This window comes from Sceloporus undulatus, chromosome 9, assembly GCF_019175285.1.
Source record: "Sceloporus undulatus isolate JIND9_A2432 ecotype Alabama chromosome 9, SceUnd_v1.1, whole genome shotgun sequence".
Lineage (NCBI taxonomy): Eukaryota > Metazoa > Chordata > Lepidosauria > Squamata > Phrynosomatidae > Sceloporus > Sceloporus undulatus.
Genome location: NC_056530.1, coordinates 19503622 through 19637486, shown reverse-complemented (window position 1 = coordinate 19637486; position 133865 = coordinate 19503622). Strand labels below are relative to the sequence as shown.

Here is a 133865-nt window from a genome sequence, read left to right as displayed (position 1 = left end):
GTTTTCCCCCTACTTCCTCCTCCATATGACAACATTTTTGGAACAGGTCAGTCACTAGTTTATCACAATTACGTGAATGCACGTTGCGTTCAAAATGGCTCCCCAGTGCCCAAAAATAGCACGCCATTGCCCAAATTTGCATGTGGCAGTCTATCACACAATAACGTGAAACCACATGATTGCATTCGGACTGACTTCCCATTGCCCGAATTTGCGTGTAGTGGGTTATCACGCAATAATGTTAAACCCCATGATTGCGTTCAGATTGCCATTGGATTATACTTCCAATTTCCCTTGTCTGATAAACTCAAATAGCTGCACATTAGTACTTATTTATTTCCACAAGGGCAGGTTAAATGATCACAGCATTCTGGCTGTTTGCTGAAGGAGAACATGCAGTGGAGGAAGAAAGGGGGCAAGAATAGCATGGAGAGATCTGGAAAAGGTTATGGCTGGCTGGCTGTCAGTCTGACAGAAGGGCATTCGACATTGCCATGTTGTTTAGTAGGCTCCACTTATAATGGTAACATTAACTAGTTTTCGACTGGAGAAGGAGAGCCAGCGTGGTGTAGTGGTTTAAATGTTGGATTACAACTCAGGAGCCCAGGGTTCAAGTCTCTGCTCTGCCATGAAACCCGCTGGGTGACCCTGGGCAAGTCGCATGTTCTCAGCCTCAGGAAAAGGCAATGGCAAAGCTCCTCTGAACAAATCTTGCCAAGAAAATCCCACGATAGGGTCGCCATAAGTCAGAAATGACTTGAACACACACAGCAGCAATAAAGCAGTGAGACGAGAAAGAAACTGGTAGATTTTAAAAGCATTTGAAAATGTGGAATTACAGGGGATTAATCGGGACTGTCCCTGCCAAATGGGGACAGTTGGAGGCTATGCTCCAGCACATTTTGTTGCTTGTTGTGTTGTGTGCCTTCGAGTGATTTCTTTCTCGTGACAGCTCTCAGGTGAATCTATCATGGAGTCCTCTGGGGCTGAGAGTGTGTGACTTGCCCAGATTTACCAGCTGCATTTCCAGAGTCAAGCAGGGAATTGAACCCTGATCGCCAGATGATAGCCCAACACTCAAACCACTATACTGGTTTTTAGGGCCAACTGGGACAAAACTTGAAAGATTTGAAGTCTTTCCCTTTCTTCTTTTCTTCTGCCAACCCAGTGCATTCTGTACTCAATGTACCCCTTAGTGACACCACTGGTTTGGGGGAGGGCATTTGGGGCATATTATGGAGCCCTTTTCATTCTGCAGTTTGGTTGCCACATGCCCACACTTTCCCCATCTCTGTCCTAAACATTGAAATCCATATGGGAAACCATAATGAGAAACAGATGGCTACAGAAAGAACCCCACTGAGTCCTTCAAGGAGACTCCCATTCCTTACCAATGCTGACAGGTAAGTGATGGTTGATGTCCAGGACCCATTCTAACTGCCCTTACAAAGTTGTGACTTGATGACAATACAGAAGACATAGATGGCAGCACCCATGTTATATAACATGGATTCCAATCGTACTACAGGACAGTAATTGATGTCCTGAGGCTTACACTCATTGTCTGGTGATTTCTACCTCCCCAGAGAAGCTGCATAGGCCTTTGGGGAGGAGGAGCTGGCAAGCCACCATTACCAGGGAGACTGCCAGTATCTCACTCCATCCTGGAGCAATGCCATGTAGTATGTCATGAAACGCTTTTCTTCTTTCCAAATTGTCCAGGATGTAGACAGGATTCAAAGCCCAAAAAGTATAGAGAACCGTGTCCTATGTATCACAGAGCATATATATTTCTTCTTTCTTCTTTAATGTGACCTATGGTTACCTGGCAACTTCCTTGTTCTCTTAATTTTTATGGCTTCTCCTTTCTTTGGGGTGGTGCTTTTATGAGCCCGAAAGCATCATGTTTGCCATGAACAAATATTTGCAGACAATGCCAAATGAGTCCAAAGTCTCTTTTGCAATTCCCGTGACTAGTAGATCCCAGTTCATCCATTTCAGTTTTGTTCTACCTTTTTGTTTCATGCGCTTTTCCTTTCCAAAGCAAAACTTATGGCAGACAGAAAAGAGATGCCGGAATGTCTGGTTTCTCCCTTTTCATTCACAAATAGAATTAGGAAAGTGGAAGAATGAAAAATGGAGCATGTTTGGGGAAGGAGGATCAATAGGGAAGGAATAGGAGACATGTGGCCCCCCAGAAGTCGGTTGCCATTCCCATGAACTTTTACCATAGGTGCATGTTGCTAGGATTGATGAAAGTTGCAATCCAAAAACATTTGGAGGGTCATAGTTGCCCATCCATAATCCAAGGGATAAACTACCCCCTCCCATATGAGCATGCCCATAATCTATGAGCAAAGGCCTTATTATGTGCCCTACCATCCTGCGATCCTCAGCGGGTTGGTATTCATGGCAGTTGTGGAATTCCAATTGTAGAATTCCCTCCCAAGGGAGTTCAGGCTGGTTCTAGCGCTTCTGAGCATTGAAAACTATGTGGTTTTATGCAACCTTTGGCCTCTACTCTGGATGGTTTTTTAAAATGTTGGCCTGGTTTTAAAATTGTTTTCAAAGAAGAGTTTGGACTGCCTTTAACTGGTGTTTAGTTACTTGTTTACACCAATAATCTACACTAGTTATGTATGTGTAACTAAGTAATGTCTCCTGGCTCAGCCCTAATAAACCTACCTTAACAGCCACCAGCTGCATTGGCTGAAGGAGTCTATCTATTGAATAAAGATGATGCTTTCAGCCCCCTTCCACTAGGAATCAGCAGTGGAATAAAAAGTTGCTACAGAAGTCTTGCTTCTGATTGTTACAGCTTCTGATTATCAATGGTAGAAAGGGGATGGAAACGTAGGGGCTATACAGACCACCCTAAAGGGGCGGTCTGCAGCTGCCCCTGTTCTGGCCAGATTGGTGCCACTGCAACGCCTGCCACAGCACCGATCAAGCCTCTGGACAGCGCAAATATCATAGCTGTGGCAGCGCAGCTTTCTGATGCCCTATCAGTACTGCATCATCTAGATGCTGGGGGTGCACCATGAAGCTGCGCACCATCTAGAAGGTGTGTGGCATCATGACGCGATGGGGCAGAGTCACAGCATCCAGTGTGCAGATGCTGCACCATGGCTTTACCTATAGGTCAACACAAAGTGCCAGTCTATACAGCCCCCTACTCTGCTGAATAGATCTTCACCTAATGCATCTGCTGGCTGTGGTGGAAAGGTGGAAAGGAGAGGGGCAGTTGCATATTCTTACAATAAGATTTCCTAGTCTTATTGAATATGAAGCAGCTATGTATTTGTAACTGCAGGTTAAGATCCCATAAATGCAACACAGAACGTTTTAAAAGCATTTTTATCATTATGTATTACCTCAGAGGTTTTGCTGGGTTGAGCAGTGACAAATGAATGCCTTGAATGAAGCATTAATAAATCAGAGAAATGTAGGATACTAAACTTGGGCAGATATAGGATGGAATATACAGATGAAATATACAGATATAGGATGGGTGACACCTGGCTTGAAGGCATTACATGTGAAAGAGATGTAGGAATCTTAATGGACCACAGGCTGAACATGGATCAGCAATGTGATGTGGCAGCTAAGAAAGCCAATACAATTCTAGGCTGTATCAATAGGAGTATAGTGTCTGGATCAAGTGAAGTATTAGTACCATTCTATTCTACTTTGGTCAGACCTCACCTGAAATATTGCGTCTAGTTCTGGGCATCATCTTTCAAGGATGATGTGGACAAAATAGTGAAAGATCAGGAAACCATGTCCTACAAGGAGCAGCTTAGGGATCTGGGTATGTTTAGCCTGGAGAAGAAAAGGTTCAGGGGTAACATGATAGCCATGTTTAAATATTTGAAGGGATGTCATATTGAGGATGGAGCAAGCTTAGATTTTTGTTGCTCCAGAGACCAAGACATGGAGCAAGGGATTCAAGCTACAGGAAAAGAGATTCCATCTAAATATTAGCAAGAACTGACAGTAAGAGCTGTTCAATAGTAGGATACACTGCCTCAGAGTGTGGTGGAATCTCCTTTGAAGGTTTATAAACAGAGGTTGGATGGCCATATGCTTGGAGTACTTTCATTGTGTATCTCTGCATGGCAGGGGTCTGGACTGGGTGGCCCTTGTGGTCTTTTCCAGCTCTATGATTCTATAAGATAGAGAAACCCCCAGCCAACGTAGCTCTCAATAAAAATGTTTCTCCCTGAGTCACGTCTGGGTGTGAATGTGAGCTTGCACTCTCTCCTTTTCTCCTCTGTGAGAAAATTTCCTTGCACTTCCTTGTTTCCAAGGTAGTGTCATTTTCAAATTTTAAGTGTATACAACAATACTTATTGTCTGCCTGTAAAAAGCAAGTACTTGCGTCAATCATTAACAAGCCCAGAGAGCCAGACCTTTCTTTAAAATAGCATGCAAAGGCTTTCAAGTGTGAGTTGGCGTGGTACGGATTCCGGGATAGCACCCCACGTAGCTGTTCCAACTTCCCCAGTGCCATAGACCTTCCTTCGCTGGCACTGCTCTTGGCTTCCAGAATAACTCATCATCATTCCATCTCCTGGGTGAACTTATCCAATAGATCATAGCAGAAGCTGATCCACAGCAGCAGCACACTTAAGGTTCCCCTAAAACCAACACACAGCTCCAGTGCTGGTCATTGCATTGTAGGGGATCTGAGATGGTGGGTGCCTTTTGTGGCTTCTATTAAAAAGCTCCAATGATTGGATAAGGGCATTCAGAAGCATTAATGGTGGTAAGAGCAGAATTGGGCAGGGTTCCTGATGGATGCCCTGGTAGACATCAGCCCTGTTTTCTCCTGTCATCTGCTGAAACCAGGCTGTTGAAAGGAAAGTGCTACTTAAAGTGACTTACTTACCTTCCCCAATTCTACACACAAATCTTCTATATATGAGAAAGAGGCGTATAGAAGGTAGAAACACACATCCCACCTCATTGTTGTTGCTGTTGTGTTCAAGTCATTTCTGACATGGAAAACCTAAGGTGAATTTATCATGTTATTTTCTTGAGTCTACTTCCTCAGTAAGCGACTCTATGCATCTGAGGCAATAGCGTCACTTTGGTTGGCGTCACCCAGTATGGTCACTAATGGCATCACCTCCACCCCCGTTGACCTCCCCCCAATACTACACCATACATAATCCTTAGTAAAAAAATAATAACTAAACTAATCTTACCCATAAATTGTAGTTTCCATATATCATTGAATGTAATGGTAAGAGCTATGACATAAACAACTAGCAAAATTTAAATTATACCTTTAAATTACAATTTCATACACATGGCCTAAATGTATTTACATGTCCATTGCTACATGTGGTTAAAGTGAAAATTTGGCAAGATGTCATGTTTCCAAATTTTAAAAGAATGGTTTTAATTTTTTAATTAATTAAAATATAATTTAAAAAAAACCTCTGGGGTCTTTTCTGTCTCTTCCTACTGAGCTTTGTCCCATTCGCACCATCTCTTGAGCATTTTAAGGATACAGGCCAAAAGGCAGGTGTTTGGGGAGCAGTGGTGTCACCCCACCGTAGGTGTCACCAAGTGTGACCTGCATTCCCTGACCCCCATCATAAGATGGTCCTGATCTGAGGAATACACGCAAGTCTATGAAAACTCATGCTCCCAGTTCATGCTACATTATATGTTTTATCCATGCACATGTGTGGCTCAGGAGGGAGCATCGTGATCTGCTTGTATCTCATGATTCAAGTCAGAAAGTAAATTTTAGAAATCTTTTACATTCAAGAGTCTGGGACATGGGGGGGGCAGACTGAATAGGAGGACAAATAACCATTCCTAAGATCAGGGTTCACTCTTGACCAGGAGTTGGCACATGCCAAGTCTGAATTCTCATATCACTCCTTCTGACTTTCCCAGATCTTTTGCGCAAGGTGAGAATGGCACTGCAGTTATGCTCTTTGACACGCTTAGGTTTCTAGTAAGGGACAAATTTTTCCTTACTCCCTTCAATCCTTGCCAGGTAGCTCAATCTAGCCATCATGAAGTTTGGTTAATGAGAAGCTCATATGACAGCTCTCTAATTGCTGATGCTCTATCCACGTATGGGAACATTCCACATATTTTTAGTGCCTTTGACCAGAAGGAACCCTTATTTGTGTATATAAAGATCAAAAGAAGGTATGCTGTCTTTCATCCCTTCTGCACATACAGACACCCTTCAAGCTAACAGGAGATTTTCAGTGGTAAGGCATAACTTTTCATTTACATCCCGTTAACTTTTGCTGATTCAAAGGAGCGTCCTTAATTCAATACAGCGGGATCCAATTTTAAGTTTGTTTTTCAGTAGAAATATTTAGGAAAAGGAATTCGTACACAAAAGATGCATTCAATTATTTAACCAGTGAGCACAAATAAACCTCTTCCTGGAATGGTAATACCGTATGCATGCAATTAGATTTAAAATGCTAGTGAATTTTTATTCTTCTGTTAGAATGAGAAATGATGGTATCCCAGTTTGGGACTCCGAAAGCAGACTTCTTATCAGGATATCAACACTTGAATGGAGCCAGGGACAAAAGAAATAAGAGTAGTATTTAGAGTTTTAAAGAAGTATAAGTCTCCAGGTTTGGACATCTTCACCCAATGTATCATAAGATGTTCTGTGGAGTATATCAGAAGCTGATAATTTGGGATAATAAGCATAATCAATCTGTACTCACTGAATGGTGAGAAAAGTAATAGATAAGAGTGATCTCCTTGATGGCTAGTATTATGGTGTCTGTGTATCTTAGACTGTCAATATTCTTTCCTCCTATTTTCACTCCTCCTTCTTCTGTGTCCAAATTTGATTTTCTTACAATATGTTCTGCATATAAGTTGAAAAAGTAGGGTGATAAGATGTAGCCTTGCCTGACTTCTTTGCCAAGTGGGGACCATTCTGTCACTCCATGTTCTGTTCTGACAGTAGCCTCTTGTCCTGAGTATAGATTCATTAGGACCATTGGATATGTTGGCACTCCCATGTCTTTAAGGGCATTCCATAGCCTTTCATGATCTTTACAGTCAAAGGCTTTGCTGTAGACTATAAAGCACATGCTGATTTTCTTTTTGAATTCCCTGGTATGCTCCATTCGCCATCTTTTGTTTGCAATGTGGTCCCTAGTGCCTCTTCCTTTCCTGAACCCTACTGGGATCTCTCTCTGCATTTATGGCAGGAGTCTATGTTGCATAGCTCCTCTAAAATTTGGACTAAAATTCAAAGTAGGTTCATTAACCCATTGATGTGAAAGCTGCTAGTTATCATTGTTTCTGGGCCACTGGGTACAGCTATGCACAGCTTCATCATCATCTTCCTCAAGTGGATGATTCTGTGTTGGCTTATTTGTTCTGTCTTCCCCCCCCCCCCCAACATAGATTTCACAACCTTCCATAGGAGAGTATCACACGCTTGTGAAAACGCCAGCATGATGTCTGCTTCCTATGTCTTCTGCCTGTTCTTGGCTTTTCTGGCTCTGGCTGGTGCTGCAGATGTCAATGGTAAAAATAAATTTCTCCCAGGCTAAAGGGTTTCTGTAAATGGTTTTCATACTTTTTAAGGCTGGACAGTAAAAAAAAATAATTCTTCTCCCACATTGGGATTAAATATGTGGTGATGAGCTAATGCTATGAGTTTTTGAAGCCATGCCAGTGGCGCACTTACATTTACATATGCCAGAGATAAGGAAAACTATAGGCATGTTACTTTCCCCCTGGAACCTGACCTGGTGTTCCTGAAAAGTCACTGAACTCTCAAAAACATCTCCAGATATGAGATATGAAAATATGAAGACCCCAAAATACAGTGCAGGATATGTGCGAACAGCACTGAAAGCCCCATTGAAACTGAGTCTCCCTTATCTGCAATTCTGAATTGCAAATTCCAAAATATTCCAAGATTAAAAATTGGGTATAGTGACATCTTTGCCTTCTAGTGGTTCAAAGCACACACACTTTGTTTCATGTGCAAAATTATTTAAACAAATATTGTGCATGAAATTACCTTTAGGCTATATTTATAAAGTGTTCACAAAATAATGTTTTGACTTGGGTCCCATCTCTAAGATATCTCACTAGATATATGCAAATATTCCACAATCCACTCCGAAACGCTGAAATCCAAAACACTTTTGGGCCCAAGCATTTTGAATAAGGGAGATGCAACCTATATGGATGGATAGATGTGAAAAATTGGAGCACTGATTGGTGCATTGATAGACAATGCAATTCATCTCATGGTAGCCAGCTTACAGAACTAAGTTATCAGAGGTTAGAAGGTTGTTATCTAACTGCCCTATTTACTCTTCTTTTTATCCTTAGACAAACTGACATGCCAAGAGTGTAGTAATATCACTGAGTGCCAAACCTGCACAGTTCAGACGAATGGCGGTGGTTGTGTAACTTCGGTGCAAGAAAACACAATAGGTAACATTGTTTTTAATGGAAAGTATGGTTTGTAGCCAGGTTGCATGGTCCTGTGGGCGACTTTTCTGGATGGGGGAAGTTCCTTGCCTCTTAAATGCTAATTTTATATGATCAAACTAAAAATCTGGGGCTTCTTTGTGAAAAGGAAGTTTGACGTGCGAAAAAGAATAATCCAAACTAAATTTGCTTGCTGCTATTTCTATATTTTTAAAACAGGCCGTACAGAGGAAACAACGTACTCCAAAAGATGTTTGAGTTTTGGGATTCTGTCCACCTTCTTCAGCATCAGTCTTGGGGAAGGAAAATATTTGAAGTCCAACACAACATTTTGCTCAGAAGACAAGTGTAACTACAACAACTACACACGTATGTGTACATAGTCAAATTTTACAGCTGTATTCTTCCTGGTTTTATCCTTTCCTGCTTTGTCAAAGTCAAATATTAGAGCTTTCTCCATTCCTGCTTGAGAGATAGAATCTCCCTCCCTCCCTTGCTAACATTTTAAACCTCAAACCCCAAAAGGCTCCCAGTGTAGGTTACAAGCTGAAAACAAACAAACAGGACAGATTTTGACCCTCAAGTTTATCATCTAAAATGCAATATGAATGGGGAAAAGGATGGAAATCTGTATTTGGACTACACCTTCCAGAACTGCCAAATAGTATGCCCAACTGGAATCTTCTGGGAGTTAATGGCCTGTTACAGACAGCCAAAATAAAACTGCTTCGAGTCGCAGTGGAGGTATGGTATTTCAATGATGTATGTGTCCTAAGAATCCAGAAGTTGCACCAAAGCCACGCTCCAGCCCTAAGGACTGGAGCGTGGCTTTGGTGTGGCTTCTGGACTCTTCGGACACATGCATCATTGAAACACCATACCTCCACTGTGACTCGAAGCAGCTTTATTTTGGCTGTCTGTAACAGGCCAATGTTTCCCAAAATAACTTTTCCACGTTCTCCAGGCAAGTTGTTAGATGTGAGCACAAAGCATTATACAAGTTCCTACCCTTTCACCTTAGGTGAACAAAGTTTGTGGGAACTTTGGTGTGGCGTGCAGCCAAATAAGGAACAGGAGTAGTGGATGGTGACTTTGGTGCCAGGAGGGGCAATGGATCTGTGCCAGGTGCTGGTCCAAATCCAACAGGTTGAACCCTATCATGAAAACAGTTGCAGCACCTTGGATAGCTCAGTTAAAGCAAGGATGGGCAAGTTGTGCTCCCCCCCCCCCCGCCCCTGGGCCACAAAAAAATTCACCACACTTCCCACAAATGTGTTCCATGGCAAATGGTGGACATTTTTGGACATGTTTCTTCCAGCCCCCTGGACCATTTTGGGCCATGCTCAGATAAGACTTTTTAAATAAGAGGAAGCAAATGGAAAGCGACTTTTCTGAGCCTTAAACGATTCAGAGGGGCTAGAACTATGGCGAGGTGAACACTAAACTCCCTAGACAGCATTTGATGGATTTTAATTTTATTTTTTGGAGGGTGTGCAATGGGGTAGTGTGCCCCCACAAGATCTCTTGGCAGTTTAATAGGTACTCAGCCTCCTACAGTTTCCCACCTCTGCTTTACAATCTAGGCTAAAACTGGAAGTGGATTTACTACTCCACTGACATGGGAACCAAGAGCTTTCACTATTAAGAGTATGGGATTGCTTCTCATACTTCCTGGAATTTGCTACCCTTGTTGTACTTGCTGCTCTGCCTTATGATAGTATGTTATTGGGTCTTGTTCTATGCTTGCCCTGCCTGCATGTCAGCCTATGCTCAGCGATGTTGCATGTTCCATGATAAAAGTGCCCTTCCTGCTCCTCCCAATTTAAAAAACGCACTTCTCTGTTTTGTGGTTTTTGATCTCATCCCTATTTTTCTAACATTCGTAACTGTCCCTTGCTTTGTAGTTCTAGCCAACACTACACTGAATGGACTCGAGTGCCCAACATGTTTCAGTGATACAGACAGTTCCTGTGATGCTAAGACAGTTCCATGCACAGGACTTGAAACGTATTGTGTTAGTGCATCCGGGGTCCTTGTAAGACGAGGTAATTCAAGGATATCTGGCAAGGAAACATTGTGTGGATAGAAACTAAACTGTGCAAATATTGTGGGTCTGTATGTTTTCAGTGTGTGAGTCACTATATGCTCCTTTGTGTAGAGCTAGGTGCCTTTTCTTGTGAATCCTACTGGGTTTCATTATGCCTGTTTATGCACACAGCAACCTTCTTCCAAATGTTTCATTGGTTGCCAGTCTGTTTCTGATCATAATTCAAAGTACTTCTCATGACCTATAATTTTTGGGATGTGTGCCTGTGTGCAGAAAACAATGCAGTTGGGGAAATTCTGTGCAAAATTCACACACATATTATTTTACATGGAGAAAATGCTATTTACTGCACACAAATGTGCTCAAAAACCACATGCAAGTTTTTCATAGAATAAATCCTGTACAGTTGGCTCTCCACATTGGCATCTTTGACTTTTACGGATTTGATTGCTCACAGATTTCATTAATATGTTCTCTCTAGCAATCTTTAGGTCCTCCCACATGACTCTATGGTCTACTTTTGCCAAAGGTTGCATTGGAGAACCTACAAATTCATAGAAGGAATACTTGTAGGCCCTCCAGCAAAATTCTGTGCTCAGCTTCCAGGAGATGTTGGCCACAGAGTTGTGCTGAAGGACCTAAAGTTTTCTGGAGAGGTGTTCTCTCAGGTAAAAAATAAGGTTTCCCCCCCCACTTTCATGGGGGTCCTGTGCCCCGCTTGTTGATTCTTCGAGAAATAATTTAGCAAAGAATGACATACCTAATGGGGAATAGCTGGCATTGGGAACAGCTTTGGATAGCTCTCGGGAAACCCAGAGGAGCTGCTGTAGAACCAAGACTGGATTCCTCACCCTATAATGGTGGAGGGAACAGATATTTCTGTCAAGAGTACCAACCAGCATGGGTAGTGGTCAGGGATTCTGTTATCTGAAATCCAAAACATCTGGAGGACCAAAAATGGAAAACCACTGACAGGTAACAGAGCAAACCTTCTGGCCATGTGGACCCAGATACAACCTGTGTAACAGTTCCTTATGGCTTTCACAGAGCAGCAATTCCTGGTCAGGATGGCTGGGGGATTCTGGGAGGTATAATCCCCTTAAAAGGAACTTTCCCAGGCCTTGACTATGTGATAGACCAGGTCTTGTGATGGGTGCATGTGAATGAGAGCAGCCATCCGGGAGGGGAAAAGGGTTCAACGATTGAAGATCCCTGGAATGCTAAAGGTTTCTTTACCCCCCCCCCCCCTTTCCTTTGTTCCAGTAATCCCTCCAAGAGTGTCTTTCTTTGCTGCAGAAGGCTGTGCCACAGAAACTGTGAATGCTTTCCGTCTACCACTAGAGATTTCTCTGCCGCATGGTGTCTACAGTATTGTGAATCTGCAAAGGGCTAAGGCACCCACCCCTACCAACACAAATTCCCAGGCCAGTGGCAGCCAGACCCTGAAAAGCATCTCTTCTGTCTTTATGCTCTCTGGTCTTTTTTGGATGCTGCTGCTGGTGACAATTGTCTCCTAAAGTAGGCACTGTGCTTCCTCTGATGGACTTTTCTACTCTGGATTTCTTCAGTCAGACAAAGGGTTAATGTACGTGGACAATATAGGTGGACACTTTGCATTTCTCCCCTGGCCTCGCTTTAAATCTATCTTGCTCTGCTTCAGTTCTGCTATGGGTGAAAGCAATGACTCAAAATTACTGAAGCTTTCACGCAACGCAGCCTTTTGACACTGTGCTGTAGCACATTGAACTGCCTTGGCTGCATCTTACACCACTCAAAGTGGTGGTGGTCCCTGAACTGTTGGCTGCTGGTATCTGGCATGCTTTCAGGAAAGAAAGCAACAATTGTCACTAATGGACATGTATATGGTACCTGGCAGGGTGAGGGAGATGACTAGTCCCCCAAAGGAGATAGCTTAGGTACAGAATCCTGGGATTTGTGGTTTGGTAAGGCACTTGAACTCTCTGGCAGAGAATGCTATATATTTCCCAAATCCTACATTTCCATAGGAGGGAATCATGGCATTTAAAATAGTAGCAAAGTGCCCTAACCGGATAGTGTAAAAGAGAGGCAGGCTAACAAAGACAAGTTAAAGTGAAGCCCTTTATATCAACAGTGGCTGCCAGCTTCCAAGTCAGTGAAGCAGTAAATCTGGTCCAGTTTTTAATTTGAAAGAATTACCCAAAACAGACCTAATGCTTTTTAAAGTTTTTATACTCGTTGTCCAATGTTTTGGCAATTGTTTTACATTGTCCATTGTTTTAGCAATTCTGTTTTAACTTGCAGTGCAAACCGCATTGGGTCCCATATGGGAATAAAATGGAATATAAGTAAAACAAAATAATAGATAAATAGATTCAACATCTTTATAGCTCTTTAAAGTTCAAGTTACACTGTGGAGCAGATTCACCACTTCATTGGACATTGAGGTCACTGTTTGCTCCTGTGTCATAGCACAAGACTGTCCATGTCTACCTGGAGAAAACGTCCAGTGTTCAAAACAGAGTTTGGAAAGTGATTTTTGATCATAATCGTTTTAAGAACAACAGGCACCATGTTGGTGCATTGAAGGAAACCAATAGCAAAGACTGAGATCCTACCCTAGACCTGTAGCCACAATATCTTGGCTATGATTTGTCTCCCAATCTGATCCCTGAAAGCCATCTTTTTAAATGGATATGTTTTTGTTTTTAATCTCCAATGATAGCTTAATGCATTTTAATAAAAACTTTTTGGATATGCTTTTTCCCTAAATGCATTTTTATCTGCGTCTGTTTTCATTTCTGTAAGTGGTCCTGAGTTCCATTTCTGAGGAAATGGCTGGATATGAATAAACGTTTACATTAATAAATAATGATGATATTTTGTTTTTCTATGGAATTCACATAGAACTAGGCCTACAAGATAGACATTTTAATGACACTGTCGCCTTACAGTTTCAAACAATGATCTAAATCAGGGGTGGGAAAGCTAAGGGGCCTCTTTCCCTCCTTTGGAAGGCAGCAGTTTCCTCCACATATGTTCCTGCAAAATAAAATGAAATCAGATATTTAAAATCCACACAATGGCCTTTGTGGGATATGGGGAATGCCTTTTCACCATATTTTGGGTCATTACTGGACCATTTTAGGCCCAGGAACGTGAGCAGAAGCAGGGTCCTAGGTTGCCCATCCTTGCATTACATCAACAAAGCAATAGTAGAACAGGGTGACCAGATGTCCTCCTTCCTCCAGGACATGTTCTACATTTGACCCTACTGTCCAGGAGGAATTGCAAAATGTCCTCCATTTGGAGCATGATTAAGGAGTTTACCGCATTGCTATAAAATCTGACTTACCCCTGCCGCATTGGAGTCTCATTCGGGATAAAGTTGGGTATTATCATATGTAAAATGCCACCGTCCAAGTGCAGCCTGGCTAATGTTTGGCTAGGAGCCTTGCTCAACCAGCCGATTTGCAAAGCTGGGAGCTTCCAGTAGCATTTTGCGTCTGATAATGCCCGACTTTATCCCAAATGAGACTTCAATGCAGCAGGGTTAAGTCGGGTACTTTAGCAATGCGGTAAACTCTTTTGAAGCATGAATTTCTATTTATATGAGTGTTTTAAGCTTTTATTTGGTAATGTCTGACATTTTTCTTAAACGTTCTACGTTTTGCAATGCTTTGTCCTTCTTTGCAGTCAGGACACCTGGTCAACCTGTATTAGATGTGTGCTTACTTTAGAGCAATGGTTCCCAAATGGTTCCCTTTAGTCTTCCAGATATTTTGGACTTCAGCTCCAGAATTCCTGACTGTTGGTCAAGTTGGCTGGGGCTTCTGGGAGTGGAAGTCCCAAACTTCTGGAGGATAAAAGTTTGGGAACCACTGTTTCAGAAGTTAAAAAAAAACTTCAGTGGAACACTGTCTGTTTAACAAAGTGCGTTGTTTGACCCTCAAGAACTTGAAAGCCTGATTATACAGGAAAATTTTTTTCATGGCTTGTTCATAGTCCTCAGTATCAGAAATACCATAAATACTCCAGTTAAGATCCCATTTGTCATATTTACTGCTCACAAAGGTGTGCCTGTGATGGCATGTTTGAGGCATCTGCCACTTAGCTAAGCTATGATAGGTTCTATTTATTGCACCCTAATCAGCATAAAGTGAAAGTTGCCAGAGAAAGGTTTTCCATATAAGCTGTTCCTCAACTTTTGGAGTATTTTCTCAAAGAGAAAGGAGTAGGAGGGCAGAAATAATGTCAGGGGTGGGGGACATGATAGTAGAGCCACAGAAATCATACCCCCCTTTCTATACCCCAGGGATGGGACAAGTATCTGGGGACAACTTTGGTAGCCTTGAAGACCCTTCCAATCCACAAAATCCCCAGGCTTCCCAATTTTGGGGCAACATTTGCATGTTGATTTTTTAAAATGCACAGCACATGATATTTAAAATGGCACAACATTTCTATAAAATTATAACTGTGGTATTATTGAGCCTAAGTGATTGGATCAATACAGCATGGGGCTTTCTCAACATGACTAGCATGAAGCAATGGACACATTCAATATGATGGCTCCATGTTTGAAGGCACACTTCAGTTCCTTTCATGGTGTATTTACGATGCTCTGGGCTCACAGTGTAGTGCAGTAGTTAGAGTCTTGAATCAAACTTAGGAGAATCTAAACTCCGCAGAGTCAGGAAATTGACCAGGTGACCTTGTGGCCTTGTGATAAGTTATATGTGGGACATATAAATGTAACTTATCAATAAACTAACCTGCTGCTTGTCTGCAGCAAGCAGTCAGGCAACCTACCATGTTGCAAAAATGTTGTGATTTGGATCTAAGGGTGCCATCTTTCTCCGTCAGAAGGCAATTGTATAAATTGCTGCCTTGTTTGAAAGCATCTTCTCACAGGCATTATCAGATGGAAAGTAATAAGCTTCTCCATATCTGTTTGCCTCTCTGGAAGTAAATTTCCGTTAGTTATTAACTACATCATAATTTTCCTATGCAAATCCATGATCATATCTATAAAAAGGCAAGAAAGGGAAGTGTGGGAGGATTACATTTGCCAGGTCTCTCTCTCAAAGGTAAGTTGAAATGGAAATAGTGCATCTTGGATCGTTGGTAAGGTGCAAACATCTTGCCTTGTTTGTGTTCCCTTCAGAGTTCATCTTCTTCAATGTCTCCTAATGAAACTTTGTTTTCCAGGTCAAGCTCACAAAAACGGCATGGTTTCCAAATCTGACAAATTTTCACTTTGCAAAACGTGGATTTTTGAACTACTGAAACCTCATCTTGAGATTGGCCTTTTCAGTGGTCAAATGTTGAATGTGAATCTTTTTTATGGGGTGTGTGAGCTGTGTTTTCATCGCTACTATTATTTCTAAAACTGATTTGACATTTTTTTAAAAAAAATAATGTTTTAAATATGATTAATTCTTTAATTGTATCTTCACTTTGTTATTTTCAGGGTTTTTAAAAATGGCCTTAGACTTTGTAAAACCCTGATGGCATTTTAATGTGATCACTTGGTTCTTTGTCCAGAATCCTGTTGGGGTTTACATCTTTGTAAGTGGATTTAGGCCTGCGGGAATTAGAACTGGGCAGTTCCATAATGTCTGTATTCAGCAAGGGGCTGCCATGACATTACTACAAAGTGACCAATGCACCTTTGGACCAATATGCAATGGAACAGATATGCATTAGGACCAATGTGCATTAATCCTGTTGTGCATTGGGACACTAGTTAGGGAATGCTGATATGTACTGGTAGAACATGATGTGCATTGGGCCACCCTTCTTGGTGCCCCGTTGTGCATTTTTGCTTTTAACTAATAGGGCTTCTTAATGCTTCTGCAACATAGCGAAATATAGGTAAAGGGACAAAGTATAGGCTGTGATAAAAGATTCTAGCCTTTGTTGTCAGGCTTTTACTGTTATGTCGTTTTAGCCTTGTTTGTGAGCTGTCTTGGTTCGGATGCTAGGGAAAAGGCAGGAAATAAATAAAATAAAATATACACATACTTAAATGCATAAATACATAAATAAATAAATAAAATGTGTGTCACTTGGGTTAAATCACTGGAAATGATCCCTCCTTGATTTCTATTGCATGACATCTCTGCAAGACCATGTAACAGTAATGACTTCTACAAAAGCCTATTGAAGCCAAATGCTGAACCATTGACTGAAAAATATTTGCTGTGAAACTTCACGGAGCATAATTTGAAACATAGTTTGAACGGGCAACTTTGCATCAGCCCAACGTCCATTTGAAGGGGTTCTGTTTTGTGGAGCTGCTTCAAAAGATCTCATTACTCTTCTTGAAATCCTTTTGGCGTCCCTCACAATAGTGCAGCATTGTTGTTGTTTTTCTTTGTAGACACCTAGAAAATCATTTCAACACATTGGTTCATGCAGGCGGAACATAGGAACAGGGCAGATCGTTCTGTCCTGTTCAAGTCGTCTCATCATTGTGGACTAAATGCATTCTTAGCCATTTGGCTAAGAAGAGAAAACAATAGCTACCCATATTTTCTTGAGCAGTTTTATAAAATGGAAAAAGCTTTAGAAAAAAGAAGGCAGAGCTCTGCAAAAACGGAATTATTTCTACAATGTAGATGCACTTTGAGAGTGTTTTGAATGCGGCAGAAGGAAGAGGATTTTGTTTTACTCTCCAAATGAGCATGGGGAAAAGAAACCTTTGGGGAGTATAGTGATCAGAGTTTCTTGGGGCAAATGGCTGGATATGTGTGTGTGTAAGCACTATAATACAAAAAAGTAATGGTTCAAAGTTTTCCTCCCTCTCCTTTAATACATCCTTGGGTCCTAATTTTTCCCCAGAACGTCAATTGTATCAACAGATGCAGGCCTAAATTCTGTTGTCAGTCTTGAATAGAACAGACCCATTGAATCAGTTGGATTTACATAGGTGTTGATTGATCAGTCAACAATTGGTCGCATGGACCAACTGAATTTCCTGGGAATGCTAGCTTTGGTGATGAAACATATATGTCCTTGGTCAGTGAAAGGTTTTCCAGGTAAAGGGTTATGGGTTGGGAATGGATTGCCAACTGGATTTCTAACATGCCAACTGAATGTGGCCTTCCTACGTTCAAATTATTTTAATTGGTAATGGGAAGAACCAAGGGGCATCACATGGTTTGCATAAGGAGTCAACGGTGGACTAAAGGGTCACCAATTGCTGACCTGTTTTGCCACAGCTTTAAACCCTTTCCTTTTTGGACTAAAATTTGCCCAGAATTTCTATGCTCACTGATCAAGTTGGCTGCGGGATTCTAAGAGTTGTAGGATAAGACACTAAGCTTTCCAAGCTTACCTTTGCAAGGTTTGTATGGTTGACTTGAAATGACAGAATGAAACATCTCTTTGCAGCACCCAAGATCTCAAAGTTTCCTGTATCCAGTCCTGCTCTTTCACTGTCAAAGGAACCATGAAGACAATCCTAGCCTTCTCCTTCATCTGTGTTCTCATTCCTGTCATTCATGGTGAGTGCTCTTAGGTCATTCACAGGACATTTTTTGGGGGGAGGGAGAGGGAGAAGGGGAATTGGGAGGCTTCCTTGCCCCCCAAAAAACATGGTGCCCTAAGTGCACCACTTTACATGACGTTTCCTTCCCCATTCTCACTTAGTACGCAGCTGCCAAGGGAATATGGAGCTCATCAGTGTGGAATGGGAGCTTTGGAACAAAATCTGGGGAAAGTCTTTCAACCCAAGCACTGAATCCAGTTTTAAAACATTTTTAGGAATGGCATTATTTTCTTTTATCCATTTTAGAAGTCTCTCACCATCTGCAAGGGATCCTCAAAGTGAGAGAGAATGTGTGCACGATTTATAATGGTGCTGTTAGCGGTGCTAACTATAAGACAGCACCAGAAAGGCTCTCATGATGATGTCAAAAGTGATACACAAATAAACTAATAGAACCCTGATATTTTTAGGGTTCTTGATCAAATGGAGAGCTTCACACATAAGGAAGGCTCTTTTTTTATCAGATTGTTACGCTCAGAACATGAAGAGTAATGATGGAGGAGTAAGATTAGTGTGCTCATCCTCCTCACACATAATAATAATAATAATAATAATAATAATAATAATAATAATAATAATAATAAATTTATTTCTATCTATTACAGAAGATCTTAATAGGACTAGTGTGGAACACATTACACAGTTTATTTTAATAAAGTGAATAGTACTAAATGACCAGTACCCAGAAATATGGAATGGGTTTAACTCTGAGCAAGCACAATTTGTTGTGTTGTTGCTGCTGTTGTGTGCTTTCAAGTCATTCCCAACTTACGGTGACCCTAAGGCAAACCTGTCATAGGGTTTTCTTGGCTAGATTTGTTCAGAGGAGGTTTGCCTTTGCCTTCCCTTGAGGTTGAGAGCATGTGACTTGCCCAAGATCACCCAGTAGGTTTCTTGACCAAGCAGAGAATTGAATCCTGGTCAACAGAGTTGTAGTCCAACATGCAGACCACTATGCCACTGTACATTTTTGTTTGTTGTACATATGTTGCACATATAAACAGGTAAATATATAGGTCAGCATCCTCCTGAGTAGGTAGATATACACATTTGTAACTGCTACAGTCAAGTTGACAAAACTGCAGATCCCAGGATTCTATAGGACAGAGCCATGGCAATTAAAGTGGTATCAACCTGCATTATTTCTACAGTGTAGATCCCCCGCTTGTCTCCAATAATGCTAATCCTGCAACTGACTCTGCCAGTAACAACAGCCTTGCCTTTATTTATCTAGCTCTGACATGAATAATAGTGACAGTGTTATTGCTAAGCAGCAAAACCACACACATTTCTTTCACTGTCGTAAAAGACAAAAAGTCCAATTGCCAACAAACCACCTATCAAGGCTGAGCGGAAGCAAGAGATCTTGTGATACCTAGACTTCTGCTTCTGGGGAAAATATTTTGGGAAAGATCTCATATGACCTGAAGTATAAATAAAGTTCACCAGAAGAGATAAGCTGTGTTACCCTGGTGCAGGAAAACTGACTTCCAACACCATAAAGATTAACGTATTTTATTTGTCTTCATGACGTGGATGAATGTCTACTCCCTATGGCTAAATATGGATCCTTACAGATCAAGAAGCCATGTTCTTTGTTTCAGTTCCTTCACAGATGCAAGGTCCATTCACACTACACAATCGCAGCACTGTTATTCAATTTTTGCTACCATGGAATAAATTCCTATGGGAGTGTGAGGTTTGTACTGCAGTGCTCTGTCTGAGAATCCTAAATGCTCCTCCCTGAATTGCCAGTCCTGGGATTCCATGGGATGGAACCATGGCAATGGACATGAAATTACAGTACTGTTGGTGGGACCATGAGACAAGGCCTTATTGCCCTCACAGTCAGGGAATGTGATTCAAGAAAGCAATTGATCATGTTGGCTGGGGGATCTGAGGAGCTATGGTTTGAAAAAAGTAACCCTTTCAAGCACTGGTGAGCACCACTCTCACACTTGCACCAAGCATAAATGTCAAACAACCCCCAAAACAAAACTCCCATCACTGCTGTGGCGACAATCTATTGTTTGTTCCTGGAATTCTTCGCATGTCAACACATCCCTCTCACAAATCCCAGCAGAAAGTGCTATGTCCTAGAAAATCTTCTCGACTCCACATGACTTTCTTTACAGGTATTTACGCATAACATTGATCTCAATTTATTGGTGCTGGCCTAAACAACTTCCTTAGTGATGTAAGGGCACTCCTTTTCTATAAAATGCCTGTAGAAATTCGGGGTCAAGAGTTGCTCAAGTTCAGGACTAATTCCAACGTTGCCTCCTCTCTGACACCATGAAATCTTTTCTCGTCGTATGTCTTCTGTTTCCTTTCCTAGCCACCCTTGATGTGGCTTTGGCTGCTGATCCTCCAGGTAGGCTACCTATCGTTCAAGACTGTAACCTTCATATTGGGAGAGAGGCCATCATTCAGTGGTGGGCCTAGATGGTTAAAGATTTTGTAAGAGAATATATTTAGCATGGGATGGTATTTTGGAAAACACTAGAGTAGAGTATTTCTGTTTGGACTTGTGTGTGGCTGTATTGAGTGGTGGGACAAATGGTACCAAATCTTTTAACTTGCTGGGAGAGCAAACTGGTGTCAAAAGAATGGAGAAGTCTGTTTGCCAGTTTGAAAGAAGAGATGAGAAAAGTGCAGCTTGTGAACCATCAAACTTCGCCAGGACATCTTCCCAAACCCCAGACACCAGCCAATTTCTCTCCCCTCCCCTCCCAAATTTCCTGAATGATTTGTTTGCCCTCAAATGGCCAAGCTACCATTCCTTTTACTGCACCAAGGACCTGGAAATGACACCAGTACTTCTGGTTTCATTTTAGAGTGCCCATGTGATTTGCCATGGGGTGGGCTTGTATGTACAAATAGCCTCCACTCTGTTGCAGTTGTCACCCCTATTTAAAGGGACTGACTGATATTGGCCAAGATATAACTTTTGTTTCTTTGTAGGGTAAATATCAGCTGACCAAGTTATGTTATGTTACCCCTGTATTGAGTACCATTGTGATGAAATATATGTGGATCAATGGTCAATGCACATGGCCAACAACCCATTGTTGCAATGCACGATATGCAAAGGCAAAGCTTTGGAGCTTATTGCACAGGCCCTGGGGAATGGAAGGAGGCGGGAAGAGAAAAGAACAGGGATATTACCGATTTTACCACATGGGAGAATGCCACAAGAACACTGCCAATGCCACCGGTTGCCAAGCCGTTCACCAACTGTCCCATAGGAAGTGATTTTCAAGAACTGTTCAGAATCATTCTTGAAAATTGCCTCCCATGGGACGGTTGGGGAATGGATTGGGGAATGGCTTCAAACTGGAATTGCATAAATTCATGGAGGATGGAGACATCCATAGTGATTCATTACGATAACTAAATGTCATTTGAAGCATAGCAATTGCACTCGTATCCTTCTGATGAGCTATGGGCAACTGATTGGCTATTATGTAGACAGAATATTGGACTAAGGTAGGCCTTCAGTCTGATGCATTATGGGCCTTTGTATGTATGGAACTCACTGCTAGAAGATGATGTGAAGGGCCTCAGGTCAGACCACTTTGAAAAGGGATTTGATAAATGTATGGATTTGTGGCTATCAGTCATACAGTTGTGGAGATCCCATATTGTCGAGAGTAAGTTAAGAGTTCTATATGCATGGCTTTGCTATGTCTCCATCATCACCAATGACGATCAGGATTCGTTGTTGCACTGCACTGCAATATCTCCCACCTCCTGACATTCCATGTCTGGTGGAAGATAGAAGGTATTCGAGAAACAGTAGATTCAGGACATCTTCCAGAACAATTCTTTGGGGTCCTCTGGAGGTCTCAACAGATGATACCATTGGTCTGCATCTGGATATGGGAGCATAGTTGGGCACTTCTCTGATCCCCTCCTCTCTCTAACAGCAGTGGAATGACCATGTGGGAGGGGAGGCTATTCTGGCACATCAGTGAGCCAAGGGTTAGGCTTTGGTCATTGTGAAGGGTAGAAGAGAGAATCCAAACAGTCATCCAGTCTCAAAAGTGGACTAACAGAATGCCATCTGTTACCAGATTTATGCAGAGGTTAGGTAGGAAAGCTATAGGTTTCAGTTATAATGGGGATCTCTGTCTACACTTTCCCTCCCCCTGTTTGTATTACAGTAATACATACTGGGATGATATTACCACAGGTCCTCTTCAACTTGATGTAGTTTGACATAGATTGATATTTCGTATCTCTTGTCCAGTACTGGAAAATATTTTAGCACCTTAATCAAATGATGTCTTTCTCTATTCCAGCTTTTAGTTGCATAGTCACTAATGAGGCAACCAATAAGTCTAGTTCACAGACATGTTCAAATGGCGAGGATGCCTGTGTGAGCATAATGGATTGGAGCACACTGAATGGTAAGAAACCCTAGTGTTTTGCTTTTCTAAAAACCCATACATGTACAGAATTTTACATCCTCCCCAAGAAGTTAGAGATAGGCTTGCAGAAAGGAACAGAGTTCATATAAATTGGAGAGTGGCCATGACTGTATGTGAGCATGGTTGCATTTGAGGAGGGCCTCCTGGAAACAGTATTATTAGATGGGTTGTTACTGAAAATGTTGCAAAGGTATTACATGATGCTGGTCTTCCTTGTGGGTTTGAATGATCAGGAATTGACATAACAATCAATAAAGCTGAAGCCTGATTTTTATTAGGGTAGCCATATAGAGAAGAGAGTCAGTGTGGTATGGTGGTTTGAGCATAAACTAGGAGCTGAAACAGACGGCCCTAAAGGGGCAACGTCATGCCACCCCTTTGAGCACTGGATTGGGATCATGGCAACCACATGCTGTGGCCCTGGTCCGGCTTTTTTCGCACCCAACAAGAAGCAGCAAAACGCTGCTCCTTTTTGGTGCAGAAAAGGAGAGCCCTTGGTGATGCCGCCACCATAGCTTTTCAGCATTTCAGTGGCGTGGCGCATATAAAAGCAGTGCTGCCAAAAAGCTGTGAAGCTGCCACATATGCAGTCAGCTGTGTGGCATTCCAGCAGCATGGGGGGGGGGGTCCTTTTACCCCTTTCTTTTTTTTTTTCTGAGCTCCATCCATTTCTATTTAAATGGCCTTGTTAACTAAATTTAAATATTAAATATAGCATGGGTCTGGTTTGTTTAAGTGGGTTAATATTTTAAATGCACTGAAGGATCTTTAAATCAAATAATGTATTTAGTTTTTTGTAGAGAGCTAGGAAGAAAACATATTCACCCACCCTTCTTTTAATTAATCTATGGGAGAAAATTGAGAGACGCAGAACAGAGAAAATCATATTATACAGAGACAAAAGATTCTAGGAAAGAGTGTTTTCACTTACTGTTTGCCTTTCTGCTCTTCTTGTGACCTGAAGGGACAGTTAATAGCAGTAAACCATTCCAAATGTGTGGAAAGAAGGATTCCTGTGCCTCAGCATTTAGCATCACCATTGCAAGCGGGAAAACTCTGACCTCAAGTTCTGCATGTTGCACCAGCACCGACTGCAATAATGCCCTAATTGTGCCAGGTAATCGTCTTCTGCTACGCTCCCTGAATTTCAGATCTGAATTTTACCTTTTTGTATTTGCTGTTGTTAATTGATTTGGACTGAAGACAAGCCTGTGAATAAGAAACCTCCAAGTCACTCTGTTTTCAACAGCTCTGCTCGGGTCTTGTGGACTAAGGGCCACTTTGGCTTCCCCGATTGAGTCTATCCATCTGGAATATGGGCTCCCTCTTTGTCTAAACAGCATTAAGTCTCAAAGTGAAAAGGTGGGGTGAAGATGATAATAACAATTGCTGGAACTGAGTATGGTATTTATGTCTACATAAGTGGAAACAAAACTGAAAGGTTTCCCAATGCCCATACTCAGCAAGGGGCTGCCATGACGTTATTACATAAGGAAGCCAGAGAAGAGGCAATGGGCTTCAGGGTCTTATTTATTGGATTTATATCCTCCCTTTCTTCCAAATGGGATTCAAGGAGGGTTCAGAAACACACTGGGAATCAATGCATATTGGGTGCAATCAATCTTCATTGGGATGTCAGCCAGGGAGCGGCAGTGCTCTTTGGTAGAGCCCAACACACATCAGGACACTCTTGTGAGTGCCCAGATATGCATATTTGCAGTTCACTAGGAGGTTCTATAACACCTCTGCTATGTACATAAGTGTGTGTAGAGTTACACCATATAGAAATAATAATAATAATAATAATAATAATAATAATAATAATAATAATACAGCGTTGTGGTGCAGGTTCACTCCAATTGGTGAGTACTCTTTAGTTCTCTTTTAAACATCTAACATCTCCTTCTCAGTGAACTCAACAGACTCCATTGCGAACCACCATCCTTTCATTCTCTTCTTTGTTTCCTAGATTCTCCCAATGCTGACTTTGAGAACAAATACGTTTGCCCCATAGGATGTTTTACTTCGACCGATTCTGAATGCCAGTCTTCCAAAGTCCACTGCACTGGGGCTGAAAATAGGGTATCAACCTAACAGCGAAAGAAAATAGCGTAATCCTGAAAGATTTGCAGATGGGCAAAAGGGAAAGGGGTAATACAGTCTCTGAAATCAGAGGTGGTTCAGCTAGAAGGGAAGATGAGAGGACCTTCAGAGACAGCAGGGACCTGTAGACACAAACCCAACCCAATGGGCACAACCTAGCAAGATGTTCTCTGGGGCAAAACAGAACTTGGAAAACCATTTTGGGGTCTACACTAGGGGTGGGCAAATGTGTGAAGACTGTGCACCAATTCCTCACTCCATTAGACCCCTCTTCAGGCTTCACCTTCAAGGCCTATACCTCTGTTTTCCTCTGCAGTCCCTCTCAAAATGGTAAGAGTTAGATTGAAGCTGCTTGAATTATTGTTGTCATTCTGAGAATGCTATTTGAAGATAGCATGTGGGCACTTATTAGGGTGGGTAGGGGAATTTATATATGTTTGGGGATTTTGTTTGCATAGTTTTGAAGCCACCACACTGTACCAAAACTTTAAATTTGGCAGTTAGATTTGAGGGACTAGTGGGGGATCATTATGGGGGAATAACGGGGTATTGTGGCTTTGTTCTTATCGTGTTGCACAGTGTTCACCTGTGGATTACAGTGTCTATAATCTGGAAGCCAATATGACTGCTGGCCAGGCTGGCCAAGGGAGTCTGGGAGCATAATCAAGAGTCATATACATACATACATACATACATACATACATACATACATACCTTTGGGGGCACGCAGCCCCAGGACCACACTTAGTTCACCCTTTGCTATACTTTCCACAGCAGCACTATGTCCAGACATAAAGGCATAACTTGAAAAAGTTATTATTTGAGGAGTAACATTTGCCAAGCTTTAATCTAGAAATGTTGTTGCAAAAATCATTTCCCAAGCCCACGAGGATCACTTTGTTTCTTCCTGTAGGAAATAGTAGCATCATCCTGAAGGGCTGCGGAACACAAAGTGCATGCAATCTCAAAACCAACTCTACTCTGACCGTTGGTGGGAAAGGTTACATTGTCGAGAAAGCAGAGGACTGCCAGACTGCAACATCTTCTTCACTCTCAGTCATTGGCCATTCCTTGGAAAGAGGCGTCTTCCCACTCCTGCTTCCTGGCATTTCCACCATCCTTTTGACCAAGTTCCTCTGCTGATATCTTGTTCCTTGGCATCATCTTTGAAGAGCCCACACTGCAACCATTTGGACATGGCACCTTCTCTAGGCACCCTTTGGTACTAAAGATTGAACACCAACAATTCTGGAAGCAATAAAAAGAATACAGTCCATCGTGGTTCCATTTGTTTCTGATATGGGTAACCCAACTGTTGCGAGTTTAAAGAAGGCCTGAATCCAAGTAGCATGTTTCCCAGAGGAGACTGCCTAACATTTTTGTGTAAAACTAACCTTCATGTTGCCAAAACATGTGGCACAGTGGTAGGACCTGTGGTGCCCATGCATTGTGTCTAGTTCTTGGGGCTTTTTGTGTGGTCTCCATATTCCTTCCCATTCCTTCCCATTGACAATGAATATATTAGTGAATATATTGGCTAGAATCCTGTGGGTGTCATATATGTGTGTAAGCCCATGTCTCCTTCACTGGTTGTATATTTTGGGCCATTGTGCAATGGATGTATTCACTTCATGATTGTGTAAGTGGAGTTCCACAAGTGTAATTACTTCACTTGATCCTAAATTCTATTGTGAATCCCAGCTAAAGTAAAGCCATTTAACCAACTGTATTTATTATTGTGTTGTCTTATCATTCAACAGCTGATTTAATGGAGGTTTCCAACAGAATTCCAGCCATGCAGTTGCACATTCCTGGACAGTGTGCCAGGGAGCCTTGGTGGTGCAGTGGCTAAATGTTGATACTGCAGCCACTCATTCACAGTTGCAAGATTGTGTGTTTGATACCAGCCAGGGGCTCCAGGGTTGACACAGCCTGGCATCCTTCTGCGGGTGCTAAAATGAGTTACCAGCTTGTTGGCGGCAATTAGCTTAGCGGCTCAACAGACGGATGGCTAAAAGCCGCCCATCTTTGCCCCTGGTTGGTGCCTCAGCAACCGCACTCTGCAGCACCAACCCGTTCCCTTAAAAGAAGCCATGATGATGCCCCTTTCATGGAGTGCCATTTGACCAGAGATAACTAGAAGCTGAGATAGGCATTTAAATATGTGTGTGTATATACACACACACACACAAAGGACTGGAGCACAGCTTTGGTGCCGCTTCTGGACTCTTAGGATGCATGCATCATTTAAACAGAATACCTCCAAAGTGATCCGAAGCAGATTTATTTTGGCCTGTCTGTTCAGGCCCTAAAGTTTCCAAACTTGGTACAAAGGCAGTCCAATGTACAGTGCATTGCAAAAGTCTAGGTTTGATGCTACCAATATGTGCATTATCTTCTTTAGGACTTCAGGTTCTAGCTAGAGGTACATATGAGAGGAATGGGCCACACAAGTTCCTTTATTGAAAGCATGTCTTTCAAAAGATGTCTACTACTGACCAGTCCAGACTGCCACAAGAATGATCTGTCCCTTCCACAGCACCTTATTGGCCAGATAGAGAGAGAATCATGATTGACAGCTGTAGAGAGAATCATGATTGAAGCTGGAAGAACAGACAAGTGATGTCACAATCATGGCAGCAAGTAGTGAGTATTTCCAGTCCGTTGTTACCGGGGTAACTTTAGCGGACATGTTCTGGAAAGCTATAGCAGCTCCAGCAATGATCCTTGTTCCTCCTATTGAGTACATCATTAATGTACGTAATTATGGAAGCAACACTGAAATGTGAGCATTAGATGTTTTGCTGGAAGCACAAATGGTACCCAGTCTTTTAACAGTGTCTGAGTGATGCTATGCAATGCTGATGTAATCCCTGAGTGGGAAAGAACTCATGTTGGGAAAGCAGCCAGCATGCTGAACTGCTACTCCTTTGTGGTTACTCAAAAGTAAGTTTCACTGAGTTCCGTTGGACTCACTCCCAGGTAAGTTCTACAACACATTGAGTAGGACGCAAATCACACTGAACTCAGTGCGAAGTAACAAAATTATTGCTGATGAGAAAGAAAACTCTTATTTGGAATTTCAAATCAATCTATCGTCTATCTATCTATTGATCGATCTCTGTCATTATTGATTTGATTTATCATACCTTTCTCCCACAAATGGGACACAAGCCAGCTTAAACCAAAGCAATATAAATGCGTACAGTGAAGAAAATAATTACATTTGAAACAGAAATTGAAAACACAAGATTAAAATTAAAAGATAACCTTTTTAAAAAGAGAGAATGTAGCCAAATTATATATCAAAAGTGTTGTAGTGTTTTCTCTTTCATGCAGTTAATTTTTAATTACTTTTAAAAGTTACATTTCAGAGCATTTCAAGAGACTTTTTAAAGCCTTAAGGGATTCATCTGCACTGTAGAAATAATGCAGTTTGACACCATTTTAAGTGCTGTATTAGTTTTAGAAGGTTTTTAGCCTTCTCTGACACAGAGTGCTGGTGTTTCACAAAGCTACAAATCCCCAGATTTTGTAGGATGGAGCCCTGGTAGTTAATGTGGGGTCAAACTGTATTATTTCTATAGAGTAGATGTAGCTTTAGTCCTTTCTGCTGTTAACAGAGATCTGCCCAAACAGAAAGGACTTAGGTCTTTAAAATGTAATTCTGGCCAATGAAAATTTTGAATGCACATCCCAGTGCTTCTTCAACAACCGAAACAATGTGTGAAGGAACATATGAAGTTGAAGGCTTTCATGGTCGGCATCCATAATGTTTTGTGGATTTGGGAGGGGGTTATTTGGCCATGTTCTAGAAGAATTTGTTCTTGACATTTTGCCAGCATCTGTGGCTGGCATCTAAAGAGAATGCTGGCATGGAAGTGAGTGGGGTATATATATATTGTGTGACCATGGGTTGGGAGGAGTGATTTCCATGTTAATCTGTGGAAACAGCTGAGATTGTAGTGTGGTGATGAGTCCTTTATTGTCCTCCCTTTTGCCGTAAGGACCTCTCTGCATCTGTCACTTGCTTGCATTGCCTCACTATGTCTAAAGTCTAATGCAGTGAATAACTGGACCACCCAATCTTTGACATTGCCATATGTTACCCTATCCATTTTTGAAGCTGTAGAAGCTTTAAAATGCAATGTTCACTTATCTGTGACCATAACATTATGGTTAGCAGTGCCAGGACAAGTATGGATCCTTCCATTTCAATCAGGAACCATTCCATGCACCCCCTTTTTTCTGCTCTCCCCTCACCCTTTTATCCAGTCCAGCCAAGGAGATAGAATCCAGAAGCTATACAAGGTCCTGGACTTATTTTAAGGCATTCATTCAGCCCCTCGGACAGTTCTTTTAAAGCTTTGCCATTCCACTGTCATGGGGACCACCAGGCACTATCAGCCTGGGCAACATTGAGCACTTCTCATGCAGCTGCTACCTAAGCTCCATTTTTCTTTTCTCTTTCTTATATATTCTCAAGATCATGCTGACATCTCTGGTCTACTTCTTCCTTCTGCTTGCTACAGGTAAGTCTATGAGGCCAAATTTCATTGGTTCAACCCCCAAAAGGGCTGGCGAGAGCCAAAGCAGACACATATCACTAGAATGTTTCCCACTATGTTGCAGACCTAGAAAGAAGAAGAAAACTTATACCAGTGGCTATTTGGCCAGTTAGTCAGTGCTGATGGGTTGTTCTTATCTCAACAAAGCAATGCATCCACTCTAGGTTTCATTTCAAATTTCATAGGAGTTACCCATGGTGTTGAATGTATTTTGAGGGTAGAATCTGTCACTTTTAATCTGTAGATTAAAATTTAGAAGGCATTCATTTCCCCATTGACCTAGAAGCCACCAGTCAAAACTTCCCGTATTGTCTACTTTTGACTTGCCAGTGTCTTTCCAGCTGGAATCCTGATCAGGAGGGTCTTTTTCACTAGCTGTATTGCTGTTCTCCTATTTAAGGGGTGGAAGGTGGTGGTGCTGACATGGATTTTCATTCCAGTACCTCCCCTGGTGAGCTACATGTAGCTTCTCTGCAAAGCAGAGTCTCAATCCAACACTTCCTCAATGTAGCATAAATATCCACAAATGAATGTATGCTACACTGAGCCACATATCCTTCTTACCCAATAAGCCTTTGAAGCTGCTCTGCACTGCCATCCTATGCTTTTCTGTGAGCGGGGAGAATCACAGAGACATCTGGACATCGCTATAGATCTATGCAAAATCCTCCCTGCAATGCTGAGAATCTCAGCACTGATGTCATCATTTTCCATTTAGCTATAGGGATGTAGCCAGATGCTCCTCCACACTTGCCTGCTTGTTGTGAATTGAAGAATAAAGATGCTGTAACTGGCCACATATTATTATTTGGTTGTTTCTCCCTTCTAGACTTTTGCCTTCAGTGTGAACGTTGCAGCAGCCGCAATGCCTCATGTACGGGGGCACCATCTATTTGCCAGAAGTCTTCAAAGAATTGCCTCACCGTCACTACGGAATACGTTGTCGGTAGGTATGTCTTAGATTTAGACTATCTGACAGACCATCTCTTCCCAGAGGCACCTGCCCAAGTTGTAAGATCCAAAGTTGGTTGGTTGGGGGGTACTTCTCTTGGTGCTCCTGTCATCTTCACAGGCACATCTGGGGAGAACAGGGGAGAGGGCTTATCAAATATATGAAAATAAAGCACACATATGTGTGCCATTTGTAGCAGATGTTCTAAGGTGAGGGTCTGTTGAGATCAGCTCATACGCCAGCTGCAGCCCTTCCTAGATCTGGAAGACTTAATGATAGGAGTGTATGCACTGGTAACCTCAAGGCTGGACTTTTGCAATGCGGTCTACATTGGGCTACCTTTGTACCAAGTTCAGAAACTTCAATTAGTTTGAAATGCAGCATGCAGATTGATCACTGGTACATTTGGGAGTGAGCATATCACACCAATATTAAAATCACTCCTCTGGCTGCCAGTTAGTTTCCAGGCAAAGGATAAAATATTGGTTATTACCTTTAAAGCCCTACTTGGTTTGGTTCCAGGTAACCTATGGGATCACCTCCTTCTATATAATCCTCCCCATACACTTAGGTCCTCTGAGGACAGAAACTAGTCCTCACATTGGTGGCAGAGGTGGGGATAAGAAGAAGCCTCCATAGATGATAGCAAGAAGGGAAGTTCTGGAAGTCCACACATTTGGTGGCAGTGGTTGGGGAAAGTGGGAGAGTTCCCACTAGGGCCTTCTCTGTAGCTGCTCCCAAGTTTTGGAACTCCTCAGGAGGAAGACTGGAATTGCTTCCTTCTTGCTGTCTTGCCCCAACTTCTCTGTTGTAACAGGCTTTTAGGGGAACTAACTATAAGGGCTTTTAACAGTGAGCTGTTTTAGTAACTGACTTTTTTAAAAATATGGATGTGTTTTAATGCTGTGGAATGAAGACGAGGAATAAAACCGAGTACTCTTCCAGATCCGGGAAGATAATGGCTTGTGCTGTCAAAAGATACATGCAGCTGCAAAAAATTTGGTGACACTAAAAGTAATGGATGCATGTTCATTTGAACATCCTGGCAATTTAAATAATTTAATTGAAAGCATATGCCAGGTTGCACCCACCAATGTTACCAAACAGGATCCTGGTTGATATTCATATTATAAATAACAAATGCATGTATGCTGCTGGTGTTGCTGTTTTCTTCTATGAAAAACCCCAGGGAACGAAAGATGGGTGGCCACGTACAAAGGTTGCACCAAGAAAATCTACTGTTTTGCACCTTCCATGAGCTTCACTTTTCCTTCTCAGCGCAAACGGAGAGCTGCTAAGTGTTGCAACAAGGATCTCTGCAACAGGGGGGCTGTCAAATGTGAGTGCCCAAGCTTTTTAAGCCTCTATTCCCCTTTTCTTAAGGGGAGCTGATATTGATGAAAATGGCTTCCAGCAAGGGACCGCTTTCCAGGGAATGATTCCTGCAATGACTAAAAGGCACAGAATGCTGGGTTGACTGAATGCAGTAGTGCAGCTAGATGATTTTGAACCTTAAATGGTTGTATGGATGGATGAATTTGTTTATTTAAGTCAATGACCAGAAAAAATTGCAGGTATAATTTCAGTTCTGGGGCATGCAGTAGCAGCTGATAGTCACCATAACAGTGGGACAGCAGACCTAGTCTGTGTTTTAACATTGTGGCCAGCACAATGTGTTTTAATATAAACTTTGAAGGCAATATCCATGGGACCGAAGCTATTTTGGGGATATAACTCCATGCCTTGGACAGATGTTTTATATTAAAGTTAGGTACATTGCCTACATTACCTAAAAGCCACCCACCTCCACTGGAAACATGCAGTTAAAATTCTCTTCTCCCCCTCTTTGGCATTATTGTTTCTTGATTTTCAAGTGCATTTACATTCCCCATTCAGGTAAGAAAGAGTACCCATATACTATTTGTCTTTTGGCCCAAAAAGGGGCCTTTCCAATATTCTCGACACCCTTTTAAGAAAGAAAATCTCTAGTGTGAGAAGGTCTTGAAGAAAGATTGCAAGGACATTGCATGAATTAGTAGAAACACAATTGGAGAGTCCATACTCCCCAATATTTCGTGGATGAAAACTGGACATGTGTGGTCAAACAACCTCAGAGTGTTGTCAAGAGAGCAAATGTTACTGATAAGAACACAAAAGTTAGGAGAGGCTTTTGTCTGAATTTTCTGCCTACCTTTCCTCCACTGACTTAACTGGGTGCAAATTCCTTTGGCACTTTGAACTCAGTTTGCCGCAATGGAAGTAAACTGAGGACAAAGGAGGAAAAGAGGTGGAGAAAAGAACAAATTAAAAAAGCAGGATGAGAGAGGTTTAAGTAGGACTGTCCCTGCCAAATCAAGATTGCTAGCGGGTATGAAGGCGTTTGCCAACTTCTGTTTTGAATTGCATATTTCATCTTGGAAAGAGGAGATGTGCAGGAGATTGTTCTTAACAGTAAATGTGTTTGTTCTCAGTGCCACCAATGCAGACCAAGCCAAATGGACTACTCTGTCCTGGATGCTTCTCAACACATGCTAAATGCAAACCCACGGAGACAATAAAATGCCACGGCGAGGAGAACAAATGTGTCTACTATGATATCACTGTGGAACAGGGTAAGAAATGAGTTGTGAAAGGTGAAGAGAAAGTGGCAAGAGAGAGAGGTTCTCCCTTTCTTTTCTGTGTCAGTAAAACCACCAGGAAACTTTTTATGGCGCACTGACTGAAGCAGAATATCTCTGCCAGGAATAAGGTATAATTTTCGTGAGATCAGCAGAAGGTCTGTCATCATCCTACCATTACCCAAAGATGCCATAGCTGTGTTACTCTTTATATATTGCATCCTGTACACTCAGGTCCTCTGGGGGCCTGAGCATTAGTCAGTCAGAAGCGTTGTCTGTTATTGTTTCCGACTTCGATCCATAGGGAGGATAGATGATGATGAGACAATTTACAGGTTGTGCTTTGGTGTTCTCAGTATTGCACTGAGATGTGGCAGATCCAGGTCTTAGAAACTCAGTGGGTAACCTCAGATTTTCCATTCTCAGGCTTACCTGCCACACATTTGTGGGGAAGATCAAATGGGGAGGACAAAATCCATGCCCGTTGCTTTTAGCTCATTACAAGAGGAGTGGGATACAAAGGCAGCCTGGAGAAGAGAAGGTTAAGAGGTGATATGATAGCCCTGTTTAAATATTTGAAGAGATATTGAGGAGGGAGCAAGCTTGTTTTCTGCTGCTCCAGAGACTAGGACCTGGAACAATGGATGCAAACTACAGTAAAAGAGCTTCCACCTCAACATTAGGAAGAACTTCCTGACAGTAAGAGCTGTCCGACAGAGGAACACACTCCTTCCTTGGAGTGTAGTGCAGTCTCCCTCCTTGGAGGTCTTTAAACAGAGTCTGGATGGTCACCTGTCATTGGGGATGCTTTGATTTGGATTTCCTGCATGGCAGGGGTTGGAATGGATGGCCCTTGCGGTCTCTTCCAACTCTATGATTCTATGAATAAAATATAATGAATAAATATTGAAATGCATAAATATAGGATGGGTGACACCTAGCTTGAAAGTAATACACATGGAAAGAATCTAGGTGTCTGGTGGACCATAAACTGAACATGAAGAAATAGCGTGATGCAGCAGCCCAAAAAGCCAGCATAATTCTAAGCTGCATCAGTTCTGGGCTATTTAATGTTCAGATCAAGAGAAGTAGTAAGCCCACCTTATTCTGCTTTGATCAGACCTCACCGGGAATACCATGTCCTCTTCTGGGCACCACAACTGAAAAGAAATATTGACAAGATGGAACATGTTCAGAGAAAGGTGACCAGAATGATCCTAAGATTGGATCAAGCCTTATGAGGAACAAACTTAGGAAGCTGGGCATGTTTAGCTTGCAGAAGTGGAAACTGAGAGGTGACATGGTGTTCATTTTTAAATAGCTGAATCGATGCCATTTAGAAGATGGAGGAAGTTTGTTTTCTGCTGCTCTAAGGACTAGGACAAGAAGCAATGGATTCAAATGACAAGAAAAGAGTTTTGTTTTCTTTTAACTGTGTAAAAGCTGTTTGACAGAAGAACGGGCCATCTTAAATAGTAGACTCTCCATCTTTTTAAATTGGATGACCTTCTTTCAGGGGTGCTTTAGTTGTGTATTCCTGCATGGCAGAGGGTCCAACTAGATGACCCTTGTGGTCCCTTCCAACTCTACGATTCTATGTTTTGATGGAATTAATAACAAAAGCTGATTTCCTCCTCTCATCTGTTGTAGGTGACCAAATATACATGTTTGCTAAGCGTGGCTGTGGGACCAAGCTTGCCTGTATGAACAAGCCACACATTGGTGGAATACCTGGACTGTTTGTAGAAGTTTGGAAAAGTGCCCAGTGTATTTCAGCCCTAAGCTCCAAAAACTTGCGTGACTTGAACAAGCAGCTAGTTCCTCAGATGGCTTTGGAATAATCAAACATCTGCTGAAGAATTTCTCAAGAGGTTAAAAAATAATAATGTAGATGTATTATTTCCAGACATCGTTCTTATTAAGTAATTTTCATTCCACTGATTTACAAGAGAAGATAATTTGATCACTTTTCTTTGTGAATGAATAAATCATGTTACATAAAAAGGCCTTCGTTCTTTAATATTTTGGGGATGTCTCCATATCATTGAATGTTCCCTTTTTCTTGTTGACACTCAAGAAAACTGGACGCATGCAGCATTTAAACAGCATACATCCAAAAGGTCTTGAAGCAGCTTTATTTTGGCCTGTTGTTTCTGGCCTTTATGGTCCCTTCACATTACTTAGGGCCTGTACAGACAGGCCAAAATAAAGCTGCTTCGGGTCACTTTGGAGATATACTGTTTAAATGCTGCATGCGTCCTAAGAGGCCAGAAGCCTCACCAAAGCCATGCTCCAGTCCTAAAGACTGGAGTGCAGCTTTGGTGCAGCTTTTGGCCTCTTTTGATGCATGTGTCATTTAAATACCATATCTCCAAAGTGACCCGAAGTAGCTTTATTCTGTCTGTTCAGGCCCATAGTTATAGCACTGTGCTTCCACTTTAATTGCTATGGTTGCATCCAATGGGGTACTCAGATGTATAATTCGGGGAGGCAGAGCTCTCTGACCAAATATTCTAAATATCCTCCTCTAAACTGCAATCTCCCAAGGATTATATAAAATCCAGCCATGGCAGTCAATGTGGATTCATGCTGCTATAATTGTATGGTAACAAAAGACCCTTAAGTATACTCTCCACTATTTCACAGGGGGCCCATGTAATGTCAGAGTGTAGTCAAGAAGGCAAAAGTTATTAATGAATCATTGAAGCTAGGAGAGGTTGTTGCAGTTTGTTTTTGTCTTAACCTACTGGGAAGGGCAAGATTGCACCCTTTCCTCTCCTCTGAGTTAACTGAGTGAAAACTGCTTTTGCTCTTTGAACTCAGTTTACAGCCATTTAAGTAAGGTGAGCACAAAGGTCAAAGTAGGAGGTGGAGAGAGAAACCGGGACATTTTAAAAGCAGCTGAAAAGGTGATACAGCAGAAAACTAAACAAGAATCTCCTAGCCTAACTGGGAACAGTGGAAGGCATCCTTTGGCTGTAGGTAAATTTTGGACTTAATGGGGAGGACTCATGTTCTTCAGAGAGTAACATGCAAAGGAGGGAAAGCATACTTAGGTGGGAATTTGCATTATTTTACTTACTCGAAAATATGGCATACCAAAGCTAATGCAGCTCCAGTCTCTCCTGCTCATTTTGATGTGTGAGATCTTGGCTTCTCACTCCAAAGTCCTGCCATAAAATGCACCACTACATGAGTTCCTTGTGTTCTTGGGGACACATTGTTCCCAGCTGGAGCTGCCCTATGGCAAGTCAGAGAACAGTTATGCAATACTCAAGTGACAATCCTGTTGGTGTCACAAACATGGGTAAGCGTCCTTATACTAGGCATCTAGTGGAGCAGAAACTAAACATCATAAATAGTGTGATGCAGCAGTCCATTGGCCATTGTGCAATGGAAGTACTTGGGTCAAGAGAAGTTTCAGAAGTGTAACTTTTTTCTCATGGACCTAAATTCCATGGTTAGTACCAACTAGAATAGAGCCATTGAATCAATTGACTTTACCTATAGTCTAACTCACCATTCAACAACTGTTTGTTTAGGCCTCCTCTAACTGGCATTAACCAACAGGATTTCAGCCACGCAGTTTCATATTCTTGGACAGTGCATCAGTGCCTTTGATGTAACACTTCATTCATTGGAATTGCAGAAATAGACACTGTGAATTGCACAGTGGGACAATGAGCAGGAATGTTGCCAGATACATGGTTACACAATGTTGGTATTCATCAGCAGAGTGATGTAGTGCAACCATCATGTTAACCATGTGAGCGTAGATTTACATAACACAAGTACAATGTAGGATCTCAGCCAGTATCTCCCAAATTAGTGGAGGAGATGCTCTCCTCTCCTCATTTATTTATGGTAGCTGACCATTGTTGATATGATGTCTCAACATGCTGAGATCCCCTCATCAAGGATGGAGTAACTTACGAATTTGCTATATATCACTAGTATGATACTATACATATTACAAAGAAGCTCCACTGAATTCAGGTTTTACTCTGAGATAAATGTGTATTTTCCTGACTGTATATTTTACTCACTGCTATTTCTTGCATGGCAGACATAGCACCTTACTCCTACTCCTACTCCTACCTCTACCCTACTTTTTTTGTCCCCTAGCACCCTACTCTCCTCTTTTTGTCCTCTAGATATAGCAAATACTTGAACCATCCATCCATTCAAAGTCTACTCTGTTCATAACCAAAATATTGGCCTTAGTCCAAGAGGGACCTGTAGGTTCATTTATTTGTCTGAACATGTCGTAATGGTCACTAAGCCTGAAACAGGTGTTGATTTAACTCTGTGATTTATCCTCTTTGGAGACTAATGGACCAGGAACTGTTCAATGCGCCCCTATTCTTCTTTCCGGCCCCACCTTTCCAGGCCTGAAACTATAAATCCAACCAGCTACACTAAACCCATCATCCCTTCAGCAAGTGCCACCAGAAGCTCCATTGTCCACCTCTTTCCTTCTTGTGTATTCGGAAGACCTTTCAGATGTTTCTTAGCTTCTACATCTTCTCCATCCTGTTTGCCACAGGTAAGTCCATAAGGTTTTGCTCCATTAGGACCACATCACCAGAAGGAGACCTGCATTTACAGAACAAGAGCTTTCTTGCTCAAGGATTTTCCAGCTGATTTGGGTCATCATTTGATTATGAACCCATGGAGCATAATGCATACCATATAATATGGTATATCTCTTAACCCTTGCTCCCATTAATGGCAGCCAAGAAAGCAAGGGTACGAAAATACAGAGCAGCAGATGATCACAGCATGGATATTATGACAGAAGAGGATGAGAAAAAAAAATGATAAGACTACCATTTTGTGTGGTTTTGCAATTAATGTTATATGTTTGGGGCTAAGAATATGCATGCACTCATGCTTACTGATCTTTTTGTAATCCTTGAGTGTTTTTCTTGTTTGCTTGGTTTCTTATTCTTTCTTCTTTACATCTCATGGTAGGAGGAGAAAGAGATCCAATCCTGTCCTTTTCCAGTTCTCTAGTAAAGACAGTTGTGAGTATATAGGCATATATACATATGTGCGCCTAGTAGAGAAGAAAAACAACTATTTCATCCTCAAATGTGGGGACATTATTACTATTATTATTATTATTATTATTATTATTATTATCCTTTATTTATGAAGTGCTGTAAATTTACATAGTGCTGTACATACAGTTCCCTGCCCTCAGGCTTACAATCTAAAAAGGAGAAGGGAGTGATGGTGGGGAATAGGATCAGGTCCAGCAGATCTTCTCCACCTCCAAGGCCTGGACCAAGGCAGATGGACTGGAGGAAGGGCTTGGCTTCTTAATGACATAAATTATTATGGTACTTTTCTCTATACTGAATGAGAAAATGAACATTCCCCTGCAGTGATCTTTCCATATTCAAATGTCCCTGCACATAATAATAATAATAATAATAATAATAATAATAATAATAATAATAAGGGTTCCAATATTGCATCGGCCCAAAGGCCAGAGTTTGAAAGTAATGCATCATAAATAATGGCATTGCCTGGAATACTCTATAAGAAAAGGCTTAGGAAGATGGATATGTCTGGCTCAATAAAAGAAGGCTCAGAGGTGATATAATAACTGTTTTGAAATATCTGTAAGCCAGCATGGTGTAATGGTTTGAAGGCTGAACTAGGATGCCAGGAGACCAGGGATCATCATATCCTTGCTCAAACATGGACATTCACTAGGTAATCTTGAGTAAGTCTTAGAGGGAGGCAATGGCAAACTCTCTTTGAACAAATCTTGCTAAGGAAAACTGTGACAGAGTCACCTGAACTGTACCCTAATTTGAAACAATTGCCCATTGTATAGGCACGCTTAACATCCAGTCTTAACTAAGTAGGAAATATTCCTTGCATACCGAGTTCAGCCAGCAATTCAGGAAAATCTAAATCCATAATACATTGCTGGACATATTCTATGGCTTTCTTTTCTCCTTTCAGTGATAAAAATTCAAGCAGAACTACAATTTTGCTATCAATGTATAGACTGGCTTGACTAAACCAATCTTTAGATTGCCCAAAACGAAAATCTTCCCCTTTATTAAAGCAATACATTTTGGCATATTGGCATTAGAGAAACCACTGAAAGCCAACCCAATGTTCCATTAACTGGTAGCCTGAATTGCCTCTGATTTTCATGCTGTTTTCTTTCACCAGGGGTTTGCTTGCAGTGTGAATACTGCAGCAGCAGCACTGATTCATGCACTGGCACACCACATGTCTGCCGGAAATCTGAAAATGCCTGCCTCATCCTTACCATGGAGACAACCATTGGTGGGTTGCCATCTTTAGAATGAGACTTGTTTTGATCAAAGTTTTCCCTTTGTAATTTGCTTTTCTTTTTCTGCTGGTGGCATTGTGTCCCCCCCCATATACATATGATATATGATATATATAGGCTGAAATCCAATAGTTGGTCCTACATAGAATCAACCCATTAGATCCACCTGATAATTCAACCTGTATGTTTGTTCCATTGAATGAGTGACTTGACTCTAGCTGGGATGAACAACTGTATTTGAATTTAAAATAGGTTCCCCCAGCACTATAATCTCAGTTTGTCCCTCCAAGAAGGAATAGACCCACGATAAAACGGTGACTCTAAGTCCTATCTCAGCTAAGGGGCCGGAAGAGCCCCATGACCGATGGTATGAAACACCATGGTTGATGGTATTTCCAGCATAAACAACAGAAACACACTCCCGATGTCTAGTTCCCAGTACAGTATAGGTTGTCCCCAAGGTCACCTAAGATGTCTCTGTGCCTTAATCCAGATTGAAACTTATCTAGTTAAACCATTTCCTCCAGCCAAAGGATAATACTGTATTTTTCCTCTCTCACATGATAAACTGTCAGGAAATGACAAATGGTTGGCAACGTATAAGGGCTGTACTGCACTGAAGTATTGTCTTCCATCTCCCATGAGCTTCACCTTTCCTTCTCAGCGCAAACGGAAAGCTGCCAAGTGCTGCCGGACACCTCTTTGCAACACTGGAACAGTGACACGTAAGCTCTTCGTCCAACACTTTTAAAGATTCTCCATCATCTCCTAGTCCAAAGGACAGTTCAGGCAGGGTCTCATAAACACTACCAAATTGTAGTGCTGCGATTCCACTTCAACTACCCTTGTTCTGTCCTTATTGAATCCTGGGATTGACAGTTTAAGAAGGAATATTTATAATTCTCATCCAGAGAGCTCCTCTTATGCTTCACCAAAATATAGATCACAAGACTCCACAAGATGGATCCATGGTAGTTACAATGGAATCATAGAGCTATAGCTATGTAATGTCAATGGCTCCCTGGCGGTGGAACATTGTCCCTTGACATTAATTGATCCAGACGTTGGCTTGATTTCAGCAGTTCTTTCAAGCGTTTGAGATCTCATGAGATCACAGTTTCAGATTTTGGGCTGCAGGTTTCATTTTAATGGCTGAAGTGCAGTAAAATGATTGAATTTATGTTATATTGGTTGTGAACTTGTATCGGGAGATGTAGCTACAAGATGTAGTAACAGTGTCGCATCCAGTCCCCTCAACCCAAATTTTCTCAGCTGTATCTCTCTGAAACTAACCATTTCCAGCTGTCAAGCATCTAACTATAGTGGGTCCTTGGTATCCACTGGGTTTTAGTTCCAGGGTTCCTTGTGGATGCTCAAGTCTCATTAAATACAAGGGCATAATAAAATGGTGCCCTTTATATAAAATGGAAAATGATATCTAAAAAAAAGATATCACTAGGATTCCATGATTCTATAATAATGAAAGAAACATATGAGAAAATGATATATAAACCAGAATAAGACAGACAGAGTAAAACCAGTAGCAGAGAAGAGATTGGTGGCATCAGAACAGATTTGGAGAATTGGTCCATAATGGGAAGAAGACTGGACAAATTCTTGAAGAAGTCAAAAGAGGAGCAATATCATCCTGCATTTAGGATTGTAAAACTGATCTAGCCAAAGAGGAGGGAAGGTGTTCTTAATACTACCGGTGTTTGCTATCTTCTTCCCAGTGCCTAAACTAGGGGTCATACCAAATGGACTGAAGTGCCCTGGATGCTTCTCAGAGGATCCCAGATGTGTACCCACAGAGATACTAAGCTGCAATGGATGGGAAGACTATTGTGTCTACTATGATGTGTCTGTGAAACATGGTAAGATGCAAGTCATATACCTAACAGAAAGGATATCTTTGAAGTAGTTCAACAAGCCATTCCTATTCTGCAAAGTGGAGACAGGCATAGATTCAGTAAAAGCTATGACTCAGAAGGCAAGTCTTCTCTGTTCCTCGCTTTTACTGATACTAGGCCTATCTCCACTTTGCAGAATAGGAATGGCTTGTTGAACTAGTTCAAAGATATAAGAGTTTAGGGGCCCGTACAGACAGGCCAAAATAAAGCTGCTTCGGATCACTTTGGAGGTATGCTGTTTAAATGATGCATGAGTCCCAAGAGGCCAGAAGCCGTGCCAAAGCCACACTCCAGTCCTAAGTAAAATCCCTCTTAATGCTGCTGCAGATTGTAATCTCCCAGTCTGTGTTCAGCTGTTATAACTTTTTCCCAGCCTCAAAATACAAAGTGAATGCAAAACACATTCAAATGAGTTCACTAGTATAAATTAACTCTTTCATGCCATTGGACATCTGTTAATGTCAGTGTGTCATGGAATCACTAACCTGATTTTTGCATGTGTTTCATTTTTGTAAAGCATATTTTCTTGTGTGGCTTGCAATGGAGGTGACTGATTCCAGAACTGGGTGTCATTCCAGACTTCTCTAATGGTTTGTTCAGTGCTAGTCACTGACGCTCATTACTGTTATAGCATAAGCTGTATTGATGGTAAATGATGCAAATTCCCCATTGCTGGATATACAAGGAGCCCTTCTGCTTGGCTGTATCTCCTCCATGGTAGGACCAATGGAAGATGGATTCCCAATGGTTTTATACATAGTTCAGAAGCCAACAAAGAAAATTAAACTGCACAAGCATAACCCACCTCCTCCATTCCCAAAGCTATAAGAACTATGCAATCAAATGCAAAAAGGATTCAAACGAGTTCATTAGTATAAGTTAACTTTTTCATGCCACTGGACAGCTGTTAATGTGTGGCCATGATGCTACCCAGGACTGCAAAACCCATCTGCCTGGCACAAAGGTCCAGCTCACTACAGTATGTTTTCTGCTATGTGTAAACCTAGCCTTTATAAAGAGAAGGAATTAATTTTTGGGCACAGTTCCACAGGCTTTCCTAATGGGCTGTCATTTTGTCCCTTTCCATTCTTGCAGAGGGAAAGATCTACAATCATGCTATTCGTGGCTGTGGGACCAAGCATGCCTGTATGAATGAGCCACGGATTTTTGGGGTTCCTGGGTTGTATATGGAAATGTTGAAGAGTCCTCAGTGCACTCCTGCTCCCAAAATGTTAACCAAAATTGGCAAGTAACTAGTCCCTCAGAAAATGACCCGCTTCCACCTTGTGATGAAATGACACTCAGGGTCTGTGGAAGCATCTCATTTGTGTTCGACTCCAGCATCCAACATGATTTTTTTTAAAGCATGCAATTTTCACTGATATGTAAGATGGGATAATTCATTAAAAAACCCCACATTGAATAAAATTGTGTAAAGGGGAAAAAAGATTTGAATCTGCAAAGTGTATTATTATTTCCTTCAGTGTTCCTCTTTCACTGACTGCAATCAATTTTCATTTTAGAATTCATTGCCAATATAGTTCTTTGCGCTCTAGAAATGTCACAATTTTCATATTTCGTCAACAACCTAAATTTATACAGGTTTGTATTTTCAAATCCCAGCTTCCAGAAGTCAGTCTATACACACCAAGTGATAATATTCTTAGAAAAACCAACCTTGTATTAGCCAGAGGTGACTGGCATACCAAATATGATGGATTGTAAACTCAATAGGAACTAATAGTTGGTGCATACAATTACAAATGCTACTTTGGGCTTTAGTGCAGAAGCCCAGTTCTTGCTGCAATCACACTTCTCAATGAAAATGGAATTATACCTGTTTGTCTATTAGCCCTTAGTACATATCTTCACAATTGTACTACTGGCACTGCGTATGCCGTTGCATTCCCTTCCTACCTCCCTTTTAACCATGCATTCCACACAAGAATTGCAGAGTGCAATAAATGTGCAACTACCTATACTAAGATTTCTGCTAGGCAATTTCAATGTGGGATCTCAAGCGAAGTATCTGTACAGGACACTGAAGGGGGAAAACAAGAAATATTAATCTTTTAAATTTCCAGTTTTCTCAGATCATTAATTGCTGGTATTTGACACAATACTATGAGCTGCATGGTCCAGTTGTGGAAAAAGCAAGCTTTCCTTTCAGTGCGATCACAACAGTTGAAAGAAAGAAGTTGAAAGAAGAGCCACGTTCTAGTTTGTTTGTCTGGCAGGCATAGTGAAAGAGCTACCTTGTTAAAGAGGTGTAAGGTACACATTCACACTTCACTGGAGATGTCATCATGGTTGGTAAACTCATGGCAAGCCCACATGTTTGCCAATAATGAATGCCACCTGAGCCGGATATACTCAGGAACTAATAGTTCCATATCCATCAGTCCTGGGCTGCTTTTTCCTGTTCCTAAAACTAGAAATCATTCTGAACTGGAAAGTCTTTCAATCAGACATATCCACTCATGAGGTTGTCTTATAATATTGTGAGTAGTACAATCCAGCTGTAGTCTGAGCCAGATCTTAAAGAAGGCAGGACCAGAATCTGAAGCAGATGAGTGACCCAAACCTTTCCTTGCTTTACTTGGAGATGCCAGGTATTGATCCAGGCGGGCACCTTTTCCATGAGAAGCATGTGTTCTACCACTGAGCTACACCCTCCTCACTTGGCTGTTTTACATTTCTTGGAAGGAGATGTCATTGTGGTTCTATCTTGAGTCCAAGAAAGGCACACATAGTACCGGATGCATCCAGGAGCTATTGTCACTCTCTCTCTCTCTCTGTCTCTTGCACACACAATATGCTGGTACTCTAACTTCCAAGCTGTAAACCATACTGGATTGAAATCTGTACAACACACATACACACACACTGAACCCACTCCGGTGTATTTCTCATCGCAATGAAGATACATCCCCAGACCATTTCTATCTTCCTCCTTCCAGCCCTGTTAGCTACAGGTGAGTGGGCTGCTTTTAAAGCCATGGAGCTGTTGCATCACCAGCTATCCTTGTGCATTGTGCAGAGTCTGGAACGAATGGGTGATTTTCTTTTTGAGGTAAGGAGAAGGCAAGCCATGTTACAAAAGTAGCACCGACATCATCTCTTTCATGTAGTGAATTTGTATTTACTTATAAAAGTTAACTTTCAAAGCATTTTCAAAGGATTTCTAAGGCATTAAAGAATGCATCTGCACTGTGGAAACAATGCAGTTTGACACCACTTTAAGTGCTGTAGTTCCATCTTATGGGATCCTCTGTAGTTTGTAGCCAGAGGAAGAGAGCTGAGGTCACCTTCCTGACTCTCCAATGGCTTACCAGAGATCCAGAAGGCTAGTCAGGGGTGAAGTGTTGCCTTCTCCTCTCCTCCAAGCCAGTAAATGCCATGGTAGCACATGCTAGCCCTTGAAAAGCTCCTGGTGGCAGTGCTTTATTGCAACACAGCAACAATTAAAAATAAAACACAACAAAACACACAAAGCCCTTTCTTTTTTCGAGGTCATTTAAATATCCTTCCAATTGCAGGGGAGTAAGCGTTCCCTCTGCACCATTTGGGTCATTCAGAAACCTTCCATGGCCTCTCTCATATGGCAAGAGTAACCTTTGCAGGGCTTCAAGATGGGGAGGTCAAGCTGCTATTTTTCTCCAGCAGGACTTTGCCTTCAGTGCGAACGCTGCAAAAGTGCCACCCGCTCTTGTACTGGACCCCTGCAGACTTGCAGAGACGTCGAAAATGCCTGTCTCACTCTCACAACAGAGACTAGAATAGGTAGGTGGCTCAGCTTCGTGAGCAGAATGAAGGAGGTTGTTCTATTTTTCTATTTCCTAGACTGTGGATGGCCATGTGCCAGAGATCTTAGTGCCCTTTTCAGCCACTGAAGAAAGTGAGCATGCTTATTTGCAAGTTATGAGTTGCATTTTTAGCCTGTCTTCAACCACTGTACTACATTGCCTCTCTCTTTCTTATTTATCCAGGCAAAGTGGTCAAAGTGGCTACCTATAAAGGATGTACCAAGCTGCGGTATTGCCCTCTGGGTCCCTTCACCATCACCACTGACCTGGAGGGACGCATACGAAGCAATTCGGAATGCTGCTGTTCAGATCACTGCAACAAGGGAGGTTTGAGATGTATGCATTCCATTTCATATCCTTTTTTAGCACCTCTTTCTCTACTAACTGTATTAATTTGACCATTTGTGGCAGGGAGACAGTTTCACACCATGCAATTATACCACTATAAATCCACTTGCGGGGTCATAGCTGCATCTGATGACATCCTGGGTTCTGTAGTTTGTTGTTATTGTCTGCCTTCAAGTCAGTTCTGATTTATGGAGACCTTAGGTGAACCATCATTGGGTTTTCTTGGCAGACTTTGTTCCGAGGGGTTTGCCCTTGCCTTCCTCTGAAGCCGAGAGAGCATGGCTTGCCTAAGATTGCCAAGGCCAAGCGGGGATTCAAAACCTGGGCTCCCAGTGTCTTAGTCCAACACTCTAATCACTACATCATGGTTCCTCTGTGGATTAGGGAGAGTTATTTAGAATTTGAAACCAGAGGGCTGTGGTGCCTCATTAAACTACAAAACCCAGGAATCCATACATTGCTGCCATAGCAGCTGAAGTGGAATCATAGTGCTATAATTCTGTAGTATGAAAGGGTCATAGGTGTCTTCACCCCAATTATACTTCTCCATTTAATACTTTATTTCTTTTCTCATAATGATCCATTCCATACCCACACAATCAATGATGTGACATCTATGGCTACATGGCGACATTTATGACTATCTCAATAAATCAAAGGAGGCTCATGCTGTATCAAGTTGAGGTCAAGCAGCTTTCAGTTCATCCATCCCTAATCTGTATGTCTCAAACATGTTTTGACTGGACTTCCTAAGGATTTACTTCCTGCTGACCCTCCTATATTGCTTGGTTCCTAGTGCCAGTAATGGGTAAACCGAACCACAGATGGTGTCCTGGACACAATTCAAAGGGCTCCAAGTGCAGCCTTGATGATAAACTTCATTGCCACGGTCGGGAAGTCAACTGTTTCTATCTTGCTGGATTCACCGAAGCAGGTAGAGATGACAAAATCAGATTTCAAAAATACTATCCTACAACTGGGTCTTATCCAGCACAGTTTTATAATGTAGAAATCTCTGGTGTGCTCCACTGAACTATAGCAGAAAATGCTAGGTATTTCTCGAAAATGCCAGCACTCCAAAGGATAGAGCCATGCAGTTATAGTGATTCCAAATTGATCAAACTGTGTGGCATAGATACTCTCTAAGTGGTTTTTTCTGGGGTTGAGGTCAATATGCCATGCATTGCGCCTTTGTGGCATGCCCCACTGTGTGCAGGTAGAGATCCAGAAATTCATAAGCTGGGAAAAATCGCACCAGGTTAAAAATAAAACAAAACATGTGTCCCATAACTGCACTTGTTTCCCCATAAGTGCTATGCTCTAAAGTGTACCAGTCTAGTTAAAGAGCATAAAAAGAACATAAGAAAAAGTTCAAACTATTAAAAACAAGAACCAAAGAATGGCAAGAGAAGTGCCACGACAGGCAACAAAATGGCTAGTATTCTGTGACATATATATATGTGTATGTTTTTGGACAGGGTGCCAGAGGCTAGTATCTAGCTCTTTGCACACCATATAAAACCTTTCCCTACTAACTCTTAAGGCCCAGAAGGGATCAGCACTGCTGCTACTTAAGAGTGCGGAGCAGGTGCAAAGCACTTCAGACAATGAAGATACAGCTGGTCATGGCTCTGAAGGGAAGGGAAGGAAGCTGCACTCCATGGGTGTGCTGTTTTCTCTGGCCCCACAAGCGGAGACCAGCTGCTTCTTCATCATCTGAACTGTGTGACCCACTCTCCGATCCCAGCACCAGTTCCTTTAGGAGCTGGTGTTGGGACAGGACATGGAACTGATCTCAGCCATGTCAGGAATTGCCAAAAAATGTTATCATGTAGGGAGTGGAGACAAGAATCAGAATGTTATTGGTGAACTCCAGTAGTGGCTGCACTTTTCCCAAGGTCTTGCAGCAGTGGGATGGGAAGGCAGCAAAAGTAATCTGCTGGTACAAAGCAGCCTATTTCTCCCATGTCTCACATCCTTTATGCCTGCAGCATTTGCAGCCTTTTCCCTCCTGCTGCCACTATCCCCATCAGCAGAGCTATGGTTTATGGTCCTTAGCCTGGTTTCCTGACCTCAAGCATTTCATGAACTGTTGTTTTTCTCTCTCTTATCTTTCAGGTGGCAAGAACAAGACTTATGTCAGACAAGGTTGTGGGACCAAACATACTTGTATAGATCAGCTGGGCATTTTTGGCATCCCAGAGTTATTTCTTGAGACAGTGACACAGTCGGAGTGCAGTGAGGCTACCTAAGACTTCAAAATGGCTCCTTTGGGGACGGGACATTCCTCCAACATAAAGCTGCCCTCTTCTCTTATATCTTGCTGAAGTATCTGCTGATCTAACAGTAGAGGGATGAATTTAATAGGAATTACACATAGTTCTCTTCAACTAGTGCATTGAGAGGTGATAGAAAAGGTATTTTAGACTCCTTCCCATGCACAAAATAAACAAAAATGTTGTACATTTATTTCAATTGTGTGGCCTTCAATCAGATTGGCCAGATATTCATTATAAAATTCTCCAGTAAATATGCAAAAACCTCTGCCTAAAAATTAAACTTCTGCCTCTGTTTCTCTATCTCATTTATTCTCTCCAGTCATATTCCTGTTATTTTTAAATGGAAGAACAGAGATGAGCCAGCTATGCAGTTAAGTACAAAGCCTTCATAAATCTTCTGTCTAATCCATTACTTCAGAAGCAAATGAAAAAACAACAATTGAGCAATGTTCGTCCTTCCTAAATGAATCGGCCTCTCCCCTTTCCAAAGCTCTCCACTGAGACACATGCAAACTTTCAATGAATGACTTATGTTCATGTAATGGAAAGTATAATAGCCTACTAGAAGAAGAAAATGAGAAATGGAAAATCGAAGATTTGGGGGCAGAATGAACAGATACAATAAAGAAAGTCATATGGGGTCTTGTAAGACATTTAATCCAGCCCAGTACCAGATCAGAGATTAAGAAAGAGGGTGCCACACACCAAAATTGTGGAGTCCTCCTCTGCGATCCTATAGCCAGTCATAGTCTAATCCCTTCCCTGATACAGAAAAGCAAAACCATCAGTCAATGGCTGGCCAATTATGTTTGAACCCATTCACTTCCACTTGGTTAGCTGGTAGAACCTAGTAACAGGTGTGTTTTTTGTACTACAACTTCCATGGTCAGTTTTAATTTCCCAAAGTTAATGTTTCCAAACTTTAGTGACTGGTTCAGTTGTTAAATTATCCCAACCATGGATAGCTTCATCCTCCGATTCAACTAAATCTCCTGTGCTGTAGCAGAAGCCCTTTAGAACTTGTTCTGCTCCCTGATACAACAGAGTTACATGTCTTTGCCTCTTCTGTGTAACCATGTAGGAACCTGAAGAGTGCTATCATGTCCTAATGTTTATAATTTCTCTTCTGCAGGCTGCATATGCCCAGTTTCTTTGACATTTCCTTGGTTTCCACATTCCTCTGTATCTTTTTGCATTCAGCCAGTTGTTGAATTTGTGTGCCTTCATGTCTTTTCTGACTTGAGCCAATCCTAAAGCAAATATATCATGTGATTTTCATGGCACAATCTGATCCAGAGAGAGATCGCCATTGCCTTCCTCTGAAGCTGAGAGAGTGTCACTTGCCCAAGGTCACCCATGGCTGAACAAGAATTCAAACCCTGGTCTCCTGGAGTCTAAGAGCTGGAACAGACCATCACAATATGCCAGCTTGTGGAGAGCATGGGGATATGATGCATGCCCTGATGCTGTCACCAAGCCAGCATTATGCCACCTACTCAACCAGACTGTGGGCAGCGCTGCAGCATGCTGGCAGTGTGGCGTTTAGATGCTGCATGCTGTAGGAGTGCTAAAAGCCAGCACCGTGGAGGAAAAGCCACTCTTTTTCCAGCTCAAAAAGAAATGGCATTTTGCCACCTCTTTTTGAGCCAGAAAAAAGACGGATCAGGGCTGTGGCATGCGGTAGCTGTGGCCCTGATCCGGCATCCAAAGGGGAGGCATGAAACCATCCCTTCAAGGCTGTCTGTTTCGGGCCCTAGTCCAACACTCAAAGTGTCCCATCATTCTGATTCTAATTCAGCCAATACACACCAAGGTGAAGCTTCTCATTACTAGAATCTAATTCACTGGCTTATTGCAACTGCTAACTCATGTAAAGTTTACTTTTAGTCTTAGCAATATTGATACAGTGAAAGCAGGCTTTGCCCTTTCCAAACAATTATATTTGAATTCAGATAAGGAGCTGTAAACTCCTTGCTTGAAGGAACAGAATGAAATCTGCTCCTTTATGGAACAGGTGGCTGGCTGTTTATGCAATTAACACTTATCAATAAATTGGTGCACCAATTCTCTTCCAAGGTTCATGGGACAATGAATAGCTAGGCAGTGCCAACAACATCATCAGTCTCATGACACAATTTATATCTAGCAATATTAACAAGTCAGACATCATGCATTTTACTCATCCTGGTGCCTTTTGGATGTATTGGATTAGTACCTGCATGATCCCAAACCAATGACTGTGGTCACTTGGGGTGATGGAAGCTGCAGTCCAGGGGATGATCAACTGGATGGAGGCATTGGCCAAGTTGTTCCTGCCGAGAGCAAACATTAATGTCTGAATTACATTTTTAAAGGATCAGAACCAAGACAAAAGTTCACAACCGTTGTGGATTATTCCATGAGCTATCACATATATTTCTTTGGACTTTGCCAGGTTTGGCTGGTTGTGTGAACTCATGCCATTCCTTTCAGAGGGAGTTTGTAGTGATTTCTTGGATCTGTCCTACAGCTCTTCCACAGGATTTTTCATAATGGGGTATTGGTTTGAAAGACATTTTTCTCCTTTTTATTTTTAAAAAGACTCATAGAGTTATTGTACAAAAGTAGTATTGCACTGATGCACTGTAGCACTGTAACTTTATCCTGTTAACTTTTGCTTTCTAGCCTTGTGTAATAATGTCCATACGGGCAGTAAAGGTCCTCCAGTCCTGCCTTACTGGGCAGCAGTCACTGCAAGTGATGGGGGTCTGTTCTCCTATCAATAGGGACACAGCAAAGTGACATTTCCACATCTCCTCCCATGAATGTGAGAAGCAATTGATAGGGAACCTGTTTCTGACTATAGCACTGGGGATTACCCAAGGGAGGATATTTTGCAGTCCAAATATGTAGGTAAAAGAAACGCATGCAGAAAAGGTGGGTATTCTGAATCAGGGTGCAAAAGACTGCTTCATGTTAGGGAAAGCCACCTTCACAAATGCTCACAATTTGAAAAATGGAAAAGGGTGTGTGTGTGTGTGTGTGAATTTTTTAAAAAAGTATCTGTACAAATACATACTTTTATTGTATGAAGTTAAGACGCAGACTCACACAAAAATGCAGCCTGACTTCTGAAACATAAGAAAACAAGTGAAGTTGTACATGACAGGTTCATATTGCTGTACTCCTTCCCAGTCCTAGTAAAAGATCACATCTGACAGCAGCATCAAGGAGAACCACTAGGTGGTAGGAGAGAATGAAAAGTGTTGCTATGCAGAATATTCCCTCTTCAGGACTTCAGTTATGATATTCCTTCCCTATCCTATTTTCCTCCATGGACCAGTCATCAATGTTGTTCTGTGACTTAAGAGCACCCTCAGGATTTCAAAAAATACACCTTTGGCTACAGGTTCGGCACATTTGCACCACATAGAAAGAATCATGCTTCTGTTTCATATATATATATTGCACTGTGTGTGTGTGTGTGTGTGTGTATATATATGTGTGTGTGTGTGTGTGTGTGTGTATATGGTTGACCAGTGCATGTAGAGACAGAAGGAGAGAGAGAACAAGTGAATGAACTGATCTTCCACTCAGAAGCACACTTAATATATACTTTCAAAAGTGTGCTTCTGAGAGGAAGATCAGTTCATTCACCTGTTCTCTCTCTCTCCTTCTGTCTCTCTGCATGCAACCATTTCTTAGAACAGAGGAACAGAGAAAAAGGATCACAGAGTTGGAAGAAACCCCAAGGACCATCCAGTCAACCCTATTCTGCAATACAGGAATGCACAACCCCAACAGATTGCCATCTAGACTCTGCTTTAAAACCTCCAAAGTCTGAGGCAGTATATTCCACTGTAAAATTGCTCTTATTGTCAGGAACTTCTTCCTAATGTTGAGGTGGAATCTCTTTTCCTGCAGCTTGCATCCATTGCTTCAAGTCCTAGTCTCTGGAGCAGCAGAAAACAAGCTTGCTCCCTCCTCAATATGGCATCCCTTCAAATATTTAAACATGGCTATCATGCCCTTAATCTTCTGTTCTCCAGGCTAAACATACCCAGCTCCCTAAGTCACTCCTCATAGGGCATGGTTTTTAGACCTTTCAACATTTTAGTTGCCCTCCTCTGGACATGATTTAGCTTGTCAACATCCCTTTTGAATTGCCATGCCTATTGTGAAAGGCACTGCTTCACCCACAGTGCACAACTCTACAAAAGCTTTTCGTATATGTCTTTCTCTGTTGTTTAAACCATTGCAACATGCTGCAAGAATATGGGATAAAGGCAGCTTTGTTGGGGGCACTTGTAACAACATGGCACTGCTTGCTTTCAGGAGAGAAACAAAGCAATAAGGAAACAATACTTGAAGCCTCCTAGCAAAGGTGTGTCTAGTCTCACGCTGATCTGAAGTAACATGAAGAACTTTAATGCTTAAGCACTGCTGAACAAAATGGATGCAATCCATGCATTGTTTGGAATAACACCAGTGAGTAAACATGCCTCTGTGCAGAATAAAGGTATAAACCCTTCCCACCTTGCGTGCAAAGATCATAAAGAAAGATAAGCTCTTGGAAAACTACAGTCACACAATTCAAAGCCGTGGCATCCAAATCTTCTCTCTCTCTGCTGGGGTGGAGAAGGGCCAGTCCTTCAACACTTTGACAGGGAGTTACAGCTGTCTCTCCAGCTCACTCAAGAGGCATGTGATGAGCTGGAAGATGTTCAGCTTTCCTTCTCTTGCCAAGGCAAGTTTGCTGTGGCCATTTTATAAACCAAAACCATCAAGAATGAGCAAGGATATGGCGAGCTTCCTTTTTGGTGCTGTGGATGATGGGGGTCAGCAATCCACTCTCTGTACAAGAAAGGAGATTCATTAGGAAGACATGAAGAAGAAGAGTGTTCCTGCATGGCAGGGGGTTGGACTGGATGGCCCTTGTGGTCTCTTCCAGCTCTATGATTCTATAAGTACTTGATGGGGGGGAAAGTGGTCAACAGTTATCTGCCTTGGAAGGCGGTGGACTGTTCTTTACTGGAGGTTTCTAAACACTATCACATACACACTATCACATTACTGGAGGTTTCCAAATGGATGTAGAATGATTAATAAATGGGTCTTAGAGCAAGTCGCACTGAATTCAATAGAAATGAAGAGGACTAAACTGAGGCTGTCTTACTTTGGCCATATCATGAGATAACGCGACTCATTAAAAAAAGATGATAATGCTGAGTAAAGTGTGACGCAGCAGGATGAAAGAGATACCATACGGATATGGTGGATAGATTCAGTCATGTAAGCCACAGCCCTGAGCCTACAAGTTGTTTTGGAGATTTCGGATCTGCAGGATCAACATAAGTTGAAGTTGACCTGACTGCAAACAACAGCAATTACCACCATCTGGAGATGCTTTAGATGTGAATTCCTGCTCTAACACCTTCTGTAAACAAGTTGAGGGTTTGTCCTGGGCTCACCCCAAACTGCTTTCCTAATATGATAAAGGTTTTTCTTTTTCACTTTGCTACAAACGTCCAGCATCATTCTTCCTATTTTATAGCCACACGCTCAGCACTAGCCTGCAGTCTTCTGTTAACCCAAATACCAAATATCCCTGTAAGCTTTAGCAGGGATCCCTTTGTCCAAGGGTCTCTCAAACTGGAAATCCACCCTGCCTTTTCTCTATCCCGATGGTGTTTTTTTTAAAAACGGAATTGCATTGGTAAGAGTTTGCCATTACACAAGGAAGTGCTCTTCATCACCTTTTACAACACACCTGGTCTATAAAACCACCAATAAAGGTGCCAGATTTTCCAAGCTTATATAGCTGTCTCCGGCCTATAAATCTCCCCTGCACAAAAGTTCTTGCTCCCTAGAAGAATAAAGTTTGGCTTGCCTTCATCCCAGACGTGGAGCCAGGATGGCTCCTCCATCCCTCCTCCTCCTCATTGCCTCTCTCTTTGCTGTTGCTCGGATGGTGGAAACAGTAGGTATGTTGGCTGGTGTCAGATTCCTCCTGGAATAGTCACAACTCTTTCCCAGTTAGAAATCATGGCTCAGAAGATCCCTATTCTTCCTTGAAATTGTCCACAGTGGCATATGTCCAAGATGGTCTTACTATAAAATAGTTAAAGCAGTCTGCTTCAATGGTACAATGGGCTGAGGACAGAAGGAAAGGGAACAAACCGTGGAGGATGGGAGATCTCATGGCAGTAGCGTGGTGAATCCCCTCTGGGTTTTAGTCCAAACTTTAAGAATAGGGGCTTAGCATCTTGGATGGGCATGGCAAAATCAGTAAGGGATTTTCCCTAGATATAATTAGACATTTTCTTCTTTCTTGGACAGAGTCAGCTGGCAGTTTCCATCTCTCTCTCTTTTCTCTCTTTCTCTCTCTGTGAGTAAATCTACACAAGATTTTAGTCTGGACTTTAAAGGAGCTATTCATAGTGTCAAACCCTATCCCACATATTGGGTATATGTGCATATACCCACACCCAGGTATATTATTTACATATTTCACTAACATGGAAAGCGTAGGTCCTTTAAAATGGAACTAATATTCACTGCCCCATTGACATGGATCACATTTGGGGGATGTAGGAACTGGAATCTCCATGTACGGAAAGTCTCTTTCTTTTCTCTCTTCCTCTCTCCCTTTTTCTTAAAACAAATCTGATTAACAACAAACGTTTGACTTCACTTGTTGCAATATGGGTTTTCCCTGTCCATCTGAGCTTTAGAATGCCAGAACGTTGCAGATATCAAAAGTGAAGCCCTTAACAGACACACTGATTTTTGGCAACATAGATTTTGACATAGTATCCTATGCTGAAGTTGGTTCCTGCTCCACCACTGTATTGGAAATAGATGGCTTTCAGTGGCAGATTGGTGGACATATATCCCACATTTGTATTTTCAATGGAACAGACCCATGGGATCTGTGGCACTGTAATAACCATTATGTGTTGCAGATACCCAGCTTGTGGCTAATACCAATACATAGAATGGGTATCTCCAATGTTTGGCTCTGCTGGCTGAGGATAATAGAAGATAGAGTTCCCCATCCCTTTCTTACCTACTTTAAGTCTGCACATGCCTAAGGATGCAATTTTAACTCCATGTACCTGACATTTAAATATATAGCCACACTGCAGAAATAAAGCACTTTGACACTACCTTAACTGCCATGACTCTATCTTCTGGAATCCTGGGATTTGTAGTTTGGTGAGGCACCAAAGCTCTCTAACAGACCAGGCTGAATACCTCCCAAAACTACAAATCCCAGGACCCCATAGGTTAGAGTAATGCCAGTTAAAGTGGTGTTAAACTGCTTTATTTTTGCAATGTGACTCCATACCTAGTCCCACTGAAATCAGTGGCGCTTGACTTCTGAGTAGAAAGATAGATCACCCTAGAGTTTTACAAATTTACTCTCAACATATATAAGGGGAACAGATCAACAGATCTCAAATACGTCGCTTTGTAATGCTCACAGGATACAGTGATAGGACCAAGGAGGAAATTAAATTCCAACAACGTGAATACAAATAACCATTGTAACACTTTCTCCAGATTGCCAATCCTGTGCATCCAGTTCTGAGACATGCACAAGTACACCTGTAGTAGCTTGCGGTAAGAATCAGAACGCCTGCATCAGCATGGTGGTCCAACATTCCCTCACAAAAGGTAAGAGTGCACACTTCTATCTAAGAGTGGACAGATCTCTTTCCAGTTCTGGTTAGTATCACATGCTTGTTTTTTACCCAGACTGGATACTTCAATTCTATTTGAGTTTTCCAGGGTTGTTTTATGTCTTCAAGTGGGTCCAGGAGGCCACAATTTGTCCCTGAATCTCTGGAGCTTGCTATCCTTGGATTAGAAAAAAGGTTTAGCTTCCTATGATCCGCTTGATACTGCAAAGGCCTGTTTCATTGGAAGCGTTTATTCCTGGATGGTGTCACAAAGGGAGGCAAAAGTCTATCTGCCACGGTTTTGTTTCCTTCCTGCAAAAATATCCTCCGTTTTCTTCCCATGTCAACTTTGGATTGAGTTGTAAATATGGTGATCCTTTCTTCCCCCACAGAAAACTGGCACCATATGAATACAAACCTTTCCTAATATGTGCATTTTTACTGCATTTTCCTTAACATGTGTGTTTTTACGCATTTTCCTCATTGACTAAAGCATGATGATGATCCAATTTCAAATATAGATGCTGAGATCAAATCTGCACTGCAGCTTAACTGTCATGACTTCATGGTATGAAATCCTGGGAGTTGTAGTTTCTTGTGGCACAAGAGCTAAATATATGACAAAACATCAAATCCAAGAATCCTGTTGCATAGAGCCATGACAGTTAAAGCGGCGTCAAACTGCATTATTCCTACACTGCAGATTGGACCGTTGGCACTTAGTTGCAAAGAATTTGAAAAGTGAAAAGGAAAGCTCTTGTTGCTTCCTATTTCCTCACAAACACAAGAGACTGAAAGAAACATGAACACGCTTGTTAGTTGTTTTTCAGATCTTAAATTGGTTAAGGAGAAAAAAATATCACTTGATATGGTTTTCATTCTCAGTATTAGCATTGTGCCATATTGGATTGAAGTCCGTTACATACTCTAAATGCTGTCTTCTCAACTAGGAGAAGTAGAAGTAACTGGAAGCTCTGTATCTTGTGCTGAGAGTGCAAAAAGTGTGAATAGCACTTTCATGTTTGACTTTGGCGATAAGGGATTTCTGAATTTTGCCGCTCAGCTTTGTAATGGAGCAACCTGCAGCGCTTCATTCGACCGTATGTAACAGCTTTGTTATATCTTGCTTCTCTTTCTCTTTTCTTTTACTAATGAAACTTTAAAAAAAGGCAGTAATGCATTTGGGTGGAAATCCTGAGTGCTGAAATTTCAGAAGCTTAGATTGAGAAAATCCCAAATGACCAGCCTTCATTCAATCAAACTTGAGCCATGTTCCATAGTTTGGGAACATTAGGCCAGGATTCTGTTGGTGCCTCATTTTGATTAATTCATTAGTTCAGTGGATCTGCTTTTGGGAGAAAGGAAGGAAGTATTAATTAATTAATATATTGATCAACCAGTCAATCAATTGATTACTTTTTACCTCCCGCCTTTCTCCCAACAGGAAACGTGCAATAAGTTCAAACAAAATGTAGCTAAAACCATACTCAGGCTGCATCTAGACTGCAGAATTAATACCATTTGACACTGTTTGAATCACCATGGCTCAGTGGTATGGAATTATGGGATTTGTAGTTTCGTGAGCTATTAGTCTTCTTTGTCAGAGTTGTGACCCCCTCCTCTCTTCTCTAACCTGCTCAGTTAACTGAGTGCAAACTTCTTACATAGTTTGAACTCAATGTACATTGATTGACGTAAACTGAGGACAAAAGGGGAAAGTGAAACAAAGCAAGTGAAGCCAGGGCATTTTAAAATCATCTGAAAAAGTGGAATTATATTGGATTGCTGTAAGCAGGGCTGTTCTTATCAAACTGGGAAAGCTGGAGAGTATAGAATCAATGGAAATAGAATGAGTCATTTATGTAATTTCAGTTGATTCTATAGGCTCACTCTGGTTGAATTGAATAACTTTGGATTAAAGGTAAGCAAGATGAGGAATAATGCAATTCTTCTTCAGTGTAGCTACAATTGGCTTCAATTACTTTTATAGCCCTCTAAATGTTCTTGGACTGCAATCTCCATCAGCCCTAGCCAGCATAGTCAATAGTGCATTGTTATGGGACCTGCAGACCCACAGTATCCAGAGGGCTGTACTTTATCCATCTTTGGCCTAAATCTAATTCTAGTCCCAAAACCATACCCTCCAATTGTATCCTGTATTAAAAGTCTGTCGAAAGCAAATGTATCAGTGTCTAGTAAACTGTATGGATTGTTGGTTTTAAATTGTTTGTGTTGCTGCAAAAGTTCACTCTGTGTAACGATTGGACTTGCAGATGTTCCTTTGGAAGCCTATTTGAATGGGATATCTTGCCCCAAATGTTACACGCCAGGCTACACAAGCTGCGAAGATAATGGGACTGTGGACTGTTCTGGGGAGTTTAGGAACTGTGCCTCAATAAATGGAATAATAACAGAAGGTGAGAGCAATTTATCTTCCTCTCTTTCAAGCTCCTTCTCTTTTGCTTACCCTTTTCTTTAGTCTGTTCTGGGAGTCAAAAGAAAAATTCAACTGTCAATACTGTCATGCCTTTAAACTGTTATGTTGTTGTGTGCCTTTTAGTTGTTTCCAATTTATGGCAACCATAAAAGAACTTATTACAAGATTTTCTGGGTCTGAGAGTATGTGGCTCACCCATGGTCACCCAGTGCATTTCCATGCCCAAGTGGTCTCCAGAACCATAGTCCAATGCTCAAACTACATGTGGGATGAAAATCAAGCAGTCCTCCAGAGATTGCTGGACAGCAAATGTCAGCATTCCTCACCATTGGTTAGGCTAGCTAGGATTGATGGAGCTACGGTCGAATAATCTCTGGAAGGTTGCATGATTTCCATCTCTGCCTTATATAATTATATGGTGTTGCCATATCTAACAAGAAGGACTCTCTTCTCCAGTCCTCATGGTGAGAGCGCTGTCTTGGAAAGTGTGTGTACAGGCCAGAATTTAAGTAGGATGGGGAGGACCAAGTCTTTCTCATTCCTGTTGTTGCCAGCATTACCAGGAATATGGTGGGCTTGGGCCACTACCCTTACTCCTGCCAATGCTCATCTTTTTGGAGGACTGCAGCAACCTGAAAAGACAAGTATCAAGGGTGATGGCTGCAGGGTTGGTGGGTGAGTCCTCCCCATTCCTGCTTCCATTGTCACCAATGCTCATCTCTTTGGAGGGACATGGCACCCAAAGAGACGAGCATTGGCAGCAACGGTGGCGGCAGAGGTGGTGGGCTGAGTGCTCCCCATTTCTGCCACCACCACCAGGAATAGAGATAACTCAGGCTGCCCTCCCACCTACACCAATTCTCATCTTTGGGGGACCAAAGCATCCCAAAGAGAGGATTATTGATAGCTTCGGGTGGTGGGTGAGTCTTCCCCATTCCTGCCAATGCCATCACCAGGAATAAAGAGGACACAGCCCACCATCCCACTGCCACCAATTCTAGTCTCTTTGGTGGGATGCTTTGAGCGATAAGAATTAGCAGCAGTGGTGGCGGGGTGGGTGGGGGTTTAGTCCAAGTCGTCCATGTTCCTGTCACTGCCACTGCTGTAATGATCATCTCATTGGGGCACCCTGATCCTCCCAAAATGGGCTGTCAGCAGTGGTGGCTTGCATTTTGGCACACTTTGTCATCAGCATACGACAACCCCCCAGTGAGGTTTGAACATCCAGCACTCCCCTAGTGATGCCCCTGACCATAATGAATCTTGGCATCTTTACCATTCACTAATATGGTTCCTTAATGCCTCTACTATGTAGCTAAGTATACATAAAGGTACATACCGTAAATTGCAACAGATGGTGGTTCTTTTAATGCATCATGTTCAATGACATCAATAGGGGTGTCTCGCTTGTAACACCACTCTTGTAATATCACCAGGGTTTGTCTCCTGTGACATCATAAGGGTTCTCCCTAGACCTCAGCGTTCAGCCCTGAAATCTCACAGTCATAGTCCCAATCTTAAAACCTTATTCTCTCATGTACTTTAAGTGGAATGGACTTTGCTTGCTAGTGTAAGGACAACAGAGTGTATGGAGTGGAGGGGCAGGGGGGAGGATTGTAGAGGAGGTAGATTAGACACCCTTGGAAGTGAATTTCACATCCTAGGAGTAGTTTTTCTCTCTAGAATCATTGAATATTAGCGTTGGAAGAGACCCCAAGCGCCATCCAATCCAGCCCCCTGCCATGCAGAAATACATAATCAAAGTACCCCCGACAGATGGCCATCCAGCCTCTGTTTAAAAACTCCAAAGAAGGAGACTCTGCCATGTTCAAGGAGGCTCTATCTTGGGTCCCCACCAAATGCACCTCCAAAGTTATCAGAACCTATTATGTTATAGTAAAAACATTACTTTTATAGAAGTGTGTGTTTGCGCATGTGTGAAATTAATTATGAACTGTTTCCTTCTGCACTAGGTGATGGCAAAATACCCTTTGCAGCCAAAGGATGTGCATGGGGTTCTCTCTCAGATCTCAACAAGAAACTGCCAATGACAATTGTGTCAGATCCGTACAATTACACATTAGAGGGCTTGAGTTTTTATGACATCAACCGTCCTTTCACATCCATGGGACATATTACTCTCAGCCTGGACAGCAAGGACTTGGTTTCCCAAGTGGCCTTTTTCTTTCCATGCTTCTTGAGCATCTTTGCAGGGAAGATTCTCTCCTAAGGAAGATGAAGCTAATTGGCTGCCATTTGGGACTGCCATTTATGAGGAAGGCTCCACTGGAAGCTGAAGCATCTCTGTTCCTTATGACACAGAAATGATGTGTTGCTTAAACAAGATTCTTTGAATCCGAATAAAGGAAATCCGGGCACAGCTATTGAATATAAAATCGGCTACTTCCATATACACCATAAAATGGACAAAACCAATTTGTTTCTGACCGCAGTCATTTTCTTTTGCATTCAATCATAACTACATTTTGTTGAAACGGTCACTTCACGCTGATTTTTTTTAAAAGCTTGAAAATTCACATCAACTTTCATACAGCTTTGTATAACATGAACATTTTGAATGTCATCTTCTCTTAATATATAATCTTTTACATGTAATGTTTTATTTTTTGTTGTAATCTGCTTTCCCAAGTATTCATTTTATTCTGCATTTCAATGTTTGGAGAAAGTGTGCAGTCGAGAGAACTGTGTTCCAGTCTACTTATGCATCTGAGGGATTAAAAAACAAAGGAGAGAGTTTGTCTAGAACTGTCTCTTACTCCTGTTCTCCATTGTCTGGAATTAAAACAGGGCTTGTTTATCTTGTGTTGGCCCCTCTCCATCTGTATTTGAATGGTTCAGGGATAGAATGGAGTAGTCAGAGTATCTCCACTATAGTCCAGTAATACCCCAGTATTCAGTATTGGCTACGGCAGCTCGAAATTGCACATGATGCATATTGGTAGAGCCCAGTGCACATTGGAACACTTTTATTGATGTCCCATTATGCATCTTTGCAATTCACTAACAGTTTCTTAGCACTTCTGCTATGTAGCTAAGTATATCTAAGAGTCCGTACAGACAGGCCAAAATAAAGCTGCTTCAGGTCACTTTGGGGGTATGCTGTTTAAATGATTCATGCATCTAGAGGCCAGAAGCTGTGCCAAAGCTGCACTCTAGTCCTTAGGACTGGATTATGGCTTTGGCGTGGCTTCAGGACTTAGGAAGTATGCAGCATTTAAACAGTATTCCTCCAAAGTGACCCGAAGCAGCTTTATTTTGGCCTGTCTGTTCAGGCCCTTAGAATTATATAATGTACGCCATGGCTGAAGATTCCAGTGTACAAAAATAACTAGAGGGGCATTATAGTGCGCCCATGGCGCACCCCATAGGGATGAATGGGGTGTGTGCCCATGGCGCGTGTGCGCCACCACGCTGCCACATCGCCTCGTGCATGAGCCCCATTCATTTAAATGGGGCTCGAGCATAGACGGTATTTGATTTATGCGGGGGAGTCTGGAATGGATCCCCCACGTAAAGTAAAGGCGCACTGTACTATGCCCATTGCAGAAATAAAATATGATTTAATTTTTCCACATCCTTCTTGGCAAGCAAAATCCACATAAAGTCAAAGGCATAGCCATGCTAGTCTGGAAAATCAGTATGCAGAGGGATCTTGTGAGACCAACTGACAGAAGGAAATGGGTATTGTGAGCTTCTGTAGACTTGAGTCTACTTTACATGTATCTGAGGAAGTAGGTTCAAGCCTACAAAAGGTCACACTACCAACCTTTTTATTTCAGTTAGTCTCATAGGTGCTATAAAACCCCTTTGCATACTGATAACCCACATAGGTCTTCCAATGCTTTGGTAGGTGGTGGGTAAAGACAATTAGTTGTCAGTTACTAATTCTGTATTAAAATAGCTTCAGATTGGTGAAGTTAGTTAAGATAGGCATCCACTGCTGATGCCACTGATTGTTTAACTCCTGACATGGAATAAAATCAGCATTCTCTCTATTTCTGTTGCTCAGGCTGTGAGTGCCATTGCTAACAGAATCAAATGGAACGGTGGATCAATTATTCCAGGCCTGGAAATCAAAGAATGCTGTTAGCTCAGAGTGAGAGCACATCTTTTGGGTGTAAAAGATCTAGCTCCCTAGGGCATCCCATTTTGCACAGGACTTCCCATATTTGGGGTCCTTATGCCTGGTCCCAAACTGCAGTGATATGGGATGCCCTAAATCCCATTCTTGAGACAGCCTTCAAACAAAGCCCACTTCATTCAGATAACATGCATTTGCCACTGAACAATGAGACAACAAGCAGGCACACTGGCAGATACGCAATTAATTGTACAATGTCTGTATTCATCAGCAAGGTAGAGTAACACAACCACTGTGTAACTATTTGAGTGTAGATTTGCACCATACCAGCATGATGTAGGATTTCTGTCTTCATGTTTCTCATTTGGTTAATTGGATTAGATGCAATATTACCCACTGGATTGTATGCAAAGGGATCTTGTAGCACCTTTGAGACTGAGCAAAAGGAGTTGTAGCATAAGCTTTCCCACTTGCTCAGTAATAAAAGCACTCCTTCCCATCAGTGAGTGCAAACGGTAAGACGATAGGATTACGGGAAAGCATCAAGCCTTTTTAAGTGTTGTAAAATTGTAAAATTCAATTTGTATACAGGTAAAAACCACACCACACTGTCTATAGTTAGGTTCTAACTGTTCTTCAGAAGTTGTTCCCGTAAGCAGGTGATTTCTAGCTATAGGAGAGTGCACTTAAGTTTTAGAAACTCCATAAGGAGCACCAAGGAACCAACAGGTCATAAACAAAAACACTGAAGTATTATGTAGTATATGTAGATTTATGAAGTCAACAATGCATTTGAAAGATATTCTATAGGAAGGTTTGAATCTCACTGCTGTATCCTGACCACAAGTACAAACACATAGTACATGAGTTTGACTGCAGTGTAGAATATCTGTATGTGGATGTATACTATATGAACACTACACCACTCCCATACAGTATAACAACATATGTCAGTTACTAGCCGCCATTGTGCAATGCACAATACACAATGGCAGCTAATAATTGTCATGTGTTGCTATACTGTATGGGAGTGGTATAGTGTTCACAAGCAGAATGCACAAGATAAGATTCAGAAGCACGGTGTAAAGATGCACAAGCACAATGCATAATATAGGATGAGCATGCACAATGCAACCGTGATATGTAAAGCATAATGTACAACAGTCAAAAACAAGGCACAGAGGAACATGTAATCTGTGCAACTCCGCTTTCAGCAGAGCACATCCATTGTGCAATGGTGACTTTTCGGCCCCTTGTGCATTGTGTGTTTTATGCATGTAGCTGTCCCTAACAGGATGCCAGATCTAGTTTAATAGAAGTACAATCCGATACATGTTTACTCAGAAGTCAGTGGGCTTCTGAGACTTATTCCCAGGTAAGTGAAATTGCAGCCTAAAGGCTTTCATGGATGGCATCCATAGAAGAGTTTATTCCTGACATTTTGCCTGCATCTGTGGCTGGCATCTTTAGAGAATTCTGAATTCAGAGAAGAAGAGCCTTCCCTCCATGCCATCTGACATCATCCAGCATTGGAGGGAGTGAAAAGGCAGGCCCAACTCCATCAGGGATAGCCAGAGCAAGAAGAAGGGCCCTCCATCTGACATGGTCCAGGCCTCAGACGGAGAGAAGAACCACTGGACTTGATCCCCTTCCCCATCTCCATTCCTTTCTCCTTCTGTGTCATGTCTTTTTAGATTGTAAGCCCGAGGGGGGAGCCGTGTGTGTGTGTGTGTGTGTGTGTATCTGGCATGGCCAATGCTGAGGTACAATGTAGTCCCCAGCATCTAAAGGAGGGGAAGACTGCCTTACAGCAACAGTCACTAAGTGGAACCAGTGGCTTTGTCCAGAAATGCAAGTGTTACAGAGGTTCCTTCACATATAGTTCACCTAGAGACATACATATATTTTCACATATTGTCTAGAGAGGAACACATAATCTTGTGGCAACTACCCATACCTCCACAAAGAGCTTCCCTTCATTCTTGTGGGAACATTGAACTTGTCGCTGTTTTTCTGTCTCAATTTGAGAAGCAAACACCTTTTAAAGCAACAGACGGACTTGATGGTGAAGGTTCCATTGTATATTTTATGCACATACCAGGAAATGAAAATAAAATGTGTAGCAAACCTCCAACACCTGTCCCCATTTCCTAGTCCTGCGTATGTCAATAAAGGCACATACAATGTTGTTATAAAACCATATTTCTTACAGCCCCACCTAGGCATTTAAAATTGGTGCATGGTTCATTTGCTTTTGCTTCATTTATGGCTGGTTGCAACGTGACAGAGATGAGGAATTGGCTTCAATTGTCTGGTTCCTGTTCCTAGGCCATCTATATACCCTCTTTGGAGTATAAGCTAGATCCTACCTATAAATCCTCATTGGACGTATGCTTTCCATCTCCATGGAGCCTTTGAGCCTAGCGTGAATATGTGCAGTCGCCATGCAAATCTGCTTTGTCTTGATCTTCATTTCTTTGATAACTGAAGGTAAATATAACTAAAATTTTGTTTTCAAATTGTGTTGGCAGAGAGAGAGAGAAAAAGAGAGAGAGAGAGAGAGAGAGAGAGAGAGACCCCAATGCAAGACAGGTACATATCCAGTTGCCTTATATCAAATCAGACAAATGGTTCATTTGCTTAGTATTTAGGGATGGGTAACACCTGATCAAGAGACAGTGTGATATAGTGGTTTGAAATTTGGATTAGAATTCCAGGATTCCTCTCTCTACTCAGTTCTGGAAAGCTAGTAGGTGACCTTATGCAAGCCATACTCTCTCAGCTTCAAATGGAGACAATGGCAAACTCTGTCTGATAAAATTTTTTTGCTGGGAAACGCCATGACAGTTTCATCTTATGAGCACCATGAGTCATAAAAGACTTGAATGCTCCCCACCACCACCATAGCAGCAATGCATGATCTACGTTGTTTTTGCAAACTCCCTTTCCCGTTGTGTCATTTCATTGTATCACTCAAAGCTACGCCCTAGAAATAGAGTTCCCACCACCTCTCCCCTATCCTCACCCAATTTAATTTCTTCTCCACTATGATTTTATTTATTTCTTTACTTAATATCCCATCTTTCTCCTGTCCTGGGATTCAAGGTGGTATAAAATATCTTTTGTTTTTTAAAAAATACAATCAGCCCTCTGTGTCCACAAATTCTGCACCCACAGATTCCAATATCCCTCCTCCCAAATCTCCCCCTCCCCAAAGAACCCTTGATTTTGCCATTTTATATAAGGGACGCTGGTCCAAAGAACTAGAGGCAGGTTACTGACAGGTGTTGGCTGCAAGGAGCACACAGCAACTCCTTTCCTGCAATAGCTCCACTGGCTGTTGGTCCAGTTCTGGGCACAGTTCAAAGTCCTAAGCTTTTGTGGCCGGCATCAATAGTTTTGTGTGGGTTTTTCGGGCTATGTGGCCATGTTCTAGAAGAGTTTATTCCTGACGTCTCACCAGGATCTGTGGCTGGCATCTTCTCTGTCTGGGGAAAAAGGCAGGATAGAAATAGTACTAGTAGTAGTAGTAGTAGTAGTAGTAAATTTTAGAGGGCAAACTGGCTAACAAATACCATAGCTTGCTTTGCCCGCACTGGCTGCCATTCTGCAGAGTTGTAAGGGGAATTGGCCAGGAAGCAAGACCTTTTGCTTAGAAATTGTGTACTCCACTACTAAGTCACAGTTCTTTCCTAGCACAATAAAGCCTTTATGAGCATGTCTGATGTTCAGGCTGTACCCACTTCAAACACAAGAGAAGGAATGAGTCACAGTAGGCACAGTGGCATCCCCACCCTGGTGTTACCCCATGTTGGGGGGGGTGGTGCCAGGGCGAGGTGGCCACAGTCACTTGGCCCTCTCCTCTGCAACAGTTGTGAGGTGGTCTCCGGTTGGGTCTCTCCAACGTGGCAAGTCTAGGTGTCACTCCTCATCTGGGGTGTCACCAGGTGCAAGTCGCACCCCCCACAACCCTAGTGATACCACTGACTAGGCATGCAAAACAAGTTCACAAACTTTCTCAGCCTCAAGGAGACACCCTGAGTCACATCGTTAGCAGATGGGAGATTGTTTTGACCGTGCATGAGGTGGAAAGACTGGCACAATTCACCCAAAGCAATAGCAAACAACTTAAATGTTTGTACCAAAAAGGTTGCGTTTTGTGCAAAGGCATTGAGTGTGATCCTACAGGGGGGTTGAGTAACATAAAACATTGTATGCTACTCAAACAGACAGCATACCAGGTTGCTGCCACCAGACATATGGTTTTTGGAATTCTTTGACTAAGTTTTCACAGTTACCTAGTAGTATGAAACCTGATTGCAGAGTTCTCATCTGTGTAGGAAACAGAATTTTCATATAAAATAATAATAATAATAATAATAATAATAATAATAATAATAATAATAATAATAATATTGTTGGGCAGGGAAAAAAACCTCTACCCAAAAATGCTGTTTCCTTTGCATAAAATGCTGTTCTCTGTGCAAAACTACCACATTCAAACTTTGCACAGAGCCAATCCCACACTGCAAAGAGGAGAGCAATCAAGATGTTTTGGCAAACCTTTTATTGAAAGTTAACAATATGCACATGTGAGCTGAAACAGCCAGACCTTCTCTCACTTTGCACAAGCAAACAACACATCTGAAACATTTCCTAGATACAGTACTACTTGAAAGCTTCTTATCAAATGCATCTGAGGAGGACTTTTCCTTTAAGCAGCCTCTACTTTTTTATATATAGTTTCCATTTTCGTGGCTAAATGTATAGATTTATGGCTCTTAAACTTGTTGAAGATAGCTGATGAGGCAGGATTCTCTGGTCTCCCCTCCTCTGTTTTTTCTGTTCACTCATTCTCAGTAAAGGGTTTTGGAGGCAGCTGATGTTTACTTGCCTTGATGGAGAGAGGCACCCATAGCCACAGTAGGATTGGATAGAGATGAAGCCCATTCTTTCCTGGTCCATGCTTTATTGGATTGTTTACTGCAGGCTTGCTACTGCAATCCAACACCAACAGTCTGTGTTTCTTCAGCCTTCCATCACCATTTTCCAGATGCTGATGTTGCTAAAAAAAAAAGTCCAGTTAAACAGAGGACAAGGAGGAAAATGGGAGATTAAAAGACTTTGTAAAAAGGAACTTCTTTGTCAGAGGCATTGAGTGCATCTACACTGGCCAGAAAGTTCCAGGCTGCTCCTGGAGTATTCTGGCCCCAGAACTGCCCCGAATTTACCCTGTTATGTCCACATTCTGGAGTGATACTGGATGTCTACAAATGTGTTTCACTGTGCCACCTGGCACTGCTGGTATGATCACTCTTTTTGAGGTTGAAAATGAGATGCCCAGTATTGATTGCATGGCTGGGCATCTCGTTTTGACCTCAAAGGGAATGACATGTGCCAGTGGTGATGGTGCTGGATGGCATAGTTGGATGCTGGGTAAACAAGCCACCTGGCATTGCTCCAGAATGCTCCAGCTTTTCTTGGAAACTCTAGAGCAGAAAGTAAGTCTTTTAATGCAGTTTAAAATGTGTTTCTTTAAAACATCACATTTTACCACATTGTCACTTGGACCACATGAAAGTATGCTTATATAATCACATTTATTCTGTGCATACAATATTGTAACTGAAAGGTAGAATTTTAATTTTGATAGTTGTTTACATCACAACTATTGCCATTAGTTTCAGCGATATATAGAAATTATGATCTATGAGTAACATTAGTACCAAGAACATTATTAAGGATTCTGTATGGTGTGGAGGAGATGATGCCATGAGTTACAACACTGGGTGACACCAAGCCTAGTGACCCAACTGTATGTAACAGAATCCTTACCCATATAATTCAATAGACTAAACACAGGGCAGTTGTAATAACAGATTTTAGTCAAGGCTAACATAAACCCAATTGCTTTCCATAGATCTGTTCTATTCTATGTATGCTTAAACCTGGATCTACCCTAATGAATTAAACTAAGTCAATATCTCATCATGGCCTGAATTCTCTAGTCTAGATGACATGACTTGGTGTAACTCCATTTATCCCAGTTGATCTGCTTTTTGGAGCATTTCAAAAGGGGGCATCAAATGTCCCTTATTCCAGGCGTTGATGAGAATGGAAGCTACCCTTTCTTCTCCAGGTTCACAAGGGTAGCAAGAATTAATAAGGGTACATCATTGCAACCAAGCAGGAGTCAAGGGTATGGAGATGTGGTTGGCAAACTCCCAACTGCTGCTATGTGTCTGGGAAAGGAGTCCAGGCAGAAGACCCCCAATGACTTTGATAAAAATTTGTGCTCCATCAGCAGTGTATGGGCTCTTGACCAAAATGGCATTGTCTTGTTTGGATTCAAACTCAGCATTTTCTTTTGCAGCTGCCATCAGCACCAGATTTTCTGCCAAAGGCTGTGCTACAAAAAGCATCTGTGAACTTGGGATGGGACTGAGTGTTTTTTCAGGTGTTTTCACATTCACCCTATCCACAATTAAAGAATGTCATCCAGCCACCATCACAAAGGATTCTGTGTGCCTTCACCATCTCTCTTGGGGAGACCCCTTGTCTCTGGGGACCATTGCTATTGGCATCATGTCTTCATTCAGTTCCCTAACTCACCACCGTTCCTTTCTGTTGACAAATCACTCCCTTTAGTCTTGCTTTCTTGACATTTATGCTCCTGGTTTCCTTGCACTTACAAGATACAGAAGAAGTTTGGTCCTACCATTTCCTTCCTTCTGAAGCAGAAAAACAACTGACTTGCAGCTGTGATTTAAGAGTGTTCCTTGTTGAATAAGTGATGTGAAAATGAGTTGGTATTTCCAGTATTAAAAGCATTGATTAAAGAAAAGCTATATTTATTTCAATTGCACTGGCATTTTTCCCCTTTCCCTTTTCAGTGTAATATGTCTCCCCAAAGAAAGCAGTAAAGATGTACTGACCATCCAAAGCACCCATTCCCTGTGAAGATAAGGCTAATATAACCTGATTAGAGTGTCGGTCAGGGGGTGCTAGGGTTCAAATCCCAAACTGTCCACAAAACACATTGGGAGAACATTGTCCAGTTACTGTTGCTCCCTTGTACATATTCGTTCTGGTCTCTACCTTCCCTTTACCATGATCCCCTTGGTAGCCTATTTTCACAGTGGCAGATCATAAAGTTCCAGCAGCAGAGCTATGTTGGGTGTCTTGGATGGATGGATGTAGGACATTCAGGAGATGATGGCACAACAGAGATTAACGCAATAGGAAGGGAACAGATGTCACCTCTTCTTGACTTATTGACCTGGGGGCAAAAATATGGCCCCCACACCTCTGATAGATCATTTGGGAATATTTGCATTGTTTTTACCTATGAGAGCTCCAGGGGCTATACAAATAACCCCAGAGGCCACATGCAGCCCACAGTCTGCCATTTGCTCATCTAGGGGAAGGCAGTGGCAACTAGTTTGGATTTAGCTAGAACATTAACAGAGGTGTCCAAGACACTGAATTGACTGGAGGGATGGAAATCTGAAAAGGAAACTGATGTAGACAATAGGCTTACACCTCTTGGGCAGCTCTTTAAGTGTTTGATCAAAATCCAAGAACAGATTCACTACCCCACTCACATGGAGCCTACCAGTTGTCCCTGGGAAGGGAGACAAGCCTAGACAGCCTGGACTGCGTGATACATTGCTATGGATTGGTTCTTTCAAAACGCACACACACAACAAACAAAAAAATCTTTCTCTCTCCAGCGGCTTCTCTCTGAGGATGCTTTTGTTCTCCTTCTGAAATTGGTCCTGGGACAAGAAAGAGAGAGCAATGGAGGGGAATTCCCTCCTCTCTCTAATATACTGTTGACAACAACAACAACTTTCCTCGACTTTTCAATGAGTTCTGGGAATGGTCACTTCAGAGGAAAATAATGCCCGCCATAACACCCCAAACAAGCCCTTTGAACAATGCACAACTGTGTAGAGAGCAACAGCATTTTGCTCTTTGGTCTTTCAAAACCCAGAGGATTACAAAAGCACTCCTTTGTTTTTATTGGTGAAATGCTGAAACAGGATTTCACTGAAGCTAGATCCAGCCGAGGGAACATGTGGTTTAAATTTAGCTTGTGTCCCTCCTCGCCCCCTGTTCCCACTCAAGCGTTCTTGGCTTGGGCTGGTGCCCACCAAAGGCAAGAACAGCCTGTACAGATATTAAAAGGAACTCCTCTTTCTGCCTGTAAATAAATCTGAGTCAAGGAGTGAGGAGTGTCCCGCATTGCTGGGTCCAATAACATACATGTGCATCCAGGGCTTCTTTGGAAGGGGTTGGCAGCAAGATGGAAAAGATAAGAGGAGGCAATCTAGTTTGGCATGTGGAACTTTAATCCCTTCATCCAGAATTGTTTTCGCTTACCTCGGACCACTTACTGTTGTGAATAATAATAATAATAATAATAATAATTCTTTATATCCTGCCTCTCCGGTTGGATCGAGGCGGCTTCTAATAAGAATAAAATACAATACAAATACAATAAAATACCCAATAAACCCAGCCTTGCCACTGACAGCAAGCAGCAGCCGAATGGGAGGCTTGCCCAAATTTTCTCATGAACTGCCAAGTCTTGTGTGTGTGTGTGTGTTTGTACAGTTTATTTCTTCACTGGTCCTCAGCAAAGGATCCAAAGCTTGCTGGAACTCGGAGTCACTGGAACTATACCTGTTGCTTCCCCACATCTCCTGGCAGTGACCAAGGTCTCCTTCCATCGCATTTATAAACTGGCTCTTCTGATTCCACCCCCACCAGGATTATGTTGCAGGAAGATAGAGGAATGCATGGATTTTGTCCTTAGGTCTTCGTTGGACAGCTGCCCAACGTTGGACAACACCGCCCTAAGCGGGGATCCAAGTCCCAGAAAACTGTCAGTACATCAGCATTGTTTTGATGTTTTCCTCAAGTTTTCTGGGAAGTGTCTGGCCTCTTTTAGAACCTTGCTGCTCCGCCTCCAGCGGCACAAGGTTTCCTTTTTTAATTAACTTCTTGCAGACAGTTGTTTTGATGCCTCCACCCTTTTTGAGAAGATAGCTGGCGAGTCCCCCCACCCCCCTCTTTTTCTTTTCCTTTTCCAGAAACCTCCCAACTGCATCAGGGAAACAGAAACTCTGCTGCATTCAAGACTTGCAAAACAGTTCTGGTCCAGGCTTCCAGATGTCTTCTGGGATTATGCAGCTCTCTCTTGGCATCTGTCTCCTTGCCACATGCATAGCTTTAGGTGAGTATGGCAGATTTCGGGAGGCTCCCAAGACTCCCAATTTTCATGGTCCCAGAAATTGTTGGCTTGCTCCAAATAACTTCGACATACATTTCTCTCCAGATAGTTAACTTTTTCTCTGTAGTGCAAGCTGCAGCCTTTTGAAACGAGAATAAGGATTTACAACTAGTATATATTGGCATGCAAATACTACTGGAGTGGTGTCATATGAAGAATTTTGGGGTGGTCTGTTAAGTTTGATGAATGGTAGCTTCAGGCTGCTGAATAATTTCTGACTACTCTGAGATGGACAGGTAGAATGAGGTGGCATTTCTGAGTGGAGCCCAAAGGGGAAAAAAGCAAGTTATTCACATATTTGCTCAATTGTGTTGTTAATGCATTTTAATAGCTATAGTTTTGTGAAGTTGAAGGTTTTCATGGCCGTCATCTATAGCTTTTTGTGGGTTTTTTGGGCTCTGTGGGCATGTTCTGGAAGAATTTATTCCTGATGTTTTGCCTGAATCTGTGGCTGGCATCTTCAGAGAACTCTGATAGTTTTTAGTAGTTAAACTGAAATCAAAATCCTGTATCCATGTAGTTTAGTTATGCTTCTAAATTAGGCCCCTTTGGATTGTTGTCGTATTTTATAAGGTGAAATGCCTCATAGTGGAGTCAGCTTTTAGAAAGACAGGAAAGATCAACATCAGGGGAGGAAAAAAACACTTCTTTTTAAGGAGTTATTCAGATATTATTGCTTTTCGCTTGGCTATGCAAAGAATCTCACTCACACATTTCAGTTTTGTTGTTCAGAACAGCATCTCTGCACATATCTGCAAGTTCTGTTGCTCACACTTGTCAGTACTGCAAATATAGATGGAGTCGATGATGAAGAGTTATTCAAACCATGTTCAAAACATGCAGCGCTTTATCCTGGGTCTATCTGCATCGGTTATTCACACAGCCAGCAATGTCACTCTTTTAGGAAAACTCATTAATATCAATTATTCCAGGTTAAGTGGGATTTTTGACACCCCCTCCCCCCCAAAAAACCTTACTTGGGTGCATTCAAAATGCATCAGAACAACAAAGACTGAACCCACATTCTGTTATGATTATTTTCACCACTTGAATAACCTGTAAATTCCATTTTAATGGAGTGACAGAGAGGGAGGGACAAGTAAGTGCAACTGAGTAACATAGCAGCCCAATTCTTCTTTTTTAAAGGGTCTATTTCTAAATAATTCCCTGTGACTTTTAGAGTCATGGCAGACCACTGCTAAGATGTCTGCACCACCCCTGTAAGCCCTGGGTTGGGGACACAGCAACTGCATACTACACACCCAACCTGGCACAAAAAGAAGCTGCAAAAAGTGGCTTCTTTTCGTGCCAATGAAACGGCACCTATTCTGGTGCCGCTGCAGTTTTTCCGTGGCTCTTTGGTGCAGCGTGTCTACATGCTGTGCCACAGATGCTGAGTGTAGTTGGTGTAGTTGGTCAGGTGGCATGATGCCGACATGACACCAGAATGAGGGCAGGTAATGGGCAGTTGCCACATCCCCACTCTGCCTTCATGCCGGTGTATTTTGCCAGTCTAAAGTTCTTTTTTTGACACCACTTTAGCTGTCATGGTTCAGTGCTATGGAATTCTGGGATGTGCAGCTTTATGATATGTTTAGCCTTCTCTGTCAGAGAGCTCTGGTGCTCCCACCAAAACACAGATTTTAAAATTCCATAGTATTGAGCCATGGCAGTTAAAGTGGTGTCAAATTGCATTATTTCTGTAGTGCATTATTTCTGTAGTGCATTATTTCTGTCAAACCAGCTCTTGGATTTGATGAAAGTGTTCTGAGTTTGAGTGCTTCAGAGTCAAGTGTTCCTTCAGTTTATCATCCCACAAGTATGGGAGCCATAAACTGCTCCTCATGTGTGCTCTCTGCAGAGTCCTCCTTCCTAGTAAGTCCCACACTCTAACATGATAAATCTCATCCCTAAGAAGAACTTGCTCACAATTGAAGTTCTGCATACCTAAAACTGGAGTATGTTTTAGTGGCAACTCGACTTTTAACGCTGCTAGACATCAGCAATAAATTAATGATGTTGCTATTCTTTACTTTTCTGTGTTTTTAGGAGTGTCTTTGGAATGTGAGGAGTGCTTTGGCATGGGACTCGGAATAAATTGTCATGGGAATATAATAACATGCTCTGCTAACAAAGACACGTGTGCCATCATCTCTGCAGAGAACATGGGTAAGTGGGAAAGACTTAAAGGCAGGGATGAGTGGGAATTTCATTTCCATTAATTAATTAATTAATTAATTAATTATTCTCCAGCCCATATTAATATAGGAACACAGGAAGCCCCCTAACACTGATCAGGATGCATCTACACTGTAGAAATGTTGACACCACTTTAACTGCCATGGCCCCATCCTACTGAATCCTGGGATTTGTAGTTTTGTGAAGCACTGGCACGCTTTGTCAGAGACTGCTAAAGACTTTGTAAAACTAAAGATCCCATTCTCAATCGGATAGCGTTACAGCAAAGTGGTGTTGAATTGTGTTATTCCTACAGTGTTGATGTACCCTCAGACCATTGATCCATTAGCCCAATACCTTCTAGAGGTTAACCCTCTAACTGAGGTTGTCAGCCTCACTGCTGGGTATATTCTTTTTTGTTGCTTCCCCACCATACAGGCACATCATTGCTCAAACACACTGCCAGCGACCCCCAAGTACCTCTGACATTTACCCAGCTGCCATTCCATTGAATGGCCACCCCTTTGAACACAGAGTTGTACTTGTGATGCTCCACCCGTACAGGGCATCCAAGCATCAGTGTGCCGAGTGATGCACTGGCAAAGCACAATCATGGAGGCCCCACATACATGCCTCCTTCACCCCATGCCCCCCGTTGGGCTGTCTAGTTTGTTTGTATTGTAATTACATCCATTGGAGTTGACACACTTTTATTTATTTGCTTTGTCGCAGCCCTGCACTCATGTTGGTGTGTTCATATGCAATGTTAGGGTTAGGGTTATGATACATTGCTCCTTCAGAATCTTCACAACTGGTCCTTCAGAACCACTTTCACATCAGCATGTTTATATGCAGGATCAAAGAGGTGCATATTTCATGCTAAACTGAACTATCCCAGCCTCGTTTTGCTCCGCTTTTTAGCCCCGGTAGCACAGCTTCAATAGGTTTTCCACCCACTTTGGAGGCATGCGTCATCTAAATGTCCTGCCTTCAAAGAGGGTGGAAGCTGCTTTATTTTGCCTATCTGTTTCACCTCATAGCTGCAAGAACTGTGTCCTGTCCAGATAGAGGAAAGAGAAATGACGTTGGCACTTCTTTCTCATCCTTATAAGAACTGCAACAGGGGTGGGTGACAGTCCTGCTGCTTGGTTGTCCCTGTTCCTCCTTTCTTCCTTTGCAATTCAATGGCTATTACTTCACACTTGCTTGGTTGGACAGGTTTTATATGGAGTGCCAGGAACTAGCGAATAGCTCCTTATGTCTCATCTGAAATGAGATATACACACATGTGATTTCAGGGACTGTCTATACCATACTATACTATTCTAGGCTATTTCATCTCAATCAACTATCTTGTCTGGGTTTTTTTTACTCTTCCAGGACAAAGTGGCATCATGAAGATGTGCATGTCATCCGAAAACTGTGGCCATGGCCTCACGTCTCTCAACATGGGCAGCGCGGGAGTAGTCAGAACCAACATTATCTGCTGCATTGGGAATGAATGCAAAAGGGACCCTGCCCCTTGTATGTGACACCTGTCCCACCTTCTTTCCCATTCTTTCTCCCATGCCTTCATCCCTGTTGTTGTTGTGTGCCTTCAATTTGTTTCTGACTTGTGGTGATCCTAAGGTGAACCTATTACAGGGATTTCACGAGAAGAGGTTTTCAGGGATGGTTTGTCATTGCCTTCCTCTGAGGCTGAGAGAGTGTGACTTACCCTAGGTCACTCAGTGTATTTCCATGGCCCAATAGAGATTTGAATCCTGGTCCCCAGAGTCTTAGTCCAAAGCTCAGATTACATCCCACTGGCTCTCATTTCAGCTTTACTGTATTTGATTCCCCATCTTCCTGATTTAGGAGATAATCTGATTTTCTAGGCAATGTTCCGAGGGAAATCCCTATTTTAATTTTATTTCATTCTTCTTCTTTTTTTTACAAAACAACAACGTCTTTTCTTTTCCTCCCTTTCCTTTTCCCGTATATGGCCTCAGTAACTGAAGTCTAGGGAGCAGGCGTTGGAAAGGTACGGTTTTTGAAACATGTTCTACGAACATCTGTGTGGTTTACATTCGAGAGCCAAAAGTTGAAATTTCTTAATCTGAGTGTGTTGCCGCAGATGCAAGCAAAAAACCAAACCAAAACAGCTGACAAGCCTATCATTGTTCGCTTTTCTCACCCTCAGCTGAACTTTCCTCTCTAAACAGCCCTCCCAGGACTCAGTACAGATTCAGAGTTTTTGTTGTCAGCTACTTGTTTCCTCTCCTTGCATGCTCAGATTGCTAGATACAGCCAGTCAGAAGTGCAGAAAAGATTGTGAAGGAAAGGAGGAAGGGGAGGTAGAAGAGAAGAAACTGTTTACAGACTGCCCAAATAAAGCTGCTTTGGGTCTCTTTGGAGGTATGCTGTTTAAATGATGCATGCATCCTAAGAATCCGGAAGCTGCACCAAAGCTGCACTCCAGTGCTTAGGAATGGAGTGTGGCTTTGGCACGACCTCCGGACTCTTAGGACCCATGCATCATTTAAACAGCATACCTCTAAAGAGACCCGAAGCAGTTTTATTTTGGCAGTCTGTAACAGGCCTTAGGGTACATCTCCATTGTAGAATTAATAATAATAATAATAATAATAATAATAATAATAATAATAATAATAATAATAATAATAAGTTTTATTTATAGACCGCTATTCCGCAATGATCATAGCAGTGTACAGTAATGCAATTTGACACCACTCTAATTATCATGGCTCCATTCTGCAAGATCCCGGGATGTGTAGTTTTGCAAAGCTCCAGCAGTCTTTGGCAGAGAAAGAGAAAGACCTTGTGAAACTACAGATCTCTGGATGCCATAGGATGGAGCTACAGCACTTAAAGTGGTGTCAAACTGTGTGATTTCTACAGTGCAGATGTACCCTTAGACAAAGACAGACCTTGCTTCACTCCTTCTCCTATTTGCCCAGCTACCTACTTGCAGGTTGCCATTCTGAATTACAGTTACGGATTCAAATGTATGAACAGTACATACCGGTAGTTATAACTATTGTCATGTTCTTAAATGTCCTCTCAAACCTCCTTTACCAGGCAGGAGCTGCATTTGGGCCAAAGAGGTCTGGTTAGCTGTTTGAGGTTTAAGGAGGAGGATGTTTCCATTCCTTTCCACCAGTGAGTAAAGCTGTGACATTCAGAAGTGTGCTGTTCCCCATCTTATGAAATCCTGGGATTTCTAGTTTTACAAGGTCTTTAGCCTTCTCTGCCAAAGCGTGTTGGTGTTTCACAACAAATCCAAGGATTCTGCATGATGGAACCATGTCAATTAAAACGGTGCCAAACTGGATTATTTCTACAGTATAGTTGCACCCTAGGTGGGTTTAGAGAAAGCATATCCTGTGCATTATCAGCATGGAAGAAAATTGCCCAATGAAGCCAGGAAGCATGTGAGATATGTGGAATTTTCTTCCCAGTCACCTGGGCAGCAATGTTCCTCTTCCATCCCAAGTCCTGAGTGACTCGCTTTTTGTTGTTGTTGTTGTTGTTGTTGTTGCAGTGCCACCCAGAAACACCACTTTGAATGGAAAGAAGTGCCCAGCTTGCTATGCTGTGGGTTCTGAGTGCAAGGATGAGATCACTGAATGCGTTGGAGATGAAAACTTTTGCTATGCGATGTCTGGGACTACATCCATTGGTAAGGAGTCAGAGAAGCACACTCTTTCTCGTTTTGCATGTCAATGCTGAAGAACTGATTTTAGCCCAAAGGCTGTAGACAGTAGATTTAGTTTCTAGACCAGGGTTTGGCAACTTCTTGTACTCCAAATGCTGTGAGATTGCAACTCCTATTGCCCCAACCACCACTACCACGCACTGGTTAGGACTCATGGAAGCTGTAGTTCCACAATGCCTGGAGGGTGACAGGTTCCTCATCCTTGCTGTAGCAACTCTAAGAAACACTGAACCCATACTGGCTGGAGGATTCTTGGCAGCCCCAATCTTTTCCAGACTTTGGACCTGAGAGGCCGCTAAAAAGATTAATGTTGTCAATGAAGAGGAGCCAAATTACATCAAATAGCCTAGTGTTTATCAAGCCATCTGATGCAATGAGTCAACAGACCCTTTCTCAGTGTGCCAGTAACTGGTGCCATATTTATGGCATCCAGAGTTCAGGGTCAGACATATGCATCTGTCTTCATCATGGTGCCTACATTATCATGATCGTGACCCCATTGTCACAGACATAATTGCCTCCACAAACCTACTTTACCAAGCAACAGTTGTTCAGACAGATGACAGTTCCACTTTCTTCCTACAAGTCATCAAGGCAGTGATGATCACAAGTAAGACCTCTGTAAGAATTCACAGTCATATCCTCATTGGTTGGTAGGGGTGGTGGTGGTCAAAATGTCATCTGTCCTGTGCCAGTCACTAGGAGAATGGACCCTCTTCTTCCTACACAGCTGATGCCTGGTAAAGGTTTTTCTTAGAAGGGAGGTTGGGCTGGTAGATGCTACTTAGGGGCTGGACAGATGGCACCCATTTCTGCCTTGGATGGAGACTACAGCAACCAAATGCCACGGCCTCCGAGAGGCCTAAAAAGAACCCACTCCACTGTGGGTTCTTTTCAGGCCGTGCAGGGAGCGCCATTAACATGCTCATGCGTCATGATGCCGTCCAAATGGCGTGGTGATGTTTGGGTGCTGCACCACGTGGACATCTTCATGGTGTGCCCTGTATGATTGGGTGTGCAACATGATGGTGGCCAGGGTGCGTGATAGGGTTGCTGAGCATGTAAGCGCTCAGACCCTGCGCATCCCTACTGTGGGCCCAGGTCGGTGCAAAGCACCCGTCTATACCAGCCCTTAGTTACACAGTTAAAGTAGTTGTGTAACTACAAGTACAGGATGTAGAATTCTGTCATATACTTATTGTGTTGATCTACAGGCCACTACTTTTGAATAGTTATGTTTCAGCCTACAGCCAAAAGTGCTTTTCTCATTTGTATTAATCCTTTGCATTTTTTTTCCTTTCCAGGAAAGGTTAATACAACAGTCAGTTTGAAGGGCTGTGCAAATGAGGCTTCCTGCTATGAAATAAAGAACAGTGATGCCTCCCTAGCTGGGATCGGTGTCATTTCTGAAGTCCGATGCACAGGTGGGGCAACAGCCAGCACTTCAGAAATCTTTGGACTCCTCTACCCACTCCTTGCTGGAGTGCTGTTTATGAAGTTCTTTGTTTAATTCTTTCCACAACACTGCATCTATGTATGCGGCTGTGTGTGTATGTGTGTATTAAGGATGAAAAGCATGCATGTTCAAGAAGTGTGTTTCTCAAGTGTTGGGAAATGGATGAGGAGAATCCTGGACTGATGTGAATCATTGCAGGTCAAGGCTTATTCTACATAAAATGTGCACCTGGTTATTTGGCAGTATAATATCCCAATGACATTTTTTTGTATAGGAAACATTTTACCTATCAAAAATAATATTTATATGAAGACATACTATTTTATACAGAAGAATTGTTATTTCCTGAATTGAAATTTTTGGGTTTTCTGCACACAACCTCCCTCCAAAACATGAATATTGTGTTGCAAATAGCCTTCGGAAATTGGACAGTTCACGAGAATTTCTTGCGACGGGAAGAAAATTGCTAACATTACTCATCATTTCCTTTGAGAATGAATGCAGTAAAGAATTACATCCTGTGTGTGTATGTGCATACATTCATACTTGCTTTGTACTGTTATTAGGTATACAGGACTATTATCAAGCTTTCTGTAAAACATTTATCCTACCATTACGTAGGACTTACTACTTATATTTTTCATGCTGCTCCCTAGAGGTGTTTATTGTGAAGACACAAACCTAGCTCCAAAAATGAAACGTAGCTGTCAAAAGAACATCAAGCATCAGAAGTAATGAAATTTTGGGGAGGAGGGGTAGAGAAGAAAAAGAAGAACGCAGAAGATGCATACTTTCATTTTTAGGATTTGTCACATGCCATAGATTTCCAAAAGGAGAAATGAAGGTAGATCTCACTGTAATAGTGTCATTCTTGCTGTTTTAGATAACACTGGCTGGAATCCGATTGTTGAATAACACATCCATTGTTGAATAGTGAGCCAACGTATAGGGAAATCCTGCTGATTCAATGGCTCTAGTTTAGCCATAGGATGTAGGCCATCATGCTTAGATCAGTACCGTGTTTTATTTTCCAGTTAGATAATCTAGGTTGCATCTACACTGCAGAAATAATGCAGTTTGACACCGCTTTAACTGCCATGGCTCCATTCTATAGAATCCTGGGAATTGTAGTTTGTTGCGGCACCAGAAGTCGCCAACAGAGAAGGTGAAATATAACACAAAACTACAGATCCTAGAATTCCATTGCATTGAGCCATGGCAGTTAAAGTGGTGTCAAACTGCATTATTCCTGCAGTGCAAAAGCAGCCCCAGTTATATGTATGTGAAATGTGTCTTCCCTTCAAATAACCACCACAGAGTCCAGCAATGGGGTATTGGCAGCTACTTCTCTGAAGTGGGATGGAGGGCTACTTCCAACCTTATCCTTCCTCAGGCTTCACTTAGGACCACCATCCTCCTGAAGGGCATTTAAACCCAAGAAGTGCGTGAATGATGTTGGATGCTTTCAGTCCTTCATGAAAATATCATCACATTTCCATGATATATTTCTACTCTTTCTCTGTTTTCTGTTTTTCTTTCTCCTTTTATTTACCTGACATGGCACTTCAGTGTGATAAATATGCTGAAGAATCTAAGCTAGACTCAATTATACAGGTTTGCGACGAAAAATCATTTTTCAACATTGTAGCCATTTTAATGGATTGTGGGGTGCTGAATTTGAAAAAAACAAATAAAAATGACATGCCACATACAGTTCTTTCACAAATCTGATATATTTCTCAATCAAGTTGGTTGTTATTCAGCTTTAAGTGTGAATGGTGATGTTCCAGTGCGGTTTCTTTTAGTGCATTTGAGTGTCTGTTTCAAATGACTCAAACGATAAAATTCAGCACGGACAAAGGTGCCACATATGCTTGTTTTGGTGTGAATTACAGTTTTCCAAGCCCCCGCATCAATCAGAGAATGCACATCCACCATCGGTTGTTTTGGCACCTTTGCAAGCCCTGCTTTTAAGGACATATAGGAGTTGTAGTCCATCTCACTGAACAGAATAGAGTCTATAGAAGCCAGTCTAAGGCAGCGCAGCCTACTAGTGTGGCATGGAGTGGGGATACAGAGTAAAATATATATATATATGGGATGTTGAATGTGCTGTTTCCCCCAGAGATTAAATGCCATTGCCCCAAGAGCAAGAGAAGAAGGGGCAGATCCTGAGATCTGGGAATCCTAGGCCTGCATGAAGAGGCAAATGATGCCTGCTTTGGACACTTCTGCCTCACTCATGCCAACTGAGACACAGAAAGGGAGAGTTACTCTTTCCACAGATCTGAAGGGTTCTGGTTCTGATCTCACACAGCTGACTAATTCTGGTTGGAACTCTTTAATGCACCCCCTTGATCTTTTATTCATTGATATAATAACTTCCTCATAGACATAAGACTACATTAGGCATACTGTATTATTCATTAGTAGATAGATGATGAATGCATTGTGTAGTAGCATGCATAATGCATAGATGCAGAGTACAGTGCTGCTGTATCATTTATCCACTTCTATGGGATTTCTTTGAGCAGAGAATTTAATGTTCATTCCGAGTATTTTTGGCTTTATAAGGTACTCTGTATCCTAAGCCCTGGGGACAAGAAATGGCCCATCAGTATTGCAGACTTTTAAGTGAGGAGGATCAAGTTGGAGGCAGGGAGCAACAATAGACTTCACTTCTAGTTTTACGTTACATATAGTTCTTCATCCCTTATATTTTCAGTGTGGGACATTGCTGCTCTCAGAACTCATAGAAATAATATTCTGAACTATATTGTTATATTGGTATATACACATAACAGGGCCTTCTCAGTAGCAGCACCACGAATGCAAAACTCTTGCATCCAAGGAAGTTAGGCTGGATCCATCCCTTTTAAGCTTGTGGCAGGCCACGAAAACAGTATTTTTCAATATGACGGTTGATGTCTGACATTGCTGTGCGTTGTTTTTAAAACTGTATTTTAAGAGTGCTTTTATACTGTTTCTTTAAATTTAAGAGTATTTTAATGTGTTTTTAAAATATTTCTTTATCTTTCTACTCCATAGTTTTTATTTGTTCATCAACCCAGGAGCTTTTCTTGGCTGGAAGATGATACAGAACTATCTGAAATAAATAAAGGAAGGTGTAAAAAGCACTAAAACTGTCTTCAAAATGCTTGAGGAAGTAAAAAGTGTTTCGCCTGTGGCCCAAAAAGCATAACATGTACATCTTAGGTTAAAAGCAAAGGGACACTTAAAACACAGTCTACATTGCTTGGTATTCCTTGATGAGCTCCTATCCAAGTAGTAATGAATCATGAGGCTGTTGTCATGTTACAGCATTAATGCATTTTGACAATGCTTTAACTGTCATGGTGCCATCCTATGGAATGTCGGGATTTGTAGTATGTTGTGGCACCAGAGCTTTCTAACAGAGAGGGCTAAATACGTCATAAAACTACAAACTCCAGAATTTGATAGCATTGTGCCATGACAGTTAAGGAGGTGTCAAGTTGCATTAATTCTGCAATGTGGCAGCAGCCTCACTCTGTTTAGTTTCTAAGATCTTATGGAACCTGATGCCTTTGGGGTATCTGGGCACTTGACATATTAGTACAAAGTGCACTGCCACTCCCTTTTGTTCTGTCATTCATGAGACAATCTGAAAGAATCTTTACACACCTTGCACCAGGTTGTAGGGAACTGGGAAGAAATCAGACTTTCCCCATAGGCCTGTGTAGCACAACCATCCAATGCTCAGCTTGACTGGAAGCATGGCTGCTGTTCTGCAGATTGCTCATCAAAGCCATTTGATAATCCTCATCCCAATTTGGATGGCTGCCACTGTAATACCTAGGCTTGGTTGCCATCAGACTAAAAGGCTGGACTGCACATACTTCTCAATTAGATCTACTTTGGAAAACTGCTAGGTCACCACCATCATTTGGCCTCAGTCCCTGGACTAAGAAGGGAAATAGAGGAGGGCAGGGCTGTGGGTGGGTTGTTGTTTTATTGCCACTGCCTCCTCCTGCTCCTTATTCTTTCTGGGAAATGTTTGGCTGCTTTCTCGGCAAAGCAGCCTCTGGTGTATCGGAGACAGAGATGTTGTAGCAAACAATATACTTTCCAGCCTAGTTTGGATTATAGCACCAAGCAATATCTGGTACCATGAAGACCCTTCTTACCGTCTGCCTGCTTGCTACATTCATAGCCACAGGTGAGTGTCTTGTCATGAGATGAGAGTCTTTGCTGTGTCCTGGGTTGCATGCTTTCCATTGTTTTGGGGAAGGGCATCACATCTATGAACTAGCTCCACAGTGCTTGTCTTGGGATTGGCCATTGCAGATGTAAATAGGACCTCACCACCTACGACAAACATATTGAAATGGGAATGATCAGGATTGATTCTGCCAGGAAGCAGAGTGAAGCAGCTTGCCTCTGGAGGTACCTTAAAGGGAGGATGAGATGAAGGCTGGAAGTGATCTCTAATGGCACCCTTGTCTAAAATGGGTTTAATTTGAAATGAGTGAGCCCTTTTGTGCTCTGCATCAACCAGGGAAATATTGTTGGCTAGCCTTGGAAAGCAATATAGAGAAATGGTCTGAGCATTGGACTATGCCTCTGGAGACTTGGGTTCAAATCTTATTAGACCATGGAAACTCATTGGATGACTTTGGGCCAGTCACACTTTCTCATCCACAGGGGAAGGTAAAGAAAACCTCCCTGTGAACAAATCTTGGCAAGATAAACTTGATAGGTTTGCCTTTGGTTCACCATACATTGGAAATTACTTGAATGCACACAACATCAACAATGCACTGGAATTTTGTTGTTGATAAAGCCTTGGCATAGCTTTGATGGTTGGTGAGCATGAGATAATAGACAGTTTCCATGTATTTGGGTGGAAATGGGAAGAAATCACTTTACTTTTGGTGAAGTTTGGTGGCAATATATCGTTTGAGCCCTAGCAGGCATCTCCCACCTCCAAATGGGAAAGGGAGAATGTATTGTTATTGCATACATTCCCTGACGTCATGTGCTCACTGAAAAAGTCTGACTTTAAAGTTATAGACTGGATGTGAGTCTTGCCTGCTGCTCTTTCTGCAGTTTTCCTAACCCCTTTTCAAGGGATCTCTTTCAGTGGCTATTCCTTGGGCCAGTTAATAGGCTACTGCATGATTTCTCTTCTTGCTCAGCTCTTAGTGCCAACAACTCTTGTTCTCTGGACAGTTTCCCCCTATCTGTCTAGTTTTGGCTGATGAAGCCAACAGTGAGACAGTGAGTCCACCTTCTCACCTTCATCTCTTTTCTTGGCTTATAGGATCATCTCTGCAATGTCCAGTTTGTGAGACTGGTGGCCGGAACTGTGAGGGGACTATGCAGGCGTGCCCCAAAGACCATGACACCTGTGCCTTGATACTGTCAGAGAGATCGATGGGTAAGAGAAAAAGATCTAACATCAGGAGTAGCATTCAGTGACTGTGGTGAACTCAGCATCTACCTCAGCTTTTTCTTTCAGGATGTGAACCCATTTGATCATACATAACAACTTCTCTATGGGGTAGGAATTGGGTTTCCAGGTGAAATAAGAGATAAGGCTTCTATCTTTTTATTGTGTAAAGAGGGGAATTCAGCCTGTGAAGCCTGCAGACAAGCACCTCCTGCCAAACTTCTCTCTTCTATATAACCATTAAAGGTATAGGAGATCAATGTTTTCAACAGGGAATAGGTTGTGCCCCAAATGTGCCAGATAGCCAAATAGTGAACTTGATGTAAAGCAGTTCTGCATGAGAGAAAAAGATTGCAGCTGAACTGTTGAACAAATACATAAAATTCAGACACTAGCTTCTCTACCTCAAGGGATAACAGACAGAAGATCTGGGGAGAAATCTCCCACTGGGGAAAATTGAGGAAAATTGTGGGTAGGAGGGAAAGGAGACCAAAAAGAATCCAAAAAAATTGAGGCCCTGGGAACTGGATACATGCCAGGGGCACACTTTTGCTGTTTTACATGAGAAATTGCTGTGACTGCTTTCTTTCCCAGGAGCTGGTGAAACTCTTTACAGACCCCAGAGAGGTACTGTCACTAACTGATGGAGACAAAAATAGTCTAAGGCATGAGACATCTCAGGGCATATGCAGAGTGCTATAATCTTTGCTTAGAATGCTAAACTTTGTGGTTAACAGAGCTGACTGTTGGCTCTCTTGCATTTGGATGCTGAATCTATGCTGGCTTTGATGAGAGCTACTCTAGCATCTTGGAGAGCTCTCATAAAACCTGGAGCAGCTCTTATAAAACCCAGTATGGATTCACTGCCCTGAGGCAACAGAGCCAATGGATGCCTCTGAAGGCCAGGAATAGGTGATGACAAGCCCACCTCTGCTGCTTCAAACATTGTCTTTCCATTTTGATCTCTACAGGTAAACAAAACAACATCAGGAAGAAGTGCATAGAGCTGAACATGTGTGACAAGGGCCTTGCTGTTTTGGATATGGGCAATGGAAAAACCATATTGAGCCAAGTTTCCTGCTGCAAAGGAGAGGATTGCAAAAAAGCTCCTACCCCCTGTATGTTGCCACTATGTTTTCCTTTCCTTTCCCCACTGTATTATACTTTATTCAACTCTCTGATGAAAAGAAATTATATGTCTTTCACCCATCAAATGCCTCAGTTTTAATCCAACTTGGTTTGCATTGATGCATCCTCTGATTATCTAAACAACAGTGAAGTAATACCAGTCGACAAGGAACTCCAGTTGATCTTTGTGGGAATTTTAAGGTCAATTGACCCCAGTCTCCTAAGAGATTACAGAACTTGAATGTAACACATTGCAAATAACAATGAGGCCACAATTCTGCATCAGAAGATGTATCTTCATGCCATAGCTATGATAACCATCCACCCAAGCTGCCCAAACCCACATTTCTTCAGTTGTAGCCCTACAAATTGTGTCATTTCCTAGACAGTATCAAGTGAGGAAAGGCACAGATAAGCATCCATCTATTTTCCTGTGGCTGGATCAACACTGAAACGCATCAACAAGGATCTTTAGTGGTCCTCTGGAGGTCCTTGCAAATGATAACAGAAATTAAACCTCCATTAAAAGACCCTCCTGAAACATCCAGTTAGAAACTAAAGTCTCTTTAAAAGGAAAAGATCCTTGCTCACTTGCAGAATGACATTCCCAAACCCCCAAAGCCCACTCATGAGAATTTCTCCCAAATGCTCTTCTGTTTTTAACATTAATTTAAAAAGGATTAAAAGATCATAGAAAAATGTGGATGGGGGGCACAGTAATATTTCTCTTTAATGATGTCTGCCACACTGATCTCTCACCCCAGATGTTAACTGCTCTCTCTTTCCTGCAGTGCCAGCCAGAAATTCCACAGCATCTCAAGAGAAAAAGCAATGCCCAGCATGTTATTCTGAAATGAATGGATGTGAGGAAAAGACGATTGAATGCTCTAGAGCTGATGAAGTCATGTGTGCGGAGTCTTATTATCAGACTTTAAATTCAGGTAATTGCCAAGACAACCATGACAGGTTCACCTGAGCGTAGCCATAAGTCAGAAATGACAGTTTACACAGTTACAAAGGGGTTCTGTAGCACCTTTGAGATTAACTGAGCAAACGAAGTTGTAGCATAACATTCTGTAGACTTAGATCAGATGCTTGGTGCGCAGATCAGATACAGTTTAGAACAATCTATAAGCCACCAAGCCAGTGCTGAGTGCACAATGTCCCATTTGTCTGAGCTCAAAGATCACTGACCATGGTCCTGAACTTCAACTGCTGTCCCTCTCTGGGATGCTGATCTGACTCATTATCAAGTTGCCTCTGGGACCTTAGCTCTCCTCTTCTCCATCTGACTGTGATCATTGCAACCCTTGAGTAATTGTGGCCATGATAGATGAGACCTACTCAAAAGGAAAACGGTTTCAACAAAAGGAGGCAGAGATTCCTTCTATGGCCTTCCCAAGGAGCCAACCAGCCAGTAGAGAGCTGAGTCTTGTCATCTTTTCCTACTTGACTAGCTATATCCATTGTGTGTGTATACACCATTGCTCCAAACCAGCTTCCTTATGCAGGGTCAGGGTACTTTTTTCTTGGCCACATATAAAGTGAATTATTCCACAGAGAAACAGGCTGCATTTGCGGTGCAGAATTAATGTATTTTGATGCTGCTTTAAGTGCCATAGCTCAGTGCTTCAAAATTCTGTTATTTGTAGTTTTGTAAGATGTTTAGCTTTCTTTGTCAGAGAGCTTTGGTGCCACAACAAACTACCAACCCCAGGGTTCCATAAGATGGAGTTCAAGTAGTGCCAAACTGCACTGATTCCTCAGTTTGTCTGCAGCTGTAGAGCTAACAATTGCAAGATGTCGGAAATCCCCTGAAGCCAATTGATTTCTTCTGTGCCTCTCTTTGCAGAAAGAAAAAACGTGACAACAACCATGAAGGGATGCGCCAACCAGGCTTTTTGTGACAACATGAAGCTTTTCCCCCTGGGTGTTTTACTTCCCCAAAGCAAGTGTGTGCCTGCTTCTAGGTCAGCCAGAACCATTCCAGGATTGATGGGACTCTTTATCTCAGTCTGGTCTGGATTTCTGTTTGTGGCAGCTTTCCAATGATATCTCCTCAGCACTGAGGTGCAAGGATTCAGCATGATCACTTCCTCCTTGCTGATGGTCCTAGGCCTTATATATCCCATAGGCTTAGCAAGGAATGTAGCATTCCAATCGGCCACAATACCAAGGTTGTTTTTTTAAATGCCCCAGCCTAAGATCCAGCAATGGTAGCACTCAAGACTGGGACCAAAGGGTGAAGAAAAGAGATAGATGCCACTGGTTGGTGGTGAATGAAGGGAATTCATTGGGGAGCACCATACTGATGCTGCAACACTATACCTGTGGATTGATCAGCAGTGCTTGGTGTCTCCAATCCTTACCACATTATAGCATCCTATTTCAACCTACCTGAGCCTATGATATTGTAACTGCATCAGGCTGCCAGACTACATAGCCCAGTATTATCATTTGGGGCAGCTTTGAAGGGGGAATTAGGTACATTCATGAAGTTTAGGGGCACGAAGACTATAAGTCAGAATGGCTTTATATCACTGCCTGCATCAGAGGCAGCATGCCTTTAATGTCAGTTACTGGGGAATGTGAGATAGAGGGTGCTGTTACACTCATATCCTTTCTGCAGGCTGCTGCCACACTGTAGAATTAATACAGTTTGACACCACTTTAACTATCATGCTATGGAATCCTGGAATTTATCATTTGTCGCGAGACCAGAACCGTCTGACGGAGAAGACTAAATATCTCACAAAACTACACATCTCAGGATTCCACAGCACTGAGCTGTGGAAGTTAAAGTGGTGTCAAACTACATTAATTCTGGAGTATGGATGCAATCTCAGAGACATCTGGCTGTGCTCATTTCAGTAGCACATATTCCGAGGCATCTGGTAGTCCCCATGTTAATGGAATGCTGGTCTAGATAGGCCTTCAGTCTGACCAGCGTGGGCCTTCTTATGTTCTTAAATATTATCCACCTATACATATCCATGGCTCAGTCTCCATGAGGTATCAGGCAAGGTCTTCCACTGCCTTGTTTCGGGTACTTAAGTAGAGGCCGAACATTGTATTTGATGTATGTGACGCATGTGTTGTACCACTGTCCCACAGTCTTGTATGCTGAGGCTGGTCCTTCTGTTTCTCTGAAGTTTGTATACACTTTCTATATACGCTTCTTTCTTAAACAGTGTGCTTCTTTATGTGTACCTCTTTTCCACTCAACAATGATCAAACTTTATTCTCTATTCAGGACAGCAGTTTCTGTTCAAATTAGATTCATAGGTTCCTGCAAAATTTGGGGGAGCTTGTCGCTGGTAGGAATTCAGCAGAGCTTTGGAAATGAGGGGGAACTGTGACTCAAAGGATTGTGTTGCACCAGATGTAAATCTACAACAAACCTTGCCTGGAAAAATGTAGTGCTCCTTTAGTATAGTTTTTAGAAGAACAATTGTAAACCTATGAACAATTCTGATGGTGCTTAAGATAGACACCAGTGTTTGGAATGCTACTTATTTTGCTGACATTTATTATTCTTCCTTTTAGTGTTAATATTTTGACATTATTAGGGGAAAAAACTTGATTTCTCAAAGAAATTGTGCAAGTATGGCAAACCTCCTCTGAACAAACCTTGCCAAGAAAACCCCACCATAGTTTTGCCATAGGGTCTCCATAACTCAGAAATAACAACAACATCATGAGATCAATGATGTGGGTTTTTCTTTATCTATGTACTGCTTTGAGGTTTTATCTATTTGATGTTATCATCTCAATTGGTATAGAGAGACACAACTGTTTGGGTATGATAAAAATATATATGCTCTTGTATTTAATTTGAATTTATGTGGTGTTTGTCCCTTTTTGACTTCAAATGCATGCACTGCAAATATGTTTCACATGTAGGATGAGACCAACTGCTCCATTTTCTATCAATCATCCTGTATACTAGACAACTTCTTTCTTCATCGTCCTGCAGAAACCCTAAACCTTTTTCACTTCACTTCATGAACAGTAAAGCCATTATGTATACAGTCTTGTACATTAATGCACAAGGATTTCACCCCAAGATTAATAACTAAGACCTGGGTCTGGATGGATGAATATGTCACCTAGAGTTCCTTCCCTTCTGGATTCTGTTTTATTGTTTAATGTGTTCTTTCCATTGAAATTATGAATATAAATAAATAAAATGCATGAAGAAATTTTTGAATGCTGGGATTTTTTTATTAGAAAATACACACACACACACACACATACACACACAAACACAGTTTAATACGGAAACAATAAAGTATACATATCAGATCCAAAGAATGCAATTGCAAATAAAATAATATGATGATACAATTGGCCCTCCACATTTGTGGCTTTGACTTTTGCAGATTTGATTATCTGTGGTTTTGTTTCATATGTTCTCTCTAGGAATCTCTAGGTCCCCTAGTGCAACCCTGCCAAAGTTTGACCATGGAATTGTGCTGGGGAACCTAATAGATCTTAGAGAAATCACTTCTCTAGGCATTTGTAGGTCCTCCAGCATGATTCTATGATCAACTTCTGGCAGATGTTGACCATAGACATGCTCTAGAGATTCCTAGAGAGGTGTTCTCTCAGGTACAAAGAATAGTTTTGTTTTTGTTTTTAATCTGTGGTTTTTCCACATTCACTGGGGTCCTTCACCCCTAACTTCAGTTAATGTGGAGGGACCACTGTATATAAATAATATATATATAATATCTACATTATCTAACATCCTTCATGGTTGATTTCCTTTTCTCAAAGGGGAGTGTGATGTCCCCAAGAATTCTGGCCTTCCTCCTTGGTGACTACACTTGGTCTCAACTGGCTACCTGCCTCAGGGACAGTTTGATTTAAGGAAATTGTGTCCATTGAAGTTGGGATAGCTTGTTGAAGAAATATGCCTTTAACCAACTGAGAAACTGTTTTGAGTGAAAGGCGACACACATTCTATGGGATGTCACCAATAGTCATAGAATGATGAATCAGAGCACATGGCATGATTTATTATTATTATTATTATTATTATTATTATTATTATTATTATTATTATTATTATGCAAACTTACTGTGCAAAGGTTGCATCATGCTGTGTGTGTCAGCCAGTAATAATATTTGGGCAAGGCCAACTCCTGGCACAGTCTGGGTAAAAATCACCAATGCACACAGCAGTTGATAAAAATAACCCTCCGTCCCAGCTATTGGTATTGGCAGCGCACTGATCCCTTTTCACACTTAAAAGAAACAATCTCAAACAGTTCATTCATCTAAAGTTTGTGGAGGCTTTTATCTTCAATTATAATATATATACAATATAATACAGCGTGCGCGCGCGCACACACACACACACACACACACACACCTCTGAGTTATAAACAACTCCACAGCTCCAGACTTTGGCCTGGACAAACTGGCACTTTGTGCCAACCTGGTACCGAACTAGGGCTGCAGTAGGGCAGAGCGTTCAGATTGGGCGCGCCACGATGACGTCCGCATTGTGCAGTGTCCAAACAACATGGCACTTAAGGGGTGTCATAACACTGTGCCATGGCAGTTATGGAGCCCATTCTGCAGCGCATAAAGAAGCCCCTTTTATTCCAGTGTTACAGAGGTTAGAAACTTTAGAGGGGTAGAAATCCTGGAGGATTCTGGCTTGTACATAGTAGTTCCCCAATGGTAATTTTTCCTAAGCTCTGTTCTAGTCCCAGAATGACTAAGCTAGCCCACAATAGATCTGAAAAACGTAAGGACATAGTGTTCTCTTGAAAACAGAATGGGAAGACACAGTTGATAATGGATAAATGGCTTTCTGCCAAGATGTGCATAACAGAAACCATTAACTGTTCTTCAGCTACAGAGTCCAAAAAGACAAGTGCTCATGAATAAATAACTAAATAAATTCATATTTTAGTTTCAAACAATGGCACATGTGATATCATGTGCACTTATCAATGCAAAATGTTTTCAGCATGGGCTGCTGAGAGCTCTTTAGAATTTCCCATACGTTTGAACATTTCCATGTTCTTGCATTCATTGCATAGCCAAAATATAGCAGCCTCCAGAATGGCACATTGCATAATATACAAAGCAGGAGTTGGCTGTTCTTAGCACATGCATTCCCTGCACCCTTGGATGCTTTCTTAAAGAGACATCCATACTTGTAACAATTCATCTTCTGGGATTCTTTTGATTTGATTATCATCTAAAGAGAAGCATGGCCTTCTTTGGAAAGCAGCTAGGATACCGCCTTTGCTTAGCCGAAATCTCTTCGATGGAAGGAGGGTGGGCATTACAAGGAGTGAGGAATTGGCTTGAAAGTCTCCTCCCTCTTTCCGATAAATGTTTTGTTTTCTGTCCTCTTTGGAACATCACCAGCTTGATCAGAGACAACGGCTCTGCTGCATTCCAGATTTAAAATCAGCCTTGGGTTTCATCTCGAGTTATGCAAGATCTTTTTGCTCTCTGCCTCCTTGGGACCACGGTAGCTGTGGGTAAGTACTTTCAGCATCTTGAGACCCTTGAGATCCCTCAGCACTGTTTATGTCAATTAGCTTCTTACAGAATTCTCATCTCGGATCGCATCCCTCAGTGTTTTCATTCAAATAGGATTTGCACCAAACTGTTACAGCATGGATTGATGCAGTTCAGCCTTCCTATCTTCATGATTTGCTCCTCCCTGGACATTCTACTTTGGGTTTGGGCACTTTTGGCCTACTTTTCCCTTACAGTTCATCAGCTCTGCCCAGTATGGCCAGTGGTAAGGGATTCTGGGAGCTGCAGTTCAAATATTGGGAAGGCTAGAGGTCCTCTAGATCTATTTTATGTCATTTCTCATACCCATTCCTTGTTTTGCACTCTCCTTATCTTAATAGTAGTCTGCCATTACTAAGCATTGATCTCTCCTCCATGGTTTGTTTTGGGTTTAGTTGTGCCCCATGAGCAGCATTGCTATATTCCAATTCCCCAAACCAAGGAAAGTGTAATTGTACAAATGTGTATAATCAGTAGATTTTCATATTATGAAAAATCTCAACATGAATTATTGCATTTTTAAAATCATTATGCTATTTTGGCCTTTTTAACACCATAGAGACAATAAGCATTGAACTGAGAAAGCCAATGTAGTGTAACAGGGTGCTAAACTTCAGATAAGCAGACCAAAGTTCGAATCCCTGTTTAGTCAGAAAGTTATAGCCAAACTCCCAAGCTGCAAGGGCTATACATGGTTCTCAGTGGGCCAAAGAAAATGGCAGGATCCTCCGCTATATTCTCTTCCAATTAAATGTTTTGTTTTATTCATTCATTCGTTCGTTCGTTTTAACTTAGATTTCTTCCTGCACCCCTTAGGAATGCAGGAAACAATTTTGCTATATTTTAAAACTCCTTCTCCAAGCTATTTTAGAACCAGGGAATGAGTTAAAAGCTGCTTCCGCAGATTTAAAACAACCATGCTCTGGGGCAAAAGTGGGAAAAAAGCATGTCTGGGACGTGTGTGTGTGTGTGTGTGTGTGTGTGTGTGTGTATATATATATATATATATATATATATAGTCTAAGGGAAATAAAGAGGAGAATGCATCTGCCTTTCATTTCTGTTTCCTGATTACAGGGTTAGCTCTGCAATGTGAGATATGTGGCATCGGAGGAACATGCAATGGAGTTATGAGGACCTGTAGTTCTAAGCATGACAAGTGTAGCATCACTCTCTTGAGGAAGAGTACAGGCAGTAAGTAAGGATGGATGGCAATTTTATTTGGTCTGGGGTTTGCAAAACTGCTGTCTGACCTGTACACATTTATTCTGACACTGAATTTCCTTAAACCTTCTTTCAACTCAGAATAAATGAGTTTTGTTTGTCTGCGTTTTTTGTTGTTACAAAGCCAGGAAGAAAATCTAGTTTCCCAGAACTTGAGCAAAAACAATTTCTTCTCCATACATGCAATGGTACCCAGACAACATCCGAGCACACTTTGTGGCCAGTCAGTGCCCAGGAGATGGATCGCTGTCCAGGAACCATTCAGTAAACAGTGCACAGCTTGGGCCAGATTTTGCACAGGGAGGCACTGGCTAGCTACTTCCTCATATAACACTTCCAAGAGTATTTTATTGGGGTTACACCAGCATAGATCATCAGTAGGAATCTGGGAAAGGGCTCCTTATCCCAAGTCAGGTCAACTTTATTGTGTATTGCCTTTAATCATCTCAGCCATTCCATGTCCTTTTTGACTATTGGATGACTATTGACTTTGACTATTGACTTTTCTTCTTTTCTATAGCAGAAAACGTCCAGGGCTTTATGAAGAATTGTATCAACTCGACTCTTTGCAATGTTGGCCTCAGTGTTATCAATATGGGCACTGCAGGACTGATACTCTCCAACCATATCTGCTGTGAAGAAAATGAGTGCAAGAAGACCACTCCCACTAGTAGGTTACCCTTGTTTTACTCTTTCTTTTGGTCATCCTATTTCTGAATTTAGCCCAAGCTTGCCTGGTTTTAATGGCTTTTAGTAGCTGGTTAATAAATTTGGGAGAGCCAGTGGGATATAGTGGTTTGAGCAATGGAGATCTGGGTTCGATTCCTGGCTCAGTCATGGAAACCTACTGGGCAACTTTGAGTATGTCACACATTCTCACCCCTGGAAAGCCCCAAATTTGGTTCATCTGAGGGTTGCCATAAATTGGAAACAACCTGAAGGCATACAACTTTAATAGTGAATTGGGACAACATAGTATTTTGACATAGTCTTGTTCTAGATGGGGGGAAGAGGATCCTGGGGCCATCCCGATGGCTTTGTGGAGTGCATATGGATCACAATTTGGATGTTGCCTAACTGTGAGAAAAAGTATCTTGACACACTGAGGGCTTGGGTACACTGGTCAGAATACCCTGGCCTATTCCGAAAGTGTTCTGGCCCCAGAGCTGCCATAGATTCCCCTATTACTTCCATGCTCCATAGCAATGTCAGTCAGTTGTCTGCACATGTCTGCACACTTAATTAATCAATTAAGTCAACAGCAGCATTATCCTCTCATCCAAAACATGGTTCTTCATTCTTCTCACAGTGCCGTGGAGAAATGTCACACACAATGGAAAGGTATGCCCAGCCTGCTTTTCTTTGGAGAAAAGCTGCAATGAAAACCATGTCTATTGTGTTGGAGATGAGATCTATTGCCTTGAAGGAACTGTGGCTGGGATTTCACAAACAGGTATCTAATTTCATGTGTGCATCTAAGTGATAATAGCTCCCCAAATAACATCCTAACGTCACCCATAAACGTATGTAATCGTAACACCCATACATTTATGTAATTGTCCATATTCCACCCATGATCTGTCTGTCCCTTCTGCATCTGCCCAAGATCTGATACTAGTTTATACATCTGCAACCAGCCCAGGCTACTATTTTTGAAATTAGCCTTTTGCATCTCTGACTGAAAAGAAGAAAATGGAAGTAGAAAAAAATGTCCACTAGGAAAGGCATTGCTGGTACCATCCAGTGTTTTGATCTCTCACTTCTCTCTGCAGCTCTACAAGAGGATCTGTAAATGTTAGCGAGAATATTATTCCCTTTTTTAAAAAGCAGTCAGAAAATGTGGGCTCTCAGATCCACATGTCTCCTTTCCCCCCTTTTTGCCCCCCAAATTCCTGCGGGTGTATGGGGACATTTTCAGTGCATTCTGACATTTTTGATCCTCCTTTGGCCATTTTAAACCCAGAAGATGCCTTTTTTAAAAAGAGAACATAAACTGGAAGTGGTTTTGGCTCCACTTACTCCCTGTTGTTAAAAAAAGTATCTCCTGGACCTAAAATGGCTTAGATGAACCCCAGGACTTCCACAGTTGCCTATCTCTGATTTAAAATCCACAAGCATTCTCTCTTTCTTGCCCATCTATGTTATAAGCTCTATCTATCTACAACCTCTCTTTCAAAGTTAGGATTCAGTTAAATGCTGGGGTTCTATTTCTTTTTTTGCCCCATTGAATAAATCTGGTTCCTTGCTAGAAACCCAGTCACTAACTCTCTGCATGAGTCATAAAAATTGGGTGGGTGAGCAGCCAAGGAAGTGCAATTGTCTTGATGTTGACAAAGATTTCATCTTGTTTTCTCTCCAGGTGGAGGAACCTTAGGCCTAAATGTCATACTCAAAGGCTGTGCGACTGAGAGTGCTTGTAAAGAATTCCATGCCGATTCTATCCTCCTTCCATGGGCCACAAAAGAATCACAGTACAACTGTGCGATCGCCCCTGAGAAACATAGTATCCTTCCGCCAAGTAGGTTCAACTATGAGGCAGCTAGGAAACCTCAAGAGAGTCCAGACAATTCTGTGGCAGGTGCCACAATTTCAGAGTTTTTTGGAAACTTCCTTCTGATCATGGCTATGAAATTCTTTCTATAATCCCTGTCTAGCCCAGAAATTCCTCAATCTTTCATGATGAATTTTTCCTAGATTTTGTAGAAGTAGTTCTTGGCAGAAATATTTATCCTGGGAGCCGTCTTCCTAGATTCTGTGCTAAACAGGTAAAACTGAGCATGGCCTCAACCCTCCTTATTCATCGCTGTTGCTTTTTCTTGCATGGAAAGTCATTTGTGTAGAATTCCCTCCATGCATGGAAGCATTCAACATGTTGCAGAAAGCTGATTTTTCTCTCTTTCTAGTATTCAGGACTCCACTGCGTATGGGGAAAAGAGCATGTGTTCAAACCCCATAGGAAATAATTAGGTGATGTGCAGGGCACATGGCCCATGTACGCACCTCATTACTTCTAATGGGGCTTGCCTTCCACGTAAGCTCAAAGCTGCGGAAGCAGGGATGTAGCCAAGGGGGGGATCTTGGGGTCCGGACCCCCCCTTCCGTTAGACAAATGAATGGTGCGTGCTGCTGCGCCGCTGCACCCAAGCCCTAATATAATGGTGGCACTTAGTCTGGACCCCCCCCTTCCTAAAATCCTGGCTACGTCCCTGGCAGAAGGCAAGCCCACCTATGAGGAGGGCTGACTGTATAGTGATACAACAGAGAACTCTGACTGCTCAAAGTAGTCATGACATTTCTATCCTTCCTTCCCTCACTTTTAAAATTGCTATTCTACTACAGACAACTGTGGTCCTCTAGACTACAGCAGCCATCAGCCCAGCCGACATAGGCTGCGGTGAAGGACTATGAGAATTCCAATTCAAAGCATCTAGAAGGGGCTACATCTCCATCCCTGAACTATGGTCCCTGTCTGAAGCATTATATATGGAAAGGCTAGGCATCGTTGTTTTGGGATGATGGAAAAATATTCAAGTGTGTGTGTGTGTTTATAGATATATAGAGCAACAATAGCAGCAGCAACAACAGATGGAAGGAGAAGCCAGACTAACCACTAGACCAGCTGAAGATTTCAGAAGGCACAGACAGACGTTTATTTATGGTTCCAGGCTTCCAGCATCCTGGGATGCAAAGAGAGCATCTAGCATCGTTTTCACAACTGTTTTATAGACAAGTACAAACAGGAAAACCCAGACCTCCATTTCTCCTTTCCCCCGGTGACATTTCACAATCTTTATTCTATGGCGTTAGCGAGCATGTTTCTATTCTTGGAATCATATTTTGTAACTTCTGAAATTGTTCTAATTCGTTATGATCTTATTTATGAAACAGGAAAACCTCTAACAGTTATGTCCAAGGTGTTTCACCAGATAGAGAAGCAGTGCATTCCCAAACAAAATCTTATGCAAGAACTGCAAAATCTGAAACCAGTCTTTGCAATAGCTGGACTTTAACTTTCTTTGAGACCTCAAATAATCATCTAGTCTTACCCCCAAAATCATAGTCATAGACAGAACTAGTCAGTCAACAAACAGCAATTCTACTATTTAGTTAAACACAGAGGTCCCTTACAAGTTTTTACATGTGTCCAGAAACCTTTAGAAGAATCCTGGGCTGATGGCAATCCTTATAGCTTGGGACTTTGTGCAAAATTTGCATGTGGTAATTTTGCATGTAAAACAGCATTTTCTGTGCAGGAAACAGATTTTTCCCCTATGGGTAAAATAATACTTCTATGCAGAAATTGTATTTGCTTTGCAGAAAAGCTGTTTTCTGTTCAGAAAATGTAGTAACTTGGGACAAAATGTGCATGTGGATGATTTGCCCCGAACATGGCATTTTCTGTGCAGGAATTGTTTTTCCTCACAGAAAGAATAATAAGTATATGCAGACATATTATTTCCTGTGCAGAAAAAGATCTTCCCTGAGCAGAAAAAAATGTGTTTTGGGTGCAAAACAGACACATGCAAATTTTGCACAATATTGCAAATAGACTTTGAAAACAGCTAAAGACCTCGTAGGAGTTTACAGGATGGAGCTACAGCACTTAAAGTGGTGTCAAACTGCATTATTTCTACAGTGTAGATGCAGCCCAAGAAACTTATAGGAGTTTTATGCCTGCATGGGCATCTTTTCAACTTCCAGTGGTATTAACATATAAGACTTGTGCCACTTTAAAAGCTTACAAGTTTCATTTGGCGTCAACTTTCATGGAGTATAACCCATAAAAACTTATCTCCCTTGCATCTGATGTATGGAGCTGCAGTCTTCAAAAGGTATCTCATATAAAACCTATTAGTCTTTAAGGTACCACAACATTATCTGTACCTTCTCTTGGAATGTGTGTCTTTTTAAAGTGTTGGCAAATAATATTTTTCTTCTTCATAATGCAGAGTAGGGCGAGGAATGGTTAAGTTGAAATGCATTGGTTTTGATTAGAAAGTACAAAAAACCCTGCTTTATAACTTGCTATGTTTCAGATGGTGGAATGACTTTGATGAACAAGTGTTGGCAAAATGCTAATAAAGCCTGTAAAAGTAATAAGCGATTTGATCTTTATTGGTGAAATCCATTGCAAAGACAGCTCTCCACCTTGTGACAAGTCAGAGTAATACACAGATGATGTGATGATGCAGAGAATTACTTAAGATGGTAATTTCTAGGGATGTGGCCACACTTCAGAAATGAAGCAATTTGACCAGCATGACCCTATTGCACAGAATCCTGGGATTTGTAGTTTGCTGAGTCGCCGGAGCTCTCTGAGAGACCAATAGCTCACCAAACAATGGATTCCAGGATTTTACAGAATAACCCCATAGACAGTCAATGCGGGGTCAAACTGCTTTCTTTCTGAAGCATGAATACAACTCTGGGTTTAAGTCCACCTTTGAAAGAAGCTATCCATTGTTATTGATCCCTGTCCACAAAATACAATGACTCAGACAGCTCTTTTAATGTTCATATTTAATGTTCATTTCCAACTCACCTTCTGAATGATGGGGAAGCACATTAGCTTAAGGAAATGCACTCACGGTGAATGACAAAGAAGCCACCAGCATCCATTATTTAAATGCAGTCTGCCATCCTTGTTAACTCTTATTTTTCAGACAGCAAAATCCTGTTAATCCTGTTTTATGCATTTCTTCCTGCTGTCGTCCCATTTCAAAAACTGGTGTCGTTTCTTTTTGGGCAACGAGAGTAATGAAAAGATTACTTCTTATGTTCTCTCCATTATCAGGTGATGAATTCTCTCCCAGCTGCACCCCTTTTCCTTACTCCCTCGACTTTCTTTCCCATGAAGATGCCACCTTAAAAGTAAAGAGTCATCAGAAGGAATAATAAAAACACAAGTCCAGAAAGAGGCGATCAAAAATTCAACCTCAAATGAAAAAGAAAATAATTAAGCCTGGGTGACAAGAAGCAAAAGCAGCAGCCATCTCTCAAGTATAAGCTCTCTTCTTTCTGATCTTGATCTAGCAACCAGCTTCCAATGGAGCTTCCATGAATTACATCTGCAATACAGGCATGAATAGGAAAGGCTTTTCTGTTGTTTGACTCCTGCTTGCTTTCTCTCTCTCTCCAGCTAGTAAAGGTATCCAGGCAAAAGAAAGAGGAGGATAAAGAAAGGAGGAGCATCTGTTGGTGAGAAGGAGGGGAGGGAAAAGAATGGAAGTAATAATTGGACAGTTATTTAAAAGGAATGTGGGAATCCATTCTCCCTCCTCTTCTCCCTTTCTCCCCCTCCTCTTTTTGTATGCAAAGCCTCATATTTCCACAGGTTAGGTAGAGAGAGAGAATAGATTCTCTTCTCAGAGCAAATACAAAAGGGAAAAGCCAACAAACCAGGCAAAACCCAAAGGAGCAGTGAGATTTATGCACAGCAGCCTAGTTCAGGATTCTGTAATACATTTGTTAGGATCTCTACAAAGTCACAATGGGATTAAACTTTGGCTTCCACAGAAGTCTTCTTCAGGCTGAATGGTACAACATTTAAGGGACCCGGGAGAGGCAGCAAAGTCCAAAAACCTGGTTGGAGGTAATGGCCATTATTTCTGCAAATGGACTGACTTCCAAGATGAGAGTTGCAGAATCTCAGTGGAGAAAAGAAGTGGATACAGGGTCACACAATTGCCTTGGCACATCCCCATTCCCCACCCTTCATTTTTCAATAGTTTCAAGATCAAACTATTTTAACAACAACAGCAACAACAACAATGCCAGTACTTTTTTCTATTGCTTCCAGAGGGCAGTATGCAGCCCACAAGGTGTATTTTCCCCATCTCTTTCTTAAAGTACATATTTGCATAGCTCTTCACTTAGTAGACAAAGAAGACTAGACCCTGAGATCTGTCCATTGCATTAGTCAAGGTACTCCAGCCCTTGTATTGGATTAGAGCTGAATGGTGACAAGAGGAGGCCTGGATCTATGACAATTGAGGTGACTGTTATTAATTCAAAGATATAGCAATGTTAGTCTGTAGAATCAGCATGTGGAGAGATCTTGTAGCTCCTTTGAGACTTACTAAAGAATTTGCTCAGGAGGTAGACTTAAGCCTATGAAAGCTTATGCTGACAACTTCTTTCTTTGGCTAGTCTCAAAGATGCTACAAGATCTCTCTACATACTGTTATTAATTCTGTTATCATATACAATTTCTTTGCATTTTCAGGGATAAAAGGAAAAATGCTTGAAACCCAGCACTACAACTCTCAGAATTCCCTAAGAGGCATGGCTACTGGTCATGCTGAGAAGGAAACCTGCGAAACTATAGCCCCAGAAATAACACTTTCAGGTTCTGGACATGACAGAGAATAGGTTTTTTAAAGTTAAGTTCCCACCCCTTCTGGGGAAGAGTTTGTTTTGTGTTATGAAACACTTACACTGGCTCGAACAGAAGCAGACTTTGCTGGACTGAAGATTTTTTTAGTACAGATCAGCACCCAGATCAAGATGACCTCTAGAAACATGGAGAACCCACTGGCCATCAGTGTTCTTGTCACCTTCATAGCTGCAGGTCAGTAAATGAATCTAAAGGGCATTGCAAACTGAAGCGCTTTGAGCCTTTTATTGTCCCAGGCCATAGATGACAACCTGCCACAGACTCATCAGACGTAGTTAACAAATACATGGAATATTTAATTTAGTGGTTAGGTACCTCTACTTATGGTGATCCTCTCTTATCCTTTCTTGTCAAGATTTGTTTAGGGAAGGTTTTCCACTCCAATCTCTGAGAGAGGAAAAACGGTAGGACTTGCCTACAGTTACTTACTGAGAAAATTTAATATTGGGAAACTTCCATGGCTGAGCAGGAATTTGAACCTTGGCACAACAAATGTGAGCCCTGGACTTGGCGCAACAGTCCTAGTGTCAATAACATATTTCCACATTTAAGCAATAAGTGCAGAGGGGAGAGAACAGAGGAAAGGAAGGCAATAAGGATGAAACTACAGTCATTGGAATCTAGGGAACATTAGATAGCAAGTGGGGAAGTGAGTAGTTAGTGCTGGGACTGTTTCCATCACTTGGAATAGATCTGAGATGTTCCTGATGTGCACTGCAATTCCTAAAAGTTGTCACAAAACATGTTGGCTAGAAAACAGAAGTGAAGGCCCTTCTTCCAGGCCAATGACTGCTGGTGCTAAAGAACTCTTAACAACTCTTACTGATCATCAGCAAGCAATGTGCTTTGTATTTTTATTACACTTCACAACCCCTCTCCCTATGTATAAATGTTTCTCTGGTTGAGCTATACTCTCTACATCTAATGAATTGTCCAGTCCATGAAGGTCAAATCAGTTTTTGCTCCTGAGGGAGCCTGCAGCAGCCAAACCGCACGGACTCTCACCGCACCTAAAAGAACCCAGAGAAACAGGGGTCTTTTTGGTGCATGCGGGCACCACCATCAATGCACTCTTAGTGCACTGTGGCACATCTATGATGCAAGCTCAGTGCCCTGACGTACGGATGCAGCAGTGCGCTTTCATCATCATGGCAGTCCCCATGGGGATGGGTGTCCATAAGGAGTAGGATTCAGGAGCATGCAGTGGATGCGTGCTCCCAAACCCTAGAATTGGTGCCGGCACGCCACCTCCCACCCACCTGTCTCGGGCCTAAGTCAGATTTTCCTATCCTGCCAATTTTTCAAAAGATGTTTAAGTACATTAAATTGCACTTAACCATTTAAATCATGTGGCCTTTCTTTCTTTCTTTCTTTCTTTCTTTCTTTCTTTCTTTCTTTCTTTTTCTTTCTTTCTCTAAACCAGTTTGAAACCAAATTTAGTGCAGGGTAAGGTGTATAATTCTTTCAAATCAACAATCAAAGTAACATCAAAGAAAGAAAAGGGGGAAGAGGACAGGATGCTAATCTGCGCCATCTTGATTTTATAGGGGCCTCTCTGGAGTGCGAGATTTGTCAGGGCATTGGACATAGTTGTGTGGGGCACATGGAAACTTGCGCTCCTGCATTGGACCGATGTGGCATTCTTCTGGGTGAAATTGAGCTAGGTAAGTGCTCCATGCGAACAGCCAGGCCTGCCCCACCCTGAGACAACAGGCTAAGCGCCATCTTGCTTGGCCAGCTATGCCCCCATCTCACTTGCTATCCTCCTCCCATATTGTGTTCGTAGCAGAGCTGAGCTACCACTTGTTGTGGAGTTAGATTGGAGGAAAACCTCAGAGTGCTCTTCTGCTCTTGACCCACCACACTGCTGAGATCCTACTTCTAGGCTGCCTGCACATGCATATCTTAAATCTCTATATGTAACAACCTGTAGGGAAAAACTGCTCAATTAAGCATTCTATGTACACTCTTTTCTCCATATGAGGGCATTAGGCCATTATTGGAATTTCCTCCATTAATGTGTTGTTATGTATATCCAAGTGTTTAGATGGGATCTCTTTTCCTGTAGTTTGAACCCGTTGCTCTGTGTCCAAAGTCTCTGGAACAAGCTTGTTTTCTGCTGCAGCAGAGTCTAGGAGAGAGAGCAGTGGCCTCAGATTACCCTGCACTGAAAATCAGTCCAACCCAAACATTAGGAAGAACTTCCTGATGGTAAGAGCTGTTTGACAGCAGATTATGTTGCTTTGGAATGTGGCGGAGTCTCCTGCTTTGGATGTTTTTAAACAGAGGCTGGATGGCCATCTGTTGAGAGTGCTTTGATTTTGTCTTCCTGCATGGCAGAGGTTGGAATGGATGGTCCTTGGGGTCTCTTCCAATTCTCTAAGTCATTTCTGACTTATGAAGACCATAAGGCAATCTATCATAGAGTTTTCTCTGTTCAGACAAGGTTTACTATTGCCTCCCCCAGAGAGTATGGCTTGCCCAAGCTCACCCAGTGGGCTTCTATGGCTGAGTAAAGATTTGAACCGAAGTCCTCCAGAGTTCTGATCCAACACTCAGTCCACAAAACCATGTTGGCTCCTTTCCTGCTTGGCTCTAGCTTACTCACGCTGCCTCTTAAGCTTTTCTCATCTGTTCAACAAGCAGTTAAGGACTACAACTCCCCAAACCTCTTGGCCTTCATGGCTTGCTACAGTTAATAAATTTCTCCATAATCAGGATGGAAAGAATTTGAGTAGTGGCATCGCTGTGGTCATCTGGTGCAGGGGAAGGGGTCAGTGAAGGGGGCACACTGCTCTGCCACCCTCCCTCCCCCCCACTCCAATGGCTTGCTTGCCTGCCCCAAGACAGTCCCCCACTGTCTGGCAAGACTGTTGCTGGTGGGGCAGGTTTGCTACAGGCTCTGGATGAATGTTTTGGGTTCTGGTGTGGTTGCTCAGGGGAGCTGCAGTGCCAGACCCCAAATGAAAGGCATATGATGTTTCCATAAGATGCCAAGACTTACAGAATCATAAAATCATAGAGTTGGAAGAGATCACAAGGGCTATCCAGTCCAACTCCCTGCCATGCAGGAACTCTCAGTCAAAGCATCCCTGACAGATGGCCATCCAGCCTCTGTTTAAAGACCTCCAAGGAGAGAGAGTCCATATGGTTACCACATTCACCTTTCTTTCCCATGACTTGTCTCCTTTCTAATATCTACAGGCTTTTTGCTGATGACCATTGACAAAATGTGCATTGCATCTACTTCCTGTGAGGCCTACACAGACACAGTTATCAACATGGGCAAATCAGGAAGACTCAGGAACCGACTTTTCTGCTGTGTGGGAGATGAATGCAGGAGGATCAACCCAATCTGTATGTCACTGTTCTGCTCCCTTTTCCTTCATTTATTTATCAGTTAGGTACATTTATAGCCTATCTTTCTTCTGCTGAATTCAAAACCCCTTACAGATTCTTCATCTACCCATTTTATCCAACCTGGAAGGTTGATCCATTTGCGGTCCATAACACACTGCAGAAATAATTCAGTCTGAGACCACTTGAACTGCCCTGGCTCAATGCTAGGGAATTCTGGGAACTGTAGCTTTGTGATACATTTATCCTTCTCTGTCAGTGAGATCTGGTTATTATTATTATTATTATTATTATTATTATTATTATTATTATTTTCTTACATCCCGCCTTTCTCGCAATATAGGAACTCAAGGCGGTGCATGAAACTCATAGAACTGTGCAGTGCAGATTAGGGATGGAAATCCTCAGCTATTTTGTTCTCATATGCTTTTATAGTTAACTTTGTGGGAGAAAATGAATATTTCTGTGCATTTTTCATCCAGTATTCGCCCATCACAAAGTTTTATGATACCGTTCTGAGCCAAAATGCATGCACATGTGTGGGTGCATGTGTGCATGAAAATCGTGTTTGTTTGACCTGTTCAGACAGGAACAAACAACTGCTATCGCTGAGTTTTCTTTGTAATCTTCTTGACAGTACTCTTCTTCTTCTCCTATCCCAAATCTATGCAGGGACACCCATGGATACAACCCCCAATGGGATGGTATGCCCAGCCTGTTTTCAAGTGAATGAGTTTGAATGTAAAAAGGAGGAAGAGCTCCAATGTACTGGAAACCAGGATAATTGCCTTCTTGTGACTGGAACAGCCACTAGAGGTAACTAAACCCATAGACGGCTACAGAATCAAACCTATCCACATGTCTAGTATAGCAATGTTCTTCTAGTTCCAACTGGTAAGTCTACACTGCAAAAGCCAAACTGCAGGGGAGAAGAACTGAAGGGACCAAATGTAACCATTTCAGGTTAGTGACTGGGAGGCTGTTAGTAGAAGGAGCACACCAGTTTATTTAGACGAACACAGTGCTGAGTAGACTCTGGCGCACATGCTCAGATTCTGATGGCTGTGTGTTATTTGTGTTGTGTGCCTTCAAGTTGTTTCCAACCCTAAGGCAAACCTATCACTAATACAATTGCCCTTCAAGGTCTCTTCCCATGGTAAGTGATGAAGGTCTGTTCTTCAGCAGATGGATGTTCCCACCCTGTTTATAGCAATGATCTCTGGTGCAAGGAGTCCTTCCCTGATCCGTTTAACAGCAGATTTAGCAGCTTCACAGTTGCCAGGGGTTTAGATAGACCCCCTAAAAAGAAAAAATCTGCACATGTAACTTCAAGTTATGAGCATGTATTATCCAAAAGGATTTCAATTGCTGAAATTTGATATTATGAAGCCAAGCTGGAAGGTCCATATGCTCAGTTACTGGGTTTCCCGAACAGAATCAGAAGAGAAAGAGTACTTGCAGAAAGGCATGACTGTTCTTCTTATGTTGTCAATGTGGTGTTGTCCACATTCCTATCATCTCCTATCGAACTTTTCTTTGCAGGAGGACAAGTTATTCCAATGACCATGAAGGGCTGTACAAACAATGCTGAGTGTCGCCAGCTGCGTGATCATTCGGATACTGTTTCTGGGATCAATGTAATTCTGTCATACAGCTGCTTCCCAGCCTCTGGCAAAGGTGGTGCATGGGTCTCCGAAGCCACCAGGAACATTTCAGATTCATATGGTATTTTTCTTTCAATGCTTGCTGGGCTCTTCCTTGTACAATTCTTCCTCTGAATCCACCCAACCAATGACAGAGATTCAGGTATGCTCTACTCAGTTCCTCCTTGCCACTTATGTGGGACTCTTGAACCATATACAGCAGGCCCTCCACATTCTCTGGAGTTAGGGGTGAAGGATATCAGTTAAAGTGGGAGGAAATTCCACGAACATCTGCTGGAAGTCTACCATAGGATCACACTTGATGATCTACAAATGCCTAGAGACGTGTTCTCTCTAGAAATCTCTAGGCCCTCCATTGTGACTTCCAATGGCAGTTGCTTATAGCTGAGCAGCTGTGTACAACATGCCCCTTTGTATGCCACCACCGCCATGCCAAGCCACTTGCTCTGAGGTGAGAATGAGGCACCCAGCCATGTGATCAATGCCAGGAGCATCATTCTGACTTCAGAACAAGCAACATGTGGTGATAGTGGGTGACTAAGTGGGATACACATGTACTGGGAGGAAGGCAGGGTAATAATAATAATAATAATAATAATAATAATAATAATAATAATGGCTTCTTGGTGTCACAGTGGATGGGCCCTAGTAATGAGGGTTTGGGGTATCTCTGGGACCAGAATACTCCAGGCTGCTCCCAGAGTATTGTGGCCACAATGGGATTTGGGTAAAGATGTCAGACACTATTTATATGTAGCATGTGAGCTATATGGATGTGGCCAAACCTCTAACTGGACTTGTTTCCATCTCTTTATAGTTGGTAAGATTCAAGCTAAGAAGTTGTGTTCATTCTGACCAAGACCAGTGGAAGAAAACTACAGCGGAAACCTTTCAAGTTGTTGCAACTTCTTGCATTTAGTGACATTTTATTAGTCACTCTGTACCCTGTACATTGTGGATTTTTCTTTGTGTATGTACTCTGATAATTGCTATTGCATAAAAGGGTGAAAGAGTGAGACTGAGATCAAACAATGCTTACAGAAGCCTAGGCTGGCCTATCATTTGAGATGGCAAGACACCCACCAGGGAGAATGTTTTGGATGTCAAGAAGCTGTTGTAGTAACAGGCCAGCTCTGCAAGATTGTTTTGCAGGTCCTGACCATTCCATCTCCCCCAGAGACTGAGAAAGAAAGGTTAATTACCAGCAGATGAAATAGTACCAACGCCTCTAAAGATCCCAACCTCAGATATGTCAATACACTACAACTGTTCTCCAAAACAAAGAACAATCTCTTCCTCCTTGCATCTTCTGTTGTGCAAAACAAAGCAACCTTTGCATTTCTTTCCATCTAATGTTGTGTTTATTTTTGAGTTTTAATATTTTATTAGGTTTACGAATGAAAATAAAACATGACACAATTATCCATTACACCACCGTACATTACAGTCCAAAACACTACAGTAAACCCGCACCATACACAGGCATCTCTTCTACAGCTTTCAGCATATGCTGAAGCCGTGGTGCAATGTTAATAATGGTATGTGCGCCTATGGCGTGTGCACCATACCGTGCCATGTGCACGCACCCCATTATTTTCAATGGGTCACGAGCATATGGATTCGCCGCATAAGGGAAAGGAGAATTGTATTAACAGAACAACACAAATGGATAATTCATACACAGAGAAGGCTAAATGTCTTCTAAAACTACAGTGTTCAGAATTCCACAGCACTCAGCCAATTAGGTTGCAGAATGATGTTGCACTGTAAGGTGAAAAAGATCATTGTGCCCATGTGGTGTTTTTGGGGGGAGAACATCTATTTTCCCCCTATTCTATTCCACTATAATTATACTCCTTTTTTCCCCCTGAACAGGGACTCAAAATCCCTTAAGGTAATGCATGTGCCTTCAAGTCACCTGTTAACTTATGGTGACACCACAAATTTCACAAGGTATTCTTAGGCAAGGAATACTCAAGAGGTGGTTTGCCATTGCCTTCCCCTGAAATATTGCCTACAGCACATAGCATTCCATAATGCTCTCCCTTCCAAGCATTAACCAGCCCTGGCCTTACTTAGCTTCCAAGATGAGACGGGATCTGGTACCTTCAGGATATTTAGTGCCCAATAAAGCTCCTGTGTATGCCATGTATAAAGCATGTCAAGAAATAGCACTCTTCCCACAAGCATTCTAGTCCAGGAAAAAGCAGGGAATGATGAGGAAGGAGGGACAACTGCTGCGGTTTTCTGTGCACTCCCATTTCAATATGTACTATTTTTAAAACAGAACAGAGCTATATTTCCTCACTGACTCATGGCCAGGTGGGGCAACCATACACTTTGCAAGGCAAATGGCTAGACCAAATGGCTCAACAGATGGCCCCACTACTCCTTTCAGCACTGGATTGGGTCCGTGACAACTGCATGCCATGGCCCTGATCCGGTGCTTTGCTGGCACTAAAAGGAACTAAAATGTCACTCCTTTTAGCACTGGCAAAAAGGTGCCCTTGCCACCATGGTGGTGGCTTTTCAGTATTTCTTTGGTGCAGCGTGTCTAAATGCTGCACCAAAGGAGAGCCTTGACACCCCCGCCATTTGGTTTGGCATGCGGTGCGACACTGAAGTTGGGGTGGCATTGGGGCATGTGCCCCCTTCATTCCACCCCTAGGCTGGCATTAAACACCAGTCTGTTTAGCCACTAATGTACCAAAAACGCCTTGGAGTTCAGAAAATTCCTGGGATCTTTTGTCAGGGTTTTAGGAGAAGGAGGTGTAATACCATGGGCCCATCTTTGCTAGGACTGTATAATTTCATGTCTGCTTGTTTGGGAGAAACAACACAAGAGTCTGGGGACAGTGAAAATTCTGAGTATAAAATGATTTTTTTTTTTGGTAGAAAGAAATCAAATCTCTCCAGAGGGTTGTGTGTGCAATAGCCTTGACATCAAAGTATGCAGTTCTGTCTTATGTTTAAAACTACCCTCTGGTACATGCATGCAGAGATGGAGAGAGACCATGGTTGAAGTCCACTCCAGAAAGTGATAGCAATAATATTCCATCAAGACATAGGTAGAGATAGTACAGTGGGGATACACTGAGTAATCAGAGTGGCACCTATTACGAACAGATGACAGTAGTAGCTGAACCAGGCCATTACTGCTCATCTTTCAGATTCTGGGCAACTCTGGCCTGGCTTAGTGGAGGCCAGTGGCCTTTGCGTTGGGGTATAGTGAACCTGCTCTGGATTTTGACTTTAAAGGAACTATCCAAAGTGCTGGAGCCTATGCCCAAATAGACTCAGAACCTTGGATAGCTCTTTTAAAATTTCGAAGTCAACCCAAAGATGATTCACCACACTCCTGCCATAGAAACCAGAGAACTCATGTGACATGTTACTTGTTCTACTAGCCACTAGTGGAATCTGCTAGTAAGCACTCTTAAGACCAGCCCCCTCATGAATTATCCACAACTACCTGGAGACCAGAGTAAGATACACACACATACACAAAATGGGCAACTGGAGTTAATTGAAATTCTTCATTTGTTGGTAAACATACGGTGTAGCTATGCAGTAAGAACCATAATCAAGGAGGAAGGAGGTAAGAACCACACAGGTGTTCCCTCCCCACCAGCGGGAAATCAAACAATGATCTTCACAAGGAGAAGCCCAGCAAGGACTGGGAGAAAGGGACCAAACAATCCTGGAGCACTGTCGAGCATATCACGAGCAAGTTCACAAGTACCTCCTCCAGCAATTGTGATGGTGGCTAACTGGACAATACCCTCATCAAAAGTGTCACAGAAAGCTTTGTTTGCACAGCCTTGGATGGAAATGTTTGAGGTCACCATTTTGGGGCCTGTGAAGAGATTCAAAGGAGATGATAGTGAGATTCAAGGGAATTGCAATGCATACCTGTCTTTGACCATCTGTTTCTTTCTTGGAAAGCCAGCGGCTGGATAATTCATGAGGGACTAGACAGAAAGATTGGAAACTTAAGACTTAGTGGAAGCTTCCTTGCAATCTATCAGGGTATGTAAAGGGAATGGGTGGATCTATGGCAGGGTGGAGAATTTGTGTCTCTGTAGATGTCGCTTGACTCCAGTTCTCATAAGTACTAACCAGTATGGACAATGGTGAGGGATAATGGAAGCTGTAATCCAATAACACCCATGGGATGCAGCCACAGAATTGATCTAGCAAAGGAGGGAGAAAGGATGCATTTCTGTCCAAAGCAATTTAGATCACAGAAGAGAGCCACTATATTAAGACAACCAAGGTGAAGCAAGCTTTATTCTGTCTTATCAAAGTAACCTGTTCTTGTATTGGTTTCAAAGACTATTGAAATGGAAAGGAACCAAGTAGTTATCAGAGCCTGGACATATCCCTGTGGTCTTTGATTCCATGTTCCAGATTGTGATATCTCAATATAGCCCAAGATTCCATAGCACTGAGCTATGACATTAAAGTGGTGTGAAACTGTATTCATTTTGCAGTGTAGATGCAGCCTTATGCATCTCTCCCTTCCTCCCCTCCAACTAGTGCATGGCTCTGTCAATTCCCTTGGTGATGCCTTCCAGGGGTAGAAGGCATGTGGGACTGTGTGGGGAGAGCATATCACTCTACCTGTCCAGTAGAAGACTACAACCACAAACTCTGTCTATGGGTATCTGTGCCAGAAAGAAAGAGAGGAATTACCATTGTGTTGTACTATTCCAGGTGATCCAGTATTTCCAGTTCCAGATATGACAAGGCAGTAGTCCTGGTCTCCCACACATTCAACCATGCTTTTGGGCTTGCATTTGGTACTCCAAAAAGAAAAGCAGACTGGGCATTGCTTCCCGTTGAATGTTGTGTTCACTGGTGGCACTGTGAGAAAGATAGGAGAGTCAGAAGGAGAGAAGAGTGCTAAAAATGTGAGTAGGAGGGAAAGCAGACAGCTTAAACCTTCACTTTTCGAGGTCTCCTTCTCTTCCACTCCTGGTTTTCAAACATTGATTAAATCTCCAAGTGAGTAGTTATTGTTTTAAAAATAATTAGTTGCCATTAGGAGTCCATTGTTGTTGTGGCTTTGTGCCTTCCAGTTGTTTCCAACTTACGGTTATCCTAAGGCAAACCTATCATGGGGTGTTCGGTGGCTGAGAGTGTGTAACTTGCCCAAGGTCACTCAGTGGTTTCCATGGCTGAGCAGGGAATCAAACCCTAAAAGTCATAGTCTAGCACTCAAAGGCTACATCATGTTGGCTCTCTATAATTCCACACCCCGACATAGTTTACATTCTAGCTTACAATTTTCCTGCTTCTAAAAAGTAACTAAAATGACCCCACTGAAAATGCACTGAGCAAAGTAGCATGGGAAAATAACTTAAACTGGCGAAGTTTTGCCATTTAGTGAGGCTACATCCCAATAATTATACAAGTAACTTTAAAAGTTGCAATTACACCAGAGAAGGAGGAAAGATAGCCCTTACTGAGTCAAATTCGTCACCTAATTTACATGTATTTCTGTTTTTTGGGGGGAGAGAGGAGGAATGCATTATTGCTCATTATTCATTATTTGTAACTAGTTACTTCCAAGTTCTAGTAATATACAGATAAATTTTATATCCATTCGTTGATGGCGGACCTTTATGTACTTTGGTCATGGTACTTGATAATGGGACTCTGATACAAGAGCCTTTGCATGCTACACAGTTATAATGCCATTATTCCACTTTATGTGTCATTGTTCCAGCCTATGGAATCCTGGGATTTGGAGTCTAAGGAGACGCATTTAGAATTCTCATCCAGAGGAGCTATACAAATGAGGAGAAAGGGAAGGTGAGACACTTTCTGCCCCGGGTCGGTGCCGTAGCAACCTCATGTCGCATCCACAGTTTGAAAATAGATATAAATTAAAAAAAAAAGGCAAATTATGATTTTGTCATGTTATACAAACGGCCACCTGTTCTATGCCACTGTATGCAACGGGACATGAGCATCCACTGATTTTGGGATCCATAGAGGCTCCTGGAATCAAACCTCAGCAGGTATCAAGGGCCCACTGTAGAATCATAGTACTGTAATTGTGTAGTATGAATGGGTCCCTGGTGGCATGACAACTTTCCTAGGGAAAGGGTCTGAGATTGAAAAGTCAAGCTAAAGAAATACTCTGACAGCTTTTTGTGTGCTGGGAGGGGGCACACCCTAAAGTGTGTATTGGGGGGGGGGGATTGGCTTATTTCCCCGTGTGGTTCCCCACATCCGCTGTACACTAATGCTTTCCCCTTTTTAGAATGAGAGGAAATGACCACAAAAAAGAGCAGGCTTGATGCTACAGAAAGGCTTCTCAGCTGCTGAGAAGGGAAAGCCCACTCTTATCTTGAAACACTGATCTGATCTAAGAACAGCCTTTTCTTTGTTTCTGTTTCCTTGTTATTATTCTAGTTTCTTGTGCATTGTGAAGAGTGGACAGGTTAGATGAGAAACCTCTACATGATGAGGGGTTCCCCATTCCTATCTCAAATCAAATGCCTTAAGGTAGAATTGGGATTTTTCACTAAAATCTTCCACTAAAATTTCCCACTACAAATGGGTAACGTGTGTGCAAGGTTGTGTGACGTAATGAGGAAAGGACAGAAGGATACATCAGTAAAGCACATACAGGGGAGAACAGGCTTCATGCACTTTTCATCTTTGCAGCAGGACAGCCTGGTGACAATTATTCCTCCATCGCCCACATTAACAAAGGTGATGTTCTCATTGCAGGTATGGGCTTGGGTGCACCTCTTAATCACAGCATGTTTTTCTGGAGGGATCAAAAAGGAGATGAGATACTTTAAGTTGGAGAAGCAGCCTGGGATTGTTACTGACCACAATTTTGTTGACAACTTATATCCCCCCCCCCCCCCCAATAAGCTGCTTTGGGTCCCACTTCAGGAGAAAGGTGGCATATAAATACATAAAAAATATTGGTGTGAAGTGAAGATCATTACACTAGGTTGCACTTCCTAAGAGGTTGTAGAGGGTTGGTGTCCTCCTAATCAGGATTATGGAAGAACAGAATCATTGTGCAACAGGTGGCCAAAGTTATTGCTACCTGTCGATTGGCTGTGCAATGGTACAAACCAGTACAACTCCAACATAGTTCAGTATAACTCCAGTCTAACAAGATCCTGGCCACTGATATCTCTCTCTCCCTCTCCCTCTCCCTCCCTCTCTCTCTCTCTCTCTCACACACACACACTTTTGCATTTTGTGCAAGCAATGACTACAATCTTATATTACTCAGCATAGTTCCTCATGCAGATCTACAGTATTCTAGGTCTTTATACAGAGGCTGAATGGCCATCTGTCAGGGATGCTTTGATTGTGATTTCCTGCATGGCAGGGGGTTGGACTGGATGGCCCTTCTATCATTCTATGATTCTAGGCATCTGGCTATGTCTCCATGTCTAGACAGAAAATGATTACAGTAGTGCTGAAATCTGCTAGGGTCCTTTGGAGAGCTCAATGCTGACTTTGGGTCTGGCAACAGAAGCATAACCACATGCTTCCCCAATCTTTATTGCTCCCCAAGAGACAAAGAATTGCCACATGGGGGAAAGGGCTTTAGATGTTATATGATACTTACTAATGTGAGAATAAGCATCCGTCTTCTTAGAGGCTGGGGGGAAAAACAGAAACAGAAACGAATTAGGAGTGAAGGATCTGTCCAATAGTGAACAAAAGACAAAAGTGAAGATAAGGCAGTATTGTAGCCATAAGGTTATGAGTTCGATCCCAGGGCTCCAAGGTTGACTCAGCCTTCCATCCTTTCATAGGCCAGTATAATGCATACTCAACTTGCTGGGGGCAAATGGTTTACAAACTGTTTAGAGAGTGTTGAGCTCACCATGAAGTGGTAAAGAAAAGTAAATGCTATTGCTGTTGCTGTGTCTTGTACCAAACCACAATGAAATAGTTGCCGTTTTCATACACCACTATCACTAAAGGGATTTAACAATATTCTAGTCTTCATGCTAATCAGGAAAACAAGGAGGAGTACAAATATTTATTCTCTGAGCTTGGAGAAAGAAGGCTAGGAGCTGAGATAACAGCTATCCTTAAATATCTGAAGGGGTGGCAGGTAGAAAAGGGAGCAAACATGTCTTCTGCCGCTCCAGAGACTAAGATTCAAAACACACCGGAGAAAATAATCCAGTTTGAGACCACTTTAACTGCCTTAGCTCACTGCGAGGGGATACTGGGAACTGTAGTTTTGTGCGACATTTAGCCTTCCCTGTCAGAGAGCTCTGGTGCCACAATAAACTCCAATTCCCAGGGTTCCTTAGCAGTGAGCCAGGGTTATTAAAGTGACCTCAAACTAGATTATTTCTGCAGTGCATTTTTGGACTATCATATACAAATCAAAGGATTTAGATGACAAGAAAAGAGATTCTACTTGAACATTAGGAAGAACTTTTTTATTGTAAGATCAGTTTGACGATGGATTGCCTCAGAGGATGGTGGACTATCCACCTTTGGAGATTTTTAAACAGGGGTTGGATGGGCATCTTTCAGGGGGTGCTTTAACTCTGTATCCCTGCAATGGAGGGGGTTGGATTAGACAGCCCTTCTAGCTCTAGCATTCTATTATTTTAAGATTCTCGGTGCAAGGACATATCAGGAGCAATTCCAGGATGAAGAAAAGCATCTGTTTTAAAGTGAAAGCCCCAGGTAATTCAAAATCCCAGTTGAGCTGCTTTCCAAAAGACTATTAGAAATTATTCAGACAACCCTGGCTATGATGGAATAGAAAACTGGAGTGATTTGAGCGTTTGTTTCACACTCACCAAAGCCTCCAGGAAGCCACTGATCTCATGCACTTACCCAGCATTCTCTCTGACTGAACAATGATGCATGTATCTAAAAAAGACAAGCAATTGTGCACAGTTCCATTGCAATCATAGTCAGTGCTGCGACAAATCTCACACTTCAGGGAGACTCCTGAAAACAAGGAAGTGAGAAGAGAAAGAAGTATTAGCTCGATTAAATCTCATTAGTTTCCTGTTTTCATTTTCTTTGCCAGGGTTAAAAGAAAGAGCTGTCAAAGAATTTCACCCCAATTTTACTTGGACTCAAAGTGCATTGCAGTGCTCCTAGCATGACTGTTCCTTAGAGGAGGTTGGATAATTTCAAAGGAGAAAGTTTTCATTGCTAACAAAAAATTATTAATTAGAAAGGGCAGCAAAGCAAGCCACTTAATTCATGTCAGTAGTGGTTGGTGGCTTTTATGTTAATGGTGTGAGAAATTCATTCTGGGTGCTGTTCCAAACGTTAATGGAGCTATCCATGGTTCTAAAGTGGAATTGCTTACATAAACCACCCTGACATATCAGAATCTGAATGGAATGGAAGTCTGAGCCATGAGCTTGGAAACTCTGATATAATTTACCAAGGTTGCCAAGTCACTCCTGCAAAGAGCTTTTGTGGGGAGCACTCCATCATGTTAATAAAGGGCCCAAACAGACAGGCTAAAATAAAGCTGCTTCAGGTCACTTTGGAGGTATGCTGTTTAAATGAGACATGCATCTAAAGAGGCCAGAAGCTGCACCAAAGCTGTGCTCCAGTCTTTAGGATTGGAGCATGGCTTTGGCATGCCTTCCGGCCTCTGCATCATTTAAACAGCATATTTCCAAAGTGAGTGACCCAAAGCAGCTTTATTTTGGCCTGTCTGTTCAGGCCCAAATTTGATAGAGGTTTTGACTATAGGCTAAGCAACAGTTGGTCATGTATAGCCTGCTTTAAGGTAAGCAACCATTCACCAGCCTTTGCTAAGTAACCTATTTCCCAGTCTCTTGTCATATGGTACAAGATATATCCTATAATCTACACAGTGCCAGCTTGTTCTTTTGAGGGGGGAGGGGGAATCCTAGGACCAGAATACACAATTTAAAAGAGTTGCAAGCATTTTTCGGGGTTAGCTCATGCAAAGCCATATTAGTTTCTCCATCTAGCCTGATCCCTACAAAAAAGATGTATCACCTTGGAGAGATCTTTTACAGTTCAGATTAAAACCCAGAGCAGACTTGCCACCCAATGACATGGACACCATGCTAAGCATAACAAGTTAAAATAGTTTGAAAAGATTAACACATTTTAAAATCATTTAGCATGGTGAGTTACCAGCAGGGGCTAAAGGTTTTCATGAACCACCATTGTGAATAAATGGAAACAGCATTGGCACCAGTGAGTTTTCCAAGGGGAAAACATTGCACAGCTGGGGTGCCATCAGACCTCATTCCACAGACAGGCACATAAAGAGAGAAGTACTTCCTCAGTACTGAGGTCCCAAATCATTTAGGGCCTTAAATGTTATCATTCACATCTTATGTTTGGTTACATTGTCTGGAATCCTGTTGATGTCTTACACCTGTCTAAGTTCCCTTATGGAAGCAAGAACAATTTGGTCTTATGTGGAATATCCTGTTTGGGTTCAAGCTCCTTACAGGATTTAAACGTACATTCATCTGTATGTTCAGTGGTGCTATGTTGCTGCTCAAGGCAAAGATGAACTACCACAATCAATGCATAACGCTGCACATGGAGAGTTTGTCTACACAACCTATACATCATCTTACCATAAACTGCTGGTCAATCATTCCATAGTCCTGTTTTGCTTACCTTTATTTGCCAGGAATAGCAATAGTCCTGTAGTAAGCCAATACAGGGCGAGAAGATGCATTAGAAGAGGGAGTCCCTGCAGCTTTGGTGGCTACACACTGGGCACAGCTTATCACATCACAATGCTTCAAGAAAGGGCAGGATGGTCTCTTCTAACCCTCAGAAGGAAAGAAAGAAAGAAAGAAAGAGGAGAAAGAGGAGAAAAAGTTAAATGAAATATGTAAACTTTTTTTAACCACAATCCACAGTGCAATTGCTCAGCTGAAGCAAGGTTCCCCAGACATGCTGTAACCACACACTACAAGGTCTTGACCTTCAAATGGCTATATCCATTCAGATGCTGTTTCTTTACCATATCCAAGCTGTCTGAGGTTCTTACATCTCTCCTCTTTAGTGCTGTGTGGGCAAAGGCGCAGGCGCCAGTGCCAGGTACATAACAGAAGCATTTAGGTGTGAGCATTAAGAGAATACACTGAAGACACCCTGTGACATTTCAAAAAGTTGTCTCCCCTCTTCTCCTGGCCCACTCCAAAAGGTTGCAGCTGCAATGATGGTTGAGCTAAGGCAGAGAGCACATGGGGGTGAAGGCTGGGGAAGTCCTCAGCACTAGTGTATGTTTCAGCACATACATGCTAGTAATGACACTCACTTCTAAGGCTCAGCTGAAAAGGCTGCCAGTTGCTCAAGGTGGGCTCCTACTCTGATGCAGCCTCAGTATGGAGATGCCCTATTGTGATGCCCTCACTGAAGGATGAGTCAAAGGGATGTAACAGGTCTGAGAGAGAGAGATGGTCTGTGCCATAATCTTCTCCTTGTCTTGTTTTTACAGAGAGACTGGAGCTTCTCCATCCTCTGCCTTCAATCATGTATTCTGCTTGGTTTCTCTATTTGTAATCATGGGATGTCCATGTGTTGCTTTGAATTGTCTTTGGTTGCTTGAAGAATGTCTTTGCGATGAACAAACTATTGGCTTTGCAAAGTTTAGACAGTTGCTCTCTTGCTTCATTTCTTGAAGCTAGGCAAAAATGTACCTACAATCTTTGATTCTACTTTGTTTCCTGCTTTTGCATTCCAACCTATGAGTAACAAGAAACCCTGTTATGATGTGGGATCAGTTTCCTCTTGGACTCCAACATAAAGAATCTTGACCCAATAAAGGTATCACTGTTGAGCCCGACTTATAGTCAAGTATTTACAATATTTCATCCTTACTATCTGCATGCACTGACCACAAAGTTCATTTTCTTTCAGAAACAGGCGTGCTTCTGCTCAGACTGATTTTGGAGCTGATCATATGAGGACCGAAAGCAGGATTTCAGCCGGATAGTAGCACCTTCCTCTGTGTCTTACAGCTTGATATCATGGTTCTTCAGTTCTCTTCCTGCAGGAGATGGGTGTAAAAATTAATCATTTGCCAAACGGATTTTTCCAGCTAGAAACAAAGATTTACCTTTACAATTGTCTCTAGCAGGAAGAGAAGCGAGAAACTATGTCATGGAATAAAGCATGTAAAAAGGGGCTACTCTCCAGCTGAAATTTTGCTTTCTTTCCTTGGTGCTTTAGTGAGTTTTAATAAGAAATTTAAAGAATCCTCCAAGACACTGAAGCTTTGGGGGAGATCTACGACTAACATGTTGGATAGGAATCAGCATGTTGGAAAGCTCCTTTAAAGATTAAAACCCATTCTATTGATGTGGAAAGAGGAAGATCACATTGCAAATGGATGGACTCAATCCAGGGTTTGCTAGATCAGAGAGGGCTGTCAATAACTGCTCCCCCTGGAGGTCTAGCATTCATCTAATCATCATAAGTCGACAGTGATATGACATCAAACAACAACAAAAGACACATTTTCACTGGACGTTGCTCCAGTTTAATATTGCTTGGAACCAGTGGTCCTGCAACCTTGGGATCCCCTTTACATCTACAGCAGACATCACTTTCCCCCCCTGTTCAGTGTAGTACATGAAACAATATATTTTGTTAGTGTTTTTACTTTTGTTCAACATTCATATATATAATATATTATAATATATATATATATATTATTCCATCTGTTAACATTTTATAAGGAGATAGCTTTCTTCCTCCTTCAGCCAGATGCTCTAAGCTCTCTCCTTGCTTTTCTCTTCCCTAACAGGACTGAAAAGGTTTGAGAAGAGGAGGAGAAGGGATCAGGGCCTCCAAGTCTTCCTCCTCCACTGATCACGAACCACTGCATTAAACCTTTAGAGCATTTACTTATGGTGGGCATCCTACTTCAAGGTAGGACATTCCCATTAGGTATTGAATGTACTGTCTAGAGACAGCCATCATATATATATATAATCACCAGTATTTACGTGCCATAAAAAGTAGAACGTGGAGCTTTATCTTATCCAAATTCCTTGTTTACTCACACACTTCTAGCAAGTGTACTTTGGCTACTCATTCACTATTACTCTACCTAAAGATATATGATTTTATCTTGTGAGTTCCCAATAATCCTTTCTCTGCTTCCTCCTTAGATGTCCATTGTTACATATGTTTACATCCCAGGGATCTCTCTATGGGAGGTTTTCACGCCGAACAGAATCTGAAATAGAATGGAACTGAGATAGCAACTGTGACACAACGGGCGGCACAATCAATAGTGTGCCTAGCAACCACAAGAACAAGAGCACTGATGATTGTGTGAGTGAGAAAACATACAACTCTGCTAGTGCATTGCTTCCTCCAATGTCTGACTTGAAATATTGAAATATTTCCATTGAAATATTCTGAATCTATTTTGAAGGATCCTAAAGTCACAACATACCTTTGCATCCCATGATAAAATGGGGGCAGAAAATACTAATCTAAGCTAAATCTAAAATTCTGCACCAAGGAACCCAAATTGTGTGGCATTCGTCAGACAAATCCATACGCTTGATGCTTATGCATTCAACTGTGAAAAACAAATATAGCTCTTTCTTCCCTTTTCCTTTGCGGTACTATCATCCCTTCTTATCCGATATGGAATAGAGTCTTTGAATGTCAGAAAACACACTGGTTCAAGTGATTGGATCCTAGTTGTTTCCAAAATTCCATATCTATGGGTTTTCTGTAAGGACTATCTTGACATTTTTGCCACACATCCTAGACATAAGCCTTGTGTAGTCAACAGTTTGCTTTCACCAGAACCAACCAGAAGGTTATTGAAAGCCCACATATAGGATGGGAATGCAGTGTTTCCTGCCAATCTGTTGTGAATGTTAAGCGGCATGTTGCCTCACACCATGAAACTGGCATATCACTATTAAGACAGTAGCCACTGAAAGCTTTATCTTCCTGCCATTTGTCAAATTCCCTTTAAAGACATCGTATTGGAGGACCACCACCCAGTCTCATAACTGCAAGTACATATCTATATGTTTCGAATTCTGTGTCTTTATAAGTGTATACCATGTTCAAAAGCTCTGCTGCTTTAAAATAAGGTTTAAGGTTATCACTGTGTTGGTGTCTTCTTCACAAAATTGGGCAGTTCAAGACTAAGATGGATGCTCCAACTAAGCTGCCCCAGGAATGAAGGCTATGGTCTTCTAGGCCATATCAAAAATAATGCTTACATACAATATACCCTCATTTGGCCTCCATTGACCAGATGAGGAGGATGAAGAATCTTGGACCAGCAAGGTTGCCCTGGTCCTCTGTTTCTTTATGAAACTTTAAAGACCTATTGTACTGCTAGAGGATGACAGTAAGTATATGATGGCTATATGCAAGAGGAAATTTCAGAATGTATACTTTGTTAGTCAAGCTATCCCTGCTGATATTTCCTCTTCTATATAGCAAGAATGTATAGAAGCCCTGGCCATCCTAACCATAAATAAGTAGCTGAAGTCCAGAGTGGAATACAGTCCATTGCAAATAAAATGGGGGTGGAGGGCAACATTCTTTCATAGTTCTGATAGCCAGAGAACCCCACCAGCAACAAAAGGAGTTGGGCATCTTTGCTCATCTTGGAGGCATGGCTAACTGTCCCGAAATGACACCATTATTGTAGTGAAACTCATTCCCTCAAAAAGCGAAGGCAGAATTTTAAGGTATTTACTCTGTTCCAAGCTAGGCATGTCCACCATAAAGCAAGTACTGCTGGAAGAGTGAGTGCCAGGAAGAGAGATGTCCATGAGCCTGGTGGCATGTCTTCTAACCCCTAAAATTACTTTGCTATTCTATGTCACTAAGTTTAAAGTGTGATAGCAAATCTGATCAGCTTTTGTCTAATGAATAGTTAGAGAGTACCAACTTGTCCTTTGCTTCCGGCAGCACAATGCCTTGGCTTTGTGGTTCTTTAGGGCAGAATTGGTACCTAGAACTCATCCTATCACTTCTGATGGGCAGTCACTGCGAGCAAGAGAGTGTCACGGGCAGCAAATCGATCTTCTCCAACCTCAGAAGGACACCTGATTTTCTGGATAGAACTGCTACTGGACACAGAGGATTACTTCATGTTTATTCTTAACATGTGTTTGCAGATATCTTCAGCTCAGAGAATTTGCTTCATCAGAGAGATCTATTCCACAGTGTGCACATTTTTCAAAATGCAGAGTCTGCTGAGACTTTTCTTCTTCTCTAGTCTTCTCTCTACAGGTAAATTACAGTGAAGCTGCTCCATTAGGGTCATTAGGATTGTTTGCCTTAAGCAGGTATAGAACTGGAAGGAATCAAAAATCATCTCAGACTTAGGCTGCATCTTGTTGGAAGATTTTTGCATTCTCTTTCCCCCTCTTTAGATAGATAGGGATTTTCTGCATGCAAACTACTCTCTCTCTCTCATTCAAACTATGTGCTTAAGTCACTCTCCCTTTATGACTAACAGACATTCTCTCTCAAAGATTTTCTCCTGAGCTGTTTGGTTTTCAATCTTCCTCCTCTCTCAACTTTCCTTGGAAAGATGACGAGATAAAGATTTCTTTTTACCTGAACTATTCACTAGCTAGATTAGGATATAGCTTTTATGTATATATAGTTCAAAGCCATTAGTAAACTTTTGTTTGAACTTCAAGCTACTTGTGTTGTTTTTGAGCAAGTCTCAGTTCTTAGGGAAGCAATGGCCCGTTCCGGACGGACATAAAATACGCGCTCTGCGCATATTAGGGTTAGGAAGGGGCGTCACTTCCTGACGCCCCTAACCCTAGTACTCACGGAGTGTGCACAAAATGGCGGCACCCGTTCCACACGGGGCCGCCATGTTGATGTTGCAGACACATAGCGTCCGGATGTCGCACGGCGGAAGTGATGCCACGAGTGCATGACTAGCGCCTCGCGGCGCCACTTCTTGGGCGCAAAAAGGAGCACCATTTTGGTGCTTCTTTTCGTCTGCACCCAGGAATTGCGCGGTTTGGCCACTGCGGTTCCCGGACGCAGCAACTGGCACCGCCGGCAGATCGCTGCTTTTAGGCGGTCTGTCACGCGCCATAGTTAGACAAGAACACATTTGTGCTACTCTGCTGTTTTAAAGCTGTTTTAAAGCTAGACCCTAACAGGCTTGGCTTTGACATTTTTGATGTAATATTTCAATATTTTAGTTTCCTTACCAAAAGCTGAAGCCTTGAGGAACTTAAATTACCCTACACATCTACACAGGAAAAAATAATAATGCAGTTTGACACCACTTTAAGAGTTGTAGCCCCAGCCTATGGAACCCTTGGATTTGTGGTTTTACAAGGTCTTTAGCCTTCTCTACCAAAAGAGTGCTGGTGCTTCACAAAACTACAAATCCCAAGATTCTGTAGGATGGAGCCATGGGAGTTGAAGTGGTGTCAAATTGCATCATTTCCACAGTACAGATGAGTTCATGTGGAATTTGTCCCCTTCTGGACAACGATCTTTACAAATATTTCTTTTCTTTCTTCCAGGTAATTTCTTGGTTTGCGAAATGTGCTTTACTAATAGCGAAAACTGTTATGGCATGAATATGACCTGTAGTAGAAGAGAAAATGCCTGTGGCCATATCCGGCTTCAGTTCACAGAAGGTGGGTGACTGAGAAAGATTACAATCTGGGTTGAGCTGGTCCAGCATAGTGGAGATGCTCTATATTTAGTGTATATAAACCTTTTTCTACTTTTCTTCTACTGAATAGCACAGCATAGTTTGCTTTGACTGCAAGGAGATCATTACAGCCTCATTTAACCAACATTCATATCTCTGCTACCAAGGTCCTGAACTAACATTTCAGGGGCAAGAGCCAGGACTCTCTTCATAAAACTAGTGGGAAGTCAATTCTGCTCCTACTCAAGTAGCAAGAAGGGAGCAAGATTAGAAAATCATAGAATCATAGAATTGTAGAGTTGGAAGAGACCGCAAGGGCCATCCAGTCCAACCCCTTGCCATGCAGGAACTCTCAATCAAAGCATACCCGACAGATGGCCATCCAGCCTCTTTTTAAAGACCTCTAAGGATGGAGACTCCACTACATCCAAGGGAGTTTGTTCCACTATCAAATAGCCCTTACTGTCAGGAAGTTCCTCCTAATGTTGAGGTGGAATCTCTTTTTCTGTAGTTTGCATCCATTGCTCCATGGCCTGTTCTCTGGAGCAGCAGAAAACAAGCTTGTTCCCTCCTCAATATGACATCCTTTCAAATATTTAAACAGGGCTATCATATCACCTCTTAACCTTCTCTTCTCCAGGCTAAACATCCCCAGCTCCCTAAGTCATTCCTCATAGGACTTGGTTTCCAGACCCTTCACCATTTTAGTCGCCTTCCTTTGGACACATGGCTCCAGTTTCTCAATGCCCTTTTTTAATTGTGGTGCCCAGAACTAGACACAGTATTCCAGGTGGGGCCTGACCAAAGCAGAATATAGTGGCACTATTACTTCCCTTGATCTAGACACTATAATTCTATTAATGCAGCCTAAAATCGCATTGGCCTTTTTAGCTGCTGCATCACACTGTTGGCTCATGTTCAATTTGTGGTCTACTTGGACTCCCAGATCCCTTTCACATGTAGTCTCCCTAAACCAGGTGTCCCCCATCCTATATCTATGCATTTCATTTTTCTGCTTTAAGTGCAGTACCTTACATTTTTCTGTGTTGAATATCATTTTGTTAGCTTGGGCCCAGCTTTCCAGTTTATTCAGGTCATTTTGAATTTTGATCCTGTCCTCTGGGGTGTTAGCTACTCCTCCTAATTTGGTGTCATCTGCAAATTTGTGGAGCTGCTGTGTTTCCTGCCTCATAATCCCATTGGCGTAGATGCTCAACAACAAGCTGTGTTCTGAAATACTTATGAATGTCTCTGCAGTGAGGGAGTAATCATGGATTTAGGGTCAGTTGCATCAACGCTTGCCACTCAGTCACTCACTCATCTCCTCTCACACACACCACAGTGAATCTACATAGTATTGCTATCTACACTGCTACGGGAGGGGACACACAGCCTTCAGGTTTCACATTTGATTGAAAAGGGGCACACAAGCGTACCCAGAATAACAAGGGGACACTGTTGGCTTCATTCTGCTGAGTCTGCGGTGACTCGGACCACTCTGAGTGATGTCTTAGCTGCTTTGGGGTGAATAGGGTATGTCAAAAATGGATTGGTTGAAATTTTGTTTTGATCCTAACATCTGCGATCTGGGGCTCTGATCATGGCTTATCTTTTTTTCCCTTCTTCATCTAGGTGAGGACACTCACAACGCCACTCTAAAAACTTGTATTACAGTGTCTTCCTGCAAACTCATACAAGAACTTGTCAACAAGCCACTAAATAATACCATTGTTAAGTATGTTAAATGTTCACTGTCACCTCCATCACATGCTTCCATGCTCCTGGCTTTCTCAGGGCTCCTGATGATGAAGATCCTACTGTGATGATCCTCTTCTAATGACTCAGTGCCTAAGGAGTCCCACTGCTCTCTTCTACACAAACCATGCTGAGGTTGAGCAGCCCCCCAGACAGTCTTGCTGTTATCTCTTTTTTTAAATAATACAAAATAAAAATAGATTTCAGAAGAAATTAAATTAAATTGGCTTGAAGGTGGGAGAATGGAGTGAGGAATGGCTATCTTCCACTCATGCAACTGACAAGATTCATAAAGCAATGCGCGAGGACTGCAATGTAACATTTTATTCCATGGAACCTGAACATCCTTGAAGAAAACCTAATAATAAAATGTGACAATAAAACAGGACAATAATGCAAACTTAATAATCGGTGCCAAGCTCTTTCAAGCAGACCTGCAGATGTCTCTCAGATCCATCTGGGGAACATAAAACCATAGACTGTCTCATCCCAGCCTCTGTCTAGCTCCAGTCTTCTTCACACACTCCCTTCTGCAGTTTATGTGATTTCCCTTATACTTTCACCATTTTTCATGGAGATTATAACCAGTTTGGGGAAGAACTATGTGCCTGACATGCCAGTTAGCCCCTCCACCCATTATGAGATTTTGGGAATAAAGGCAACATGAGACACAACATCCAGCTCAGGGACTGGTGACAGCCTCATTCTCAGGTGATGGAGCATCCATACAGCACTTTTTACCCATATGGCATCCCACATTTATGTCATGTTGTTCCCACTATGAGCGATGGGTTTCTGAAGATCATCAGCTAGTAGGCTGGTCATCCAGTCTCTGGCCCTGCTCTCATGAAAGCCAAGACTTCCATAGCTATAAAAGTTGTGGCCTTTTAAAATCCCACCTGAGGTTCTTTACATGTCTGTTTGCCAAACACCTCCACAGATACTCATCACTGTGCACTGCAAATTGCCTTGTCCATTGCATAGCTCAATATCCAAAGATTGCAGTAAGCAAAGGACCAGGGATAAGCTAAATATGTATGTCAATCTTACATGAGAGGATGGATAATTATGGTGCTTTTCTTACCGCTATGGAAGAAAGTGGCCATTCCTCCACTGTATTTTATCTTTATTCAAATGTCCCCAAGTGTTCAAGAGGAATTATCCTGAGAAGAAAAATGTTTGTGTGTGTGTTGAAAACTAAATAAATAATCCCTTTGTATAAAACAAATAACTAAATAACCCCCCTCATATATCCAATTTTCCCACCATCACCCCCTTCCACAAGGAACCAAAGATAACGGTGATCCCATTAATTCCATAGAGTTTGCTTAACCTAGATATACTGAAACACTTGTTATTCATTGGTGGTCTCCCATCCAGGTACTAAGCAATGCTGACCCTCTTAGATTCCAACATCAGACAGGATCTGGTACCTTCAGGTATTTGGGGAAGGAAGAGTATGTCTTTTTCTTTGTCAATGAGGAAGCGAGAGTAACCAGTTTCCCTTTTGCAAAGACCAGCCCTCCTGAAAATCCTATTTGTCATGCTTCTTTCCCCAGATGTGTCCATGTAGTGGCTGGTGGAGAACCACTGGGAGGCTGTGTGCTCTGTGACTATAGTCAGATGCACAAGGATGAAAGCATCCATTGGGACTTCCAAGGGGTCCTCTGGAGGTCCTGGAAGACAATGTCATTGCCACATGGTCACATAGCCTGCTTTTCTGAGTTGCCCCCAATCTCCACAGGCCACTACCTAGCCATGGGAAGACCCTTCCTACAGGAGGAAGCTGGGTCTTGAAGGAGGGGAGACAAACTGTAGTTCTGCCACAGTGGAACCTTATGTCTCTCAATGCAAGATTTCACCTAATGCCCCTAAGTGTCACCTAAGTGTCACAGACCACACTGGTAGCGAGGTCAAGTGACTGGATCTTAGTTGTCATCCAGTTTCCATAGCTAGAATCCCCTTGAAATCCTTGTTCAACTTGATGCATAGGACTGCCACATAGCAAAGCTATATATTGTTCAACAATCTGTGCTAGTAGCCAACTGGATACTTATTGAATAGCCCTCTTCTGCTGGTCAGCAGGAGATGCTGAGAGGCACAGTGCTTCACTATCTTGAAATTTGCATACGGTCTTTATGACAGTAGCCACTGATATCCTACTGACATTTGCCAAGTCCCCCTTTAATCCTCCTCATTGAGGGACTATCATATAGACAAGCAGCTTTCCAGAATGGTCTGCTTCCTAAATGCCTAGTACCAAGGGGTTCTCAGAGCCAAATACTAAGGGAAGGCTGACATAGACAATTGTCTGTGATATGAAAGTAGAGATTTTCCCATGTTTTTCATGGAGACAGAGATCCAGCGTTCATGGTGTGACATCTCCAGTTTAAAAGATCAGGTACTGTATCGAATGAGCCTGCTATTCTCTGCATCCATATATATATATATATATATATATATATATAATATTTTTATTACAGTGCTTCCTCGGGTTACGAAATTAATTCGTTCCGCGGCCGCTTTCGTAACCCGAAAAGCCTTCGTAAGCCGAAATGCCATAGGCGCTAATGGGGAAAAGCCGCGATTCCGTGTGAAATAGCGCCGAAAAGCACCAAATTTTTTTTCGTAACCCGAAAAAACATTCGTAACCCGGAACAATTATTTCCTATGGGATTTTTTCGTATCCCGGAAATTTCGTAACCTGGGTATTTCGTATCCCGAGGTACCACTGTATATTATTTTTTATATATTTTTATATTATATTTATATTCTTTGTTTAAATCTTTTGCTGTCAGGTTAATGGAATAAAAGTGATGTTTGCACTCATTTATTTCAATGCCTGGCTCTGTTTCACTGAACACATGTGGAATGTTTGCAGCAAAGTTTCGGGAAGGAGTCAAATTAGCTCAGGGATTGATTAAACTGCAATCATTAAAGCAGCCCAAAATATCTATTCCTAGAAGCCTGAAATTCAGACTTACCAAACCACTGAAATGATGTGGCTCAGTGAAGCAAAGGATGGTTGATATTCAAAGGGGGGGAAGGAAGAGAAAACTGTCTGTTCTGTAGACATGGAGATTTCTCAGGTCACTCTCCCATGTTCCTTGCAAATATGCTTTAGGTATCCAAAGAAAAGGGGCCAACAGAGTGACCAAGGAAATTTAAACAGACCATATAGGAAGAGTTCTAGGTGTGGACAATTTCCATTATCTCTACACTGCTAGAAATATGAGGAATGAAATCATTGGGGGCTGAATTCTTATCAGGGGGAGGGCAAAGCCTTTATTCTGGCCCCTTGTAGCTACACTTCTTGTCAGATTTTTTCCTCCTCCAACCAGGAGTTCTGTGTGAGTGCAGATGTCTCCGTCTCCTCCTCTTCTTCTTTCTCCTCCAGCAGTGCAGAGATTTAAAGGCCATTGCTATTACTAGACAGTATCCATTGGGCTCATTCCCACTTCCAATTTAAGATGGTGTGAGAGTTTGGATCATCTCAGTAATGCATCCTAAAATTAGCTTTTACCAAAGCAAATGATATCTTCCTTTCTCTCATGCTTGTTCTCCAAATGCGCTTGCAGAGAACTGCACCCCAGAATTACATCCCTGCTTCATCAGAGAAAGAGAGAGAGGCCTTTTGCAGTAGCCCTCACACCGAACACCTCCTTCAGCATGGAGACTCTCATGGGACTTTTCTTCTGGTCTATGCTTCTCACTACTGGTGAGTCCTTGCACACTGCACATACCCATAAACATGAGGAAGAGGATATGCCTAAAGAAGGGAAGGAATTGCTAGCGATCAAAGCTCATCTTATACACGATCCGTCTGAGGGACATTGAAAAAGAGTCCTTCATTCATGTGTTTAAGAGTGATCAATGAATGCACTGGTAGACCACAGCTTCTAGAGGGGTGTCACAGTTACCCGTTCCATCTGAGATGCTCCTTGTCTTCCATGGTTATAAACCAGGCCAATAAAACATGATCCTCTCGGTGCCAATAGCTGTACCTGTTGAATTTGGCCCATGAAGAAGGGTATGGTTTCGCTTCTTTCTGGAACTGAATTTAGCATTTGTGAATCAGCTATTTCATATAATGACTTTGTATTTGGAGAGAAAGGGTTTCTTTCTCTTTTAAAAAATAACTTTAATATAGGAGAAAGCAGTGAACAGATTTACTCCATCCCTAATTCAGGGGCACCTGTGACTTCATTCTTCTGGGTCTGCTCCTGTTCATGTCATTTTAATCTACAATGGGCCCTTGGTGCCCACTGGGGTTTGGTTCTAGGACTTCGATGAATACCAGAATCAATGGATGCTCAAGTCCTGCTATATGCAATGACATAGTACAATAAACTGGCAAGATCAAGGTTTGGTTTCAGTGTGTGTGTGTGTGTGTGTGTGTGCGCGCGCGTGCGTGTGTGCGTGTGCATGTGTGTGTGTGTGTGTGTGTGTGTGTGTGTATTCAAGCCATGGATGTTTAAATCCATGGATGCAGAATTCATGGACATATTAGCTTCATTGCAGCTAATTAGAGAATGCATCTTTTCCCATTAAATCACTGTAAAATTTTTCAATCATTTTTATGACTCTCTCTCTCTCTCTCTCTCTCTCTCTTTCTCTCTCTCTCTCTCTCCCTTCCCAGGTAGTTCACTGAAGTGTGAGGTCTGTAAAGCTGTTGGTAACAATTGTACTGGCAAGATAGTAGAATGCGCTGCAAAGGAGAATGCTTGTGGCACTATGTGGGTTGATGTCAGGAGAGGTAAGTGAGAGGGATCCCAAACTAGTTTGGCTTGGTCCAAAATAGGCTTCATATTCACACAAAGCACATAAAGCTGTTAAGCTCTTTTCTCCTAACAAGCCCAGTACTGTCTGATCTAAATGGCCATGGCTCCTCAAGGAACTAAGCAACAACAAAACTGCAGATCTCCACATTCCATAGGGTGGGACCATGGAAGGTATAATGGATTAATGCTTCTATAATTCTGTAGTGTGAATAGGCAATTGTGTGAAGTATGGGTTGGTGTCTCTGCAGGGCAGGCGAAGGTGCAGGGGCTTCCATTCATTATTTCTCCTTCTTGGTGTGGCTTCACCTACAGAAGTCATAGCCCTGCCATTAGCATCCTCCTTCCCGACCAACTAACTGTGATCACATAGCTGCCTTATGGTGTTAGTAGGAAAGCAAGTCTTCTATGATCAGTGGACTGGCGCTATGGTTTATTCTTGGTTGAAGAGCAAAAAGCAAAAGAGTGCCAGGGGAAATGCCCAAGGAGCCTGGAGAAATTGCAGCTTCATTCTGCTGTGTCTTCTCCAGTTTGGTTCAATTTAATAATAATAATTTTGAATGTGAAGTCGAAGGCTTTCATGGACGGGATCCATAGTTTTTTGTGAGTTTTTCGGGCTGTGTGGCCATGTTCTAGAAGAGTTCATTCCTGATGTTTCGCCAGCGTCTGTGGCTCTGGGCATCTTCAGAAGATGCTGGCGAAACGTCAGGAATAAACTCTTCTAGAACATGGCCACATAGCCCGAAAAACCCACAAAACCCCAATAATTTTGAAAATTTGCCTCCTTGAGAATGTAGAGGTAGAAGCAAAAGTAGTGAGCTGAATTGGTTTACATTTCAGTGGCTTTGATCCATAACTCTGCTGATTGAGTATAATTTGTCTCTCCATATCCAGACGAGGACACTGTCAGCACCATCTCAAAGGGCTGCATGTCAAAGAAGATCTGCAAATTCTTGAGAATCACCATAGGGATACCCTACGGGAGAAAAACCCTTAAAAACATTCAGTGCTCCATGGCACCTCCATCAACTGCCTCCCTACCTTTGGCTCTCTCTGGGTTCCTACTGAAGAAGATCCTCCTTTAATAAGCTTCTTCCACTGGCTCAGCACCAAAGAAGTCTTGCTGTTTACTGGAAATCCTCTCTGGACTGACTCTCTGGATAGATTTGCCATTATCTTTGTTCTCTTTAATTTACATAAATGAATAGCAGATGAAGAAAAAAAATGCTTCCTGCCTTATTGGGGATTGGAGGGAAGATTGGATAACAAGGACTATACCTCCCCAAATGCAATTCTATGCTATTACAATTACAGAATACAATACAATTCTATTAGCACTGGGGATGATAGCTCTTAGTGTGTCTTGAAATGTCTAGAACAGTTTTGTTTTCACAATCTTGGTTGCCTAGATGACATGGAACTATAACGCACCAAATGATGACTACATTGGTTGAAGTTTCTAGCAAACCAGGTTTGGGAATAGGCCTAAACAAAATTTATTTTAGCCCTTCTCCAAAATTATAGTTCTCAAGATTATTCAGAGGAAACTATAACAGTTAACATCTCTCATTGGCTATTGGTTTCTATTGCCAATTGGCCTGGTGGAAAGGGATATAAGGGTCCAATGTGTGTGTGTGTATATGTGTCTACAAGTTAATTTTTTACTATGCATTTCATAAGGTTTTCTTAGGCAAAGAGTACTCAGAGGTGCTTTGCCACTTCCTTCCTCTGAAATATAGTCCACGTGTAATAGATATAACTTGCTTTCTCAGACCCTCTTATAGTTTCATATACCATCCAATCGATCCGTTTCCACATTCACTGTATTTAAAGGAAAACAAAAAAAAAATGCACCTTAAGAGGCGTGACATAGATGTAATAAAATATATGGCACTATCTGCCAATTTTCTGTTTGTCAAAGAAACCTGTTCTCTTTTATAAGTGTTGTTAAAGCAGTCACTCCTTACAGTAACCTTGCTTCCATCTATCAAGCCCTGAGAAACCATCTGGTGAGTCCAGCTCTAACATTTGGGATGTCTAATTATTTTTACTGCGGCACGCATTAATCGCTTAAATCAAAATCATCCAATTTGAAATGTTGCATTTAATGATGTATTTTAATATGGAGGGATCACACTCTTTCAGCTCTGTGAGACTTTTGTATGCCTTGTTGCAAAGAGTTCTGTGTATCCCATTCCTGCCGCTGACATTTAGGAATCAAAAATTGCATGTATATTTCCGTTCCAGTTTTCAAGTATGTGTGTGTGTATGTGTGTGTGTGTGTGTATATATATTAAATGGATGTTCTTGCAAAATGCATTTTTAAAATCATATTCCCTTGGAATACATTTTTTTTCATTCTGCACTTTATAAAAAGCAAAGGATTATTTAGTCTTTTCTTAAAAGTATCACTTTACACTTAACTAATTATTTAACTGAGGGCCCAAACAGACAGGCCAAAATAAAGACGCTTCACGTCACTTTGGAGATATGCTGGTATGATGTTGGCAAATCCCAACACTACATGTGTTGTGCATCACGTCAGGGACATAGCTACATCATTGTAAAGTTATATGTTGTAGTCCTTGTTGCAAGATCTCAGTCTTAATTTTTGCTTTTGGTGAACACATCATCATCATCTCAGGAATGAAGAGATTTCCAGCGGCAAGCTGCTCTCAAGTTATATCTTTGGGCGACGAAAACTGAATAAATCTATTTAAAAAGAAAATCGTATGAGTGATTTTTGCATCCATCCCTCATTAGCCTTATATCTCAACCCCTGCTGAAGGAGATCTTTAAAAAGGAGATCATCCCCTTTTAAAGGAGATGAGGCACAAGGAATCCAGATACTCATCATTACCAACATTATGGCTGCTGCCACCTTAATTTCTCTGCCTTGTTTTCTTGCAACAGCAGTGTGTAGGGAAGAAAGGGGCACATGTTAATGGATGGCAATTTTATTCAGTAACAATAAGGAACAACCTAATAGTAATATAATGCACATTTAATGCTTTTAATTTAAATTTTTGTAGATTATTCAAATCAGAAACATTGCTTTATCATAGAGTCTTGGCCTCACTGCAGCAACTCCTTCATCATGCAAGCTCTCCTGGGATTCCTCTTCTTCTCTGTGCTGTTCAGTACAGGTAAGAAAGGCTTACTAGTAAAATAAGTACATGCCTGCGCATTCATAGGCAGATACGCATATGCATGCACACATACTGAGGGACTTGATTATGGCTAGCGCAGTTTTTGAACAAGATGAAAGTTAGACTCCCTTAGCATCACTTATGACAGAGAGAACAAGATGCTTCATTCTGGGGAAGGTTAGGCCAGGCTTAGCCTTACCGTTAGGCAAGATGAGGCTGCCTCCTCAGGTTGGTATGTCATCCTAAATGTGTCATAAATGCCAGATTAATCTTATTGCCATTTTGATAGACTTGCAAAATTAGTAGATTAAGGGAGTGCTGTTGGTGTAGTGTATCTTATCTTATATCTGTTGGTGCAGATGTCAGTAAGACTATTGACAAGGTTCCCTACATATCATATCAAATCTTGTCTCATTCCTCCTTTAGTTACTTGTCTGGAATGTGAGTCTTGCAGTGCTTCTGCCAAGATGTGTACTGGAAATACTGTGACTTGCACGGCTGACCAAAACAACTGTGTAATCACTTTGACCGAAATAATAAAAGGTACGTAAAAGAGATCGTAAACTCTGCATTAGCCCATAGTATATGGAGACATCAGTCTCTTTCCCTACTCAGAGGTGGCTGGTAGGGATGTTCATCCTTACATACAGTGATGAAAAACTGCTGTTGGGAGAGAACCCCCCTCCAAGTCTTCTCCATCTCTCGTTCCAAAGTGTGCATTTTTGTGCTAAATTGTGCTTCCTTCAAAGGAAACTGTTTTCTCCTTTTTTGTTTTGTGTGTCTCTCTTTCTGTGTGTGTGTGTGTGTGTTGTGAGGCATGCATGTTTTCCACCACACAATAATCCCCCACAACACTTCATGATGTTTCAATACCATGCTAAAGTCTGGCAACTTACATATGGCTGCATCAGTACTGCAGACAGTTTGATACCGCTTTGACTACAATGGCACAATGCTATGGAATCCTGGGAACTGTAATTTTGTGAGGCATTAGACCTTCTCGACCAGAGAGGTCTGGGGCCGCCACAAACTACAAAACCCAGGTTTCCATAGTACAGAGCCATGGCAGGCAAAGCGCTGTCAAACTGCATTATTTTGGCAGTGCAGATGCAGCTATGTCATTTGAAAGGCGGGATGTGGACAGACGGATAGACTTCTTTTGGCAGGTCAGTTGCTCCCCTAAAAACTCAATCTCTTCTTCCCTCAGGTGAAGAGAAGCAGGCAACCTATAGTGTAGTAAAGAGCTGCGGTCAAACAAGGGTGTGTAATTATATGATTAAAACTGCTGGAGATGGGTATTGTATTACTACTACAATTACGTGTATTCCTCCTCGTCCTACCACCACTACATCTAAGCCTGGATCTGCTGCATCCTCTATATCTACAGCATCGCTCCTCCTTGGCCTCTCAGGGCTCCTACTGATGAAGAGCCTCCTGGAATGAAACACTTGCATCAGCTCACTAAGAAGGAAGGTTCTGGTGTCATTTCTCATGCATGCTTCTCTGGAGTGGCTCATCATCCTTCCTTTGAAAGGGGAGCATTCTCATTCGCTTCTTTCGTGATTTAAAACCAATAAACAGAAAATAAATTCAGTATCTGGGGGATTTATTTTGTCTTTGATGGAGAGGAATGGCTGCAGTAATAATCCAATTTGATACCGTTTTCACTGCCCTGGCCCAGTGCTAGAGGATCCTGGGAATTGTAGTTTGTTGTGGCACCAAGCTATCTGATAGAGAAGACTAAATGTCTCACAAAACTACAGTCTCCAGAATTCATTAGCATTGAGCCACGGCAGTTAAAGCAGTTTCAAATTGGATCATTTCTGCAGTGTGTTTCGGACCAAAGACATTCTTTTATTATCAATGTATTTTCGACTCGTGGATGATAGCTCCACCAGCTCCAATTCCTCTGTCATTCCTGTTCCATCCTTGTATTGTGATTTTGTTTTCTTCCTGCACACAAATTTGGACCTAATTTTTTTTCAGGTAGACAATTTTGTATTCATTTTTCCTGATACACCCATTTGGTTCACATTGTTTCCAGTTGCTGACGCATGCTTTTAGGCATTATCATTGGTCTCCAAACGTATCACATTTCAAACTGATCCAATAAACACTGCCGGAGTTGCAGCAAAGTAAATATGGCAGACGGCACATTGTCTTCACTCTGTAGCTAAAACTGGACCAGTATGCTGAAGTTTTAAAATAGCATTTCACATTCTTATTGGAAATCAACAATATAACCATTTCTCTGTTTGTTAGAAATGGAGGGCATTTGCAAGCACAGAAAACAACACATTTCCTACAGAGAAAACAACCATTTTTGGTCTAGAAAATGGTGGGAGATTTTCTACAGAAAGTACTTTATTTTTATTTTGTTTTCTACAGACTAAACTCCTATGATATAGTTCCAATCCAATAAGTCACAGCTGATTGGAGATATTTAACAACAACAGCAACTTCAAGAGTAAATGCAGTTAGGACCAAGACATGGTGGGAAATTTTGCAGTTCCCTGGCTCTCTCCTCCCTGGATTTCAACCAGAAAGCCTGAGCAAAGC

General features: G+C 42.0%; 11 protein-coding genes and 1 long non-coding RNA gene across 18 annotated transcripts; 10 read left to right on the top strand and 2 right to left on the bottom strand.

Moving 5' to 3' along the window:
* The first annotated feature begins 1286 nt into the window (after window positions 1-1286).
* On the top strand, window positions 1287-12115 carry LOC121915267 (phospholipase A2 inhibitor and Ly6/PLAUR domain-containing protein-like). Its single transcript, XM_042439325.1, has 6 exons — window positions 1287-1403; window positions 7411-7533; window positions 8353-8457; window positions 8674-8823; window positions 10359-10499; window positions 11765-12115. Exons 1-6 carry the CDS (start codon window positions 1394-1396, stop codon window positions 12016-12018), a joined length of 783 nt encoding a protein of 260 aa, XP_042295259.1. The 5' UTR covers window positions 1287-1393; the 3' UTR covers window positions 12019-12115.
* A 15146-nt stretch (window positions 12116-27261) lies between these two features.
* Window positions 27262-34568, top strand: LOC121915532 (phospholipase A2 inhibitor and Ly6/PLAUR domain-containing protein-like). Its single transcript, XM_042439854.1, has 7 exons — window positions 27262-27327; window positions 29058-29103; window positions 29540-29590; window positions 29969-30085; window positions 31281-31430; window positions 32563-32703; window positions 34360-34568. Exons 1-7 carry the CDS (start codon window positions 27262-27264, stop codon window positions 34548-34550), a joined length of 762 nt encoding a protein of 253 aa, XP_042295788.1. The 3' UTR covers window positions 34551-34568.
* Window positions 34569-37212: 2644 nt separating this feature from the next.
* LOC121915531 (phospholipase A2 inhibitor and Ly6/PLAUR domain-containing protein-like) lies at window positions 37213-42191 on the top strand. Its single transcript, XM_042439853.1, has 5 exons — window positions 37213-37255; window positions 38905-39021; window positions 39604-39753; window positions 40762-40902; window positions 42034-42191. The coding sequence occupies exons 1-5, from the start codon at window positions 37213-37215 to the stop codon at window positions 42189-42191; spliced, it is 609 nt and encodes a 202-aa protein (XP_042295787.1).
* A 1664-nt stretch (window positions 42192-43855) lies between these two features.
* Window positions 43856-47344, top strand: LOC121915530 (phospholipase A2 inhibitor and Ly6/PLAUR domain-containing protein-like). The gene is made up of 5 exons (XM_042439852.1): window positions 43856-43913; window positions 44605-44721; window positions 44928-45080; window positions 45889-46026; window positions 47211-47344. The coding sequence occupies exons 1-5, from the start codon at window positions 43856-43858 to the stop codon at window positions 47342-47344; spliced, it is 600 nt and encodes a 199-aa protein (XP_042295786.1).
* Window positions 47345-70278: 22934 nt separating this feature from the next.
* LOC121915266 (phospholipase A2 inhibitor gamma subunit B-like) lies at window positions 70279-79935 on the top strand. 2 transcript variants are annotated; one of them, XM_042439323.1, is made up of 6 exons: window positions 70279-70464; window positions 70673-70815; window positions 72922-73041; window positions 74431-74574; window positions 76595-76732; window positions 78073-79935. In XM_042439323.1, the coding sequence occupies exons 1-6, from the start codon at window positions 70379-70381 to the stop codon at window positions 78276-78278; spliced, it is 837 nt and encodes a 278-aa protein (XP_042295257.1). In that variant the 5' UTR covers window positions 70279-70378; the 3' UTR covers window positions 78279-79935. The 2 variants fall into 2 exon arrangements, with proteins under 2 accessions (XP_042295257.1, XP_042295258.1); XM_042439324.1 differs by lacking the exon at window positions 70279-70464 and adding an exon at window positions 70473-70561.
* A 1824-nt stretch (window positions 79936-81759) lies between these two features.
* LOC121915276 (phospholipase A2 inhibitor gamma subunit B-like) lies at window positions 81760-88976 on the top strand. Its single transcript, XM_042439343.1, has 5 exons — window positions 81760-82422; window positions 83527-83643; window positions 84627-84773; window positions 85575-85724; window positions 86636-88976. The coding sequence occupies exons 1-5, from the start codon at window positions 82374-82376 to the stop codon at window positions 86833-86835; spliced, it is 663 nt and encodes a 220-aa protein (XP_042295277.1). The 5' UTR covers window positions 81760-82373; the 3' UTR covers window positions 86836-88976.
* Window positions 88977-91186: 2210 nt separating this feature from the next.
* LOC121915269 (phospholipase A2 inhibitor and Ly6/PLAUR domain-containing protein-like) lies at window positions 91187-95653 on the top strand. 2 transcript variants are annotated; one of them, XM_042439327.1, is made up of 5 exons: window positions 91187-91289; window positions 92407-92523; window positions 93077-93223; window positions 93863-94006; window positions 94913-95653. In XM_042439327.1, the coding sequence occupies exons 1-5, from the start codon at window positions 91241-91243 to the stop codon at window positions 95194-95196; spliced, it is 741 nt and encodes a 246-aa protein (XP_042295261.1). In that variant the 5' UTR covers window positions 91187-91240; the 3' UTR covers window positions 95197-95653. The 2 variants fall into 2 exon arrangements, with proteins under 2 accessions (XP_042295261.1, XP_042295260.1); XM_042439326.1 differs by having other exon boundaries at window positions 93074-93223.
* Window positions 95654-98054: 2401 nt separating this feature from the next.
* On the bottom strand, window positions 98055-100383 carry LOC121915287. The gene is made up of 2 exons (XR_006100685.1): window positions 100265-100383; window positions 98055-98745 (listed from the first exon to the last, which is right to left on the bottom strand). It is a non-coding gene; the product is annotated as an uncharacterized LOC121915287 (long non-coding RNA).
* On the top strand, window positions 99971-106323 carry LOC121915271 (phospholipase A2 inhibitor gamma subunit B-like). Of its 2 annotated transcripts, XR_006100679.1 has the most exons (7): window positions 99971-100123; window positions 101497-101613; window positions 102018-102160; window positions 103154-103306; window positions 103979-104122; window positions 104849-105112; window positions 105788-106323. XR_006100679.1 is itself a non-coding variant. In XM_042439331.1 (6 exons), exons 1-5 carry the CDS (start codon window positions 100060-100062, stop codon window positions 105082-105084), a joined length of 714 nt encoding a protein of 237 aa, XP_042295265.1. In that variant the 5' UTR covers window positions 99971-100059; the 3' UTR covers window positions 105085-105112; window positions 105788-106323. The 2 variants fall into 2 exon arrangements, 1 of the variants encoding a protein (XP_042295265.1); XM_042439331.1 differs by lacking the exon at window positions 102018-102160.
* A 2191-nt stretch (window positions 106324-108514) lies between these two features.
* LOC121915270 (phospholipase A2 inhibitor and Ly6/PLAUR domain-containing protein-like) lies at window positions 108515-118158 on the bottom strand. 2 transcript variants are annotated; one of them, XM_042439329.1, is made up of 7 exons: window positions 118058-118158; window positions 115612-115763; window positions 113818-113934; window positions 112580-112612; window positions 111611-111754; window positions 109666-109836; window positions 108515-108826 (listed from the first exon to the last, which is right to left on the bottom strand). In XM_042439329.1, exons 2-7 carry the CDS (start codon window positions 115670-115672, stop codon window positions 108609-108611), a joined length of 744 nt encoding a protein of 247 aa, XP_042295263.1. In that variant the 5' UTR covers window positions 115673-115763; window positions 118058-118158; the 3' UTR covers window positions 108515-108608. The 2 variants fall into 2 exon arrangements, with proteins under 2 accessions (XP_042295263.1, XP_042295262.1); XM_042439328.1 differs by having other exon boundaries at window positions 115612-115769; window positions 118058-118135.
* Window positions 118159-126983: 8825 nt separating this feature from the next.
* On the top strand, window positions 126984-129271 carry LOC121915283 (phospholipase A2 inhibitor PIP-like). Its single transcript, XM_042439353.1, has 3 exons — window positions 126984-127097; window positions 128019-128135; window positions 129052-129271. The coding sequence occupies exons 1-3, from the start codon at window positions 127049-127051 to the stop codon at window positions 129240-129242; spliced, it is 357 nt and encodes a 118-aa protein (XP_042295287.1). The 5' UTR covers window positions 126984-127048; the 3' UTR covers window positions 129243-129271.
* A 244-nt stretch (window positions 129272-129515) lies between these two features.
* LOC121915281 (phospholipase A2 inhibitor NAI-like) lies at window positions 129516-132873 on the top strand. Of its 3 annotated transcripts, none has more exons than XR_006100681.1 (4): window positions 129516-130166; window positions 131223-131303; window positions 131733-131849; window positions 132514-132873. XR_006100681.1 is itself a non-coding variant. In XM_042439352.1 (4 exons), the coding sequence occupies exons 1-4, from the start codon at window positions 129592-129594 to the stop codon at window positions 132747-132749; spliced, it is 504 nt and encodes a 167-aa protein (XP_042295286.1). In that variant the 5' UTR covers window positions 129516-129591; the 3' UTR covers window positions 132750-132873. The 3 variants fall into 3 exon arrangements, 1 of the variants encoding a protein (XP_042295286.1); XR_006100680.1 differs by having other exon boundaries at window positions 131190-131303; XM_042439352.1 differs by having other exon boundaries at window positions 129516-129628; window positions 131190-131303.
* Window positions 132874-133865: the final 992 nt, after the last annotated feature.

Bases quoted from the DNA above. Each gene is read 5' to 3' on its own strand.
- LOC121915267 (XM_042439325.1), top strand. The intron at 7,534-8,352 runs GTAAAAATAAAT...TTTTATCCTTAG, and splicing joins TGGTGCTGCAGATGTCAATG to ACAAACTGACATGCCAAGAG. The intron at 8,458-8,673 runs GTAACATTGTTT...TTTTTAAAACAG, and splicing joins GGTGCAAGAAAACACAATAG to GCCGTACAGAGGAAACAACG.
- LOC121915281 (XM_042439352.1), top strand. From the start codon at position 129,592: ATGATGACTACATTGGTTGAAGTTTCTAGCAAACCAG. The intron at 129,629-131,189 runs GTTTGGGAATAG...AAATTTTTGTAG, and splicing joins TGAAGTTTCTAGCAAACCAG to ATTATTCAAATCAGAAACAT. The intron at 131,850-132,513 runs GTACGTAAAAGA...TTCTTCCCTCAG, and splicing joins TTTGACCGAAATAATAAAAG to GTGAAGAGAAGCAGGCAACC.
- LOC121915530 (XM_042439852.1), top strand. From the start codon at position 43,856: ATGAAGATACATCCCCAGACCATTTCTATCTTCCTCCTTCCAGCCCTG. The intron at 44,722-44,927 runs GTAGGTGGCTCA...TTATTTATCCAG, and splicing joins CACAACAGAGACTAGAATAG to GCAAAGTGGTCAAAGTGGCT. The intron at 45,081-45,888 runs GTATGCATTCCA...CTTGGTTCCTAG, and splicing joins CAACAAGGGAGGTTTGAGAT to TGCCAGTAATGGGTAAACCG.
- LOC121915270 (XM_042439329.1), bottom strand. From the start codon at position 115,672: ATGCATCTTCTCGCCCTGTATTGGCTTACTACAGGACTATTGCTATTC. The intron at 109,837-111,610 runs GTATGTGCTTTA...TCTTTCTCACAG, and splicing joins CATGAAGCCTGTTCTCCCCT to TGCCACCAGTGAACACAACA. The intron at 108,827-109,665 runs GTAATTCCTCTC...ATCTCTTCACAG, and splicing joins TGGAATAGTACAACACAATG to GCCCCAAAATGGTGACCTCA.
- LOC121915532 (XM_042439854.1), top strand. From the start codon at position 27,262: ATGTTCTGGAAAGCTATAGCAGCTCCAGCAATGATCCTTGTTCCTCCT. The intron at 29,591-29,968 runs GTGAGCTACATG...TCTCCCTTCTAG, and splicing joins TCATTCCAGTACCTCCCCTG to ACTTTTGCCTTCAGTGTGAA. The intron at 30,086-31,280 runs GTAGGTATGTCT...GAAAAACCCCAG, and splicing joins CACTACGGAATACGTTGTCG to GGAACGAAAGATGGGTGGCC.
- LOC121915269 (XM_042439326.1), top strand. From the start codon at position 91,241: ATGCAAGATCTTTTTGCTCTCTGCCTCCTTGGGACCACGGTAGCTGTG. The intron at 91,290-92,406 runs GTAAGTACTTTC...TCCTGATTACAG, and splicing joins TGGGACCACGGTAGCTGTGG to GGTTAGCTCTGCAATGTGAG. The intron at 92,524-93,073 runs GTAAGTAAGGAT...TCTTTTCTATAG, and splicing joins CTTGAGGAAGAGTACAGGCA to CAGAAAACGTCCAGGGCTTT.
- LOC121915271 (XM_042439331.1), top strand. From the start codon at position 100,060: ATGACCTCTAGAAACATGGAGAACCCACTGGCCATCAGTGTTCTTGTC. The intron at 103,307-103,978 runs GTATGTCACTGT...AAATCTATGCAG, and splicing joins CAGGAGGATCAACCCAATCT to GGACACCCATGGATACAACC. The intron at 104,123-104,848 runs GTAACTAAACCC...TTTTCTTTGCAG, and splicing joins GACTGGAACAGCCACTAGAG to GAGGACAAGTTATTCCAATG.
- LOC121915276 (XM_042439343.1), top strand. From the start codon at position 82,374: ATGAAGACCCTTCTTACCGTCTGCCTGCTTGCTACATTCATAGCCACA. The intron at 82,423-83,526 runs GTGAGTGTCTTG...CTTGGCTTATAG, and splicing joins TGCTACATTCATAGCCACAG to GATCATCTCTGCAATGTCCA. The intron at 85,725-86,635 runs GTAATTGCCAAG...CTCTCTTTGCAG, and splicing joins TTATCAGACTTTAAATTCAG to AAAGAAAAAACGTGACAACA.
- LOC121915266 (XM_042439323.1), top strand. From the start codon at position 70,379: ATGGATTTTGTCCTTAGGTCTTCGTTGGACAGCTGCCCAACGTTGGAC. The intron at 70,465-70,672 runs GTCAGTACATCA...TTCCTTTTCCAG, and splicing joins GATCCAAGTCCCAGAAAACT to AAACCTCCCAACTGCATCAG. The intron at 73,042-74,430 runs GTAAGTGGGAAA...TTACTCTTCCAG, and splicing joins CATCTCTGCAGAGAACATGG to GACAAAGTGGCATCATGAAG.
- LOC121915531 (XM_042439853.1), top strand. From the start codon at position 37,213: ATGTTTCTTAGCTTCTACATCTTCTCCATCCTGTTTGCCACAG. The intron at 39,754-40,761 runs GTAAGCTCTTCG...TCTTCTTCCCAG, and splicing joins CAACACTGGAACAGTGACAC to TGCCTAAACTAGGGGTCATA. The intron at 40,903-42,033 runs GTAAGATGCAAG...CCATTCTTGCAG, and splicing joins TGATGTGTCTGTGAAACATG to AGGGAAAGATCTACAATCAT.
- LOC121915283 (XM_042439353.1), top strand. From the start codon at position 127,049: ATGGAGACTCTCATGGGACTTTTCTTCTGGTCTATGCTTCTCACTACT. The intron at 127,098-128,018 runs GTGAGTCCTTGC...CTCCCTTCCCAG, and splicing joins GTCTATGCTTCTCACTACTG to GTAGTTCACTGAAGTGTGAG. The intron at 128,136-129,051 runs GTAAGTGAGAGG...CTCCATATCCAG, and splicing joins GTGGGTTGATGTCAGGAGAG to ACGAGGACACTGTCAGCACC.